Genomic DNA, 103312 nt, shown 5'->3' on the forward strand with positions numbered 1-103312 from the left:
ATTTGTTCACTCCTCCTCTCCCCATTGTCCCTACTTGGCATTTCTCATATATCTCTGTATGGGTGACTGCTTGGCAAGGCAGTCATGTACCTGAAATTAAATACACTGCTCCCATATAGGTGAGACAAATGTATCTCTCCACTGTCCCCCCTTACCGATGGCTCTAGCTCAAGGGCTCTGTCTGGCTTCTGGCACAGCTGAGATTTGTTCAGCTCTAAGAAAAGTTACCCATGGGGCACTGGCCAGGCCTTCTGCATGTGTCACATGCCTTACCTGCCAAGGGAGTGGCTGCTGTCTCCAGTCCTGGGAGGGGTTCAGTGCCCTGGCTTTAGTCTGTGGTGCTGGGCTCACCATGTGTGGCTGACAGGTTCCACCCCTAGGACCTTGGCTGTTGCTGTCCTGATGCATTCCCGCTGTCTCCCAGGCACGAGAGAGTTTTAGTTATGCTTGGATGTGTCATGTGTCTCGTTTGTCTGCCCTGTGCAATGACTCATAAGGATGCTTCTTCCCAGAGCAGCCGCTAACTGTTCCCAGAGTCTATCATTTCCAAAGTATTTTTAATCTTTGTCCTTATTTATATACGCTATGTCAGTACTGTTGCAGACTGTTGCCTTTCTGTGTGTTACGTGAAAACACCACATTAAATGCTTTTATTTTTAGTGGGTTTGCTTGGTGGCTTAAGCAATTTCATTGGGACAACAAGGACTCCCATCCACCTTCAAAAAGAAGGAAATGTCTGCTTAGAAGGCCAGAGCTACTGCTCTTAAGGGGGGGGTGCTTGGTCAGGTGCTGCCCACCTGCAGGGATGGCACTGGCCTCCCACGGCACTAGGGCTCTAAAGCCTCTGGGATACTTGCATGATACAGGGTGCCCAGACAGGCTGTCTTTCCCTTGGAAGTATGAAGTTGGACCTCTTCTCTTCCTGTCTTCCCCCTGCTGTCATCCAGGGTGATGGGAAATCAGGTTTACAAAGAACACTTTATATAAATAATGGATCAAATGAATAAATTTTTCTCTGTAGGGCCATTCTTCTCTTGCCACTCTTGGCTGCTGAGAGAGGATGCTTTCTGCTTGCATTTTCTTTTCCTCCTTCTTAATAATGGCGTCTCAGATTTTATGCAGATTATTTCTCTGTGAAGTTCTTCCACGTTTGAAACGCCCTGGGCTTGCCTGCCATAGCTCAGACACTCATTAACATCCTCGCCATGCAATTGAAAAACAAGCAGGAGAAGGAGTGCGTTTGAAAGGGGCGCTGCCTTCCTGCGGGCTGAGCCCCGAGCCAGCCCCCTGCTCCTCCGTGCCTGCACTTGGGTGTCATGGGAATGGTGAGCCCCATCTCCCTGGAGCTCAGGGAGCGGGGGTGGTGGGCCTCTGTGCACTTCAAAGTGGGCATGAGAGTCTAGAGAGACATTTCTCTTCTTGAACGTGTTGAACAAAGGAATGCAAAAACTCACAACAGCTATCTTCAATACTGAAAATCCAAATATCGCCCCCCTGATAAGCTGTGATTCAAAGTGACAGCTTTATCTGGCTTACATAATTCAAAAACATTAGTAGGTTTTGGCTTCTGAAGCCACATTCCAAGCACTTATGCTTGACTGCGAGTGAAAGGGCAGTAGCCACTGGCACCCAACACTGGGTGCAGGTATATATTTAAAGGGGGAATCACTCATGTCTCAGTGTGTTTGCTTTGGCCTGTTGGTATGTGTGCACAGCAGTGGTGTTACAAAGCAAACAAGCAGTGCTCACCTTCATTAAACAGTTTTTATCTCAAATTGCACAGCACAGACTTGCAAATAAGTTCTTCAGGGTGTCACTGCTATCTAAATCAATTTTTGCAAGTTGTCTTGATTTTTTTTTAAACTGCTCTGCCCTGGTTTGGAGTTGAAATAAGATATTTTCTCTTTCTTAAATTATCATGTGTGGCTGGGAGCTGTCATGTTGCTGCTGCATCTCACTGCCTAGGGCAACAGTGTAGACAAAAAACATGACTGTTGCTAGCGATAGATATTGGCATCAGCCAGACCAGTTATCAGGCTTTGCAATCTCATTGGCTTGGATTAACTAATATTTTTTCATGGAGTGAATAAATTACCATGTTTAGTTCTGTTTGCTCATCTCCCCAGTGAGGGTTTTGTGTTGAAGCTCATAAACTGTTCAGGCATGTAGGTGCCAAGATCTCCGTGCTGGGTCCCACATTGACCCTACACTTGTGGCTCAGGGTGGGATCTCAACTGGCACCACTTCTCTGGCTCCATCCTGTTGCAGCCTAGCTTTGTTCCTGGGGAGTGCCCAGACATGAGGAATGTGATGGGGTTGTTTTGGGGCTTCTGTGCAAGGAGCTGCTCTCCCCAGCCATGCATCACAGGGTGAGGTTCAGATATTTCCCAACACCAGCCTTCAATTTTAGTCTGCATCAGAGGGAGACAAGCTTTCCTTTCTTTGCTGAATCACAGCTGGAGTGGTCATTTTTTGGCCCCCCTCCCCAGTTCCTCCTCTCCCAAGCTAAACCAGCTCCCCTGCCTTGCTGCTGGGGAAGATTTACAAATCCACCACCCAGCCCTCCCGTGCAGTGCCTTACATGACATTGAGATCATCTCCTTTTCCACTGGAGAGATCTGTGTCCCACTTGATGTTCTGCTTTTGGCTGAAGCCCCTGTGCCACTGGGAATTGTGATGAATAGAGGTGCCAGCCTGCCTTGGCCATCGTGGCTGCATGTAACCTGATGTGTGCACAGGTCTATGATGTGGGGGTGTCTGTGTTGACCTGTGGTTCTTTTAGAGTTTGTTTCTTCCAACCTTTTTGCTTACGAAGCTTGAGCCTTGCTTCCCTGTGGAGCAGGATCTCGGCAACCTCTTGCACAAAAGGCTCTGGCTCCATTGTGCCTCTGCCAGGCCGTTCTGCAGCGGCAGCACAAGAGGGGGCTGGCAGCACACACTGCGGGACGGGACCCCCTGCCCGCCGCAGCCCGGGGGCCCGCGCCAGATGTGCTGGGGGCAGGCTTGGAGAGCCTGCTCCTTCCTCCCTGGCTACATCTGGCAGATGGAGGAGGAGGGAAGCTGGGACTATAAATAAAGTGAACAAAAACATAAAGAGCACTGAGAAGGCTGGGGAAGCATGTCCTCAAAAATCAGCTCTGCAGCTAGCCCCCAGCATGGTCCTCCAGCTCTAAGGAGAGTCCCTCCTGCATCCAGGGCCAAGCAGAGTTGTCACAAGGCAAACGGAACCCTTTCCCTCTCTTTTTCAAGTTATTCTTGGCTGCTGGCATCTTCTTGCCATTCTTCAGGGTCAGACTCTGGTAGCCAGTCCTTAAGGCTCATGACTCTGGAGCTGGTGCTCCTTCCTGCAGAACCTGCAGCCTGAAAGTTCGTCTTATATAGTGTGGAAATTTGGGTCATGGAGGCAAAGTGGATATGGAAGGAGTTCCCTTGTCCCAGGTTGAACAGAATCTGACTTTCTTTCATTCTCTAGTAGCTTGTGACTCTGTAAGGGCTGGGGAAGGAGGAGCAAGGATGCACAGACACATGCTCACAACTTGGGGACTGACAAGGCACAGAAAGGCCATCTGCAACTGTGGAAGCACAATGAGCCCAAGCAGGCATGGAGCTTATTGATCACAGCCCAGCATGGGACCAGCTGCCAGCTAGCCATAAATATGGAGCAGAGGCATGCTTGTCTGCACCCAGGGCATCTTCATCAACAAAACAGGACAGAGCCTCTGCCTCCCTCTTCCATCAGGCTGAGGCGCTGAGGCACTCCTTATTTCTCAGGTTGTTTTCCCAGTCCAGAGATGTCAGTGCAATGGGGGGTGAAAGGGCTTGGTGGGAACAAGCTCTGTTCCTCTAACAACAGAACATTGTCTCTGCTTACCCCATGGCCAAGGTCATCAGCTGAGTCCTGAAAACCCACCTGCTCTTTCTGGGAGGCAGGGTTTTATGGCAGAGGAGCTGCAGTTTATGGCACCGTGGAGAAATATGTTGGATGTGCTTGGCAACAGCAAATGGAAAGTTAGTCTATTAAACAGTAAATTATCCCTCCAATGCATCTTCATTGAGGAGGGTTAATGAGTGGCTGCAGGCAGAGTGAGTGGGAAAGAGTGTGTGTGTGTGTATGCACAGCACGGATGTGGAACAATTGCTACATCTGGGGACCCTGGAGCCCCTGATCCAACAATAGCATTTCCATGTGCAAGGCGCTTCACAGACACCTCCTGGCGTGTGGTTTATTCAAACCAGCTTGCACTGCTCCACCAAACTCCCCGGCGGTCCGTGTGTCCAGCCGTGCTGGGAGCAGCATCTCCTCATCTGCATCTGGCTGCTTGGTGCAAATGTTCTCCTTGTGGGCTAGAGCAGCTTTTGGGAAGCCAGGCTGCAGGGCTCAGCCACACCACAAAGCAGGGATGCAGTGTCTTGCAGACTGTCTCTCTCCTGCTGTTCCACAATTGTTCAAGGCAGTGAGACAGACTGGGTTCCCCCTACCTGGATGGTCCCTGTTGTGTTAGACTGGGGCCAAATCCACCTGCTTGGGAGTCTTGGCACCTCCTGCATCATCTGAGAGCAGTCAGTGGATGCTGTTCCTTTCACTTGGTCCCAATGGTGAAGATCAGGCAGTAGAGCTGCTCGACTCCTGCAGTCAGTGGGGCCACCTTCACAGGGCAGTGCTGGCCATGTTTGGAGGGTGATGTTGTAGTGTTCACAGGGCAACACTGGCAGTGTCTAGCAGGTGATGCTGGCTTTGCTCACAGGGCAGTGCTGGCCACAGTCACAGGGTGATGCTGTTCGTGAGGGAGGGCTTGTCCCTAGAAAGACAGAGGAAATAGCACGTCCCAGCCCTGCCTGCTGCTGCTAACCAGGAGAGATCCACTATGATCCCAGTGCCCCCAGCTACCCGAGCACTCTATAATAGACCCATCAAGGGCAGTGTTGTGCTACAGGAGCCCCAGAGGTGCCCTAACGGGTCTGACACACAGGCCTGCTCCCACACAATGCTCTCCCAAGCCCAGTGTGTCAGCCAGCACAAAGGCAGCCTGGCCTCCCAGCATGAGCCAAGCTGGCCAGGCATGACAGATGTGGCCCAGGACAGCCTGGCAGCCCACCCTGCACAAAATCTCTGGGGGACACTTAGAAGCTGAAGGTTGTGGCCACTCTGCTCCCAACACATCTCCAGCTGGGTCTTATGGCCACTGCTCCCCAGACAGGTGCTGCTGGTGGAAGGAAGGGTTCAATGCACAGCCCCAGTGCAAGGGATGACAGATCCTGCAGCTGGCAGTGCTCCTCAGCAGGGAGGTTGGAGCAGGCACCATGCACCTGTGCTTGTGTTGGGTTTGTGTGGCAAGGCTTTGGTAGCAGGGGGACTTCTGTGAGAAGCTGCCAGAAGCTTCCTCCATGTCTGATGGAACAGTGCCAGCCAGCTTCAAGAGGGATCGACCACTGGCCAAGGCTGAGCTCATCAGTGATGGTGGTAGCAGCTCTGGGATAATGTATGTAAGAAAGGGAAAAGTTTCTGCAGAACACCAGCAGCAGCTGTAGAGAAGAAAGAATATGTGAGAGGAACAACTCTGCAGACACAAAGGTCAGTGAAAGAAGAGGGGGAAGGGGGGTTCCAGGTACCAGAGCAGAGATTCCCCTGCAGCCTGTGGTGAAGCCCAGGGTGAGGCAGGATGTATCCCTGCAGCCCACAGAGGTCCACAGTGAAGTAGAGATTCGCCTGCAGCCTGCGAAGGACCCCACACCAGAGCCAGTGGATGCCCAAGGGAGGAATGTGAGAAGTCCCTGTCCTGAGGAGGAAGAAACAGCAGAGATGAAGTGTGATGAACTGACCACAGCTCTCATTCCCCTTCCTCTCATGTCACTGGTAGGGAGGAGGTAGAGAAAACTGGGAGTGCAGCTGAGTCCAGGAAGATGAGAGGGATGGGGAAAAGTGTTTTGAGATTAGATTTTATTTCTTATTATCCTACTCTGATCTGATGAGTGATAAATTTAACCAATTTCCCCAAGTCAAACCTGTTCTGCCCCTCTTGGTAACTGGTTATCTCTCCCTGGTCTGACCTTGGCCTATGAGCTTCTGATTATATTTTCTCTCCCCTAGCCAGCTGAGGCGGGGAGGCACAGAGTGGCTTTGGGGGGCGCCTGGTGTCCAGCCACAGCTAACCCACCAGAACCCTACTGCCTGTGTTTTAAACACTTCTGCTCTGCAGCAGCCTGATCCCACCCTGAGAAAGGCTGAGCACTGCTGTGGACAGGTGACAGCCACAGCACTGCTTCAAAGCGTGGTACAAATGAAGAGGGTGTGCAGCCTCCCCTCTGCATGCCCAAATCCAGGGTACAGCGCACTGCCTTGAAGCCCAGGCATGCTGGAAGGTGCTATCATGGGACCCAGTGCCAGGCCAGCCCACGGGAGAGCTAACAGAGGCGAGCTGTGACCTGTCCTGGGTGGGAGGAAATGCCGGGATGCTCCCCTGGGGGGCTTGGCTTCAAATTGGCAGCAATTTTTTGTTTGAAGCTTTGTAGCTGCTTCGCATCTCTTTGCACGACAGGTCTGGCGCGTACCCTGGAACCCTTTCCCAGATCTTCCCATGGAAACTCCTACAAAAAAAGCTTTTGCTTCATTTTAACCAAACCCAGAGCCCATCAGACGATCCAGATGGTCTCTCTCTCTCTATCAAGCAGTTTGGCCCAAATCCCGGTGGCAGACGGCAGGACCAGGCCTCCCCTGATAAAGAAGTTTGGGGTTTATTTTTCTCCCTGCTCCTCATCCATATTCAGAGGAACCCTGGGATTTTCCCAGGCAGCTGCTGCTCTCTGAGGCCCACCCCATCAGGGTGCCTGTGTGACTTGGGATCACCCAAATGCACTAGGGGCTGAGGTCTCGGTGCAGAGCCTGCCCCCCACACTGCTGTCCTGGCTCAGCCAGCCCTTGCTGTGTTGGCAGCCCTGGAAGGGTGCTGCTCCTGCAGCTGGAGCAGATGCTGAGGGGTCAGCCATGGCTGGCGGCCCAGCTCAGTGGGATGCACCATGGTGCTGGGGCACGGGGCACTGGCTGTGTGGCAGGCAGAGGCCAAAAGCTCACAGGGAACAGCAGGAGCTGAGGTACCTGCAGGAGAAAATGTGGATGTCAGCCTGAGATGGAGTTTTCAGCTTTCCAGTCCTGTACTCCCACTGGAAGCAGGACAGGTGGTGGTGGGCTCCAGACAAGCCCTGCTGGCTCCTCCCTTTGCCAAGACCACAGCCCCGTGTAAGTGACTGGGTGTTGCTGCAGCTGGACGCAGAGGTGGATGGAGCTTGCTTTTTCTGCAGATCACAGGGGTTTGCCTGGGGTGAGTGCTGCAAAAAAATGGAGGAAACAAGATCCCTCATGCCCTTTCACCTTCCTGCCAGCACCAGAGGTAAAGGGCAGGTTAGGAAGACCTGGTTCTGCTCTGCCAGCCAAGGGGTGAAGGGGAGCTTGTGAGGGAGGGCTGTCACAAACATCACACTGATAGCAGCCTTTGAGGGGGCACCAAGCCATTCTGAAACAACCTTCACCCTGAAAAATACAGCTAAGGTCTACAGTTCAGACCTTTTCAAGTGCCATTGCCACCAAGCTCTCCCTGTGAGCCCCAGGACAGGCTGCAGGGACACCTCTGCAGAAGCTCTGCCAGCAAGGGGTCGGCTCCCAGAGTCCTGGGAAGCAGCTCATCTTCCTTGCTGTCAGGGCTGCTGGGTAGCAACGAGGAACAAACCCCTTTCATCCATGTCAGGCACAGCTTCCTCCCGGGACTGGGGCCAGAGGAAGGAGATGTCACGAAAATGCAGACAGATGATGGGAGCCGGCATTTGGGATGGAAAAGAGCTGCTGATCTGGGCCAAGCTGGTGCAACCCTGTGTGTGTGTGAGGTGGCTCTCGCTGGAGCAGGACCCCAGGCAGACACCTCCCTCTTGCCCTGATTAAGGAGCTTGTGGGGCTCCATGTACAGAGGGCATGGATTTAAGAGACACTCCGGCCCCTGGGACCCCCTGCCACCATCCCTGCAAATATCCACCATGCCCTGCTGCACAGGGGTGTCCATGCTCACACACCACCCCTCCCACTGTGCTCCTGTAGTGCAACAGGCTCCCATCTCCCCCCCAGCCCATGGTGGAAATCTATGGATTTCCTCTCTGAGGAGGACATTTGTGGCAGTTGCTGTCAGAAGCCAGGGCTGTTTGGCACATCAAAATACCTGTTGATTTTTTAAAGGACCCAGCACTTGGAGCTATGGTATTACTAGTGTTTCAGGTGTCATTAATAAAAAAGGCGTTCAGCCCTCCTGGTTATACCCTCTGCCTTGCATTTGCAGATCTCAGAGGAAAAAAAATGGAAGGCAATAAAATGAATGCAATGTTTGTGGTTTTGAGATGTCAACTGCTTAGCACCAAAGTTATAAGATTTTTTGGCTTCACTTCCTTTTGCATTGAAATAGGTGTATTTGGCCTTGTTCTTCCCTGTAGCTTAGCCGAAGACACATTTTGGCTATTTTATTTTTAAAGGTGTTCTTCTGGAATGGAAAAGAACATAATGCCACAACCAGGATTTGAAGATTTGCTGTTTGTGCGTTGGGCAGATAGCAAAGCAGAGCTGCCACCCAAGTCTCTCCTGCAGGCTGGAGTGCTGAGCCGCAAGACTCCCACTCAGGGGCCAGGCGGTTCCCGGCCTGTCCTGTGGTCCCCGTAGGCTGCCAGGTCCCCGTGCCTCACCCGGACGCCGTGGATGATGGGACGGGGTTTCAGGCTGTCGGGTGGGAGACAGGCCAAAGCTCCCTTAAGTACATCAGGGGATGCGAAACCTCTTGGCATACCCGAGGAGAGGTGGGAATGCTCTGCCTGCGGCGGCCGGGCTCCCAGGCTGTTTCTCCCCGGGGTGCCGCTGCCCGCCCCTCTCCCGCAGAACTCGGGTGCTCCGCGAACGCAGCCCGCTGTCCCAGGTGGGGGCACCGATGCGAAGCCCACCTTCCCGCACGGTCGGAGCGGTGCAGAGCCCCGACGGCTCGGGCGACCGGGCTGCCCGTGCCCTGCCCGTCCAGGACCGCCGCTACCTCGGCCGCCGCGGGTACCGGGGGCGCGGGGAGGGGCGCGGGCGGTGGCGGGGGGGCCCGTCGGGGCGGGCAGGGCGGGAGGGAGGAGCCAGCGCGGGGGCTGAGCCTGGGCTGCGGGATGGGGCGGCAGTGAGGGTGGGCGGGTGCGCGCCGACGGGGCTCTCGCCCCGCAGCCGAGCCGCGCCGCGCCGCGTCGAGCCCCGCTCCGCTCCTCTCCCCGGTGATGCGCGGCGGCCGCACCGCCTGACCCTCCTGCCCGCTGCCATGGCGGCCCCGACCCCCGGGGGGCCGGCGGGGGTCCCGGCGGGGCTGCGGGCCGCCGCCTGGCTGCTGGCGTGCGCCGCGCTGTGCCGGGGCCGCGCCGCCGCCTGCCCGCCGCTGTGCGCCTGCAGCGGCACCACGGTGGACTGCCACGGCTCGGCCCTGCGCGCCGTGCCCCGCAGCATCCCCCGCGGCACCGAGCGCCTGTGAGTACCGCCGGGCTTTGTCCGCCGCCGCTGGGCGTGCGGCGACGAGGGTGCGGGAGCCCGGCGGGGCGCCGGGGCCGGGGGCTTGTCCGAGGGCGTGCGTCCAAAAGCCCGTGGGGAGCGAGTGCCCCGCGGGGGCAGAACCCCGCGGGGGTGAGGAACGCGCTCCGGAGCCTGAGCTCAGGAGTGTGTGCGGAAGCCCGTCCGGGGGTGCGTGTGGAAGAGGCTGTCCGTGGCGGAGGTGGGCAGCAGCCTGTCTGGGGTATGTGCAAGTGCCCGCCGTGTCTGCTAAAGGCAGAACGTGTGCAAATGCCCGTGGGGCCACGGTCGGCCGCCCAGAAGGTGCGTGTGCAAGAACCTGGTGGGGTGGGTGATGTGCGGTGTCCCGCTACGCCCGGGGGTTGTGTGTCTGTAAATTCCCGTCCAGAGGATACGTGTGCAAGGGCCTGTTAGGTGAGTTTGCATGCATCATCCCCTTCCTGAGGGGGGTGCAGTAGCCCGTCGAGGTGGAGAGCAGGGTGTGTGTGAGAGCCTGCTGGGGCAGGGTATGTGTGTAACCCTTTCTCAGTGTGAGGGTCGTGCAAGGGGTCCGGCATATGCAACAACCCGCGTGTGCCAGTCTTTGTGCAAGTATGTGCAGCGGGGTTGGGACTGGAGCAGTGCTCGAGGGAGTGGGTTGCTCCGGGGGGGCATTTGTGCTGGGGCAGCCCAGAATGGACTGCGTGTGTGGGTCCGTGAGCCCCATGGCACCCCCCAGCAGGTGAGTGGCCACCCCTCCAGTGACTTGTCACAGGGTAGCTACACAGCCGCAGGGGTTCTCTGAGGGCTCCTGTCACCCCAAGCCCCTACCTGTGCTGAGCACCCCTTTGTCCCCAGGAAGCTCTCCTGGGAATGCTGAACATCGTGTTAGGAGCAGGTCCCATTGCCCCAGCCCCTCCTGAGATTCCCCCACGGTGTGACCAGCCTTCAGCCGTGCAGATCACCCATCGTGAGCCAGACAGCTCTCACGTCCTCTCCAGTCCCCTCCAGTCCCCTGTGCCTGCACCTCACTGCTCATCAAATCCCTTGCCACGTCCTCAGGGTGGCTGGGAGGTGTCCTTGGCTCTCTTAGCCGGGCCCCCATGAGGAAGGTTTTTCTCTCAGTCAAGGTCCAGCCGGCTGTGTGGGTCCTGTGTACCTGCTGAGCTCCCCCGAGCAGGAGGGGGCCTCTGCTGCTGTGCCTGGCTGGGCAGGTCTGCCTGCCTGGGGTTCTGTGGCCAAGCAGGGAGAGCAGAATGAGCTGAACATGTCCAACCTGCTGCTGGCAGGAGGTTCCTGGCGCGCAGGAACTCAGTCTTAGCAGGAGAGCAGGGCTGTCCCCAGCCTGTCCCCTCTGCTCAGTAGCAGCAGGTGCCCCATCCCAGTAGCTGCAATGGACCGTAGTGGCACAGTAGCTGTCTGGCCCTGGTGCCAGGCTGCTTCCACATCCCCCTTGCAGTGCAGGGAAGTGTTGAGCTGCTGTATCCTTGCGCAGCAGAGCTGCAGGATATGTTCTAGGACAGCCACACTGTGTGTCTGTGCCCTGCTGTTTACAGCTCCTGGAGTTTGACTGTGCCCTTTGCCTGCAGATGGGCCAAGACCCTGCAGGCAAGGACTGCATGCATGGACTGCAGAGAGCCTGGCAGCTGCCAGGGCTGCACCCAGCATGCAGCATCAAGAGCTCCGCAGGATACCACTTGAGAGGAGTTTTCTTTTCTCCCACCATAATTATCCTCATACAAATGATTATTACCCAGCATGGCAACCAGACTGCTGTGAGCTGCCATCCCATAGACCAAGTTTATGAGGTCTGAGACAGGATCCCCCTTTCTGCTGTGCTCAGGGCAGAGGGAAGGTTTATGAATAGTCTGCACTATCCCTTTCTGCCTCTTGGAGAGCTTGATGGGGTCCTTGGCATCAGCTCTCCATCCATGCACCTGGGTGCAGGGTCCTGGGGGAGGGTTGGCATTGCGTCCCCAGCTCTGCTGGGCAGGTGCTCGGCACTGCTCAAATGGAGCAATGCTGGAGTGAGCTAGTGGAGGATGCCCTGTTGGGTGTCTCATTCCTGTTCTGGCAGGGCATCTCTCCTGCTCTGGAGGTGGGTCCTGCTTGCTGTCTCCAGTTCTGCCTCCCCTGACCTGGTCCTCCATGCCTGTTGCCATTCAGCAGCATTGGGTTTTCTGGATTTTAATGCAGCTGGTGATGCCGGATCTTCTGTCTGGACTGAGCTAGACATGCTTGCTCTCTCGTGGGTGTTGTCTGCTGGATAACTACTTCCTGCTGTTTTGCACACCCATGCAGGTGCTGGAGGGTGTCTGTGCAGAGCAGGTCTATCTCCTAGCAGTGAAATCCTGCTGTAACAGCTCCTAAGTGAGTTTCAATTCCCTGTAAGCAGGCTGCAACCTTGCAGTCTCCAGCTTCTCAGATGGAGCAAGGTCAGCAGGCAGCCACAGGGGAGCCTGCAGCAGGGGCTGTGCCAGGACTTGCTCTCTCCAGGGGTCAGCTGTCTGTGGGAAGTCATCAACCTCTCACCAGTGCCCTCCACTGCATGCCTCTTTTCCCAAGCCCTGCGATGCACAGCATGAGCAATGCCAACTTCACCGTACATCCCACAGTGGCAGTGAGCAGGGATGTCCCTGCCGTTGAATTTCGTGCCGAGCAGGGATGTCCCTGCCGTTGAATTTCGTGCCTGTTGCATGCCAGTGCAGTGTTTAGAACCTCCAGGCTTTCTCCAGCCTCCCACCTGGCTGAGCCCCTGGGCAGGGCAGCCAGGCCTGCTGGCACTGCCGTTGTGGGGACTCAGGCAGCAGCATGCTGTGACAAGGTTTGTGCTCCGTTGGTTTTGCAGCCTTTTCCTTTGAAGAGCAGCAAATCACTTGCCTTGCAGAGTCACTGCAACTTTGGAGAATCATGCGCTGGGGAGAAATTGTCTTGTCTTCTGCTTCAGTTTGCCCTGTGATACCTTCCTGGTGGGTGCTATGCTGTTGGTAGAGAGTAAGGGCTGCAGATGTGTCTAGGATGGACCATGAGTGATGGTTGCATGGGGGGGGACACAAGACCCCTCTTCCCTTGTACCAGGGCACAGCACACTGCTCCCTCAGTGCCTTTCAGTCTGCAACCCAGCATAAATGGGGGTTGTGCACCTGCCCTCTGGCTGGATTTGGGCTGGGCAAGGTGGGAAGCAGCAAAGTCTCTGGGCACTTTTCACAGATGCCTGTGCTCCTGCCTACACTTCTGGCAAGCACAACAGAGGCCCGAAGGCTTTGTAGGCAGAATGGGGTGATAATCCTCCAGCACTGCAGTGTTATCTGCTTCCAGGAGTCCCTCAGGCCTCAGCTACCAGTTGTGGGAGAAGGTCACGATTCCCTTCCCCATTTGCTTGCTTTTCTTTCTTTTTTCCTTTGAAAGTGTCTCTGAAGAGCAGACTGCCTTGTTGAGGAGGTGGATAGCTCTCCCCATGCCAGCAGGATCAGTGCAAATTTGCCACTGTCAAATGGCAGCTTCCAGCCCAGCTCTTTGCTTGTAGGGGATGAATTGACTGTGATGGCATGTCACTCTTTTCTGCTATTGAATTTTTTGGCTGACAGCTGAGAATTGCCCCACTTGCCCCTTTTGCCTCCTCTCTGATGAGCTGAACATCCCCCATCTCACTGGGGGCTGTGCTGTGTCCCTCCTACCATGTGGAAGGCAGCAGAGTTGGGTTTGGGGGTCCCCATCACTGCACCCCTCTTGGTTCTGGCTTTTCCTTTCCAGAGTTCCTGGCCTCAGCATTTAATGGGGCTTCTGTTTGCCTTGTTCCCAAACCTTGGGGGTTTGCCTGTGCTGAAATGGGCCCCAGGCAGTCTGTAGCTAGCCTGCCATCCCTCTGTCTGCATTGGTGGAGGGAAGGGGTGCTGAGCTACAGCCTTTGGGTGTGGGAGCCCCATGCCAGGGTGGCTGCACCTGAAGCACTCTTGCATACTGCCCAACCACCCCCTGCCAAAATTCCTGCAGCAAGCTCTTGTTCAGAGCATGTTTAATCCATTCACCTGCATCTGCCTCTCACCAATTAATCAAAATGTCTTGCAGCAGCCAGGCTGGTGTATCACAGCAGCACTCCTGCATTCCACTCCAGTTTTTTGGGCTGCTTCTCCTTCCAGGGGCTTCAGGCAATGCTCCTTCTTAGGAAGAACCTTGAGGAAGTCAACCTGTCCCTTCCCTGAAGTGCCCAGGCAAGTTCTCAGTGAGCAGTCTGGTTGCAGAGGGTCTGCACAGGCTCTGCAGAGCTCTGGAGCAGGATGCAGGACCTTGGTCCAGCCAGGGCAGTGCTTGGCTAGCCCTGCAGCCCTCAGCTCTCAGGAGAGATAGTGCTGGGCACTGGGAAGATGCAGGCTGGCTTGGGAAGGTAGCCTGCCCAGCCCACTGCAGTGGCTTCCTTGGAAGCCTTCCTGGACAGAGGAAATTTGCAATTCTATTCCAATTTCTCCCTTCAGCTACGTCCAAGGCAGATGCTGTCTATATATTGCCATGGTAACGCTGCGTTCTCACTCTCTATGGAATTGCATGCTGGAAAAATATTAGTTTAAAAAACTATGTCGTGTTTGTATTGACTGAAGTGGAGGCTGATAGTGGAGGATCTATTGTCCCCTGGTTGGGAAAAGTCACCAGTAACAGGCAATAAACCAGGCAGATTGGCCTCTGGTGACCACTTCTCACCCCACACAGCAATTGCTTCCCTATAAACCCTTCCCTGCCTCTGTTTTATTGCATCCTTTAAAACAGATATTTTTGCCTTAAATGTGCTGCCACTTTGGTCCTCCAGAGAGATGCATTGTGCTAGCAGCAATTCCTCGCTGCTGAGGTGGGAGCAAGGAAGGGGAGTTGTTTCCAGCTTTAACTGTGGGTCTCTCACATGCACCTTAAATGCTGCTGCTGCTGCTGTGCCCAGGTCCCAGGGTGGGCTGGGCATGGTGGCCACGGTGCCAGGGCAGGGCAGCACACACAGAAACAGTCCAGCTACAGAAAGGGACTCCTAACAGGACGTGCATTTGCTTTGACTTTCATTCTCCCCCATTTCATTGTTTCCTATCAAAACTCTGGCTGGCAGAAGAGTGAGGCAGCTAGAAAAGGCCAAGGATGCATGAGGGACCCCCACAGGGCAGCAGAACCTGCAGTCTGGGAGAGCAGAAGGGATTTGGGGTACCACCAGGGTGGTGTGGACAGGGAAAGGGTGTCCTGTCCAGGGAAAGGTGTACAAGCCCATGACCTCCCACTGAAGAGGGGCTTCTCCTGTATCTCTGCTCTGATTTGCTCTCTGGCAGACTGGTGGAGGAGAGTACTGGAGCAGGACGGGCATGTGGGCAACCAAGGGAGCTGTCTTTGTCTTGTTTCAGAGTCCTTCATGGTCCCCTGCCCACTCCAGAGGTACTTGGTGCTGCAGACGCATCCTCTTGGTCTTTATTGCTACTGAAATAACCTTTTATAAAGCCTGAGAGGCAAGGAGACGTTTCTGTGCGTGTTTTACTGAAAAGCAGTTAAACCACAGAGTTGTGTGTTAGCAAATGGCCTCATCCCAGGGGATTCAGACCCAAATCACTGCTCCCTGGCAGGCTTCCAGAGCGAGGAGCTCCAGGGCCGGCTCCAGCAGCTGGCCCCTGTCCCTACTCAAGGGACAGCCAGGGATGGCAGTGGTAGGAGTGGGAGAGGAGCAGAGGTTTTCCTTCTGTCCAGCACCAGGATGCCGATTAGCACTGTGAGCAGTAAGGATAGCCGGGACCTTGGGGTCGTGGCACTGCTGGGAGTGAGAAGGAAATGGGGTGGGATGAGGGGACCTCTCCATCTTGTTGCTGTGGGGTTGGCCCGAGGCTGTCCCCACAAGAATCATCTCAGACCTCTGTCATGGGTTGACCCTGGCACAATGCCAGCGCCCCCATGAAAGGTGGATTCCTAAAATGGTTACCGTGAGATGTGACCCAGGAACAGAACAAAACAGGCTCCAACTTGGGAATGGAGGGGAAAAGAAAAAAAACAACATTTTATTAATCTACATAGACACAAAAGGGAAAAGGAAAAAACTACACACAACAATCCACAATAGAACATCTTCAAAAACACTTCTCCTCCCCCCACCTCTCCAAACAAACAAATCCCCTCTAACACATCAATTCTCAATTCCAATACCCTCCTTCACACACACTCTCCCCAGTTCATCAGGAGAGAGGAGTCTTCCTCTCACACCATGGGCCTCCCCAGGAAAACACTGCAAAGTCCTCAGTGCTTCCATGTCACACACTGCAGCCGCCCGAAGAAAATCTGTAGCGGTGACCATTCTTCCTTCCATGTCCAGCGCTCTCACCACTGTCCATGGATCCAAACTGCTCCTTAGGTCCTTTTAAGAATGCTTTGCCTAGTTCCAAGAAGTGGCCGCCTCTCACCATTTGGGACACCTGTCCCCCCCATATTATTTCCCCTGGGGCCTGGGGCTCTCAGGAACAGAGATCCTTCCCTGGAGGCAGAGGGCTCCACCACACCCTCCCCCTCAGTCTCTGTTCTCTCCGCTTCTCTTCGCGGCCTTGTCACTCCTGGCTTCTAGCCAACCGCCTCCCCCAAGGAGCAGTCTCTGTATTATCAGAAGAACTTGGTTTCGCCCGTGGCTGTGTAAGAGAAAAGTCCAGCCAAAGCCACTCCACTCATCTCCTCCACCTAGGGCACTCTCATCTACAAGCATTTCTTCACCTAGTCAAACTTCTTCTTCTTTCCCATCCTCTTTCTCCTCTCACTCCTCAGCTGGGGAGGATCAGTGTTTTTAAAGCTTCCAAAGGTTCAAAAAGGTTACAAGCTCGGCCTGGTCTGCTGGCAGCTGGGCACCTGCCGCCCCCCCCCACTTTCTCCTCCTGGCTGTGCTCCCAGCACAAGAAAACAAATTTCAGCCTGCACAGTCTCTATCATCCTCTCTCCCAGGGGGGGCTGCCCAAACCATCCCAGGACTCCTCCACCCCTGCACCTTGCCGGGGCTCCGGCCTCCCTTCCCAGGCCGCATGGCCTCCCCTCCCCCGCCCAGACGCCGCTGGGCAGGGGAGAGGTCAGAGCAACTCACCGGCCGGACTCCAAAGAGGAAGGTCTTCTCTAAATCCTCTGCTTTTTAACCCACTGAGTGTGTTCTCGGAGGCGTACCCAAATCCTCAGTGGCCAAACCAAATGCCAATTTCACATCTGGCCACTGATTGGTTTGACCATAACTTTCCAAAAAAAAACTCTCTTCCGGGTCAAACCATGACAACCTCCCTCCTACATTCAGGCTCTGAGGCTGTGCTTCTCCAGCATGCAATTTGGATGCACTTGCTGCTCAAAATAGCAGAGGCAAGTGTCCTATGGGGGAGAGAGGCTGCTAGAGGAGGAAGATCAGAAAAAGGGAAGATTAATTTTTAAAGCGAGGCAGCCAAGGAGCAGCCCTGGGCACCAAGAGTGAGAGAGATGCAAGCTCCTGGCCCTGGATATTTCTTGGTTGGAGGAAGCCCTACATCCCAAATGGGATGCTCCAGGAGACCCATCTGGTCTGGGATTGAGTAGGCATCTATAACTGAGCAGTTCAGGTGCACTTGTCCTCTCATCCCTGGTGTGAGCAGCTCCAGGAGGGATAAGCCAAAGAGGTTTTGCTGTGGGAGAAGCAAAGTGGAACTCAATCCAATGAGTGGCAGGATGCAGCCTGAGGGCTGGGCAGCCTCCCCTGCCCTGGGAAGCAGAGGAGCTACAGAGCAGCCCCTCACCAGGCTGCACAGCATAAAAAGCCAAATTTCGTGTGTATCCCAGAAAATCTGTTCTCTTGGCTGAGTCTCAGTTTCCACATTTGTGATACAGAAATGCCCTGCTGCCTTTTCTCTCTCCCGCTGGGGTTCAGGGAGGTTATTTATTAATTTTTAACCTGAAGGTGGTACACCACAATGCTGTGTGAGTGTAAAGCATTCCCTGACTGCGAGCAGCTAATGGCTGTGGCATGAAAACCCCAGAGAGAAGTTAGGAGAACAGAAAGCCTTCTGGATCCTCACTGTTACTTGCATGATCGATGCTGTTTGTAATGCCTAAAGATCTGTCGTGATGCTAACCTGCTGTAGAGCCTTGTAAAAGCCTACAAGAGCCTCCTGTGCTGTGGGGCCATGGCTGTGCTTGGGGCTTTTGGCCCTTTGGCTAAGGGCAGTGATTCCCAGATGAGCCCAAACAGCTGCTCTTGGCTCTGCTTGTTGGGCACCTGCAGGCAGCTGGTAGGGGTGGTGCTGGGTGAGTGACCCCCTAAAGGGACTTCCATGTCCATTGTGCCACTGGGTGCCTTTGCTCTTCTTGAGGGGTCTGGTCAGAACAGGGGTGGGATGGAATAGGAGAAGAAGGTGCTGAGCCCCTTGTGCAGCTGTGTCAGCCCAGGATGTGTGTGACCAGGGTCCCCTCCCTGAGCAGTGGGCAGCAGCACCCTGTAATTCACTGGTGCCTTGGAGGGGATGGAGTTAGCACCCAGCAATGGCCATATGGGCTCCAGAGAGCTGGTGGATGTGGTGCTGTGCTGGAGGGGACCAGCTCTTGCAGGACTGGGAAGGGCCTCTGCCCCACATTTCCTTGTTTGAGCAGCTCAGTGAGCCTGTGCTGGGGCTAAGTTACATTCAAGCAGCCGGCTGAAATCTTGAGAAGACTTGAAAAATGCAATAAAAGTGTAGGATGAAAGGTTGCAGCTGCTCTGTCCCCCAGTGCTGAGCACAGGGGTCAGTCTGGAGTCTCAGCCTCATCCGTGTTTCCATTAGCAGTCTGTGTGATGGGACACGAGCTGCTTCTGACAGTTGCAGATGCCACCAGGCTGGGAGAGATGCAAGAGGGCTGGAGAACAGGCTGAGGTTTCAGAGTGGCCTGGGTGAATGGGAGGAATGAGCTGACAGAAAGGAAGTTGTTGCCTGGGGACTCGAGGAAAGTGTTGGTGGGAGGCAATCCCCAAAAGCGCAGATGTGGAATGGCAGCACAAACAGAGCGGGTCCTGCCCCTGCAAGTCAGAGAGGCCCTGAGGGAGAGCAGTGCCCTTGGGCTGGGGGCTTGCTGTGGGAAAGAGGTCTGCACGGGCTAGGGAGCAGCCAGATCTCTGCACCATGGTGGCCTGAGCAGGCAGAGATGGGGTTCATCTGCTGTGGGAGGGGTTCGGGTCAGAGTTTTGATGATGGTCCTGGAGGCAGGAGCAGTGACATGCTGGAATAAGGCACAGGGTAGTGTCAGTCCCTGTCCTTGAAGGAGCAGTGTGTGCATCTGCCTGGATTGATGGAGGGTGGCTGAGGTACTGCTGTGGGGTGTGTGACCTTCCAGCCTTTATTTCTTTGCTTCCCTGATTATTATCTGGCACTGCTGGCTCCAGCTGGGGTCAGAGCTCTGGGATGAGGGCAATGGAGCTGCTGGGGGGGGAAGCCATGCCCTTGGGGGCCCTTGTGCTCTGAGGCAAGGGCAGGAAAGGCAGAGCAGTGAAGATCATCGGGGGAGGGACAGATCTCATGGACAATACACATACCAACCCCACCGGGCACCAGGGCAGGGGCAGCCCTTGCAGCAGGCACCACAGGAGCACGGATCCTTCTCCACCAGCCCCTGCAGTCACTGCCCAGAGCTGTGGGCACCTGCTCTGTGCTGGCCCTGATGGGCCAGGGCACATTTTGGTGCTGGTGGGTGCAAATGCAGGAATCCATCTCACAGACTTTCCCTCTGCATTCTTTAAAGTGGGATTCCAGGGAGCAGAGCAGTTAGGATTTCTGCCTCAGCAGGAGAGCAGAGCTGAGCTGAGCCACAAGGACAGGAGTCACATGTGTGCTGAATAGCTGATGCTTTGCAACGGAGTAGGGATCCTGGGATTGCGCTGTCTGCTCCTTCTCGCTCCTGATAAATCAGTGCCCAGGGAAATATCATTCATGTTGGCTGTATTTAATAAATTAACTCTCAGCATTTGTGCTCTCTGAGGTTGTTACTGAGTTAGTGTAGCTCCAAACCCTGCAAAGGGAAAAGACACATCGGACCCCCTGGGAATGGATAAGCCATCCAAAGCTAGAAACCAAATATAAACCCAGACTATGCAAATCCAGTCTAACGAACCCTGCTGCAGTACAGACATCCCATCTGGGAGTGGGATGATCCACAAGCAATGTAGCAAAGGGACTGATTGTTTTAATGACTTTCCTCTTCCCAGGGAGAAATAGGAGGGGGGTTTCTGAAATTTGAGGGTTGCAAATAAAAATTTGCTGCCTCTCCATCAGCAGTGTGAGATGTGGGGCACTGGGGGGGCAGAGGAAGGCAGTCTGAATGAACTTGAGGATGCTTTCTGGTGTTAAATCCTTTGAATTAGCGAGGAAAGAGTACACCCTGTGTTTCTGCTTTCAAGTCATAGTCCAGGAATACAACCAATCTGCTGGGCAGCTCCCCAGACACATCAGTCCTTATTGAAGCTCTGCTGTGTGGAGCAGGGCAGAGTGTTTTGCTTCAGGAAAGGGCATGGAGGCAGTGGGTGAGCAGCTGAGCAGCAGGGATCCGGCTTTCTGGGCACTGCAGACCGTAATTTATCTCCATGAGGAACTGAAGGGGGTTCAGAGGGGAAAAAATGTCATGAAGTTAAATGGCAGTGTTGCCTCGGCATCCTTACAAATAAGCTTTACCTGCTGTTCGTTCCCATCTTGGTTGCAAAGGCCATCATTTACCTGAACAAAGGCATGGAAGGATGCTGGGAGCAGTTGTCAGGGAGCACACAGAGCCAGTCCCTGAGGGAGGAGGACAGTCAGGGGGCCCTGAGACACAGCCCCACTTGGGCATTGCCACCAGCCCCACTGCTGAAGTTCCCCGAGGGTGCTCAGCAAGCCTGCAGGGAGCGGAGGCTGGGCTGTGTGGGCAGCAGACCCCAGGGTAGCTGGTCCTGGCAGTGCCTTCTGGTGCTACAGTCTTTGGGCTGCACTGTCCCACCAGGTGCCTTGGAGAGAGGGCAGAGCCTGGTTTTGGCATGTGCAGGGACTGGCCGTGTTTAGTCCATGGCTTCCATGGCTCTTTGGTGTTTCTCCTGTTTCCGTGCTTTGCCTGTGCTCTGCCTCTGGCTAAGGCTCTGGGATGCTGTTGCTCTGAGGACAGCAGCACCCTGGGCTTTGCAGGCTGAGGTCTAAGTCCTGGCTTTCAGGTTGGGCAGTTCTAAATCAAGCTTCTCTGCTCTGTCCCTCTGCAGTACTGGAGATGTCTCAATTTCCAGTTATGCATCATACTGGAATTGTACTCTGGCTGCACAGCCAGGGTAACATTATTTATGTTTAAAGGAAGGTGACATGGGAGTCCTGCTGGGAACCCTCCCTCACAGGAGCTCGAATGGGTGCCATTACCTCGAGCTTGGTCTCCAGCGTGGCCCCGGGGATCTTCCAGGCAATCTTCTTAGCCAAGGAACCTTTAGTACATTTGGAGAAAACCACTCCTGAAGCTGTGATTTCTCCCTGCTCTTAGCTGACTCCGGGGCTGTGGTCCATCAGGAGGTGGGCACACAGCTGTACATACCAAACGACCCCCTTTGTGGTGGCAAATGTCCCTAAAACGTGTGACACACCCCAGAGCTTGGTGCCTGGGATTTACAGCCTGACTGACCACGGCTTTTGCCCCCACTGAGAGGGTCAGCTCCTTCTGATCTGGAGGCCGGTCCCCGGCAGCCTGCTGTGCTCTCTGCGAGCCGGTCGGACTGGAAGCCGCGGGAGCCGTGGGGCTGCAGAGCCCAATTGTGGGTTTCAGTTTAATCACTGGGGCTGAGGAACCTCTATTCATTCCGGCTCGCATTCATCTGTGTCCTAGTAACGGTGCTCTCCCAACCTCCTTCCCAAGGCGGCACACACGGCTGGATAATGGCAGGAGCCCGGCAATCGCGGAGCTGAATAGCGCTGTAATTACGAGGCTATAATGGCGAGCTGGAACTCATTAGCCATTATCAGCCGTTCCAGCAGGACAATGACAGCACCCCGGGGTGCGCGGCTGCGCTGCCTGCACCCGGTGGCCCTACACGCTGCTCGGCGGCCCCGAGGCCAGCCCGCCGCTGACCTTGGCCCCTCGCACGGCTGCAGAACCCGGTGAAGGGGAGCTTTGGCTCTGGATGGGAATGACGGACTGTGTATTCAGCCAGCCATGTGACATGAGGCATTCCTGCTCCCTGGTCCCGCTGTCAGGGCTCAGGAACTTACAGACCCCCCCCCGCCCCCGTGGTGCTGCTCAAGCACCCCAAGCTGCTCCATGCCGGCGCTTTCCTGTCTCTTTCCTTCCCTGGCTCCAGCAGCTCATCCTGCACTAGACTGACTCCTCCTCCTGTAGTTTACTTGTTTTTCTCTTGTTTTTTGAGCCTGTGTTCAGTGCAGGCAGTAGGTCTCCAGCATGGGAGCCCTCCCTGGACTCTGCCTTCGCGTAGGCACCCTCCATGCCCAGCGCATGCCTTGGGCAGGCTGGCTGATGGCAAGAAGCAAACGCTTTGTGATGTCTCCTGGCTGCACAGAGATGGCCAGTTCTGCAGACTGGGGGTCCCAGGGCTGATGGTCCTGCTTTTCCCACAGTAATCACATCCTGTAATGCAGAAAGGCACTGCAAAGCTGACTGCGAGGTGCAAATCTCTGCAGCTTCTGGCTTGATGTATTTTAAAGCAGGATAATCCTAGCAGGAGTGTGCTGGAGAGCATGGCTGAGGAGAGCCAGGGAAGGTGTAACCAGCAGGCTGGGAGCAGAGGTCCTGTGTGTCCAGGAGTGGGACACATGTTGTCCTGGCGCTCAGAAGAGCCTGGGCAGGACCGAGGCCATGGGTGGGTGTAGGTACCCCTAATTTCCACCAGCAGAATAAGCAAGGAGGGGCAGCATCTTCTTTCTGGCTGCATTGCCTGTCCCTGTGCTCACCCAGGGCTTTTGAATTAGAGTGATGCTTCAAAGCAGCTTGTCCGGTGCAAGCTTCTCTTGACAGGTGAAACCTGAGTGTGGCTTATTCTCCAGGTAGAAGGTGTGAAATGGCTGCGCACTGAACCGGTTGTGATGCAAGGATAATGGCAGGAGCCATTATCATGTAAGTGTCACTTACACTTGTAAGTGTCTTGAGGCTGGATATTTGCAGGGATCCTGCTGTTCTGGGGACTTTTGTTTGTTTCTTGTTACCCTCGCCTTCTCTAAACAACTCTGTGCGTTTGGGATGACCCTACCAGGTGTTAGCTACATTTGCAGAACGGGGTGGCATGCATCCCGGGAGGGCATCTGGAACGGGAACAGGGAGGAGCCAGAGAGCCCCTTCCTCTTGTTGCCTTATGGTCCAAGAAAGATGCCAGCTTACACAGGCACAGCCAGCCAGACTTCTGTGTGCCCAGCACTGCTGGTCATTGAGGATGAGGGTCCTCTCTGGGGCCATTCCTGTGAGGGGCCACAGAATTGCACCAGCCCCTACTGTCCTTTGGGCCCTGCCTGCCGTTTTGGGGAAGGTACTGGGGAGGTCCAGTGCTTGCCTACCTCTTGAGTGCTTCCTTGCTAATTTCTTCCTCTTCTCTCCGCAGGGAGCTCAATGGCAACAACATAACACGAATCAACAAGAATGACTTTGCCGGGCTGAAGCAGCTCCGTGTCCTGTGAGTTCCTGATGAGGGGCCAGATGCCCCCACTTTGGTGGATATTGTGCTTGGTTTGTGGCCCATCCTAGGGCTGCTGGAGTGAGTCTCTTTCTGTGGGCTTCAGCCAGCAGGGCTAGAGGGTATTGTGTTTGGCTGAGCCTGGTGATTTCCAGCTGGGAGAGAGTGGGAAGAGTCTGGGTTGTGTTGAGGGGATAATGGGAGTGAGGTGCCCTGGGTCAAAAGAAGCAATGGGGGCACTGGGGACCACTTTTGCAGAAAGCTGACCCCTTCTCTCTGCAGGCAGCTGATGGAAAACCAGATCAGCATGGTGGAGCGTGGGGCATTTGATGACATGAAGGAGCTTGAGCGGCTGTGAGTGTCTGGTCATGGAGGGAGGTTGGTGAGGGGCTGCTGGATTTAGTTGCAGAGAGCATCCTTTCCTTTTTTCCTTAAACCCTAATGTATCGGTGCTGCCTGACTTCAAACAGCTTCTCTTCTGCGTGGCAGTGGTATTTTACAGTTTGGGAAGCACACCTATTTCTGTTTCTATAGATCTTAGAGTCATTTCTGATGCTTTTGTAGTGAGGAGCAGGTTAAACACAAATGACTTTTGCTGTATCAGCTGTGTCCTGTGTGTTAGCAAGGGAGCTGTAAGTTCTGGTCCAGCACTCAGTAAAATAGCTCAGCAGTTTAAAAATCCCAAGCTGCTCGAGCAAATATGAGGAGCAGAGCGAGCAGCAGGTTAAGAGCGCAGTTAAGCAGCAGTCAGCAGTTAACAGCTTGGAGTCCTCTCTGCATGTAATTACAACATTGTGAGTAGGCCTATTAGTGCCCCGTGGTTGTCCCTGCCTGGGATTGTGGTGAGCAGGATGGGGGTGCCCTTGCCAGGTGGGATGCTCTGCTCTGTTGGCCTCTCTGAGCGAACCAAAGTACCCAGCTCTGCGTGATGCATCCAGCTGGGCTGCAGATGGGGTCATTGCTTTGTACTCCAAACCCTGACCCTTTTCTTCTTTCCCTGCAGACGGCTGAACCGCAACCAGCTGCACACCCTGCCCGAGCTTCTCTTCCAGAACAACCAGGCGCTGTCGCGGCTGTAAGTGCCTTCTGTGCCCACAGGGCTCCCCTGGGAAAGCTGTGGGCTCACCTGGGGGACTGCCGTGGGGTTTGGAAGGACACTGATGCCTCAGGAGGGTGCTGCTCCTGGGGGGGGTGTTCCAGGCGTGTTGTCCTGGAGGGCTCGTGACAGGGGAGTGTGCCCTGTTTCTGTGTGAGCTGAGCATGCAGCAAGGTGGGAAATGGGCTGTGACTTGCAGGGGACCTGAGACTGGCAGTGTTAAGGATGTCCTTGTAACACATGGGGATATGGGATGAGGTGCTGGCAGTCTGGGCTGGGTCTGGCATCGCAGAGTTGAGCTGTGCCTGCACAGTGTCAGGTGGAGAGGTGCTGAGAGCTCCTCAGCCTCCTCCCTGTGTGTGGATCACGGGCTTTGGAGCAGGGTTCCCTTACACACTAGCCCAGGGTCTCACGAAAGGAGGGTGAAAGAGGGCATCCCTAAGGGGATCACATTCTTCCCAGAGACCTCCATGGGGCACAGAGAGCCTCGCAGCCCTGCTCAAGAGCTGCCTTTCTGTAGGTGTCTGGAGAAGGAAGGGGAAGCCCTGCCTGGGGCAGATCCAGCCCTTCATGCCTGCTGCCCCCTCCTCGCATTGCTCTACACGTCCCCATCCCTGCCTGTTCCTCTGCCCCTGCAGAAACAGCTCCAGGGACTGTCTCTTGCTGTGCAAGCCCCGGCTCCACAGATCTCTCCGCTCCTCCTCCCTCTGTGCAGCAGCAGGCTGCCTGGGGAGGGCTGCTGGGGTTTTGATAAATATTCTCTGTTCCATATTGGGTTTCCCTTGCCTGGGGCTGTTTTGCTCAGGCAATGGTGCTTTCAGCAGTGCCAGCATTGTTCAAACAAAGTGTTTACAGGCTCTCAGCTATGTCAGGCACCACATACATTGGGAAGGGTGCTGTGAGGAGCAGAGGGTGCGTGCCAGACTGGGGCTGGGTGCTCTCCATCACTTAGAGAAGCAGCTTATACCCTGTGGATTGGGGTGGTGGTTGCCAGGACACAAGCTTTCTGCTTGCAGCATCTTGTATCTCCATTGATCAGCTGTGACATGAGGATGCCAGGTCCCTGCTGAGGCAAGGCAGGAATGGATGAAATAACTAAATGTGCTGAGACATTCCCAGGACAGGCATGGCCATGTTGGGGCCATGCAGCTCTGCCTGTGTAGTCAGGTTGTGGCTGAGCCACTTTTCTTCCAACAGTGCCAGGGAGTCAGTCCCAGAGTCCAGCCTGGGGTGGGTAATGAAGGGTTAAAACGCTGTGTGGGTTGCCAGTATGGGATGTGTGAAGTGGTGGACAGATGCCAAAGATGGGCCTAGGTAATGGCAGCTGATAGCACAGGCGTTCAATTAATTATCAAATGGCATTTGTTGAGCTCAGCTGTGCCATATCATGGCGCCAGCAAGGGCCCATCCTCCTCCAGCCACCCATTGCATAACAGAAACACAGGCCAGAGAATAATTTTACAAATATTGCTGTTTCCTTTTTAATCTTCTCTAGATTTTAATACCAGGCTCTTTCAACAAGCAAACCCTAACAATTCATTGTGGAGATGCAGAAGAGCAGCATGTGTGTCTCCTACACATACAGTGTGCCCCTGCACAGCTGCCAGGCTCGTGTGGAGCCAGGACTATGCCACAGTGTGCAGGGGGCTGTACACACCCTGAGGGTTTAAGAGGACTGTGCTAGATGTTCCTTGCAGCCACCTCACGTTCAGGTGCATTTCAGCCTTGTCCTGTTGTTTTACTGCTTATTGCAATATGGGGGTTATTTCAAACCTTTTCCCTCCCACCCTCTCTTGAAGCTGTTTTCTGGCCATTTCTGCCATGGCAAACTGCCTGGATTCCAGCACCTGGAGCTTTTCTTGTTCAATCTAGGGCTGTGTGCACGGGCTCAGGTTTTGCAGCTCCTCAGCTATAGCTGGTGCATGTCTTGGGGAGCTTTGATGTGTGCTTGGAGCAGAGGGTCCCTGTGATGAGTGGTGGGACTGGGGACAGAGGACACTGAGCCACCCTCCTCTGCAGCAGGTTCCCCCACATGCATTAACGAGGGCAGGGCTGCAGCGTTGGGGTCTGCCCAGAGGGCACATCAGGAGCCAGTGTCCTGGCAATTCCTCGAGTTCTACATTTGTGCAACAGAGCCCTGTGTACCAGAAGACCTGCTGCTCCCTCTCCTTGAGGCTGCTGGTTGCTGAGGTGCTCAGGGGGATAGCAGGGCAGGGGGTGCCCTGGGTGGCTTGTCGAGACACACATGCTGCCTTAGCAGGAGGTGGGATCTGGACCAGTGCTAGGCCAGCCAGTGCAGGAGGTCATAAGGACACTCCTAAATTCCTGCAAACCCGGGTCAGGCTACAGGGATATGAGTCAGTGGGGAACAGGTTTAAGCTAAATTGAAATCAGCTCTCCTTGAATGAAATTGGAGCCTCCCCACTGGGCTTTGGACTTGTTTAACTGCTGAAATGGATCTGGAGTGGCCCCACTGCTCAAGACCCCCTCCCTGCCCAGAAACAGGCCAGGACCTGTGCTGGTCTAGGAAAAGGCGGCTCTTACCAGCACCATTTTCTTGCAAACCCTGATCTCCAGATCACGTCCAGCAAACAGGCTTCCCCTTGACCCACTGACTGCAGCCACCCATGGCAGGCTTCTCGAGTTCTGGAGTCCTTGCTAGGTCCTCATGTCCTTACACCATTGTACTGGGAGGTCTTGAATTAGCAAAAATTGACTGAATGAGTCAGGCTGAGGTCTGTTTAGTTGGGAAGTGAGGCTGTCTGGTGGCAGCTGGAGCAGAAAGCAAGGAGTGGATTGCAGGAGCTGCTGGGGGTTGCTTAGATGGGCCCTTGGGTGCTGGCCTGGGTGCTCCAGCCTTTTCTAGACACAGATGGATCTTTTTCAGCACATCACTTACACAGATGAAGACAAGTCTGTTGAATTAGGGGTATGTGATACCCAATAGAGCAGTTTCCCACTGAACCTGATGAAGATTTTTCAGGAGCACAAGAGGAGTCCCTGAGGTTCAGGTTGGGATGGAGAGCTCTTTGTGCACCTCCTGAGTGTCAGAGCCTAATTCACGTTGTGATACTTTGTGGTCTCCCAGCCCGGCTCAAGCTACAATTAGTTACATGGAAGTTGGCTGTGAAGAGCATTTGTGCATCGGGATAATGGAAAGGGTTGGAGTTAAACCTGATCCGTCAGGGCTTAAATAAACTGGGGAATGGCAGGAAAGGGCCAACGGGAAGCAAACCTCAAATGAGGGCATGGGGGAGGTGAGACGCCTGGAGAGGAATGTTTTCCCCTTGGAATTTGGAAATATTGAGCTGACGCCTGCCCAGAGCCCATTTCAGTCTGAGATAGTGGGGGTGGTCCTTGGCAGTGGGGCCAGGAGGCAGGGGGACTCCCTGCATGGCTCCTTTATTTATGTGTGGATAACTCATTAAGCAGTCCTGGTGGCTGGAAATGGTGCTGAGCTGAGGTTTCGCTGGAGAGCGCCTGACCTCAGTGACCCGTTCTCAAACTGGGTTTAATTAAACTGTCAGCACTGGACGGAAGAACAAAGCTTTGTGGGCTCGGGGGGAAAGCCAGGGTCCCCCAGCAGCTCACTGGGGAAGAGCACATCTTCTGTGAAGTGGAGGGCTGATAAAAAGATGGATCTTTCCTTCCAGTGAGGATTACCCAGGCAAGAAGGTGACATCTTCTATTGCAGTGCCCAGTGTTGGTCCCCAGTGTGCCACAGCCGTACACATCTTGGCTCAGCAGTGGTGCTCCAGTACAGACCTGATGCACGCCAGGAGCCAAGGGGATGCTGGTAGATCTTCTTTCACCCTCTCTCCCAAGCTGGCAGGAGTTGGGTTTTTTTTCCAACAGCCCCTAACAGAAAAAGCAAGCAGAGTTTCTCTTTGCTTCCTTTTTGGGGGAGAAGGATGAGATAGGAGTTTTGTAACACTCTCTCCCTTCTCTGCTCACATCCCCTTAAAACCTCCTCCTGAAGCTAAGTCCCTTGGGGGTTCTGGATGGGGGATGCAAGGAGGAGAGAGAAGTCAGGAATGGCTGTAGCAGCAGGGTGAGGACAGAAATGCTGTGGGCGCATCATCAGGGAGGCAAAGACGTGGGCTGTTGAAATGTGCTAAAGGCAGCCAGGATGGCTATAAATAAATCATTTTCTCCAAGGGAAGCCAAGCTGATGCGAGGGAGGAGAAGAGCAGTGGGTGCTTGGCTGTGAGGAGCTCTGGGGAGTAGCTCCTGCAGGGGAGTCACAATCCCAGATGGATGCATCCCCATGGGAATGGCTGCCCAGTGGTTTCCCTCAACAAAAGCTGCAGTAGCTGCTCCTTGCTCAGGCAGAATGGGAGCTGAGAGGGAATGAGTAGAGAGTAGGGGAAAAAAAGTCTTGTCTCCAGAAGGAGGGAGATTTAGGACACGGGCCGCAGACTGTCAGTTTGTGTCGGACCCATGCCAGCTAAAATGGTGAAGGAGATGGTGCCACATCTTAGCTGGCAGCCAAGCCCAGGGGGAAGGGCTGCCGTGCTGCTCTCAGTCTGTAAGGGCAGGGGCTCCCTAGAAACAGCATTAACATCTCAATCAGGGCTGGTGACTTTCTGAGCCAGGGACATGTGAAATGTTGTAGGAACTGGGGGGATTGTCACGCTCCCGTGAGACTCTTCTGTGGCCAGAGCCTGCAGAGGAATAGTGATGCTCTATGGCTGCCTCTGTCTGGGAGCTGACAGAGGGACCAGGGGCTGGTCCAGACCCACCGTGGACCGAGGGGTATTTAAAGGGAGTTTTGAGCTGAGTGGCAGAGAGTACTGCAGCTGCTGGTTAGGAGAGATGATATTATGGCAAGCCCTGGGGCAGGTTCCTTGCACCACCCCTGCATTTGGCTAAACCCAGCCCTCATTGCCTTTAGAAAAGCAGGCAGAGAAAAATGGAGGGCTGCTAAATAACTTGAGAAAATGCAAATGACATCCTTCAAGAAGGAGAGGATCACAACCACACCAGAGGAAGCTGTGAGCTGAGTAGTAGCAAAACAGGGTGACAAGTGAAAAAGGAGCTGTCAGAGAAAGGAATAACAAAACAGGCCCCGCTCAGATGGGGCTGGCTGTGCGTGGGAGGTGTTGCTTGCGAGACTGTACTAGTGACCGTTCCTCTTGGGGCTGCACCAGGAAAGCCCCCAGATAGGGAAGGCAGAGATGGAGGAAAAAATGTGTTCTTGGTGATGGCTGGATAAAGGAGTGGTCCCGTGCCCCCACAGTGGGTAGTCATGCTGGTGCTAGGTGGGAGGTGTGGGTGCCAGGTGGGGATGCTCTCTGGCGAGTGCATGTGCCACAGCTTTGCTCCCTCCCCGTGGGGGAGACTTGCCTGAGCCCCATTTTCAATTTAGAGAGGGATATTTGGTGCCTGCCTGCTGGTTGGCTCCCTGGAAATGCTGTCACTGTGGTGGGCTGGCTCTGGCTCTGCCCTGGCTCTCCTGTGCCAGACACCCGCCCCCACATCCCGCAGTCACTCCTGTTGGGGCTTTAGTTGAGGTTCACTCCCTCCAGCAAGGTTTTGTGATGGTTCTGGAGCTCGGCGAACACCCAGGAGCCTGCAGCCGCTGTGTGGGAAGGGGCCTGTGGGCACAGCCTTGTGTTTTCATCTTCCCATGCTGGAGCAGGCTTGCTTTGGCTCCCCAGACACGAGCCCCTTTGCTCTTTGCACAGATGTGTATTTGCTGATGTTCAGAGGTCTGCGGTCCCAGAGCAAAGTGCCATGGTCAGAGCAGAGAGCAGCTTTCCTGGAGCAAACCTCCTGCTTCCCCTTCCCCAGCATCCCTCATTTTGTCCCAGCTCCCCCTCTAGCAGCATCCCCCTCCCCTTGCCGGGTGAGGGCCAAGTGTCCCCGCTGTCACCATGCCCACGTTTTGGACTCCGGGTGCTGTACCCCATCGCGCTCCCCAACAAAGCTCCTTCTGTTGGGGACAGAGCAGGGCTGGGGGGGCCAGGCTGGGATGTGTCCCCCCGAATACCAATGAGGAGGGGCAGCGTGTTTACCCCCGTAGCTGGGGGGAGGGGGGAGCTGTGGGGTCTGTGTGCTGCAAGACCCCCCCCCCCACACCAGCTGGGGGGAAGGGGAAGGGAGGCCTCTCTGCAGCCCCCGGGAACAAAGAGTCAGTGTGGCTCGTGACAGCTCTAAGGAAACGCAGGGAAACAAATGTGCCACTAATAGGTGGGGAGGTTACCTAGGGAAGGATGCTGCCAGGCGGGCGGGCGGCCAGCCCCCTCCCCGGCGGGCTGCCAGGCGCTGAGGGGCTGCTCCTGGCACCCCAGCCTTGGCGGGGCTCAGGGGGCTGCAGAAGGGCCAAGCTGAGGCAGGCTGATATGTCCTTGTGCTTCTGGCCCATGGGGACAGCATCCTTACAGACACCTCTGGAGCTTTGTGCTGGGTAGCCCTGCTGGAAAGGAGCACCCTTGTGCAGGGAGCTGCTCACTGCCTGCTGCTCTTCTTCCTCCACAGATCTCAGCTTTTTTTGGGGGGAGGGCAGTAAGACTCCCTGGGGGACCCTGAGTGCAGACAACCTCAAGGCCTCACAAATTAAACACATTCTTAAGATCTCTTCATATTTGACCACTTCCATAAGCATTTTGGGACTTGACCCGCAGTCTCCAGAGGCACAGGAGTGCTGGGGTGAGGGTAGGAACCATGGCCCAGACAAGCAGCCTCCCTGATTGCTTCCTGGCAGCCTGGGCCCCGTCCCGCCGGGGTGGTGGTGCAAGCCCTGCAGAGGGACGCCCTGGCTGTGTTCTGTGCCATTATCCTGCCAGCGAGCCGGGGCTGCCAGGAGTGGGCATTGCCAGACGGCTGCCTGGAGATAATCTGCCCCGTTCCCTCCATGCACCCCGTTGTGCTCCTGACTCACGGCCGGCTCCAGTTTTCTGGCTGTTGAGACGCTTCCAGGGTTTCCCTGGCAATGCACGGGGTCAAGCCCCACTCCCGGGGCTCTCTCCTTGAGCCACTGGTTCTGCTGGGCTCACCCTCTGTCTTGCTTTGGGTGTAGGCTTGGATTTGGGTTTTGTAATGTTATTAAAGCAAAAGTCTGTGGTGAGATGCAGCTTTCAGCCCCCTGCCCCTTTCAGCAAAGTCCTCTCCTCCATATGGCATCATGCAGAGCATCCCTGTCCAGCTTCCCAGTGATGCACTGGCAAATGGGAATTTGCAACCCATGGGAAAAAGCAATGAAAAATCAGGTCTTCCTAAAGCTGAGCAGCAGTGCTAATTACACAGCTATTAAAACACAGGAATTATTTATTCCCTGCCTGCCTCACAGCTCATTGCCTGCATTGTCCCACATTCAGCCTTTGGCCACCTTTAGTCCCCTGAAAGAGTTAAAAGAGCACTTGGAGGAGCTGATGCCTTTGTCCATCCATTTTGAGCACAGCATAAAGGCATTTCCTTCCTCCTGTTTTCACAGCTTAAATAGTAGAAGAGTTCAAAGTGATATTAAAGAATTGTGAGCAGAATTAGCCTCTGGTAATTTGAGTTCCAGAATGTGGAAGAAAAAAGTCTTATGCAGTGATTTGAGGCTAAGTTATAACTCGGTACCTCTGCATGTGCATCCCCACAGACGTGTGAATGTGCACAGCCAGGTAATTAACCTGCCTTTGCTGGCTGATCTTCCCGTGGCTGGGTGCTGGAACACCTCATCTCTCATGCTGGGGCTGCAATGAAAACAAGCTGTCAGCAGTTTCCACCACTGCTTCCAACAGGGTGCCTGTGCCGTGCTCTTTCTCTTCTGCTCCCAAGGGACCTGGGGTGCTTTTGGCATTGGTGCTGGACCACACAGCCTGCAAACCCCAACACCAGCAGCTGGGCTTGGCAGGCTCCATCTTCTTGCCCAAGTGGGCTGCCTGGAGCACTGGGATGCTTTATCCAGTGCTGCAGGCGGGTAAAGTTCCCCATGCTGAAGTGCTGTAAGGGCCAAACAGATGAGTGTAAGTGGGAAAGATGGCCCTTTGCACACCTAGGGGCTTTGCTGGCACAGCAGGGCTCCTAGGCATTGCCAAGGGGAAGCTGTGCCCTGCCTGCAGGGATGAGCTGAGGGTGTGCTGGTTTGGTGAGCCCATTTCCCTGTGGGTGCTGATTGACATCCACATGCAAGGGAACCCTGGTGGCAGCATGTTGGGGATGGATCTGGGGAGGTGGGGATTCACTTTCCAGATTCTCATCTGTGTTAAATTAATTATCATCTCAGGCTTATCCTCACTTAACCAGCGAGACGCAGACTTCTGTGGCTGGGACTCCCACTGCCCTGCCAGAGCTAAGCAGAGTGTGGATTAGGGGGTCTTACCAGCTGCCTTCCATGACCCTTCCATGGTTGTTGCACCCCCCTTTGCCCGCAGAGGCTTTTGTCCTCATTTGTATCTGTATTTCCCTTCAGGATAGGAAAAGCTGGATTAATTTTTACTGCTCCCAAGGGAGCTGTTGGTAACTGAAGACATCCTGCTGTCTTTTTTTCTCTAAAATGGGAGGCAGGAAAAATGGCAGGGATGGTTTAGAATGGTTTCCTCACCGTGACCTCCTTCTCCCTGTCTGGTTCTCGCTGCCCCTCCAGTGAGGGATGGCATTTGAGGCAGAGCTGCTTGAAGAGAAAAAATTGGCACAGACTTTCTGCAGGCCCTAGGGCTGGAGAAGAGGTGTTTCCCCAGGAGGTGCAGCCAAAAAGGGCTTCTACTTGAGTGTTTGGGAAAGGGTAATTTTGGGATTCTAAGGAGAAAGGAGGGAGAGGTGTTAGCTGTGTTGCATGGACAGAGTACTAAATGTGGAAAGCATAAGAATAGCTCTCAAAAAGTGTCTTCCATCCCAGAGCTGGGAAGTCCTCCACCCCCAGACCCCTCCCACAGCAGAACTGGGAAAGGGACCTGGGAATTCTGACCCTGTGTCTCCCGATACCTTCCCATCCCTGGTATGACATTCAAAGGGACTTCTGTCCACCTCGGAGCCCCACAGATGGGTGGGTGCTTCATCCTCTGCACTTCACCCCATGTAGGATGCTTTTTCCCAGGCTGGTCACTCTATGACAGAGACTTGCAGTGGCAACAGGGGCCTGGAGATGAGGGTTGCAATTGACCTCACCATGGCACCCTTTTGGGATATTTGCCTGTGGTCTGGTGATTCTTCTTGCCATGGACCAGCATATACCCAGCAAAAAATGCAGCAGTGTGCTGGTCTGAGGCAAGAAGAGTGGAAATGCAAAATGGGATGGGGGTAGGTATTCAACCCCAGGGATACTCCATAAATTACCAATCATAGGGATAAAGTTGGGGCCACATAACAGGAGTGGGGATTTGTGCTTGTGGGGCAAACAGGAGCAAGGAAGTGAGGAGCAAGCAAGGGGGCTGGCTGCATTCCCAGGACTCGGCGGTGTTTCCAGCTCTCGCTGTCTCACCAGAGACATTTCCACCTCCTGGTGTTGTCGTCCTGCTCCAGCTCACTTGTTCTCCTCCCCACGGGCTCAGCATGTTGCTCATTCCTGCATCCTACGATTTCACAGCATCCCCGCAGCCGGGTGCTAATGAGATTAGACCCAAGCTTTAAGATGTCTCTCTCTATCCTTTGCCATCCAATTACACAGCCCGCATGGTATCTGATTGCCTGTGAGAGGGGAGGACTGGGGCTGGCTGGGATGGGAGGATGCAGCTGGTCTTTCTGGGTATCAGCCCCGCCGTGCTGAGTGGTTTTCTTTTGGTTTTCTTTCTTTCTCTCTCTTTTTTTTTTTTTTTCCCATTCTCCCCTTGGCTTTGAGCAGCTTCGCTTGGTTTTTTCATCGCTTCTCGATGTGGCGGCTGGGCAGAATTTGTTTAAATTAGCTGCTTGAATGGCAGCGTTTGTGTGTGTTGGTGGGGGGGAGCTCAGACAGCACCAGAATGGATGAGGGGGATTAAAGGTGCCTAATGGGTTCCAGATGGGCATCCTGGACTGGGAAACACCCCCGCAACCCCAGCCCCAGCCAGGGGCCGCTGGTAAGGAGCTTGGGGCTGGGAGCCGGGATGCTACAGCAGGCAGCTGCCTGGCTCTCCTGCAGCAGGGTGCTGCTCCGAGCATGTGCCAGTGGCAGTGGGCAGTGCCCTGAGGCTCCCCAGGGGCTGTGACTGCCCAGCCCTGCTGGGGTGAGCAGGCAGATGCACCACAGGAAGCACCTTCCCTGGCTGGCCTGGAGCATGGGGTGCAGCAGATTCTACTCCTGCTGCAAGGATCTGGCAATGTGGGGCTGGGGACAACCACTATGTATGTGATTCCAGCTTTCAGAGGTGCCTCAGCTCAGTCATTAGCTGACACTGGGGTCCATGCGGGCAGCACACTGGTGCAACAGTTTCTGCTCTGCAGTCTTGGTTGCAATAAGGAATGATAATATTTAGTCTTTGTTGCCCTCCCCCTGGACTCTAGAGGAGCTTGGGACGAGCGCTCGTGCAGTTCAACATCCCCACCACTGCAAATGTCAGCATATTTTTTCGTATTTACAGATGGAAAACTGAGTCACAGAGACAGGAACTAAATTGCCTGTGTGGCCCTGCCAGCTGCATTTCTCAGATCTGTAGGGGTTAGAGATGTGGTGACAGCCCTGCCTATCTTTCCAAGGGCTGTGCCTCCCACCAATGGCCAGATTTCTCCTCCAGAGCAGCTACATGGTGCCAGGGCTGTGTGTTTGCAGCCTGTCTGGTAGCAGAGCCTTGATTGGAAGCATGTCAGTCCCAAATGAGATGAAGAGTGTGGAAGTGAAGGGCTGCTGGGGTTTGGTGTCACTGGCAGGGACCTCAAGGTCATTGCTTTTGAGTTTTATTAATGGCTGAGAGCAGGAGGAGGATATAAGCTGTGAGACAGTCATCTGCTGGGAATATCACCTGTACTGTAGGTCAGCAAATCATTTTGTGGGAGATTTTAACTTTTTAGGGGGGAGCAGGGCTACAGAAGTGGGCAGGTTTAATGGAAGTGAACATCACACAGAACTTTTTGCTACTGAAAGCTGGCAAAGCCCTGGTCCTGGTGGGAATGAGCCCACTCACCCTGAAATAGTTTTTTGTGAAGGCAGTGGTTTGCTCTGGTGTGTCCAGCTGCATCCAAGCAGATGGCTGAGCCAGAGAATGAGGCAAGGCTCAGGAGGGAGACCCACAGCCCCACTCCCCATCCAGGAGGGAGGTGGCAGAGGAGGGCCCTGGCTGGGTGTCACAGGGACACACAGGGTAGTTGGGAAGTGCTGGCTGACCTCCATCACCTGCTGACCCTCAACCAACGCTCTGCTGGCCAGCCCTCCCAGCTCATCCTTGGCCCCACATTCCCCCACCCGGCTCTTGTTTCCTTCCACAAATATTGAGAAAATAAACAGCACAGCCAAAAGGGGACATCCCTGCATCCCTCCACACACAGCTGCCTCCCCAGGGAGCCACACAGGTGGTGACCCTGCATTCCTCAGTCTGAGGGTTAACTGAGAGAAAGCAAATATTGGCTTCTCCTGGGGCTGCTCCAGCCTGTGCCTGTAGTTAGGGCTGCCTCTTGCCTAAGGAAAGGGACTCGTGGTGCAGGCAGGTCCCCATCTCTGGCAGGGGTGGTTGCACAAACATGTCTCTTCACCCAGGTAGCTTGAATTCCCCATTGTGGCCTTGAGCCTGTTCCTTAGGACAGGATCTTCCTATCCCACATCCTCCTTGACTCTCTTCATCCTGGTCTCGTCTCTTAGCAACTCCCCTGCCCAGGACCTGGGCTGTGTGGGGAGGGATGTGACACTTTCTATGCATCAGTCACTTTGTCACCTCCGGAATGAGTGTGAGGTCGTTAACCCTGGAGCACCGTGAGTGAGTGACGATGGAGCATCCCTGCCATGCCTCCCCCCGCCCCGGTGGCAGCCGCTGCTCTGCCTCCAGCTTGACACCGATCTCTGCTACAATAACGATACGGGTGGCAATCAGGGAGGAATTAAAGGATAATTAATGCCAATCCACATGGAAAATTGCTCTCGTCAAACAAACCTGATATCATTTTTTTGATGAGCTGACAAATTGGGTTGATAAGTAGCGACTGTGCTGACATGATATACCGAGACTTCTGCAAGTCATTTTGCTCTTGCCTGGAGGATATTGCCATGAAAACATTAATATTCTGCAAAAGCCTGTGGAGCATTTCTGACAGCGTTTTTCACTGGTAGAAATCCCTGGGGGAATTGCAGTGGTCACCTCTCTGGCAGGGTGCAGTGGGGGTCTGATGGTGGTGAACTAATGTGGTGAACTAATGCTCACCATCTCTGCAAAGCTGCGGTGGTCTTGGAATCTCTGGTGGCGCTACTGACTTTTGCCAATCAGCTCCCAATATCCTGGTCTCTCGCTGCCTCCTCTTTCTGCCTTGCACCAGCTGAGGGTGAGCTGAGCGGCGTGGGTGATGCAGCTTGGGAAGAAACCACCTGCACAGTGAGAGAACTCAGTCTGGGAGGACACGTGAGCCAGCGGTGAAAGGAGCGGGGCTGGTGCTGCGGGCGGGATGCCGGTCTAGCGGGGATGCTCCGCTTGAAACACCTGCACTGGGAAACAGCCTCATGCAAGGTCATGCAGCTGGGGAAAAAGAAATGTAGGTCACAGCTACGAGACGGGGAGCAGTGTCTGGGGATGTGGTTACACTGAAAAGGACTTAGCAGCCATCGTGTAAGCCTGCTCTGGGATGTGGGCTTCCAGCTTGGGCAGTGATGGATGCACGGAGTAGCTCTGGGTTCTGGGGAGTTGCCAGTTTGGGGGGCAGGAGGGAGGCCTCTGCTGAGCACAGTTTATGCTTCAGGGCCCACAGTTTAGAGAGATGTTGGGAAATTAGAAAGTGCTCAGAGAGGAAGTGCAGGATAATTGGAGGTCTGGAAAATCTGCCTTCCAGTGAAAAGAATTAAAAAGCTCAGTCTATTTAGTGTATGCAAGAGAAGGCTAGGAGAGAAATTTATCTCCATCTCTGCATACCTGCATGGGGAAAAGCCTGATTATAGGGACACTATTAATTACAAAAAAAAAAAAAAAAAAGAAAAAAAAAAGAAAAAAAAAAGAAAGAAAAATAAAAGAGAAAAAGCATAAAATTATTCAATAGCTGGGGGCTGAAACTAGAGAAATTCAGACTAGAATTAAATTTGTCTTTTTCACGACAGAGAGCAATTAACCATTGAACACTCAGCTGGGAAGAGGTGAATTGAATGTCCTTTGAAGTTGCAAAGGAGACTGTACTTCTTTTCCCAGTGGTGAAAACTGGAAGTGTCAGTTGGAGCAGAAATCCCTGGGAGGGCTCTGGGTCTGGGCTGAGTGCTCAGAGGTGTCCCAGTGATAAAGTGTCCCCTTCTGGGTGATGGATGACACCCCATCTGCTCTCCCTCTCTGGGTACTGGGGACATAAGTCCAGTGCCTCCAACACAGGCCAGGTCCTTAATTGCTCTCAAAGCCCCCAAGCATCCCCCTCTGTGAGGCTGGCAGAGCAAAGCTGGCTGCAGAGGCTCTTCTCAATCTGGGATGATGTGAGTTGATGTCTGAACAGGAACGTCTGTGGGCAGGGATGGGGCTGCCACAGCTGGGGGCTGCTGGAGGGGGTTCCAGGCTGGCCCTGCTGCTCTCAGCCAGGCTGGGGAGATCTACTGGCGCCGGTCTTCCCACGCTCTCCCAAGGGGATGCTCAGCCATGGCCTTCCCGACCTCTGCGCTGCAGTCCTGTCTGAGCATCTTAGGCAGAAATATATTTTATTAGCACTGTAAAAGGGAAAGACAGCCTTGCTTTAATTTTATGAGCTCTAGAATACCTTGCCTTGTGAGGTGCTGGCTGAACTTTCTGGGGACTTTGGCTTGGAGTTCACAGGGCAAATGGCAGTGGTGGCTGAAGCTGTTCTCTCTTCCCTGCGCTCCTCCTTTGTCCATCACAACTGTTCCTCCTGTGCCCCCACCTCCACAGAGCCAGAAAGGACCTGTTCCTCTCCCGTTCCCATCCATTTGCAGAGAGATGCCAGCAGTGACTGTGACAGCAAGGCCAAAAGAGAGTGCTCCTGGATTATCCCAGCGTGGGATTTTTCTGTCTGTCAGTGCCCAAAATTGTGCCTGGAACAATAAGAATGTGAAACTGTAGAATAAGAATGTAGAAACTGTAGGGCTGTAGATGAGGCCATAGCTCTGGGGAAGTTACACTGTGGCTGCATATTTGGGGACACTTACAGAGTGGGGGAATGCTGTGGGGTGCTGTTGGTGCCCCCATAAGCAGGGCACTTGCAGCCTGCCAACCCCTGATCCTCCGGTTGTAGAACTGTCTTTACATCCTCTGGGAATCTTTGTGCTCCTGTCCTTGCCGCCTGCCACTGCAGGGCCTGGGTTTTGTGCCTTTGCTTCTTTTTCTTCCCTTTATTTTCCAGCCTCTTTCACAAAGACACCTATTCTCCCCTCACCGTGCCCTGGGGATTTACACAGAAAGCTCACCCTCAACATGGCAAAAGAAAGGCCCGGGCGGCCGGGAGAGGAAGCTCACACAAAATGTGGTGTGTGGCTCTTTGTGTCCCCTTTGTAATTCCTCTGCACAATGAACTGCCCTGGCCACCCACCAGCCCCGGGCTACCCCAGGTGCCTCATCCCTCATGCCTCTCGATATGGCAGCGGGCAGAGATGGGGATGCTCCTCGACGAGCGTCCGAGAGCACAGCCTTTGTGCTCAGAAAAGGGGAAATTTGGGCAGGATGGAGATGGCCATGTTCCTGCAGCAGCAAAAAGCACCTTGCATCCCCGCTAGCCCCCAGGCAGAGCGCTGGGGGTCCCTCCGGCAGAGCCCTTCCACCAGCCCCGCTCTGACGGCTTTTAACATGCTAATGACCCTCTCAAGGGCAGGAGCAGCTCTGTGTAAAACCCATGTTCAGCCCTCGGTCATGGACATTTGCTCGGAGACACAGTGTTAAATATTTATCCTCCCCGCCTTCCCCCCAGCTCCGCAGGCATTAACAATAGCAATTGCAACCGGCCCCTTCCCCCTCGCCGGGAACATGTGGCTCCCGGACCATGACAGCGAACGTTATCGTTTGTACCTGTGAATTATTGATAAGGTGTAAGATAGTTCTTGCGGTGAAAAAATAATGAGAGGGAGAGGCTGCAGCCTGGCAGGGCGGGCGCTGCTTCAACCCCTCTTCTCGAGGGGCAGAACGGGAGGTGGGCTCCGTTCCTGCTGCGCCCATCCACCAGCTGACCCGGCCGGCCCTCAGCAGCGTGTGGCCAGCGCCCGGCTGCCGTCCTGCCTGGTGACTGCTCTCGGCTTGGGTCTGGCTGGCGCCTGTCCCCTCCTGGCCGCCCGCCGCCTTCCCCGGGGGAGGTGGGCAGCTGCCCGCCCTGCCCGGCCCGGCCCGCGCTGCCGGCGCCCCCCGTGAGCCGGGCCGGCCGCTCCGGCAGCTGCCTGCGGCTCCTGGGGCTGCGCGGGCCGGCCCCGCTGCTCGCCCCGCCGCGGGAAGGGGCCGGCACCGCCCGGCCCGGCAGACGCTGTGGCTCCAAGGAGCAGCTGGGAGAGCCTTTCAGCTGGCCAGGCGGAGGGGCTCCGGAGGTCTCCAGGGGCTGAAGGACAGAGAATGGTCCTTGGCCTGTGGCTTTATGGCCACCGATATGCTGTCCCTGTGCCCCAATCTGTCCCTGGAAAATCAGGGATGATGCTGCTGAGTCCCCGGAAAGCAGGTGGCAGTCCTGAAAAGGGGTCAGGTTTAGGGCTGTCGTTTGGTTGGAAGGTGAATGCAGAGTGTCCATCCCCTTAGCTGTGTCCCAGAGAGCCCCCGTCTCTGCCAGTTGGGGCAACTCTGTGCTCCAGCTCTGCTTTGCAAGCCTCTGGGATGCCATGTGGGAAGGTGCAGATGGCTCTGGGGGATCTTGTCATGGTGGCGTGGGCAGTCTGATTAAAATGGTTCAAATCCCAGCTTTGATATACTTAGACCCTCAATGCTGCTGCTGTGTTTTGCAGGGAGAGCACAAGCAGGAGAGTCCAGGCATTAGATTTGGGCCAATGTGGGGCTGCACATCTGTGTCCCTGGGCCTGGTGGTGGAGAACCAGGGTCTTCCTCTCTGCCTCACCTCCCCAGACTGCTCTTTAGGTTGTGTGCATAAGGAAGTATTGCTGGGAGAGGAGCACTGAATGGTCTTTCCACCAGCCTCAGAAGATGGGCTGGACTCCTGGAGGGGCCGTGTCGTGTCCCCCTCTGCTGCTCCCTGTGGTGCTGCTTTTCCAGGTGTGCTGACACAGGAGCGGGCAGAAAATAGCAAAGGCTCTGAAGTGAGAATTAAGGAGTGATTAAGAGAGCATGTGTGTGTGCAGTGTGTCTGCATGCTGGAGGGAATGTGGACGTGGTGCAGTGGGCCACGGGTTGCAGTGTGTGCTGCAGGGTATGGACACAGCAGGCAGTGCAGCAGAGCGTGTGGAGAGCCCCCAGCCCGAGGGTGCTGCAGCGTCAGGCAGTGTCACCCTGGTACAAGCTGCAGCATGGGAGCTGTAACAAGGAAGGGGTTGAGTACAGCTCTCATCTCACTGCAGCAGAGCATCCCTGAGCAGGTGATTGATGCCAGCATTAAAGGGTCTGGGAATGTGAGCCCTTGTCTCCCCGCTCACCCCTCCCCTCCCTGACTTGTCTCCAGCTGCGCAGCAAATACAAGCCAGTGAACTTGGGTAGTAACTTTGAAGTGTGAATTTCAAACACACCCTCTGTCCTCATCCCCTCTCCCATGTCTGATGGGATGCACAGGGAGCAGCAGGAACACCAGGCACATTAAACAGACCTGTTCAAAGCCTGGCACTGCAGCTTCCACTTGCAAGTTAAGTTTGCAGGCAATTACCAGGTGGTGTTCCCTGCCTTAGCTCCCAGACTTTTCCTTTGCAAACCGCCTGCTCTCTGCTCTGCTTTTAGGGGAAGAACTTGGCACCAGAGCACACACAAACACCAGAGCACACGGACACTGTGTTGGGCCGGGCTACTGCCTGCAGGTTAAGGTGGGGGATGCTGCAGTCCTCCTGTGCCCCCTCCTGTGGTCCTCATGGCCCCAGCTCAGCGCTGAATTAGGCTCACACCAAGCCAGAGCTGAAGACTGAGGAACAGAAGTTTTCTGTGCAGGAGGCAAAGCAAGACAGCAGCACTTTGGCCCTTACTCATGAGGAGGAGACGAAACCCAGACCTTTTTCCCTCCAGCTGCATTTTGCCTAGAAGGGTGCAGTGGGGCTGGCTCATCCCGTGCTGGATCCCAGGGTGCTGCAGGATGCTCAGGTGCTCAGCCAGAGCTGTGGCTGTGTGTGCAGGGGAAGGATCCAGCCCCTTCCTTGTGCAAGGCAGAGGCGAGACAGCGCATGTAAACTCGACTTCACAAGACATCAAATGTGCTGTGGTCGAATGGAAATTGGCTCCTGGAGCTCCTTTCTTGTGACACAGAGCAGCTCCTGGCTCCTGCTCCCCCCTCAGAGACTGGATGGGCTGATAATATGAGGGAGCGCCTGCTCCCCTTCAAGCCATGGTGCCTGGGATCTCATCTCCAGGCTCACTGACAATTTGCATTAATGTTTGCCTAACTAAGCAGGAGCCCTCTTACATCCTAATCGCCTTTGCTGGGGGGCTCCCATGGCTCATGGGGCAGCAGGACTGGCAGAGGTGTTTCTGGGCTGTCTCCTTTGTGCTTTAGCAATCTCCAACCCTCTGAAAAAAAAAAAAAAATCCTTTGCCAGAAGAGTGGGCCCTTTTCTCAGTTTACTTGAAATGATGTCCCAGATTTCTGTCCATCCAGGTCCCTGCATTGTTCCTGAGCAGGATTTCAGTGTGGGAGCCGGCTAATTTACAGTACTTTACATATGTAATATGTTGTCAGAAATGCTTTCAAATGCCTATAATATTTAATTAGGAGGCAGGTTTCAGCATATTAGGCAGGATAGGGGCTGTGTAATTAGCTATTGATGATTTCATATCCATGAAGTCAATTAAGTAAAAGCTGAAGGCAAGCTCCCATGTATGAATGCACCCCATTTTGGGGCTGTTCTGGAATGCAGCAGGGTTGTGCTGGTTGTCTGGCCTTGGAGCAGCTTGTACCCATCCAGGGCTGCTGCAGGGCTTTCCCCCTCCATGAGAGCTGTTCTGCATGTCAGGAACACCCAGCCCACAGTCCCAGCTGCAGAAAGACATGTCCCACCTCGGTCCCACACACATAGGCCCCATGTCTTGCAGGGCCTGTGACATGCTTGTCTCTCAAACCTGGTATTTCTGGTCTCAAACCTGCTCTGGAATCTGACAAAATATGAATCATCCAAGAGATGTAAGAGCGGGCAGAGTCCTGGGCAGATTAGAGTGTATTTTTAGACAGCACATGTTGGAATGTGACTGTTTCATAGGGAAAAAAAGGAGGTTTTCAGATCTGTGTGCTCTGACCATGCTGGGAGCCCCACTACTGGCTCTGAATTGCATTGCTGGCCTTCCCACAGCAGCATGGGAAGGAGGATAAGGTCAGGCTGTGCTGCACAGCCCCTGCTTGACTCTCCCATCACAGAGGACCACACTGGGAGTCCAAGCCCTGTGTGTCTTCCCATCCACTGCTGGGAGCTCATGGCATGGGCATGCAAACAGGATTGGCACCTCACCCTTCTGCTGGCCCCAGCCAGTAGCCGTGGCTCCTGTTGCACCTGGAGCCAGTCACTGGGGCACTTCCAGGAGCGTGGCTGTCCCTGGGGACATGCTGCCATGTCACACTCATGCCAGTGATGATGACTCATTCCTGCACAGGCTGCCCTGAGATGGCTCCTGCTGCCTCTGGTGGCAGGATCCCAGTCTGTAATGCCCCCACTGAGAGATGGGCACCCACCTCCCTCCAAGGGGGCTGGTTCTGCCCAGCTGCACTGGCCTGGGTCTTTCACCCTCTCTGGGGTTTGCAGCCAGGACACCACTGTTCAGGAGATTTCATTCTCCTTTTTATCCTGGCGGTTGGAAGCCAGGGAGCCGATAATGATGAAGGAGTGTAAATGTCAGCAGGAAACCAGCTTCAATCAGAAGTGTTAAAAATAAACCTGCCAGGCCTGCTCTGGCAGGGGTAATCAGCCTCAGCAGCTCCTCTCCCCAGGTCCTAGAGCACAAGCTGCAGCTGTGCCAGCAGTGCCAGGCCACCTGAGCTGCCGTGCTGGAGGCTTGCTGCAACCTTGGCAGCTCCAGCCCTGGCCAGCACCTCTCCTGGAGCTGTGAGGACCAACCCCCCAAGCTGGCCAGGGTGAAGGGTCCCATCCCCTCTTCCCAGGCAGCATCCTCACTTTCCCCTCTGTGGAGTTCCCCTCTGCAATCCTGGCTGCTCTTGAGCTCAATCAGGCTGTGGCAGGAGGTGTGGACATGCAGGTAACACAGTCCCCAGCTAAGGCACGTCCACAGGGCAGAGTCAGCCATGGGCTCTTGGGGTCACAGAACTGCTGTCCCCACTGTGAGTCAGATGCACTTGGAACAAAGACAGGGGATGTATTGTTAACCCCAAAGATAATTAACCTCAGGGCAGTTTTGAAAAGGGGTGTGGGGCTGCTCCATCACTTGAACTTTAATACAGAAATTGAAGATCTGTGTGAGAAGGTGCCCACAGACTCAGGGCCAGCACTTTTCAGTCTGTGCCTTGTGGTTGGGTGCTGCTGTTGGGGCTTGATACTTCTCCAAGGCTCCACACATGCATGGGTTGGGAAAAGGGAGGAGCCACCCAGATGTGGCTCCAGCAACTCATTTCTGCCTCTCCAAAACAAGGAGGGGCTGTTGATCACAGCACAGGCAGGTCCATGGGTGGGAGCTGCAGCTGTACTCACTACCTGCAGGCAGAGGTGTCCCCAGACCTGTGGTGTGGTTTTGTGCCAGGGGCTCTTCAAAGAGCAGCTCTGTGGAGGGAAGCCTTGAGGGCTGGGATGCAGCTCCCAGTCCCCTGTGGCATGAGAGCCACAGCAGCAACCAGGTTGCTGGTTCTGCTCTTCCAAACCCCCTCTCAAGAGTAATTGTTACTGGGGCAAGGGAAGCCCTAGCTTGGGCCAGCCCTGTGGCAGGGCTTTGCTGCCTGCCTTCCAGCAGTTCTTATCTTGGCTTTGATGTGTGTCACACAGATGGAGTCTCTTTATCTTCCTCTTGGGTTTTCCCTGTATGTCCCTGTGCCTGATTCCCATGCTTGGGTGCTCTTGCAGCCCCACATTCCCTCTGCTGTTTTCCATCTGCCCTTCCTTCTCCTATCCTGGCTGTTTCCTCCTAGCCCTGTGTAAAATCACATCTCTTTTACCAGCTGTTGGGCACGATTTGAGATGTCCCACTGGCTCCCTCCTGGCTGCCTTTCATCCTGCAATGCATCTCCCACTTCTCATCCCACTGCCAGCCTCTCCCAAGAGCTTTCAGGAAGCCCCAGGCTATGAGACAAGAGTTGTACCTGTCTGAGTGCTAGGGCCAAACATGAGGAGTGTGAAGGACGCTTAGTCATGTCAGGGCATCTCGCCAAGTTTTCCAGCTGTCTTGCAAGCTTCAGCCTCAGTTTCAGAACATCCTCCAGGCCACAGGGAGTTTGCCTTAGCTCCTCTTAAAGCTGAGGCCAGTTGCTGTCCCAGGACCTGTAAAGCTGAGGAGCAGCATCACAGATCCACAGCATTGCTTCTTGGCTCACCAAGATCTGGGACAGCCGGGATGCAATTCTCAGCTTGGCTCAGCCTCATTCACACCTCGGAGGAATCCAGGAGGGCTGGCAGGGCTAGCTTCACACTTATTAGCAATTAAAAGCCTCGGAGCCTGGGAGTCAATTAGCTCGGGGCTCTGCAGTGCTGCAAACCCAGGGGATGAGCCTGCTAACCAGAGCTGCAGCCAACTCCCCACAGGGCTCAGGGCTGGCTCACCAGAAGAGCTATTTGCTTTTTCATTTACACCTTGGATGAGTGTTGCAGCATGGAGTTTGGGGTATCTTCTCGGGTGTGAGCTGCCAGGCAGGGAGCACACGCTGCATGCTGCAGGATGTAAGGCTTTGTAGCAGGTAGGGCTGGAGCCTGGCCCTTCTCAGAGCATGGCACAGTCATGCATGGGGTGAGGGGGGATTGACCTTGTCCTCACTGTCACAGAGCTACACGGGAGGGTCTTGCTGTGGCACACTGCTGTCTGCTGGAGGTAGAACCACACTTAGTCTAGCAAATCCTGCACCACCCTCAGCTCACTCTGTCCCAGGCTCTGGAGCTGCTAGGTCCCTCTGATTTGCTGGACATCCTGGAACATGGGGGTCTGTGAGTGCTGAGGTGCTACACTCTGGGCAGCAGTTTCCCTCTGCAGGGTTGGGGGGCCTGGTGTGCAGTCCTGGGGAAAGGGACATCTCTGTGCCTTTTGTTTGCAGCGCGTGGGGAACATGCTTGAAATGAGCTGAGGTATGCAGATGTGAAGCAGGCAGGTACACAGGCTGGAGGGTAGTGTGGTAGCTGGAAAAACATGATTTGGTGGAAGGTTCATGCAGGGATTTCCCACTACTAGAGAGTAAGACAGAAGCAAAAACATGAAAAGAGAGAGGAGAAAAGATTTGCTGAACCTCAGGGCTAAAGGGACTTGGAAGTGATGAGAAGCAGGGATGCAGAAAAGCAGGAGGCTGTGCAGCAATGGGGTCAGTGGCTGGGTACCTTGGTTCCCAGTGGCAGTGGGACACAGAGGCTGCGAGCCAGGCAGGTGCAGTTTTAACATTCAGGGTCCAGCCAGACACTTGCTGGAGAGAACGAGCCCTCCCCCAGCAGACAGTGAGAACCGGGGTAGATGTGTCTGCCACAGAGGAGGTCCTTTTGCAGGAAATGACAGGCTGGCTGCTCCCACAGGTGGGTTGCAGGACACTCCCCTGCTCACCCCGGGCTCTGCCAGACCAAAGGATACTGGACACAGAAGGAGCTGGGGCTCTCTTGAGGTAATTTGGGATGCGGGGGAGCTGATGGCGATGCCTTAGCCTCGTGTTAGCTCCCCTTCCTGCCGATAACGAGGTTGCAGGAACAAAGGGACACTGTGGGGAGGGGGCGGTGACAGGCACGCAGGGTTTGCAGCTTGTTATTTCACTTGTGTTTCCATTAAAGCTGCTGCTTTTAACTTGTTTCAATCTCTGAAGAGGCTCCAGGGTGCATAGCAGATGCTTTATTCCCCCTCCCTTCCTCCCACCCTCCCTCTTTTCCTTGGCCAGCTCCCCTTGTTCCCATAGCATCCCCCTTCCCACAGAGGCCGAGTCCCCAGCTCTGGCGCTGCAGCTCAGCCCACGCAGGAGCCGATCCTTGCTGGGGCTGGACCAGAGCCACTGCCCAGGCACTGCCCTGGCAGAGCTGCTCAGCAAAGCCCGGCTCCTACAAGTACCCTCCCAGCACACATCACCCACTCGCTGGGGACATTGCACTGTCCCCAAGTTCCCTCCCCAATGCCCAAACAAGGGGCTGCTGGTGTTACCCACAGTGCATGGACCCACGTGCCTCAGCATTCCCGGGATGTCCCCTCAGCGCACTGACACCAGGGTGGCACCCTTGGGTGATACCAGCCAGAGTCAATTGCTGGTTCCAGCGGGTCGTGGCATGGTCAGCAGTGTCCCTTTGAAGCCACTGAGGTTTATGCATGCCCTGAAATGTTTTGCTAAATCAACACCACCACGCTGGGGCTGGGAGTCCTCTCACTAACTGTTGCCATGAGCATATGTTGGCTTTTACACATGCTCTGCTCGTCTGTCCAAGCAACAAACCTCTCCAGCTTTAATGTTTTTGGAAGCATCTGCATCTCCTGGGAGGGAAAGAACCAGGGCCAGAGCCTGGGGCCAGCACGGCACTTTGGGAAGCCTGGGGAAGGCAGGGTAGTATGCATGAAGCATTGCTCCCTGCTCTGTTCACTTTTACACTCTACACTGTGTGGACACAGTGGACAGGCAGAATTTGTTGATAGGGCTTGTGTCACTGAGGTCTGAGACACGCAGCACATTGTGGTGTCAAGTTGTGTTCTGCCTTGCTGCAGCAAAGGATTGTTTTGTCCTCATATATAAGGCTTGGCAAGGAGGAGCTCTCTGATGCATTACTTTCACTGGTGCTGAGAAAATAAGAAGAAAAGAAATATTATGAGAAACCTCAGGTGGGATTAGGGTCAGCTCTCCTAAGAGAAGTGATTATTTACTTTTGCTTGAACCACAGTGGATATGACCTGGTGCCAAGACATGCTGAGGATGCTCCCTTTGGGAGGACTGTCCCATGGCCTGGAATCGTATCAGCCACCATGGGTGGTGTGTGAGCAGGCGATGGTGTGGGTACACAGCCCTTGCACAGGGAAAGGGACACTCAGGGCCAGGCAGCCTGGGTGATTCAGAGCATAGGGACCCTGTATCTTGCAGGTGGAGACATGAGCCCAGGTTTCCAGCAGGAATGGGCTAGAGATATGCATGTAAGGGCATACAGAGGCCAAACTCCTCATCTCACTGAGGAGCAATGAGAACACAGGGCAGGAGAGGTCAGTGGTGGCTTTCAGGCTGGTGTGGTGACTAGAAGGATGGCTGGTTGTCTTAATCTCCAGGACTCCTGTAGGGATACCACCCTGCCTTTGCTCAGTGCCACAGAGATGTCTCCTGCACTGGATTTGGTTGCTGCCAGCGTCCTTGTCCCCTCTGTCTGTGCTGTCCCTGCTCTATGTACCCTTTCCCAGTGCCCATCAAGGCTGTGTGTGTCAGGAGGGAGTTTCTGTGGCTGCAGGTTGCAGTCTCCCCCAGCTCGCTGCGGGCTGTGGCAACCAGAGCTAGGAGGATAATGAGATCTTAATAGTCCAATTATATCCCATCGATTTACTCAGCACGTAATTGTTGGCGGCTGGGGCTGCCTGATGAGCCGCTCCACTCCGGCTGCCAGCGGGGAGGGCTGTGCCACCCCGCCCAGCCTGGGATGCTCCTCACAGCAACCAGCTGTTCCCCCTTGAACTCCTGTAGAAGCAGCGCCTCCCTTCTCCACTTCCAGCTCACTGTCCCCCTCTTCCAGGAGAGGGCAGTGACAAGAGTGACAGGCAGAGAGAGTGGAGCTGGGAGCCTGGTACCCTGCCCTGGCTGGGCATTCCAGCATTGCCCTGACCCCAGGCTGATGTCCCCCGTACTGCCCTGGGGAGCAGAGGGGTTGTGCATCTCTGCCTGCCACTAAAAAACAGGCTGACAGAAGCGACTCCTGGTGGGTGGCAGTCCCTGCCAGCAGAGCAGTGGTGGAGCCATTGTCCCCACAGCTTGCACTAGGCAGGGTGGTGCTACCAGAGATGCACCCAGCTGGTCTCCTGGCAGCAGGAGTCAGCTCCTGAGCACCCACCTGCAGGTGTTCTTGCCACAGTAAGGCTTGGCAGGTGCATCTCTGCATTTGGCTTCTATTAATTTTCCTTTTGAGCTGGCTGTGGCTGAGAGATGCATGGACTTCTAATTTGGAGGGTTCACTCTTAGCTGTGATTTGAAGCTTGCCTTTGTGATTGTGTCAGTCATCCCTTGTTCTAGCATCGTAAAAAGCAGTAAATAATGCTCCTTTCCCCCCTTACCATGCTGCTTTGTGCCCTGTCCCATTCCCTCCCATTTCCCCTTCTGCCCCCGGCAAAGTGCCTTTTCTAGAAACCCCACCTTGTTTCTCCTGAGTGGCAGGGGCTCACGCTGAGCCCACCACGCAACACTTCGGCTTGTTTGTAACCATGCCCCAGCAGCATCTGCCATCCCACCTTGTCGGGTGCAAACGCCCCCAGCCCCAGGGCTAGGGTTGCAGCGGGTGGCAGGCAGCAACAGGCAGTGTCAGGTAGCACACAGGCTGTGGTCTTGGGGACAGTGGAGTGAGATGAGCTGGGGGCAGTGGGAGATCTGTTCATCTCCCTTGGCCAGGATGGAGTGGTGCCAGCAGCTGTGCCAGTGGAGCGCATTAAAAATCAAACAGTGTGACATAATGCTGGGGGCACGCCACAGCAACCTGAACCTGAGACAGGGCTGTGGGCTCCTGCTCAAACTGGCACTGGGGACTGGGGCAGGTGACACAGTGTACAAAATTCTGCCTTGTTGCCCTGGCATCCTGCTAATGCAGAGGAGGGGGGGCTGCTCCCCATCTCCAGCAAGCAGCTCCCTGAGGGACACCCCTTCTTGGGCACTGGGCCTTTGAAGCACTGGGGACTTGTGTGCATCACCTCAAGTGGATTGTGGACATGTGGGTGACACTTCCCATAGGGCTGCAGGTGCTGATGCTGGCACAAGCAGTGGGTGCAGCAGCTCCTGCCCTGGAGGGGCAACAAGGAGCTCAGAACCCTTGGGAGACTCTGGGCTGTTCCTACTAATGCAAGTGCTGATTAGTCTATTGATTTTTTGTAATGCAGGAGTCTTACTGTCCCTTCAGCTCACCCCTTGTCACCTGTCAGGCAGTGAAGGTGGTGGTGTGAACAGCTGTCAGCCCTGTCTCTGCTCATCCCTCTGCCCTGGACAGGCTGTGCTGGGACAGACAGCATGTGCGGGGTGAGCTGAGACACACCGGGTTGCTTAATAGCTGCTGGTGCCACAGTCCTTGCTGGGGAAATGCCGTTTGTGCTCTGGCACAGCTGCCTCTGGCACAGCACCACTGAGGTGAGGCTGGGATCCAGGGAGCACTTGTCCCAGCATGAAACACAGTGCTCTGCAGAGCTGGTGGCTTTGGTTGCCTTGTCTGCTCGAGGCTTGGTGGATGGTTTCTGTGGCTGAGCTGGTGCCTGCAGTGAGTGGTGTCAGCACTGGTGGAGCGGAGCTGCTGCAGCAGCGCCTGGCGTGTGAGCCAGGGGCATGCAGTGTCGTGCATTTTCATTGTGGGAGCTGTGGGCTGACAGAGGCTGAAGCCCTCATTATGAGTTTTCAGCATGGATGCTGGGGAGGAAACAAGGTGAAGAGAGGAGCAGCCCCCTGCACTTCACCTGCCTGGAGCTGGCACTGGTCGTGGGCATGCTGGCACTGCCAGGGTGGAAAGTCACTCACCTGGCACAGCGTGCCCCACAGCCCTCGCCGTTGTGCCTGGGACATGACACGGGCTGCAGCCTTGGCCCGGACAAGGTGCCCGCGTGGCTGCTGACACCGGGCAGGCTGGACCTGTGCACCGCCAGCGGAGCCAGCGCAGCGGCGCTGCCAAGCCGGGCCGCCTGGGAGGGCAGCGCCTTGCCGGAGGCTGCCAGGCCGCCCCGGCGCTCTTGGCAGCGGGGGGCTCGGCGGACGCGGGGCCAGCGCCGCTGGGAAGCAATTACCTCCCCGCTGCGTCCAGCCCTAATCCCCTCACACGGCGCGCAAGGAGCCGGCTCGCCAAACAAGGCTCAATCAGGTTAAAGTGTGAAGTCAGGATTAGCCAAAAGAATGAGAGCGTGGTAATAGCTCCGGCCTCCTTGCCCGGCCGCCGCAGCCCCGCTGCGGCCCCCTCCCTCTCGCCCGCCCTCCGGCCCAGCGGGCTCTTGCCGGGGAGATTAAGGCTGCCGGGGTTTGTTTGCCTGAGTGGGCTCCCCACTGGGAAGCCATGTCGAACAGTTTTGCTCGGGCGCCCCGCTAAGCGCCGGGCAGGGCGTCGCGCTGGGGGGTTGGCTCCCGCCGCCGAGGCCCTGCCAGCCCCGCGGGGCCGCGTCCGCGCCTGGCTCCTCGCCGAGGCTCCCCGGGAACCGGGGCGGTGCCACGGGGCTGTGGCTGCCAGGAGAGGCAGTGCCGGGACACCTCCTGCCTCGCTGCGGGTACCGCGCCGACAGCCGTCACACACACACTGGGGCAGAGCAGCCGGGTGTAAGATGTGAGCAGGGGAAGCTCCTGACATCGTGATCCCTGACCACCGGCATCCCTCTCACTGCCCTGCCAGGGAGGACTTGTGTGCATATAGTCTGGCCATGAGGCTTTTGGGAGACTTGGAAGAAAAGTGGGTGCCTGCCTTCTTGCCATCACACAGCTGTGGGTTGGAGCTGGCTGCTGCTGTTGTACAGGCATCTGCTGGGTCAGAAATCCATGTGGGAGGTGAGCGTGGTGACAGAGGTGTCCTCCATCACCTCCTCGCCCCCTGTTATACTTTCCCTTTGCGCCCCTGGGACTACCAGAGCCCTCTGTACCTTGTGCTGTGCAAGGACAAGCACTGTGAATGGGCTGGCTGTTTGGTAAATGCCTGGATTCAACAGCCAGGAACTCTTAAAGTTGGAGCTTTAGAACAATACCTGGAAGTGAAACCAGAAGAGGCAGTGAGGGTGACTCTGACAACTCCCCCTCCTCTGCCTTTGCCCATCCGTCAGCTGGTCCCCAGTGGGGCTGTCAGACCTGCCAATGCCCGTGGTCACCACTGCAAGCTGGCACTCCACATGCCATGGCAGTGACGCTCTTGTATTCAGCAGGGCATGAGGTGGCACTGATGCAGCCGCCGTGGGTGCTTGAGTGGCACGGTAGAGCGAGGAGAAGCCGTGCCATCTGCTGTTTCTTCTGCGCCAAAGTGTAAAGCAAACATAGCTGGGAGCTATGAAACACCAGGAGGGAAGGGGCCGTGCCTTGTTCCAACGCCGGGCCGAGGATTCCACAGGCGAAGCATGTGTTTGTCCTGGTGTTGTCAGCTGTGTAATTGTGCAATGTAATGTAAGCCCGGTGCCGGGGCCTTGCTGAAACCCTCGCATCCAGCGTCTGTCCCTCTTGGCTTTGGTACCCCCCCAAGGCAGCACTTCATCGGTGACTGTCACAAAAAGCTGTGAAGGGGAGAAGCCTCGCAAAGTCAGTTGCAACCTTCTAGCAGCATTTCCCTCGCAAGCTGCAAATGAGCAGCTTGGAGACAGACGCTTGGGTTTGCTCCCTGGGCGCACTGGGACTCCCATGTGCTCCAAGCAGAGAAATGGGAGCGAGCTTTCCATGGGGGAACCAAACAGATCACAGACAGGACCTGCCTGGGCGGGCAGCGCCAGAGCTGGGAGAGGGGTGCAGAGCAGTGAAGCGTGCTGCTCACCTCTGTGAGGGTTTAATGCTGGAGGACAGGCAGCTGCCAAGAAGGAAAGCAGTGTACTGAGTGCTTTGCTAGAAAGAGTGATGAACTGCACCTGCAGGTTCATAGAATCATAGTGTGGTTTGGTTGGAAGAGAACTTAAAGATCATCTAGTTCAAACCCTTGGCCATGGGCAGGGATGGCACCCACTGGATAAGGTTGTTCAGTGCCCCATCCAGCCTAGCCTTGAACACTTCCAGGGATGGGGTATCCACAAGTTCTTTGGACAACCTGTTCCAGTGTCTCGCTATCCTCACAGTAAAGAATTTCATCCTTACATCTAATTTTAAACTCTGCTCGTTTGGTTTAAAACTGTTCCCCCGACAGTCTGCCCATGTTAAAAAGTTGCTATCTCTTCCTAAGAGTTTTCTAAAGGATTCCTTGTGGGAGCTAAAAGAGAAAAGAGGAATTGGTGCAATGCTGTCTTTTTCTGAAAGGTCAGTGCAATTCCTGGAGGTCCCCAGGCTCATCACGTCCCCAGCAAAGCATGAGGAGAAGAAGTTTGTATTTGAAGGAGTGCTGGGCAATTGTAGGCTGCTGCAAGTGTCTGGTCCTTTCCCTTTGGAGAGGGTGAGGAAACCCTGATCCCTCGTGGGCGGCTCGGGCGGAGTTCTGGGAATAGCCGGCACAATCAGGGCAGGCAGCGCAGGCATTGCGAGCAGCAGGGCAGCCTGGCAGTGCCGCCACGTGGGTTGCTGCGAAACTGCGCCTGCTGCTCGCAGAGGAGCTGGGCTTGTCCTTCTCCAGAAGCCTGGGCAGTTCCTGGGGCGGCGTCTCCCTTCCAGTGCCCCGGCAATGATGCTTTGCCAGCCGGGTTTGGTTTCCCAGGAATGACCCAGAGTGATGCACGAACTGTGCAGGGAGCAGGGGCCGGTGCATCACACTGGACTGTATAGCATCTCCTTGGTGGTCAGGCATCCCACTGGAGGGCTAGGCAAACCCACTGTCCTTTTGTTTTCCTTTTCCTCATGCAGCTGTGCAAGTAATGCTGGTGCTTCCCTCTGGGAACATTTTCTCATTCTGTTAGTGAACTTTCAGCTGGGGTGAAGTCCCAGTTTGGAGACCTCCTGGTGTTTTGCAAGCAGCTAGTGTCCATTTGTTGACCCACTTTTTGGAGGAAATGAGGGCATGGGGAGGAATGTGGGTGCTGTGCCTCCCTCCTGACCCTGTCCAGCTGTGGGGTATCAATAGCAAACAGGCTTTGTTATGTTGAAGCAGAGCTAGTGAGCACTATGTGTGAAGTGCTGACATCTATGGACACCCTAAACCACCTCTTGGGCTGGGATGGGGGTGTCTGTGTGGCCTGTGTAATTCTGGGGACATTTAATCTGTGCAGGATACCCCGGTCCTCTTCCTCACTCATCCATGGATTTGCATATGGAAAATGCTATGTTGTGCCTCAGTTTACCTCTGCCAGGAAGGAGATGGGAACTTGACCTCCTGCCCCAGGGGTGGCTGGAGCAGGACTGTGCTGGCACCCCAGGATGGGAGCAGGCAATGCAGTTGCCAGCCAAGTTTGGAGGAGCTGCTGACTATTAAGGTGGAAGAGGGAATGGCTGTTTGGGAGCCATGGAGAATAAATAAAACAATCAGGTCTTCCCACAGCTGAGCCAATCTACCTAGACCCTGGTTGCAGTGAAATTTGTAGTCTTCATAGTCTTTAAAAGCCAGCCCAGGCATGATAGGGGATCTGACCTGCTGCCAGCCCTGCAACACAGAGCCCTTGCTGGCTTGGCATGCCCTGTCATTACAGAGCAGGTGATTTCACAGACAGTACCCTGCAGTGATGAAGTAAATAATGACCCGATTATTTGTGCCCTCTGAAGTGCAGGTCAGGCTCCATGGGAATGCCTCCTGGAGCCACTAAGTGTAATTACCAGTTAATCAGCAGGGACCTGTAATTATAGCAGTCAGAGAGCATTTAAGTATGGAGGGTTTTCCCGGAGCTGTGCCAGTCAGCTGTGCTTGCCAGAGCCAGGGACTGCAGTGCCCAGGGAGTCCCAGTCACTTTGAGCCACCATGGATGGAGCCAGACTTGCCTCAGAACAGCCAGCAGAACAGTGGTCAGCCAAGGACCTGAAGCCAAATTAGATTATCAGAGTCCCCGAGGGATCACTGAGTGCCGGGGCGTGCCCCTGCCTGTGGATGCCCTGCTCCCACGGGACATCACACTTTGCAGGCACTGCCCATTTGCCTTCCTGCCTTTTTCTTCTGCAGGGACCTGAGTGAGAACTTCATCCAGGCCATCCCCAGGAAAGCATTCCGTGGGGCCACCGACCTCAAGAACCTGTGAGTCCTGGCAGTGTTGGGCATGAGGGAGTTTGGGGTCAGGTCCAGTGGCAGCAGGTAGCAGAAGTGATCAGGAGCACTGATTGCTCTCTGCCTGGGCTGTCCAAACAATTCTCCCTTTTTTCCCCTTTCTCCTGCAGGCAATTGGACAAGAATCAGATCAGCTGCATCGAGGATGGGGCTTTCCGTGCCCTGCGGGGGCTAGAGGTCCTGTAAGTGACTGGGGACAAGGCTGGAGCCTCCAGTCCGTAACCCCATGCAGGATGAGGGTGTCCTTGAGTGTCCCCCCTCACTGAGGTGCTGCAGGGACATCCCCAGCATGCCATTTCTCCCTGGGCATGAGCAGGGGCTGACCAGGGTTCTGGTACAACTGCTGCAGAGCTGTGCTCCAGGGCTTGATCCTGCCCCTGAGCGCCACTTGGGTGCCACTGGCTGTGGAGAGGAGAAGCCTGGAAAGGACAGCAAGTCCTGCTGGGGGTTCCCAGCCTGTAGTTCTCCATCCAGTCACCCTGTGCTAGGTTGCTCCCAGGGATTAGTGCTACCTAGACCATCTCATGAGTCTACTTAGAGCCTGTATGTCCTGACCTTTTTTGCCTGTTTGCCCTTCTTTGTCTTCCTGCAGGACCCTGAATAACAACAATATCACTTCAATTCCTGTGTCCAGCTTCAACCACATGCCCAAGTTGCGGACGTTGTGAGTGCCAGGGCAGTGGTGGTGGTGGGAGTGGCCTCCTAGGCTAGAGTGGGATGTCCCCAGCTCTGCTGCTGGTGGCCCAATAGTGCTGGGACAGCACCATGGTGAGGGAATGGAGGGGACACCTCTGCAGAGCATCCCCAAGTAGTGCCAAGTAAGGTGGCCTTGGCAACTGTCACAGATGCTCTTCAGCCCCTCTGTATCTCCCTCTGAATCCCCCCAGCCTTTGGGATGAGCCAGGCTGGGGCATTCAGAGGGCAGAGGGGTGGGCAGAAGCTGTGCTGTAGCTGCTGACTGCTCCATCCATCCATCTGCCTGCAGCCGCCTGCATTCCAACCATCTCTTCTGCGACTGCCACCTGGCCTGGCTCTCACAGTGGCTGCGCCAGCGCCCCACCATCGGGCTCTTCACCCAGTGTGCTGCTCCCGCCCAGCTTCGCGGCCTCAACGTGGCTGAGATCCAAAAGAACGAGTTCAGCTGCTCCGGTGAGGGGGCAGAGGAGGTGGTGGGTGCCAGGGCAGGGACATGGGCCAGGGGGGCAAAGCTCGTGCCACCAATGCAGCCCATCTTCACTTCCTGCCATGTGCCCCAGCTCAGAGCCTCAGAACCCATGCTGTGGGTTCATCTCAAGTCAGCACAGTCCTTGGTGTGGGGACAGTATGGGGACAATGCTACCCTATCAATGTGTCAGTACATCAGTCTGTGCCTTTGGAGCTTTTGCAGGGGGTTGGGGTGCACCAGGATCTTATGCACCCACTCAGGGATGCCATGAACTGTCCCTGTATGCTGAGCTGTCACCAGGGTCCCTTCTTCAGGCTGCTGCTACATACTGGCCTGGCTCAGCTCTTTGCAATTCCAATGCTGGCTGCTTCCCTGGCAGGACAAACGGACTCAGCTCATGCCCAGCTCTGCAGCTTGTCCTCCGGCTCCTGCCCAGCCATGTGCACTTGTAGCAATGGCATTGTGGACTGCCGGGGCAAGGGGCTGACGGCCATCCCCGCCAACCTGCCTGAGACCATGACAGAGATGTGAGTATGGACCCACACCATCACCACCGGGCTCTGGGTGGCTCAAGGCACTGGGAACACAGGAGCAAGCCCTGCAGCTCAGCCACCCCATAGGGCAGCAGGCCCTCCTTGCCCTTCTCTCACTCTGCCCAGATTTAGCCCTGGATTTAGCTGCATTAAAAATGTAAATAGAGAAATAATCTCCTTAGAGGAATCCAATTATGCTGCAGAGCCCCTGCTGGGACAGTGCACAAAGCATGTGGGAGGCAGCAGGCACCCCCAAACCCGAGAAGCTGGGGAGGAGAGGTGTTTCCTCCACCCCAGCCACCATGGTTCCCCCACCCATGGCACCTATCCCTGATGGAGAAAGCCCCAGCCACAGGATGCAAGTTGTCTCTGGGCAGAATATTTCCACTCTTGTGGGGTAACTTACTGCAACCTTAGGGGTCCTGCAGGCCCAGCTCTGTCAGTGGGGTTCTGGGGTTTGGCAGGCCCTAGAGCCCTCATCTCTCCCTATTCTCTTTGCAGACGCCTGGAACTCAACGGCATCAAATCCATCCCCCCAGGAGCTTTCTCACCCTACAAGAAGCTGCGGAGGATGTAAGTGTGCAGCCTCTGTCAGCTCACCCTGAACCCCAACACCCTTCACCCTACTACCCACTGCTGAGAGCTGGCCGACATGGGGCTCCTGCTGTGACATGCGTACCCTGTACGGCAGCACTGGGAGGGGGTCTTGGATAACCCCAGCTCTGTATATTGGGTCTTGGGGGTGGTCCCCTGGAACTAGCAGAAGGATGAGGACATGGGACAAGAGAAGAGGGGACCAGGCCACATTCTCCCTTTGGGTTTCAGAGACCTGAGCAACAACCAGATCTCAGAGATCGCCCCTGACGCCTTCCAGGGGCTGCGCTCACTGAACTCCCTGTAAGTGCCTGCACTGGTATGGGTGGGTTGGCATGGGTGCTGTACCCCTTAACCATGGCCCACACCACTCCCCCCATCTCTCTCACACCAGCCTTTCTTTCCCAGGGTACTGTATGGCAACAAGATCACGGACCTCCCTAAGGGTGTCTTTGGAGGACTTTTTGCCCTGCAGCTGCTGTAAGGCACCAATGGCTGTGTGGGATGTTTTTCAGGGACATAGGGAAGCAGGACTGAGGTCCCTAGCACCCATGGAGTCAAGGGGTGTCCCCAGACTCACATCCCTCCCTCCCTGCCAGGCTTCTCAATGCCAACAAGATCAACTGTGTACGGGCTGATGCCTTCCAGGATCTGCAGAACCTCTCACTGCTCTCTCTGTATGACAACAAGATCCAGAGCCTGGCCAAAGGCACGTTCACCTCCCTGCGGGCCATCCAGACTCTGTGAGTGTCCACTCCAGCTCCCATGGCTGGGCAGGAGTGCCTCTAGGGGAAAAGCATCTCCAGGGCTGGAGCTGCTGATCACCCACTGCTCCTGGCGGTGTGTCACCCGCTGTCCCTGGCACAGGCACCTGGCCCAGAACCCTTTCATCTGTGACTGCAACCTGAAGTGGCTGGCAGATTTCCTGCGTGCCAACCCCGTGGAGACCAGTGGAGCCCGCTGTGCCAGCCCCCGGCGCCTGGCCAACAAGCGCATCGGCCAGATCAAGAGCAAGAAGTTCCGCTGCTCGGGTGAGAGCTGTCCCCAGCCCTGTCACAGGCGTCCTGCAGCACAGCTGTCCCCAGCCCTGTCCCAGCCTGGTGTCCGTGTGCTCAGAGGGCTGATGTGCTTTTTTTTTCCACAGCCAAAGAGCAGTATTTCATCCCAGGTGAGCAGAGGAGCCGCATGGGTGTGTGCATGGTGCCCTGTTGGCCAGGCTGCCTGCGGGGATGTTGTGCCAGAGCCCCGTGGTCTGGCCCAGCAGAACCACATTTCATTTCCCACATGCTGGGTACCAGGATGTGTTGTGGCATCTCCCATCCTGCCGTTACCTGGATGGGCAAAGAGGTGTCCCCAGGGTCCAGTTTTGTTTGCAGGAGGTTGGTGGGCAGGGCAGTGCCCCGTCTACCCAGGAAAAATATCCTTGTAGATAAGCTGCTTTGGGCATGGAGAAAAATAATATGCGCACAAAGGTTGGAATGAGGGGAGCTAGGGAAGAAAATAAGACCAGGTGGGGATGTGGGAGGTCAGAGGGAGAGGGGGGAGGTGCAGTCCCCTGTGCCTCTGCCTGTGGGAACCCACACTGCCTTCACCATCACACAGGGACAGAGGATTACCAGCTGAACAGTGAATGCAACAGTGACGTGATCTGCCCTCCAAAATGCCGCTGTGAATCTGGTGTGGTCGAGTGCTCCAACCTGAAACTCACCAAGATCCCAGATCGCATCCCACAGTCCACAGCTGAGCTGTAAGAGTTTCCTTTCTCACTCTGCTTTCCTTCCTGCAGCAGGCACTTTGCTGTCACTGGGGTTTGGCTCGGGGTTTGGGCTGTACCAGGTACTTTGTAGGCATCTCCCGAGCTCTTTTCCCTGCTGCCCACTCCAGGCGCCTGAACAACAATGAGATCTCTATCCTGGAGGCCACTGGCATTTTCAAGAAACTCCCACATCTGAAGAAAATGTGAGTATTGGGCAGGCACAGCACTGTCAAGAGTGCCAAGGGCTGGGAAGGCACTTGGGGGTCCTGATGCCAGGGCAGACTAGGGAGTGAGATGGAGGGCATGTCCCAGCCTGAGGGTCCTCTGAAGGACTGGCATCATGGGATGCTTAGTGGGATCTGGGGGAGACAGAGTCCGGGATGAGGTCAAGGCAGAGCCCTCATCCCAGCCTGCTTTTACCTCTTCGCAGCAACCTCAGCAACAACAAGGTGTCAGAGATCGAGGATGGGGCATTTGAGGGGGCATCCTCTGTCAATGAGCTGCACCTCACTGTCAACCAGCTGGAGTCCGTGCGCAGTGGCATGTTCAGGGGCCTGGACGGGCTGAGGACACTGTGAGTCCCTTCTCCTCCATGAGCACCCAGATGGGGATGTCCTTACTCCTTGCCTCCTTGCAGGGCCAGCCCAGGATGCCTTGCCCACCAGCTGGCTGCATCCAGTGCTGGGTGGGGCAGGTTTTTGCTGCTCAGGGACTTGCTCAGGCTCATTCTGCTGCCCAGCACTGAGGTGGGCACAGCCTGAGCACTGCTAAGGTGGGTTTCCCCCGTGGTGCCTGCCTGTGTTGTAGGTGCCCTTGTTCTCTTCCCTCTGCAGGATGCTGAGGAACAACCGCATCAGCTGCATCCACAATGACAGCTTCACAGGGCTGCGTAACGTCCGCCTGCTCTCCCTGTACGACAACCAGATCAGCACAATTGCACCCGGTGCCTTTGACACGCTGCAGTCCCTCTCCACACTGTATGTCCTGGGCCTGGGGAGATGCCCCCAGCCTGTGCATGTTGCTGCAGGTCCCCTTGCCTGGTGGTTGTTGAGGTGCTGCCCTTGTGCTCTCTCCTGTGTGCAGGAACCTGCTTGCCAACCCCTTCAACTGCAACTGCCAGCTGGCCTGGCTGGGGGACTGGCTGCGCAAGAGGAAGATCGTGACAGGGAACCCTCGGTGCCAAAACCCTGACTTCCTCCGGCAGATCCCCCTCCAGGATGTGGCTTTCCCTGACTTCAGGTGTGAGGAAGGTAACTCATGGGCCCGGCAGTGCCAAGGATGAGGAGAGATGAGGTTGCTCCTCCCAGGATGGCAACGTGCTCCTTGTCCCAGCACCGACCTTGCTGCCAGGATGTGCCTGTGGCCAGGCGGTCACTCAGGGGGCCCCATGAATGCCCTCCCCTAACAATACAAAAGTTTCCCTTCCTGGTACTCAGCCCTTGGGCACTCAAATATCCACTCTGAAGCCAGAAGAGGAGTTTGCACCCACTGCACCTTGGGGGCTTTGATATGTAGGTGGGTCCACGCTGGCAAACACTGTGCCCTGGGTGCTGACAGGAGCAGAGGTGTAGGCAAAGCCCACTGGGATTCATCCTGCTCCTTCCCTTCTCAGCCTTGCACATTCACTGGAGCTGGCAGTGGGCAGATGGAGCAGACAGGGAGTGTGCGTGGGGAGAAAAACCTCTTTTTATATATATTTTTTTTAATTTAGAACAGCTTTTGAGCCCTCTGGAAAATATTTACAAACAAACCATCCTTTCTTCTGCTTTCCCTCCTCCACCCCGTCAAAGACTGAAGGGTTGCATCCTGCGCCTTTCCTAGCAGTGCGAGATAGCATACGGTTGTCCCAGGAATGCCTTTCCCGCAGAATTCCAGCATCATGGCAGGGAAGGGGAGCAATGCCAGCTGTTCTGGCTGCTCAGCATAGGCTCCATCTAACCTGTGTCTGGGACATGGGTGAAGGAGGTTATTTCAGGAGGATTTGCAGGGCTGAGCCCCTTCTTCTGTGCCCTTACCTGTGTTGTCCCTGTGACTGCATTTTGCATGAAAATGGTAAAAATCAGAGCAGTCTTGAGCTGCCTGGTTGTATCCACGCCAGTGGGGCAGGTGATTTCTGGGTGCAGCAGCAATTCCTGCACTGTTAATTCCTGACTGATATTGCCTGCAAGACCCTGCTTTGGGGGCGGGCAAGGATGGTTGGCATGGGAGGGGAGCCATCCTAGGCCGGCACAAGGCTTTGAATCTGGCCTCACACAATACCCAAGGGCTGGACCCCGGTGACTTGTTGGCTTTCCATGCTTGGTGCAGGTAAGGAGGAGACCACCTGCATCCCCCGGCCACAGTGCCCACAGGAATGCACCTGCCTCGACACGGTTGTCCGCTGCAGCAACAAGCACCTCAAGGCCCTGCCCAAGGGGATCCCCAAGAATGTCACAGAGCTGTGAGTAGTGGGCAAGTACCCAAGCTCTCCCTCTAAGCCTCCATCAACATTACAGCTCTGGGCGAGGGGCCTCTGCTGTGGGGTTGCCGGGCAGAGACTCCTGGGCTCCTCCCCACAACCCCATCCTGGCCTGGTAGTTGGGGTAGGACCCCACCCATCCAAGGTATCCTGTCCAGCCCCCACACCAGCAAGTGGCTCAGCAAGAGTCTCTCTGACGATTTGGGGCAATCAAGGGTATTGTGCAAGAGGTGTTGTCACCCAGCAGCTGAGACACTTGTCTTTGGCCCTTGGGCGGGACAGTGAGGGACAACCCCCCGCTGCAGCTGTGGTTCCTGTGCAGCCATGAAGCTCAGATGTGCATGCCAGAGCTGGATGTCCGGCTCCGTGATGCCCATCGCTTTGAAACGGGCTCTGTACCCATGTGGGATGAGGGATGGCAGCAAGTCCTGCATGCAGGGGGTGCAGGCACTGGTTGGGCACACATCTATATATGCACAGCACCCCCACAGCCCCCTCCGCTGTCTTGCACACTCCTCCTCTCTCTGCATCCGGCGCCATCTCTCACGTTCTCACACATGCCTTGGGAGCGTTACAGCCTCCCACGCTCCCATCGCATGTGTAAACGCAGCACGTTCCTGGCTGTGCTTGCACACGTAGGCTGCTGGCAGAGTGTCCCCAGGGACATGCCTGCAAACCCAGGTGTGTTTGTGCACTCACACACCAACTCCCCTGCCATCCCAGGAGTCCCCTGAGAGCCCCTTGTGCCCTGGGTGCAGGAGGGAGGTGATGCTGGAGATGCTTCTTGCAGCCTGAAGTCTGTGGTGGTCACAGGAGAAAGAGGGGGAAGAGGGAGGGATCTCCTGCTTCTCAGTCACCCCAAGGTGCTTTTGTTCTCCCTTGCAGCTACCTAGATGGAAACCAGTTCACTCAGGTCCCGGGGCAGCTCTCCACCTTCAAGTATCTGCAGCTTGTGTAAGTAGCCAGGAGCAGGAGCCCGGGCAGCTGGAGGCACTGCTGGAACTTGTGGGTGAGGGCAGAGGCTGTCTCCATGGTGTGTGATCCTGAGGAGGGGTCTGGCAGTGTGCGGGGATCCCTGACATCCCTCTGCTCTGGAACACAACTGACTGGCAGTGATGCTCAGCCTCTGGCTGCTCACCACCTGGTGCCAGGCATGGAACAGAGGGGATACAAGTGGCATTGCTGCCATCACCCTGTGTGACAGCCCTGCTGCTCCCTTGGAGGCTGTGCTATGCTGCTGTTTGCACCCCATTGCAGCTGAGCAGGCTGGGGAGCAGTAAGAGGGGACAGGGCCTGGCTGGCTCCAAGCCCTGGGTTTTCTATTTTCCAGCGATCTGAGCAACAACAAGATCAGCTCCCTGAGCAACTCCTCCTTCACCAACATGAGCCAGCTCACCACCCTGTAAGTGAAGTCCCAGCAGTGCCACCCGGGGCTGCAGCCCAGCTGGGCTGTGCGGGCTGTTCTAGGCTACCCTGGAGATTGGGGGGTGCTGGGGACACCAAGGTCTCCACCCTCTGCCTGGGTGAAGCTGTGCTTTGAGATGGAGCTTACACAGGGGCAGTGTGTAGCCCAGGGTGGGTTTCTTAAAGCACATATGGCTGTGCTGCCTGCTTCCCTCCCACAGGATCCTCAGCTACAACTCCCTGCAGTGCATCCCTCCACTGGCCTTTGAGGGCCTCCGCTCCCTGCGGCTGCTGTAAGTACCTGCCCTCAGCCCACAGCCCTGCCCGGCCCCTTCCCTGCTGCTGCCCATGTCCCTGTGTCCCTGTGTCCCCCTGGAGCTGGGTGCATGCAAATGGGCAGGGGGAACACAGGAAGGTTCATCTGCTCTCAGAGCAGATGGTGCATTTGCAATAGTGCCAGTATGGGGGGGTTCAGGTGTGCCACCCACAGCTGGACCTGTAGGGTGGGGCTACAGTCCTTGCTGCCCACCTTGGAGCCCTGGGCATTGCCGGACCTTCTGTTCTCTGCAGGTCTCTCCATGGCAACGACATTTCCAGCCTCCCTGAGGGCATCTTTGCAGATGTCACCTCCCTCTCCCACCTGTGAGTATCTCCTCCCATTCCTCAGGGCTCAGGGCTGGATGCAGGCTCCACAGACCTTTAAAAACTAGCTTCCCTGGGGGTGAGCTGCCTTCTCCCCTCTTCTCATCCGACATGCCTTGTTGGATAGTGCTGTAACGTGCTGCCCATGCTCAGATCCAGTTGTGCAGCTGAGTCTCCCATTGCTGCTGGGATGTCCCTGTGGTCTTAGGTGGATGTGGTGTGGGGTCCCCCAGGACGTAGGTCAAGCCATGCAGTAGCGTCACAGCTGTGGGTTGGCAGGGGCTGCTCTGACACACACCAGTGTGTTGTTAGCCTTCTGCCAGTGCACTTCCCCACAACAGTCCCCCAGTCTGTCATCGAGCATCCTCCTGCCAGTGCTAGTGTTTCAGCCCCTCTCTGAGTGTGCCTGCACCCCAGGAGCACTGCCCTATATCCACCACCCAGGGCCAGGGTTTAACTTCACTCACAGTGTCTTTTTAGTTCCTTCCCTGTCTCCTAATTAAGCTGTTCCCAGCTGCCTGCACCTGGCATCCTGGGCTTCTCAGGCAGTTCCTTCAGTCTGCAAAGAGCAGCTTGATACCCAGTCGTAGCCTCCTTGTTTTTTGGGGACCAACACTGCTTCCTCTGCTCCAATTTCCCTTGGCTGTGCTGCCTTCAGTGCAGACAGCTGGCACTGCCAGTTCCCACAGGCTGAGCTGTGTCACAGCCAGTGCTGTGGGTGCTGTAGGACCAGGTTAGTCAGGCCCAGCAGATCTGCTCTCCCTACTGCCTCAGCTCTGGGCTGCCATCTCCTTTTGTCACATGTGTTGGTTGCACCGGCCCTTCATCACTGCTGACCTTTGCAGTCAAGGAGGGTTCAAAGCGACATCCAGGCCCTCCATCTGTCACATCATTCACTGCTTCTGTACCCTTCTCTGCTGTGGAGCAGAGCAACTCTCCATCCTCCTCCTTTCCCAGAGCAATTCCTTGCTTTCCCCTAGTGCTGTCTGCACAAGCTCTGGCCGTGACCCACTGCCCATTCCCACCAGCTCACTCCTGTGTCTCTGTCCTGCAGGCTTGTGCAGCAGAGCCCAGGCTGGCCCTGCCACTCCCATGCAGGTTCTGTTGTTTCTGCATGGCCTCAGGGTACTTTGCCTAGTTTGCTGGCCCCAGGCAGCTCTGCCTGTGTACTGGAGAGGGACTGCCAAGAATTTCTGTGTGGGAAATGAAGGAGAGCCCCAGGGCAGAGCACGGAGCACTGCAAGGGCTGTGGGTCTGGCAGCAGGGTGGTCTAACTAGACAGCGTTGTAGGGCTATGTGTGTGTCCCAGTCCTCCCATTGTGGTGGGACCAGAAATGGAGGAGCACTGGTTTGCCAATCATGTGGCATCCCAGTCAAGTGACAGAGTTGTGCCCAGTTCCCTCTGTGTGGCAGCAGGTGCAATTTTTCCCTTCTCCTCGTGCAGAGCCATTGGGGCCAACCCCCTGTATTGCAGCTGCAACCTGCGCTGGCTCTCCAGCTGGGTCAAGACGGGCTACAAGGAGCCAGGCATTGCCCGCTGTGCTGGGCCCCCCGACATGGAAGGGAAGCTGCTGCTCACCACCCCTGCCAAGAAATTTGAGTGCCAAGGTGAGAGGTTCCTATGCTGTCTCTCCATACCCTCCCATGGGCACCCAGCAGAGCAATGCTTTGTGAGTCTGGGTGGCTCCAGGATTTTGTCTGTTGAGTTGCCTTGTGGAGGAGGGGTACCAGGTTGCTTTTCTCCTCTTACTGACTGGTGGCACTTCCCTGGTGACTGAGCAAACCTGTGGCTGTCCCATTGCCTGGTGCAAAGCCCCTTGGACAGGTTCAGCTCCCAGCAACACCAGAGGCTCTGCCCCCACACTGGTGCCTACAAAAGGACACATCCTGATCACTCCTCACACTGATGGTCATCTCCATGCCTCCCCTCCTACAGGCCCACCTGCCCTGAGTGTCCAGGCCAAGTGCAACCCCTGCCTCTCCAGCCCCTGTCAGAACCAGGGCACCTGCCACAATGACCCCCTTGGCTCCTACCGCTGCGCCTGTCCCAGTGGCTACAAGGTACCCTGGTCCCAGGGGTCCCCAGTGCATGGGGACGTGTCCCTGCAGAGGCCAAGGGAGCAGAGCAGGGCCTCTGCCATGCCCCTGGGGTGTGCTGCCTGTGGGACCACCTACCCTCCCCGTGTGCCACAGCATCCTGCTGAGCAGGATGGGGAGAGCTGGGCAGGTGCTGTGGCACCCTCCTCGCTCCCACCTTTCCCTCCTTCCCCAGGGCCGCGACTGCGAGGTGGCACTCGGTGGCTGCTCCTCCAACCCCTGTGCCAACGGGGGGACCTGCCAGCCTCAGGAGGGGGAAGGAGCTGGGTTCAGGTGAGTGCTGGACAGGAACCCATGAAAGGTGGGCGTTTAGGCAGTAGCATGGGACCCTGGCCTCGCATGCAGAGAAGTTCTGATAATTCCTTTGCCTCCTGCATGCTCCCTTGCGCATATAGCTGGGGTATTGCATTTGCATGGGAGCTCCAGCTCGTGTTCTCTGACTCCACTTTCCCATGCCTCCTAGCCCAGAAGGCTCCTAGGTGGAGGTCAGTGGGGGAGAGGAGGGTGCCATCACCATAGAAGGCAGGGGGAGGTAGAGGGGTTTGGGACTGGGAGTGGTTGCTGTGGTCCTGGAGTCACTGCTGCTCCCTGTGGGGCTGCCTTACCCTCAGGAAACACTCATTGCTCTGAATGCTTTAGGCCATTCTGGGAATCAGGCTGCAATTAGGAGCTGAAAATAGTTGGCAGGTTGGGGGTGAGGAGCTAGGCTGTGCAGCCCCTCCCTGTGCTAAGAGGCCTCTCAGCCTGTTGTCATGGCAACACAGCATCCTCGGGCAGGCTGTGCTGCCACCTGCCCCTGTGCCCAGTGTTTGACAGGAGGACACCAAACCCAGCTCTTTGCCAAGGTCCTGTGCTGGTTGTTTTGGGGCAGCCACCCCAAAATGTTCTGTTTCATTTTCCTCCTTGACACTGCCCTGGCCCCGTGGTAGGTGCCTGTGCCCAGTGGGTTTCGAGGGCCCGAGCTGCCACACCACCAGCGACCCCTGCAAGGAGCACAGCTGCGAGAATGGGGGCTCTTGTGTGCCCAGTGCCATCAACTACACCTGCCTTTGTCCTGCCCACTACACAGGTACTTGGAATGGGGCCAGCCATCCCCAAATGGCACAGACCTGGTATGGGAATGTGCCCAGTGATTCTACCCACCCATGAGGGCTGAATAGCTCCTCTGCCTGCTGCCTCAATGCCCATCGCCATGGGCTCTGGCTGGGCTCAGCTGTCTTGAGTTTGGCTACACCCAGCTGAGCCCCTACAGCCTGGGATGCCCTCAGTGCCTGGCTCAGGCAGGAGCTGCCTCCAGGGGAGGAGGATCCTGTGCCCGTGGGATGAAAGCTGTGGGGTTGCTCTTGAGCTGAGTCCTCCAGGGGTCCCCTCTGCCCCATGGGGACTGCAGCTGTTCCTCTGGTCCTGGAGCTCCTGGGCACCCCCTCTTCTGCCTTGCAGGGGAATTCTGTGAGCAACCGCCCAATTTCTGCTCAGATGAGCTCAACCCCTGCCAGCATGACTCCACCTGCATCTCCACCAGCCAGGGGCCCAGGTGAGCCCCCTTCTCTCCAAACCACTTTTTCTGGCTGGCTGGGGGTGGGTAGATTTGCTTTTTGGGGACTGCATTGAGGGGGCATGGAGAGGGGGGTTACAAGGGGAGGAGCAGGCACCCACTGGTGCAAGAGGGAAGGAAGGGGCAGCCTTGAGCCCCCTGCCTGCCCCAGGTGTGAGTGTGCACCCGGCTATGTGGGGAGCAACTGCAGCGAGGACTTCGACGACTGCCAGGACCACCGGTGCCAGAACAACGCCCGCTGCGTGGATGAGGTGAATGGCTACTCCTGCCTCTGCACCGAGGGCTACAGGTACCACCAGGAACACCTGGGACACCTGGGGTAGTGGGGCTGGTTATGTGTCACTGTGCAGAAGGGACAAGTCCTGGATACCAAGTCCGTCCATCCATCCATCCATCCATCCATCCATCCATCCATCCATCCATCCATCCATCCATCCATCCATCCACCCACCCACCCACCTGTCCTCAGTGTGAGAGGAAGGAGTGAGGCTGGGAGTGTATGTCTCCAGGGGTGGAGGCTGGGGAGAGCCAGCATCATTGAGGAGGGACCTCAGGGCACAGCTCAGCATCCAGGCATCCCTCTGATGCCAGTGTCTGGGAGAGTTGCCCCACAGACCCCAGATCAGGGGCATGCTGTCAGAGCTCTGTGGGGCATTGGGCAGGGTGTAGGGCTCTTTCCCAGCCCCCAGCCCAGCAGCACCCTCGGCCCCACAGTGGCCAGCTCTGCGAGATGCCGCCCCACACCGCTGGCCAGCCTGGCCTCTGTGAGCGAGCTGAATGCCAGAACGGGGCCCCGTGTGTGGAGCGGGGTGCCCGCGCCCTGTGCCAGTGCCTGCCTGGCTTTGGTGGCCCCAAATGTGAGAAGCTGCTGAGCGTCAACTTTGTGGACCGTGACACGTACCTGCAGTTCACTGACTTGCAAGACTGGCCCCGGGCCAATATCACCCTTCAGGTGAGGGCTAGTGGGGCGTGGGGGAATTGAGAGATGGCACTGGGGGTCTGCCCCAGGGATGTGGGCTCCCACCTCTCTCTCTGGCAGGTCTCCACGGCTGAAGGCAATGGCATCCTGCTGTACAATGGTGACAGCGATCACATGGCTGTGGAGCTATACCAGGGCCATGTGAGGGTCAGCTATGACCCTGGCACCCACCCCAGCTCGGCCATCTACAGGTACCTGGCACCCCTTCTCCACTCACTGGGGACGCCCACCCCCATTGCTTTGGCCTGGGGGCATCCTCGGTGACCCAGCCATCCCTGCCAGTGCTGAGACCATCAACGACGGGCAGTTCCACACCGTGGAGCTGGTGACCTTTGACCAGATGGTGAACCTGTCCATCGACGGTGGCAGCCCCATGACCATGGACAACTCGGGCAAGCACTACACGCTGAACAGTGAAGCTCCCCTCTACGTAGGAGGTAGGACATGGACCAGGTGATGGAGGGCATGGGAGGCATCCGGGTGCACTGATGGTCCTGCTCTCCCCAGGAATGCCTGTGGATGTCAACTCGGCTGCCTTCCGCCTCTGGCAGCTCCTCAATGGCACCAGCTTCCACGGATGCATCCGCAACCTCTACATCAACAATGAGCTGCAGGACTTCACCAAGACGCGGATGACGCCAGGGGTGGTGCCGGGCTGCGAGCCCTGCCGCAAGCTCTACTGCCTGCACGGCATCTGCCAGCCCTCGGGCGCCCAGGGCCCTGTGTGCCACTGCGAGCCTGGCTGGGACGGGCCCCACTGCGACCAGCCCCGCGGCGGACCCTGCCAGGGGCACAAGTGAGTGTCCTTACCCCACCGGCTGCCCACCTACCCTGTGGCTGGTTCCTGGTGCTGTTGTGCCAGTCCCATGCCATCACGGCAGTGCCGTGTCGTGACTGTGCCCTGCCGTGCCACTAGCACTGAGTTGTGCCAGGCTGTTCTGTGCTGGTGCCATGCCAGTGCCGTGATGGCTGTCGTGTGCCAGGTGGTGCCATACCAGTCGCAGGACAGTGCTGGTGCAGAGCCATGCCATGCTCAGTGCTGGTGGGCTGTGCATGCTGGTGCCACGCCAGCAGGTCCTGACAGCACCGTATGCCCACAGGTGTGTGCACGGGGTGTGCCTGCCCCTTGATGCCCTCTCCTACAGCTGCCAGTGCCATGAGGGCTACCAGGGCGCGCTCTGCAACCAGCCTGCTGAACCACCCGACCCCTGCCGCCACCAGCCCTGTGTCCATGGCCACTGCCACCTCACGCCAGGTGGCCAGCCCACCTGTGAGTGTCACGATGGCTACACCGGAGCCCTCTGTGACCAAGGTAGGTGCTGAGGAGGGAGGTGTCCAGGGAAGTCAGCCCCACGCCACCACAGCAGGCTGACCATTGCTGTCCCACAGAGCCGGAGTGCCGCGGGGAGCCGGTGCGGGACTACCACCAGGTGCAGCGGGGCTATGCCATCTGCCAGACAACGCGGCCGGTGGCCTCGGTGGAATGCCGGGGGACCTGCGGTGGCCCCGACGCCGGCTGCTGCACTGGGCTGCGGCTGCGGCGCAGGAAATACGCCTTTGAATGCAGCAACGGTGCGACCTTTGTGGAGGAGGTGGAGAAGCCCAGCAAGTGTGGCTGCAGCCAGTGCCTGTGAGCAGCCACCGGCCCTGCAGAGCCGGGGGGCTGGCGGGGAGACCCCCCCCCAAGCCAAGGACCTCACTTTACACTGCGGGCATGGTGCTGCTCTCTGGGTGTTCCGAACTGCAGCTGCATCTGAGGAGCCCAGCAGAGGGTAGAGCTGGTGCATCTAGAAGATTGGGAAGGAAACAGAAAAAAAATAGAAAGAAAAAAAAAGAAAAAAAACCCCACAAACAAAGCAAATGTGTAGATAGAGAATTTTTTTAAGAACTGCAGCTACACAGATACGTGGATATGGAGTGGGCACCCTGCCCAGCTGCCCTGACCTCCCTGTGGCACTCTGCCTCCCTGCCAGTGAAGCCCCACAGCCATGGAGGGCAGTGCCTGCATCCCGGGTGAGTCCCTCCCTGGCAGCCCTGTCCCTTGCATCAGCCCAGCGATCTGAGGGCTTTTCCAACATGTGTGATGAGGCCTGCCATGGCAGAGCCTTGTGATCTATGGCAAGCCGTGGCTTACAGTGGGCTGCATGGTGTAGCCAGTGTCCTGCAGTCCTGGTCAGCCCAGACCTGGTTTCCTGTCCTCTCCTCCAGCAGCCCTGGTCTCTCTCCCTGCAGGGTGCTGTAGCCCTAAGTACCCCAGACAACATCCTCAGCTCTGTGGCCCCAGCCTGAGCCTTTGGTGACACCCCCAGTCTGTGTATGCTTGCTGGGCTCTGCAGTGCATGGGCATGCTCGGGTCCAGCCCATTGTGGTCACATCAGGGCCACACTGGTGGAACAGGACCAGGGCAGTGCCAGGCACACTGAATGGGGGACAGGCAGCAGTGCATAGATGTCCCTGAGGGTTCCCGTGCCAACCTGCCCTGTGCCATGAGGCCAGCACTGTGCCATTCATGTGGAGAGGGCCCCAAATACCCCTGGCTCATCCAGGTGGCTCTGCTCAGGGGTGGAAACTGTGTGAGGGCAGCACAGGAATCCCCTTTTTCCAGGCTTTCTCCTAGGGGAGCAGGCCTGCAGCTGGGCAAAGGTGCCCCTGTGTCCCACTGCCCCAGCCAGCAGGAGCAAGAGGCAGCTGGGACAGCTGGGATGTGGGTTTGCCATGGCCATCACTGGGGCCTCAGTCTTGTGCATGCCAAGTTGAAGAGGCTGGAGATGTCCAAAGCTGCAAGCCTGGAGCCAACACCACTGCCAGGGCAGGACCCTCAGCTCTTGGACTCAAGTGCCCATACCCAGGATCTCTCCAAAGCCCACAGTGCTGGGGCATGTGCTGGGCTGGTGTGGGAGTGGGGGCACACAGGGACCTCCTGCCGGGGTACTGCACGCACCCAGCATCCACAGCAGCGTCACCTGTGCCTGTGGGGGCCAAGGATAGCGCGGGCCCAACCTGGGACACTGCACATGGCTGGACAGTGAAACACCACATCAGCCTGGTGGACAGACTCATCCCAGAGCTCCAGTCCTGGGTCTCTCCAGCTCGCCGCTCCAGCACTTTGGTTTCAGGTCTGCACTGCCAGCTGTGGCCGGGCTCCAGGCACCTCCACTGGATACACCCAGCTCTGCAGGTGCTGTCCCCATCCCTGCTCACCACTGGCATCCAGGGCATCTCCACCACCACGGGGATGTGTTTCTGCCACAAATGCCCTCTCCATGGGAGCTCCTCTGCCACACAGAGGAGCTGGGATGCGTCTCATTTTGCCTGTGGCCCACCCAGGGCTTGGTTGTGTTGTGTTTCTGTTCTTGCTGTACGCTAACCGCTAAAGTATCTCTTTATACAGAATACTTACAGATTCTAATATATATTTGTATTTCATTTTGTTATAGTATTTTTATATGTTTGGGGTCAACAAATGATGTTTTCTTTTTGTTTACAGATGCTACTGGGCAGGAAAATGACAGTGGCTTTGTTTGGCCCGTGGGGTTTGTGTGTGTCACTATTGAAGACGCTGGTTTGTACTAGGCTGGCGAGGGAGGCACTGGGCATCCTTCCGCTGGCAGAGGCTGTATTGTTTTAGGAGGTGTTTGGTATTGTCTATGTTGTCTTCCATGTGAACATGACATTTATTCATTCAGAGGCTTGGCCTCTTCTTTCCTGCTGGGGAGAAGGGAGAAGCTGGTGCTTGGGAGCTGCTGAGAGTGTGAGGGGTTGGCACAGAATGGAAAGACTTAGTTGTGCCTTGGGGATGATTTCCTGCTCCTGGAGCAGCCCTGGACAATGCATTGCCCTCATGGTGCAGGGACAAGCAGCTGGGGTTATCCATGCAATGCCTTACAAAAGCAGCCATCACTGCCAGGATCTTGCACGTGGGAAGCTGAAGGGCTAGTGCCTGCTGTGGGGATGGAATGGCTCCAGGGGAAACTGGGCACTTGTAGCTCTCTGGGGAAGGGTAGAGGGGGCCTGGGCAGCAGTCCTCAGGACCACCAAGAGGTTGCACTGTTGGTGCCACAAACACAAGTCTGCCACAGCTCAGGCACTGGTATAGGAGCACTGGAATCCCACACAGGCATTTATATGCCCCCTCCATAGGGAGGGGGTGGCAGTTGGAGGGTGCCAGCCTGCTGTGCCCTACCTTGTGCACTCCCTCACCTTCAGTCTTCCCCACTTATCACACCAAACAAACATTGATATCAAAGAAACGTTTAATAAGCGGCAATAAAATACGGACCTTTAGAAAGCTCATAGGGTGAATACTGACAGTGAGGAAAAAAGAAAACAAGGTGGTGGGAATCCTTGAGGAGTTCAGATCTGAGTCAGGGACCTTTTACCTGGAACAAGAACACAACTTTTTCCATAGGCTAGGATGAAATAAAAGACAGGAGCACAGAGTTCACAAAATGTCAACATTTAGAGAATCGATACATATTCAAAGTTCAAATGACCCAGCTCTTATAGCTATACATATTGATTTAAAGCAACTTAATATAATTTTATTTTCTTTCTTTTTTTTATATATACACTTTCAAAGGTTTGTCAGGTGAGGTATGTAAACATTATCTAATGGAAACTCCTCTCCACATTTCCAACCAAGAATTCACAGCAGACAGTTCATTTTCCCAACGTGTGGCGCAGTACTTCCCATTCCCTACACCAACTGGGAATGCCGTCCCAAGCCACGGCTCTCCCAGGTGCAGTCACCAGCTCCCCCTTCCCACTGCTGGTCTGTACAGTTCACATTGCTTGGACTCAAACATACAGTACCGGACAGGAGGAATTTCAGCTCAGTGTCTAAAATTCATATAGAAACAAACAGAGAAACAAAACTCTCCCAGGGAAGCAGACACAGATGAAGGAAAAACATTTGCCATCAGGGTGGAGATAATATTCAAATGTTTTACATCCTAAGAAAAAAAAATTACTGTGTTGTTTCCTTTTTTCCTTTTTTTTTTTGTTTTTCTTTTTTTTACACACCTGTTCCAAGGGTGAAGGAAGTGTGGGACTGGTGAAGGGTCCTGCAGGGCTGGAACCCAGCAGCACCTCTCACTCTTTCCTCCAAAGTCAGAGACCCATCATCATAAAAGCAGATCCTGCTGACACTGCCCCACACAGACAGCTGGACTGGAAGGTCAGAGCCAGCCACACTTCCAGGCAAAAAGGGGTTAACAAAGAAAAAAAAACAAACCTAAACCCAATTAAGCAAAAATTACCAAATGACCTCAAACCTCCTGGAAGGAGAATTAAAATTACAGAACGATTAGCAAATGAGCAAATGACCTTCTGGAGCCGGCCCTAGGACTAGCAGCGGTGAGCTCCCTTGGGTCACCCGTACCCACAAAGGCAGAGATTCACTAGTGGGAGTTTGCTACCAGCAACTACCTACCCTGCCCCGGTGGTTTTGGGGGGGGTTCCTTGGGGGTGACAGCATCCCCCACTTTCTGCATCCCTGGGGACGCTTCCTTGAGTACCTCCAGGTCAAGAGACCCCCCCTGCCCACAAGCCATGCTGGACTGAGCCCCAGCCGGGAGCAGGGTTATTCCCACCTGGCCCTGAGCCCCGAGAGCCCCTGCCATCACAGCAGACATTATTACTACAAATCTTATTGCTTGCAGTGCCCCCTGTCCTGGGGAACAGCCATCCTGGCCGGCCATGGGAGCTCACAGCCTCCCTGGGGACCGTGGCCATCAACCAGGTCTGACATCATCAAAACGAGATGAAGAGAGTTAATGCTTCAGCTCTGACATGACAAAAAACCAAACTGAACACCACCACCACCCCCACCCCGCCCCATCCCATCCCCCACGCAATCGCCAGCCCTTTGGTTGCGGCACGCTGGGCAATACAGCCCCACCCACCGACACACCAGTCAGAACGAGAACCTGTGGAAAGCCCATGAAATAAATATTTTAAAAACCTATTTACAATATTAGATCTGTGAGCATGAAGTGAGAGAAAAATGCTTTTTCCTGCCTCCAAAAAGTTTAAAAAGTAGGTTAGCATCCTGCTGCCTAGCACAACACTATCTTACATGGCACCTACACATAATATATATTCACATTTCATTTTAAAATTAGGTACTCTTACAAACAGACTTAGAAAACATTGGCTAGCAATACAGCCCGTGGGACCGCCTGGCCTCCAGACCCATGTCACAAATGCTGGCCGGCTGCATCCCAGCTCCTTCGGCTGCCCCAAAGCTGCCAACGTGCCCTGAATCAAAACCGCCAGCTGCCCTCTGCTGCCCTTCGGGGAGAAGGTGGAAGTGCTCGGGAGAGAGAGGGCTTGTCTGCGGGGAGGGGAGCAGGGAGGATGGGGACTGTGATTTCTGCTAAGCCTAGGGGTGAGCTTAATACAAACAAGAACTCCTGAGAACATCTTAGAACAGATGGATTCATTTCACAACCACCAAGCTGAAGGATGGGCCAAATGGATGCTACAACACACGGGGGGGAACACACGTGACATGGGGACATCATAGCCTTGTGGTTTGCTCAGAAAACCTACTGCTACAAGAAAATCTCCAGTGGCATTCCCTGTCAAGGAGGAGCCTATCCCCATCTTGCTCCTGGGCTGTCCAGGCATACAGCCCAAGGATGCAGACCCAAGTACACCTTGGCTGGGGCTCAGCCCTCTTCCCCCGGCATGACTGCTGATGGTGGAAAGGTGAGAGCCCAACCTGGATGGCCACCCACACCTCCATGATGCCCAAGGCACTACCTGTACCCATGGAAGGCTGGGAATCACAGCTTTCTCAGTCACCTTCAACTGGGAATGCAGTTGTCAGGCTGAAAGTTTATGAGCTGGAGAGAAAAAGTGTCCATCAGCAAATCTTAAAAACAGGGCACCAGTATATCTGATTGCATGTCCATTTCCTGGGAGGTTACTATGAGCTGGCAGAGCTTTTGGAAACATCAGCATTTCCAGAGGTGCCACATGACCAGCTGGGACACGGGCTGGGCTGCAGCTTTGCTCATCTGCACACCAACAGAAAGTGGTGTGGGCAGGCAGCCAGCCTGCTCAGTCCAGCCCTGCATGGCACCCCCAGCACTGAAGGGACAGGGGTGCAGAGAGCAGTGGGAACAATTTCATCCTGCTCTCACAGCTCATGGACCTTGATCAGCAAGACAGCAGAAAGTCTTTCAGAAGCATCAGCGCTGACTGGTCAGCTCTTCAGAGAAGTTTTGCTGCAAATCTGTCTCCCTGACTTGCTGGCAGGCGACTACAGAAACCCCACTGCACAGAGTGAACACCGGCAAACAGGACCTAGCCTGAGTAAGGATGAGTAAGTGATGAATATAAATATGTGCACGCCTTGGGTACATATCACACACCCTGTCAGCAGGGAAACCCATTCCAGGGCTGGTCATGCTTAAAAAGATCCTAAAAGCTACAGGTAGGAGGATCCATCCCAGACTCAAACTGCTCTTGCTAGAGCACCAACATAAGTTTTTCCTCTGAGCTTGGCAAACGCAGCTCCTCTCAGTGGTTAATTAAGATGGACGGAATCTGAACATGTGAAGTGTGAAGACCCAGAGCTGCTGGTGACAAGAGAGAGAAAAAGGTAACCATGCAAATGAGAGGGGGCTGGCAGGAGAGGGACAGTGAGGACATCTGTGGAGGCGCAGAGCTGAGAGGATGGTGCTCCTTGTTCATGGACCAGGGTGCGTGATGGAGACTAGTTTCAATAGGATGAGAAAGTAGCCAGCAAGAAAAGCCAAAGTAACAGAAAGAGATCTGCTTTGTGGGTTGTAGCTCTTGAATTCCAGAGCTGAAGTAGAGCAGGGAGCTGTGGGGTAGCCCAGGGGAAGAGGAGCGCAATGAGGCTGTGGATCTGAAAATGGCACTGAGGTAGTGCCAGTGGGCAACTCTGTGCCTGTAGCACATGGAAACACACTCCATGTCCATGTGGAATAAGATACTAAATCATGTTGCTTATTTTCTTCCATTCATTAAGCTCATCTACAGCTCCCTGTGCATCCCTTGCTTGATGTAAGAGCCACATTTATTAGTAACAGACTGCTCTGAAGCAAGGGCTGTGCCTCAGCAGCACACATCACCACTGAGCTCACTGTTCTGATCCCACCACTGCCTAAGCCAAGCAGTGCACACTGAGCTGGGACAGGTGCCCAGAAGCTGCTCCACTCCAGCACCAATGACACCTGCTGTCCCCCAACCTAGCCACGCTTGAGCCAGTCGGTGCTGGTGAAGCCCCAGGGTGCAGGAAGACATCCAGGACACTGGAACAGCAGTATCCCGTCTAGAAAGACTGTTTCCACTTGCTTTGTATAGGGTTCTATCCCAATGGGATTCCTGCTCCCAGAAGCACAGAAGACAGGGAGCAGGACAGCCTGCATTTACCATTTACCAGCAGCTAAAAAATGAGAGAAGAGAGGGGGAAAGCCTCAAGGAGGTGCATGGTGACCGGTGCAGGCGCTTCAGGAGTGAAGGTGAAGGACAGGGAAAGGGGATTTGCTGCAGGGGAACGGTGTGAGCAGCAAAGGTAAGAGGCGTGCTCACACGTACACCTGGCCCAGAGGAAGGAGAAGAAATCCGGGCCCATGTGGCTGGGCCCCAGCCAGAGGCTAAAGAAGGATCATAAGTAAGGATGGAGAAGCAAGAGGGAAAGACACCTGCAAAAGAGGTACAGATCAGTCACTTAACTGCCATCAGTGCCCTCCTGCCTTACACCTCTCTTGCTTTAAAATATTTTCTGATGGAATGTTTGACATATTTAATGCATGCAGTAAAAATTAAAGTAATAGATAACTTCATATTAATCTGTACAGGGACTGACAGGCTAGATTTAATCACTTCCTACCTGTTCAAAGAGTTAACTTACTCTAGCATAATTCAAAGGAAAGGCAAAGGAAAGGCAAAGGATTTTTTTTTAAATCAGCCATTTCACAGTAAAGAGAAAAATGTGCCACAGCATTGTGAGTGTCAATGCTTGGGAAAGGGAGTACCTCCAAGAGAGCGGGAGGTGCTCCATGAAGGGAGTGCAAATCAAACACCTGGTTTCATCCTCTCTCCTAAAGGGGTACAGTGAAAGATTTTAACACAATTATCTGCCTTTCACCTCCCACCCCCAGGCTTTGAGATCTGGGGTTCAATGCCAACCGTGAAAAGCAATTCCCTTTGCAGCCAATCCCTTTCCAGCCTCTGCTCCAAGGGCCAGCATCTCTTGAATTCATGGGCTGCACCAGAGCCTCGCTCTCATCAGGGAGAAGCAGCTGAGCAAGGACCAGCAAGGCAACTATTAAAGGTCTGGCAGCCTCAGGGTCCACACTGTGCCCTGACAGGCCCTGCTGCTTTATGTCTGGAAGGAGACTGGCATTGAGATTCCTGCAAATGGACTCTGCAGCAATGTGAAAGTGAAGCCTTAGGGATGCAATGGTTGAGCAGGGACCTCTCCCTAGCACTGACCACAGCACTCCCCAGCTGCTGGTCATCTCTGCCCAGCAGAACCAGCACAGCCACACACTCTATGCACTTCTAACAGGTTTTTCTAAGAAAAGACAGGCACTATGACCCTGTTCTATGACACAAGCAAGGACAAACCTCCTGCACCTTGCTGGTAAAAGGGTGAAATGCAAATTATGGTAAAAAATTAACACAAGCCAGTCCCTTATCCCAACCTTATTTCAACTGCAATTCCTGGCTTCAGAAAGCACTAGGCAAGACGTGCACAAAAGCACAAGGTGAGGGCCAGAGTTCCCTTCCCGCAGATCATCAACATCAGGAACTCAAGCCCTTAAAAAGGGAGAGATTCAACCTTCAGTGAAGCATTGCAGAAAAGCTTTGCCATCATAGACCACAGAAATCACCACAAGGACAGGGAAATAGGAGAAGGAAGTCTGTCCAAAAGCAGAGCATGGCAAGACCGGTTCATCCCTGAAGCCAGCAAGAAAAAAGACAGATTCAGCCCAGCACAACCAGCCGGCAGCAGTGGGTGTGGCAGCCTAGTACCTGGCACCCCCGGGGCATCTCCTCAGCCGGAGCGGGCCCTCCCCACCCACAGGCTGTGCAGCGAGGAGCAGGCAGCCATCAGCAGTACACACACCAGTAGCTACTTCACATTCTCATGCAGATAACAGTCTGGGACACCAGCAACTGCTACCAGCGAACCGACAATGGACAGACTCGCCTTTCCCTCCCTTAGTGAGCAAAATGGTTTTGGTTTTGCTTTAAATGCCACTAAGAAGACAGACAGAAGGAGGACTCTGAAAGAAAGGGAAATGTTTGTGTGCACCCAAAGGCTGACAAAAGCTACTTCATGTGCACAAAGGTGGTTTTCTTTCTGCTACAGTACAAGTGCTTGTGCCTCAAGTATAAAACGCAAGCCTCCAAATCACACAGACGAGCTTCTTATTTTTATTTTTAAAGTGATAAATAAGGCACTGTACTTTTAACAAAAACTGCCTGGTTCTAAGTTTAAAAGAACCCAAGGAACGTTCAAACTACAGAAACTTCCTTCTGAACAGCAGAGCCAGACAGACCAACCTCTTCTCTGTCCAAGACACATCTGCTGATGCCTAAAATCATGGGCGTTTATCCTTTAACTGCGGATTTTTAAAGGCTTGCTACAGCTTATAAAAGCAGCTTTAGTTAATGCATGGTAAAGGGTTACTACTATACATCAGTTTTGTACATGGCTACCGGTTCTTTGCTATTTCGGGTCCAGTCGCGAGCGTTTGCTGTGCGAACAGTCCACTTTTGCCCTTAGCTTCCTCTTGCCCTGAGACACACTGTTCTCCTGCATCTTCTTCATGGACCTTGTCAAGGTCTTCCCACTGCTGTGCTTCTTGTTGGCCATCTTCTGTGACCGTGTGGAGGACTCCCCTAGGGGCTTCTGCTTTGGGGACTTGGACAGCTCCTCGTGACTGGGAGGCAGCACAGCCCGTCTGCTTGTGTTCTCCTTGCCCTTCCTCATGGGGAGCCGCATCTTCTCCAGCTGCTTTTTCGGGACTCTCTTCTCTTTCAAAGACATTTTTCTGGCCAGTTTATTGCTCCTCTCCATGGCAGTCTGCTTTCGGGTGGCGGGAGATTTCATGCTGACCTCTGAATGCTTTATTTTACTAGCCTTCTTGGCAGGCAGCTTGTCCTTGGTGGAAGAGCTGGATCGCTCCTGGGTGCTCCCACTCTCCTTCAGCATCTTTTTCTTCTTGCTGAGCTGGAGGTCGACTTTGGGCAAGGGGTCCTCTTGGGACCTGCTTTTCCCCTTCCGCCCCTTCCCCGTTCCATCCACTGAGGGAGATTTAGCAGGAAAGGCAGCTGCTTTGATCTGCAAGGCCAGCTTTGGAGACATCAGGGGGTTGATGCACACACTTTTCCGGCTCTGCTTGCTCTCCAGAGACAGCTGGTCCCCTGGGCCATCACTCCGCTTCTCTGCCTTCACCACGCGCTGCTGGGCTCGCAGCTTGCCCCGAAGATTGGAGTACTTGCGCAGGATCCTGGTGCTGGCCTGCGTGGGCAAGCTGAGGGCAGGCTGCGTGGTTTTGTCCTCACTCACCTCCTTGGTGCTGGCATCAGTGGGAGGCGTCTGTCTGGGAGTGGTGGCTTCTTCAACCTCTGCTTTATCCACATTCTCACGAATTTTGGCCCAAAGCTTTTGGTTCTTAAGGTTATTTCGAGCCGGGGTAGTGGCGGCGAACTTCTTGAGATGTTTTTTCAAACGTTCAGCTTGTAGTGAGCTGGGGTAGAGACTAGAGGAAGAATATTTCTGCATGGGGACTTTCATGGGGGGAATCTCCCCTGGGAGACGGGTGTTGAGTTTCTTCACAATCACTAGAGACCTGGTTTCAGTTGTCTCCAGAAACCACTGGCATATGTCAGACAGCTTAAAGGCCTTCATAAACAGCATCTGCACAGGAGAAAGCTTCTGCACTTCCAGTGAGCCTCTGCTTTTCCGTGTTCTTTTCTTGCTTTTCCAAATCTCTTTCAGTTTGTCGGCTTTGTTCTTTACCTTGGGGGTTGGCTGGACCTCCTTCTCCAGCTGAATCCAGCCCTTCTGGATTTTCATGTACTGAGTGTTGAACTCAGCAATGAGCTCCTGGTTTTCCTCTTCAGCACACCACTCCATGAACTTTGGTTTGCTGTCAGCCATGTCTATGTCCTCCAGTGTTGGGCAGTCATCATTCCCTGAACTGTGTTCATCCCTCAGTTTGGGGATTGCTTGCATAGACTCCTTCCCTGGTGTGTTCTTTTTTGCACTGTCTACAGGTGCGGGTGCATGTCGTAAGTTATAAAACTGCTGAGCAACCTTTTTGTGCTTTGCAGTTTTTGCTGGAAGATGCTTGCTTCCACCTCTGCTGCTGGGACACGGAGGCAAATTGGTCACCAGCTCATAGTTCACTGGCTTGCCCAGATCCCTGACACTGTTAGAGCTCTCCTTGTCCTTTGCATTGGCATTGACTGGTTTCACATCCACTTGCTCAGCATCATTTGCAGGAACAGTGTTCTCTGGAGGGAGGGTAATGTTTTTCTTCTCAGAATCAGCCTGGATGCTGATTTCCAGAATCTCACCCTGTTGACTTTGGCTGCTGTTAGCAGAGGAGTCATCTTTAGAGTAATTTTCTCCCTCTGCAGCAGTCTCTTTTGCTAAGATGCTTTTATAGGTTTGTCTGGTAGTGACACCATTCTCCTTGCCTGGCTGCTGCTCAGTGATGCTCTCTGGAGCCTGGCCAGTGCCTGGCTCTTCGCTGGTTTTGAGCAGCACATTGGGGAAGCAGTCATTGGGTAAGTGCATGGATGTTGCCCCATCCAGCTGCACTTCTCTCTTGAACCGCTTAGCACCAGGGCTCTTGGAGAATTTGATCTGAAGGCAAGTAAGCTGCCCAGAGCTGGAAGAACCAGAGTCCTCAGCACTGCCCTCAGCAGGTGATGGGGATCGTTGGCTTCGGAGACACCGGTCCGATGCCACTAGAGCTCTCCTGCTTTTCTTTCGCTTCTTGTCTAGGCTGTCTTTGGAAGAGTCTGAACTGTTTGGGTCGGGTGGCATTTCCCCTTCAGTGGGCTCTTTTTCACCTGCTGTGTTGTTATTCTGCATTGCTTCCACTTCCAAGATTTTGGGGAGGGCTGTGCAGATGAGCACAGCATCCTCTTGCTCAAGAGGGCTGTCACCCACCATGACCGATGATTCGGCTTCTGGTTTAGCATCGATGCTTTTGTTCACATCCCCACACTGCAAAGAGGCAGGGGGCTCCAGGGGGCTCTTCCCATCCATGGTGGCAGGGGGCTCATCAGGAGCCTGCGAGCCTGGAGAGCATGCAGAAGGCTCTGCCAGACACTGCCCACAGAGCTCAGCATCCCCTGAGCCTGGAAGCTGGGCAGGATCCCTGGCACCATCACAGGGCAGAGGTGTTGTGTCTGTAGCAGCAGAGGGCTGTGAGGAGGGCTTTGGCTCTGGACTGGCAGGGAGGTCTGGAATAGTTTGTATGTCAGAGCCTGGACAACCTTCCTCCTCACTGTGTGCTTTTGAGACTGAAAAGGCAGCAATATCAGCAGCCTGTCTGCTGCTGCTGCCATCTCCAGAAGAGCCCAGGCTACTGCTGGCCTCCCATGTGACAGTGCCTCCTACTGTGGCACTGAGGGGAGGTGACTCCCCTTCTTCAGCAGGAGGGGAGACAGGTGGCGGTGAGCTGGCCAAGCTGTCCTCTTTCTGGGGGCTGGGTGGAGCAGAGAGGGAGAAGAACGGCATGGCTACAGCAGCCTCCCTTGATCGTAGTGCTCGGGTGTCCCGGAGCTGCATGGAGCCCAGCTCAGCTCTCTCTTTCGTTTCTCGGCTGGCTGGTGCCACTTTAGCCAGGAGCCTCAGGGAAACCCTTTTCTCACCCTCCCGTCCTGCCCCTGCAGACCCCTCCACTGAGAGCACCAGGGGTGGTTTTGCACTTACGAGGGTCTCTGTCCGCAGTGCCGGGCTGCTCGCCCTCTCCTCCGCCCGGGAGCTCTTCACCAGCGTGCGGACAGTGGGGAGCTCACAGCACTCCCCGTTGAAGTAATAGCCCCGCGTGCTCTTCCTCGCCGTCCTGCGGGACGACACCAGCCGCTGGGCCTCGAAATGGCACTCGGTGATGGGCTGGCTGATGTACACCACGTCGCACTGGTTGTCATAGTCATTGATCCTCAGCCCCGATGCCTTCTTGCTCTTCCGAGAGGACCTGAGGGAGGCCGCCTTGGAGCGGGGGTGCCCACCGGGGGGCCGGTGGGCGGCTGGCATGGTGCCAGTGGGCAGCCAGCCCTCTTTGGACTTGTCGAGCATGCCCTTGTCGGCTGGGTGCAGCTGGCAGCCTGCCTTGCCCTTGGCCATGGTATGCAGGTGGTTTTCTTGCTTTGGTCTCACATCTTGTTCTTTTGCATCTAAGTCCTGGTGCAAAGATGCTTTCGAGCTGCATTGCAAAGTATTCTCTTTGTCAGCTCTGCGAGGGGGGGTCACTACAAAGCCAGGATCCCAGGACTCCTCTGGGAGAGCCCTGAAAGAGCTCTTTTGGGACCCCAGACAGCTGTCTAAGCTGTCCTCGCTGCCATTCACATTTGCCACTTTGACTGAGATATAACCTTCCATGAGAGTCTTACCTGCTAGCTGCTCTTTATTATCCTCACACTTCCTGATACCGGCTTCTTGTTCGTGTCCAGCAGCTTGCTGCCCTTCCAGGCTCTTTGCGGCATGATGGAAATTCAAAGAGGAAGAGTTCAACGTGCTGAGGTATCCTTGGGTAGGGCTATCCTTTGGACTAGCAGAGCGAAGCCTGGTGATGGGGAGCTCGCAGAAGTCCCTTCTCAAAGCAGGACTGGAGTTCTCTGCTCTGTCCAGAGACTTCAGTTCCATTGGCTGCTTTGGGGCTTCTCCCATAACGTGCAGGGGGTCGTCAGCCCCTGACTGTCCTGGGTCCAATGTAGAAGGGAGCTTTGATTCAGTACAAGCAGCACCCTTATCCTGATTTTCAGTGCTTCGCTGGCTACAACCAGAGCCACAAGTAGAGGCCTCCATGCTCTCAGATTCAGATAACTGCTGGCCGTCAGAGTCTGGTTGTACTTCAGTGTATATGTCGTTTAGCACACGAATGAACTGCTTCTGGTGATGTGTACACAGTCTGACCATAAATTTTTCCAGTGGAGACTTCGGCTGATTGTTAGAGTCTATTGCTATTGTCTCTGCTGGATCCTCACTAGAGAGACAAAGAGAGAAGTAGTCAGTAATACGTCCTAGGGAATATTAGTTTATGCTGCAAAACCAGAATAACCCTTCTCCTCCCAGGCAGGCACATCACTTGCCTGACCTCCAGGTGAGATCAAGCATCCTGTTTTCCTGGGGCTGGCAGGTGTTCCTTCAGTCCCAGCACGCACACTTACATGTGGACACTGCTGGGAGGACACGGACTGCACTTTTGTTTGTCTGCCACTGCCAGAGCACTCATAATTACACTTCTGCCTAGGACATCCCAGTGGGTAGGCACCATGCCACATGTTCAAAACAAACCTAAAAAGAATCAGACAGTATTTGCATGGCACCTGGTATGGAAGGCCCAGCATTTCTAGGATGGCTGCATACCTCTGCTCCCTCTGCACTGCCAAGCTGGGTGTGAGCAGAGCAGCATCCCAGCTGGGCATCCAGATGCCAGGAATCTTCAGTTACTTTAAGTCTTAAAATTCTGCTTACACCTCAGTAGCAGAAGATGGGTCTGGGGCCAAACTGAGCAGATCTGAGCCTCTTCTGTAGTCAGCACAGAAATTCTGGTGAGCTCCCAGCCTGCAGGACATGCAGGCAACAATGCACCCTGTGCCATTGGCACTGACCTTTGATTAGCTGCCATTTAATAAAGTGTTGCTGCAGCTGATGGGCTGTTAGCACACACTGGTTGTGCAGAAAGGTGGGCTTCTACAGCACAGGGTCACTGCCGCTAGCTAGCGCTCAAACCCAGGCCATTATCAGTTACCTGCTTGGCAGAGGCAATTAATTAGGACTTACTGGTGGAGAGGTTAGGGGATAATTACTCAGTGTTTGCATGAATGCATCATGAGTGCCATGCCAGGTGCTGTTATTGAGACGGTATCTGCTCCCAAGGGCAGCACAGGCAACTCCCACCCAGTGCTGACCATGCCGAGAGGGCCCCACGTCTTGGCACCCACACTACCTGACACAGGATCTTTACCAGTAACAAAGGGTTGATTTGCAGCCACACTTGCACTTTGCACCTCCTGGCCTTGTACTGGAGGAGTGAAAGTCCTTTCTCCCCCTACAGCCTTTCTCTGCCTGCCGCCCCCCCACCCCCACAGCATCAGACACTGACCTTGCTCACTCAGCTGGGTCAAGGGGGGGCAACACTTATCAAAGGGTTCAAGACCAGGGTGGAGAAAAGCAGCTTCATCTGGAGTGGGTTTTCCCTCTCCATGCTGCCAGGCACAGGGCTCAACAGGTGGATGAGGAGGAAGAACTGCAGTTTGAAGGAGTCACCAGCAGAGAAATGGAGAAGGGAAAGCCGGTGGCTGGAGCCAGCCATTCTCAGTGGCATCACGCACACCAGAGCCTGCCCTGGGCAGCCCTCACCTGCTCCTTACCTACTGCTTGCTGGCTGCTTTCTTTGAACTGACACGCACCAGGGAGGCACCTCCAGTGCCCTGATTCCTTGGGCTAGTGGGCAGGGAGAGACACCTGGGGCCACTTCAGGCTCAGGGCTGACCAGGTCTCCTCTTTGCCCAGAAATGCCAGGCTGCAGCTAAGCCTGCCCTGAGCGGCTGCTACCCAGCCCTTTGCTTTCCAGTTTGCCCAGGCACAACATGTTTTACATGTAATGAGCCTTTGCCTCCCAAGCCCAGCCTTTCAGTTTCCTTAAAGGCTTCTTAGGCAGGGTTTTCCCGAAACCTGGAAAGACTGAGCAGCTCAGCTTGCGGAATGTGTCCCAACACCTCCAGAACATACGCTCGGGGTTAGCAATAAACAACGTACCTGGAGACTGCTTTACTACACCCAGGTGAGAAAAACGCCCTCCAGCAACCGTCTGAACTGGTCCTACCTGGCGCAGCGACGGCTTTCAATTTGGAATGCCTGGGATTAGTTTAAATAAAAATACTCAGGTACAACCTGGCCCCTCTCCAGAGCCCTGCATGGGAAGGGTTATGTCAGCCAGGATCTCTTACACGGCCCAGCCCCTCCCCTCGCTCTCCTGAATAACAAAAGGGGATAAAAAAACCTTTCAACCCCCCGGGCTTGGAGCAGGAGGCTTTTTGAAGAGGCAGAGCTCAGCGTAATCTTTTTTCCACCTTTGCAAAGAGGGCGGTGACTCCTCTTACCTACTCACAAGCCCAGCTCTGAAGAGAAGCAGCCATCTTCCCCAGGGAAGACTGAATTTCTAACGACAGCAGCAGAGGTGGGGCCCTGCCCTGGCCCCCCCACTGCCACGCTGCCTGGGCAGCTTGGGAAGGGGTTATGGTGGCAAAACAGCATCTCACTCCTTGCTGGGGCACCTTCGGGTGCTGCACTCCACGGCAGGAGTGAAGGAAGAATCCATGGCATAGGCAAAGCGATTGCCCAGGTGGGTGGCAAGAAAGGAAAGGAAAGGCTGGGTGATCCCTGGTGAGGAGGAGGCTGCAAACCTGTGTGCAGAGTCCCTGGTGTGGAAAAGGGACCAAAATGGCCGGGCACTGTCCTGTCCTGCCTTGCAGCCGTGATGCCGAGCACAGCCAGCCGCAGGTCACGCCTGCTTTGCAGAGGTGTGTGGGATGGAAAAGGCTCATGTCCTGCTTGTGTGGCACAGGGGACCTTGGCTCCCTGATCCTGAAGGCTCCAGCAGCATTTCTGCCTTGCCTTTCACCCGGTTTCTTCCTCTGAAGTGTGACTGAGGCCTTCGTGCTCATTGTCACCTTATTTGCCCTACTGTACTCCAAGGAGGCAATCAGAGATACACAGAGCTTGTCAAGCTATAAATTTTAAAAAACAGAGATAAATATTTTTCGTGCTTGATAAAGGAAATAAATCCATTCAGTTTTGATGCCCTTTCTACTTAGAAGACTCATCTTGCACTCAGTGACACAGTTCACCTGGCACATTGTGTTCAGGTCCTCTGGTGTCACACCACTTCAGCTCAAAGAAAAGCTGCAACTCCTCACCTTGAGCTCATCTGCTCCTTCCCCAGTCCATCCCTGCTTGGGTACTGCAGGCCCATCGCCTTATTCTGGGTGTCCAAGGATAACCTTGGGACAGAGCTTTCACTGGCACCTGCAGTGAAAAGGCTCTGAGGGTGCCTAGGTCCAGCTCTGTCCTTCCTCTCCCTGTGCCCCCAAGGGTGCTGAGCTGCAGCCTGTGCCTCACCATCCCCAGATCTCCCAGATGCACAGAGTTCTGTGCTCCCTGGGGCCTGCTAATCTGTGTGCCTCAGTACCTATCCAGCATTTCCCACTATTTCTGTCCATTCTGGCTATCACTAATAAGTAAAACATGCCCATGGGCATTCTCTTTCGAGGCGTGGATTGCCCACATGCTCCCTACTTAAGGCAGTTTTGGAGAAGAGGCAAAACTTAAAGCAGTTTTGTTTCTGGCTGACATGTAAGAGTAGAGTTACGTCACGTGGCCCACATTTTCAAGCAGAGTTGCTTATGGACAGTACAAACTGTTGCAGAGAAACTATTTTTTTAATGTGGCTTATCAGAATAGAGGAGAGGTGAGCTGACCACAGAGCTGAAGTGTCTTTCCAGGGAAAGGTGCGGGTGCAAACATGTTCCTCAGCCTGGCAAAAGCACAACGGGAGCTGAAGACTGACTGGTAAACACAGAGGACGGGAATTGGGAACATGGTTTTCAACAGGAGGAAAAATTATTCTCAGGAGGCAGCCAGTCCTGCCTCTGAAGAGGCAGGCAGGCATATGGGCCTTTCAGGAGATACAGGCCAGCCCCACAGAAGCTGCTGGACTGGAAAGACCAGCAAGGGAGCCCAGGGCTGCCCATCCCACCTACAGCCTTCTCCTTGGTGCCTGTACTCACCCCTTCCCACAGGGCTTGGCCCAGGGCTCTCCTAGGTTTGGCTGTGCATGAGGAATGAGCCATCTCTCTCAAAGGCTGAAAAACTGCAATCCAAAAGGAGATTCACAACCACTGAGAGGCAATCTGGGGACCCTCTATGCCTCTAGCCAAGCTGTAGGTGCAGTCGTAAGCCTGTATGGGGTCCCCAGAAGTGTTGACTGCAATGGGAGAGACAGCCCAACTGTCAGTGAGCTTTCCTGCAGAGCCTGGGACCTGGCAGGTCTGCCCTTTCTGCCCGCCAGCCTCGAATGCTGCCTTCACAAGGCTGCAGCTGCCAGATCGCCTCTGTTCCCGTGCCCCAACACCCTCCTTCCAGCCCCACTGCACACACTACCCTGCGACAGCAGAACACAACCCCAGCGTCCCAAGTGAATTTTATCACCAGAGCCCCTCACTACCTCCCAGCCCTTCTTGATTTCCCAGGGCAGCCCTGTTCTCTTCCCCTTCCCTGCCTGCCACAGAAGGTGTCAGAGGCATCAAGGGGCAGGAGCTGTCAGAGGCACAAGCGGAGCTGTTGCTACGCAACCCCGGCGGTGCAGCAATTAATGCTGGGGGAAACGTGCTGCGCTCTGAAGCTATTTGCATAGCTGCGTGCTGCAATACATTTGTTTGCATTGTGCCTCCACTGTTTAGCGGAGTTTAAAGTCAACCCTCCCCCAGCTCTTGCTGGAGGGGACCTGGGGCTTCCAACAAAGGCCACGCGGTTGGGGATGAAGGGGCTGGGGGAAGGCAGAGGTTTGTCAGTCCATAACACCTATAGACTACACAGATAGAGGATTTACAGCATGGAGAGGAAGGGCCAAGTTATCTGTTTCTCTCTACACAGCCTGAAGAGCTTTTCCTAGCTCCTGCAGTGCCCCCACCCACTGGTGGGGTTGTCATATCTCTTCCTTCCTGTTGGACAAGGATGATGCTGTGCTTGCTCTGCTTGTGAATGCCATAAAAAAAGTTTTAGGGGCAGTCCAGCCTGCCTCTGGTTCTATAGTGTACTTAGGCAGGGAGCAAGAGGGGAAGAAAGAAAGGGAGAAAGAAATCAGCTGGTTCATACCAACCTACCTGGGAAGCCAGTCTCCGAAAACCTGTCAATTGCCAACTGCAATCTTCTGGCTTGCCTACCCCAAGTTTTTCACTATTAAACTTGAAGCCTGTAAAAGGAAACCTTTTTAGGTTTCCTTTTTTAGCCCTTGAACATTAGTTTGATTGATTATAAGTTTACAGGTATGTTTTGTACCTCAAAGGCACAAGAAGCAGCAGCAGAACAAAAGTTCAAGGCTAAGTGTTTCTGTTCCTTTCAGACCACTCTAAGCACCAGGATTATAGTTCTGTAAAAGAAACAAAACATAGCTATAAACTTATAAAATCCAATTCAGTATTTTTACAGGGATGACCTTTCCCCTCCCTCTCCTGCTGCCAGACAGCTGACTGTGCGCCAGTCGGCAGAGAGGTGCCTTGCACCACCCAAAATCAGAGGTACCACTTGAGTACCCCACCAAGCTGAAGGGTGTCTTGGAAACCTGACTAAAAGCAGAGATTTGAAAAATGTGGATGACTAAGAGGAAAGACTAACTAGTGAGCAATGCCCTCTATCAACTGAAGTCAAAGCACTGGCCATGCCCACTGTAAGCCCAAGCTCTGAGGCAGCATCTCACTGCCCTTGGGTGGCACCTTCAGCCCTGCTGGTTTCAACCACTTAATTTATTTTTCAGGGTGAGTGGAAATGCCTTTTTGAAGGGTTGCAAAGGAAGAAGAGCCTCTTAAAGGGGACCTGCTCACTGCTGGCAGTCAGGTGAGCTGACTCCAGCCCCAGGGGCGCATGCTAAGTGTGTGCTTGGAAGGGACTGTGCTGTGCCTTCCCAAGGACAGGCTTGCTTTGCCTGTGCTGGAGGGCTGCATGCAGAGGTCTTACTCAGCACAAGGAGGAAATAAGTTCTCTGCCAGTCCCAGTTCAGCATGTTGGAATGGCCATGCAAAAGCAAACATGCTGGGAAAGGCGTGGGACCATCTGACTGTGCTCAAACCCATCTCCACTCATAGCTGCAGCACAGACCTCGTGCCTTGAGAGGTGCAGGATGTGCTTCCTTCTGCTGGCAGAATGGATGTCCCCTTGAAGGGGATGGGCAGATCAGCCACGGGCACGAATAGTGTAAGCCACTGAAGCAAGATTTTCTGGAGCTCATCTTTCAAAGCCCCAATTAAAAGGCTGACACTGGATGCACCAGTTTAAATGCCTGTATTTCAACCCTCAGAAATATGCCTGGCACCTCACACTCCCCACACAGATGAATGAGTCCCTTCACACCTCTGTGGGTGCTACAGTAATTCTCCCTCATTGCACTGAAAAAAAATAGAAAAGCAGCATGCAAAGAGCTGCGGCTCCACATAACAGCTAGGAAGGAGAAAAAGCACTCTCCTTCTCTAAATTAAAAGCTGAAGTTGTGCAAAGCACAGCCAAAATAACTATGGAAATATTGCTGCCAGGTTCTCAAGGCCCCTGAATTTACTCTGTCCTTGGTGATGCACTTGGGGATGGACTGAGCTTCTATTTCAATTGGAAAGCAGGAAGAAACAAGTTATAGGTGGGTGTTGTGTGGCTGGGTTTTTTTGTCAGCTGCATGTATTCATCAACATACCCAGGTTGTACAATCAGCCAAGTGACTGGACAAATAACAGACATCCATTATAGATTCAGACTTGTAACCCTTCAGAGTAGTGTCTTTTATTTGTTTATTTATTTTTAAACTAGTTTAACATTAAAAATCACTTCTCCCCACCTGTAACCAAATAGAAATCAAACAAACAAAAGCTCGTTTTACATTAGCAGCCTCAAATAAGTATTGCATTTTTATATTCCCGTCATAACTTCTTGACTCCCACCTTCCCCAAAACCCAACTGTATTCTATAGTAGTTTATCATCACTGTAATATTTCTAATATAATATTTAATGACTAATTAAAAATTTTACCACTGAGCTATTGCTTTAAAACCAAGGGAAATTTATAATGATGGAAATACTATTCTACACAATAACTTTCCAACCCTTTCCAGAATTGTCCTTGCTAATTTTTCTCATTATCAAGATCATTTGGGATCTTCCCTTTAAGGAAAAAAAAATTACCATGACTGTTTCTTTCTGAAGCAGTACCCAGAATCTTTGCTGAGCTAGGTGCTCCAAAAGGATAGATAGCACCAGAAGACCAGAATAGATAGAAAAACAGACAGCACCAGAAGAAAGATAACAAAAGCATGCAGGGCAAAAAAAAAGTTCTTACAATGATTTTCACGGCTTTGCACGTTTTATAAAAAGCAGCACCCAGTTAAGAGAAGGGGGAATGAACCACAGGGACTGTGGAGTAGGGAGGGATGCCCTGAGTATCTTTAACAGTCCCAGGAAGATATACTGGCACTGGACCTAAGGTGACACAGGTGTATGGCCTCTCCCCTGCTCTGTGTCCATTGCTGTCAGTTCCTGTCTGTCCTGCAGCACACTGGGGACAGAGCTCTCTCTCCCCAAGCTTCAGACATGCACATACAGGTCTGCTGGAGTCACTGCAACTGCAGAGGTTCAACAATTAGCAAACTCCCACTGAAGGTGCACTTATCTGCAGTAAATGAGGGCTTGTGACAAAGATAGGCTGTGCTGTGAGAAATTCCACCTTCCCCTCCTAAGCTGAACGTACACTGAAAGGTGGAAGAAAACTCAAATGCATTGGACACCCTCCCCTAAGACTTTCCTGGTCCCAATTCCAACAGACACGTTGCCATGCACAGCTACTGCCTACTTCAAGGATTTCAAATTTTGCAATTACCCAGGTTGGGTTTTTTCCCCAACATGGATATGAAAAACCAAATGCAGGAGCTTGGAAGAGCACTCGTTAGAGCTAACCACACTCAGCACAGCCCGGTCGCCAAAGCTTGGGAGGCACCAGTGGAGAGAGTGGGTATCCTGGGTGTAATTAACAGATGTTGGGGGATATGACCCCGTTTCAGATAACCTGGAGATTCAGATAATTGGGCCTCAGATAATCAAGGCCACATTGTTAATAGAAACAGTATCACAACTCCTAAGGGCGGCACTCCCCACGTGCCAACGCCACCCCTGCATGCACAGGAATGCCTGGTGAAATATGAATTAGCGGTTTGATACATGTCTGTACTCTCTGTCAGCTGCTGGGCTGAGCAGCAAAGCCTGCTTCTGATGCACCACTTTGGCTGGCTGCTTGGGAAATAGGTTAGGCAGAGATGTGGATTGCAGCCCTGGATGCCTGGGGACAAGGCTGTCTCAGAGCTGATGGGCTAGGTAAGCTCTATTTTGAAAGTGGGTTAATTTAGCTGCCATTCAACTACCATTAAATGATGTAGGTTAATTTTATAGTCAGATAACTATTAAGAAACCAAAACATAAGGCAGGAAATGTCTCTGTGCATACCAGTGAGGAGAGATTTCCTCTGCGCTAATGCATACCCCTCCCCTTCAGCTCAAACCTCTCATCCTTCCATTTCTGCACATCCCTCATATCGTCTTTTTTTTTTTTTTAACCCTTGTCATTACACACTCTTGTCCTTCCTCCCTCTTTTAAGAGAGTCTATTCTTCCTTTTAAAAATTCACCTTGATATCCTGGCCCACAATTATTTTTCTCCCTTGTTTATATTGTCACACATTGCAGTGCTAGAGGAAGACTGACAAATCCAAACCACATCTGACCCTGGCAGATGTCCACTAAGAAAGGTTCCATCTTCCCCCACACAGCCAGTATTTGTGCAGCTACGTGGTAAATTGAGGTAGGGAACTACACCTTGCTTAGTATGTAACATTCCATCACTACCAATACACCCAGTTTACTTTAGGGGTATTTTCCATATTTAAAACCCCTTCAACTGGCATTTTACCCTTTGTAAATGGATGCTGCAGTTGAAATATACTTTATCTCTGTGTGATTCTCCTTAACGCAGCATAATGATCGGTATTGTTTGTTTCTCTATACTGGTGACAAAACCCATCAATTGGTGGCTTGTCATAAAAGGAAAAATAAAATTTAAAAAAAAATCATCAACAACAACTTATGCCAGCAAAGGAACAGATCCTTTGGAAAAAGCAGAGGTGACTCATCACTCCTCACGTGCAGCAAGGAAGAAGCAAGCATCAGAGCCCTGCAGATCCCCTCAAGATGCCTCCACAGATTGCCTCCCTCTGACTTCTGTGCTTTCCTGGTCCCTCCAGCAGGAAAATGAGTCCCTAACTTTTGTAGAGAAAGCCAAAGCGATCATGACCCATTAGCACATCCTGCCCGCCAACCAATTGCAGATCTCCTCTTCTGCAGACATTTTTTACCATATTAACACTAAGTGCACTATGCAAACACTGAGAGCTCGCAGAAATGAAGTCACTCTTAACCACACAGCTGTAATGAGACAACAATGCTAACAGGACATTGGCATTTGCACTGTGCTTTTTATGACCACAGAAATACAGAACGGGACCATACCCAGAAATCGCAGCTAAACGACCTCCTCGCAGCTAAAAATCCTCCTCACAGCAACTCAGATGTTCAGATAGTGACACCAGAGCCCAAACAATGCACGTCGTGAGAATTCTGACCCACAGAAGGCTGACTGCAAAATTCCCTGTAGTCCTGCTGAGGCCTTGCTACTCTGATAAATCTTGCAATGAAAGTCCTTTTTTTGCTCATGAGACACAAAAGAATAGATGAAAAAGCCAAATCAATCTGCTCTTTGCCAGCACTAAGGCACTACCTTTGTAACATTGATTTTAAGCTTTATAATTATTATTCTATTACAATATTCCATTATATAACTATTATTCCAAATTCAATAATATAATTGAGTGCAGAGCATATTTCTTTTAAATCCTGAGTTACATTATTTTTCCTTTTATCAATTAGAAATCCAGTCTACACTCAAACAAAAGTAAAGGCACCAACGTAAGGACAGGTATGTGCAAGGTGGCTAGAACTAAAGAACAGATGACCATACGTGCCTGTGTCTGTTAGAGAAAAGCCATCAGAGGGCCTGAAACAGAAGCAAAAAATCTACTTGCTTTTGAGCATGAGCAGTAAAGTTCACTGAATTACAGCTAGATAGACCTCTAGTGAGCAGTAAGGTCAGGCAGCTGCCACCATGGCCCGACCAGAACTTAGTTATTAACAACCACACTTCAGGTCCCAAGTAAGGTTTTTTAGCTTTTGCACCTTAAGCTGATGTTTGATGGATAGAAACAAGAAAAAAAGTTGTAGTTCTGTACAAACAGAGTGTATTTGCTATGATAGCTTCTTATGCAAAACCAGAATCCTACTGGGTCTTTTTTTACTGTCTCCTTTCAAAATCAAATAGTTTGTTTTAAACACTTGATAACACCTCACATGCAGCTAGTTGCTTTAAAGACCTGAAAGGAATCTGAGGAAGATACCATGTGTGACCACAGTGCCACTGAAAGCATGGAAAAACTATAACACCACCTTCACTTGAAAGGGGAACGTGGTGGAAACTAGTAGACCCTCCAAGTAACCACCTCAGGCTTAGATTACAGCAAGGGACCCAGCACAAATATTGGCTGTGTGTATGAAAAACCCCTTTACACGTGCAGGGAAGCTGTTGGGCTTCTCCTAGTGTCAGGTGTTCCCTGCAGTCCCAGAGTAACTCAACAATTAGTGTCAGGGCCTTCCTCTAAAGCTCAGGGAGAAGAAAGGCTCGGCTTTAAGAAAGGAAACCATAAAAGCCCTTTTCAAAGTTAGGAATGTAATTCCAAATGAGTTAAGCAAGCCCTACACTTTAATAGCTGGGCAGGAGGGATCTGGGACATAAGACAATGGGATCTTGGTGCATATCAGCAAAAAAAAAATTCCAAACCTGAGCAGGTATAACCTATTTAGCACTGTAATTTTTACAGGCAGTTTGCTGATAATCCTGTACAGACAAACCACTCCTCCTGTCAGCACAAGGCTGGCTGATCTGCACCTGGAGCAGGAGCCCAGCAAAGGCAGGCAAGCAAGCTGTGACCAAGCCAGCCCTGGAAACCACAGCCAGGGAGACAAGGCAGGAGCCACAGAGCAACAGATCCTCTGCAGGCTCTGCCCTGTCCCCCATGGTGTTAATGTGAGGGCTGGGTGGGTTATGGTCCAGGACTCCGATCAGCTCCTTAGGGAGATGCAGCTGTATTTTCATACAGGGAACTTTTGTATGTTCAGGCAGCAGTGCTTGTACTTCTGTGCTCTGAAGTATACCTTAAGCACTTCTAATTTTAGTTGAGCTTTTAAACAATTCCTGGAAATCTGAGCTGTAGCCATCTCATATGAAAATCTGCCTTTTAGTTAAGTGTGTTGGGAACAGACTCCTGCAGAGCTGTGAGACACCTGCAGAGGAGGAGGCAGCAAGAGAAGATTTTTAGAAGTTCTATTTCAAATGTGATCTGTAATTCTGAGACATTCAAAGTGACCTGTAAAAACAAGATGCAATTGTTTTGTGTTCCCTCTTCATGATACCAAAAGGGAGCTTTTAAAGATTGTGGTGTCTGCGGTTTTCAAGTAGGTGGGTAAGAAGGAACTTAATTAATTCATAATTCATAGGTGTTAAGTCATTCACATTTCTTTTGATTTTCCTACTAGACAGCTGAGAACACCTTGGATTTCAAGTTACAGAGTCTGCATCAAATGTACCAGATCAGAGGAAACAGCACTCTCACAAATTGGGATCCTTCCAGCATTGTAACATCTATTAAAGTGTCTCAAGAATAATTACATTAAAAAGATCAACTTCCTCTTTAATCTCTTTTCCAACTTCATTGTATCAAAATCCATAATCCTAGATTTACCCTAACACTTCAAGCTCAGTTTTTTAAAATCACTTTTCATCTGTAGGTCTGTTCCTCTGTGTATGAATCATATTTCTAAACAGGTCCAAGAACCTGCTACTCACTTACAGTTAAAGCCTCCATTCAGCCAGTACCCCTGTTAGGGAATCTGCCAGAGCAGAGTTGGCAGATTAAGAAAAGAGTGATTTGCTGAAGTATCTTCCTGAATCAGGATTTAAATCCTCCCCCTCCCCCAGACCCACTTTTGTCATGCCTCTAGGAAATTAGAGAGCTCAGCATGCTCAGGCAGGAAAGCTGCTGGTGATCCGTCTCATTGCAGACACCAGAGCAAGCTCTGCACTGGTGGTGTTTGAGGAGCCACACCAGAAGGGCTCAGCTTTAGTTACATGGGAAGGTGAAACTGTCATGCTCAGGAACTCCCATAATTAAACCAGCTTCACTGACAAAAATTAAGCTTCTTTCCAGCTTTCATATCCTTCATGCTGAGCTCAGGGAGTTGCCTCCTTACAGGTTTAGTTTAAATGCCAAAACTTTCAGGGGCACTTGAAGCTGAAGCTTCCTGCTCTTCCCCTCCAAGCAGCTCTTACTTCCACAGAGGAGAAATGAGCAGAGCCTCCACAGAGGAGAAATGAGCAGAGCCTCTCATTCCACATCTGAGGGAGTATCTGCATGGCAGCAAGTGACCCAGGTGTATGTCGGGGTACAGTCCACAGCTATTCCACAAAGGATCTGTTACTTCAGAAGGTGACCAGATATGCCCCTGCAGGTACGAAAGAGGCAGCTGCCTCTTCCAATAACAGACTGAGCATCTCAAAACCCACCCTGAGTCCAAACAAGCTGAAGGAAATTAGCAGGTGACTTTTAAAGCTGCCTAACAGGGCTAATTGTGTTTCTTTTCTACTTTTATAAGAGACAACAGCATGGAAGCTTTCTGGGTCTGGGTGCAACATCTTGCGAAATCTTGTCATGATACAGGAAACAGCTTTTAAAAGAAGAAATCAAGACTGTGTTCATTTAAGTTTGAACAATTTCATCTTAGCAGTGTGAGACCATCAGCAAGTCCTTCAGGAAAAGCAGAAAAACGTGGTATTTCTGATAATCGCAGGACTAAAAGTGTCAATTAAAAATGTTCTGGGACAAGCCTGCACAGTGTAATGCATCCTAAAGAATGGCAGATGGGAATATGGTTCATCACTTTCAAAGGCTATTTTCATAGATTTGACAGATGTATTCAGACAAAGAGAAAAAAAATATTATAAATGATAGTTTACTGCACAAGGCTTTCAAGCTATTTACACATAAAAACTCACTATTCTGGAATAAGTGTAAGATGTAGTCTCTAGTTAAAACAAGTTTTTTACTTAAGAGAAATTTGCCTGGTAAAGCTAAACCAATGACAGCACCCAATTACCATTTTGCTTTTTGTTTTTAATATTGGCATTAGTATACAAGAAATACAATAATTAGTTTGTAATGTAACAGTTATTTAATGATTTTAAAAAAACAAAAAAGGCACTGAAAAATGCAAACCATAAATTACCTACTTTTCAATAGCACATGCTAAGACAGGCAATTTCTCAGGAGAAAAGAAACCTGGGCTAGATACCATGCAGCATTATGAATTTTCCTAAAGCTAGGAAATCCCTATGCATCACTCTCAAAATCATCATAGAACTGAACACAAAGGTTAGCAGAAATGCCTAAACTCACGTGGGTTCCATTATACACCACTTAGTGTAACCTACTTTTTAGTATTCAGCAGTTCAGTATCAATAATGCATAACGTCAAAAGTCGTTCAACCCCAAGTACAGGCACGAGAAAGCAAACATGGATCTTGGAGAAGGGCTGGCTGCAGTGTGGTGTCACTGCTGGATTTGCCTTGTGCCCCCGTGCAGAGGGACAGTTAGATGGAGTTGCTGGAGCCTTCCTTGTGCTATTGGGGAGCTGGGGACCTGCCCCCTCTGCGGAAGAAGAGCAGAGAAAATAAAGCTGCAGAGAAAATAAAAGCAACACCAGTGCCTTGGTGGGCAGTTAAGCAAGGTGCCTGTGCCTGGTGACGTGTACTCCAGTACAAAGCTCTGCTGCCGAGACCGGTGCTCTGCCCACAGCCACCCCACAGCCCAAAACCGATCCACACGGGGCTCTGGCCACGCTTTCACTACCTCTGTGCCTAGCCTGGCTCATTACTAAGTGCTCAGTGAACATCACTACACCACCTTTTATTTTCCCTCCTGAGAGGCTGTTTGTTCTTCACTGGATAAATTATTTAGCATTAAGGAAATTAAGGTAGCCAGTAGGGAAGCACAAATTAGGAGTACGGGAGTTCGTGAGACCGGGCTGCTATGAGACAGCGTTTCAGCTTTCACATGTATTCCCTACCCAGCTGCTAAAGCAGCTTTACCGTCAATCCTATTTAGGACAAGAACCCAACGGAGTATGGAGATTCCAAAGCTCAATCCTTCAGCCAGAAATTGCTTTACCTTCTATTTTCACTTCCTCCCCTGCTTCTCCCCCCTTGTGATAGTTTCCATCTCATATCCTTGGGCTACTAGTAACAAGCATTTAGAAAGCACATTAGGAACAACAGAATTGGAACCCCTTGAAGTTTTTCACAACAAAATTTATTAGAAGAATAGTGGTTTTGAAAAGTCTAGCATCCAGTGAAAACTACCATACACAACGTTACAGCTGGGAATGTGTTTCCAAAATGACATGGTCAAATAATACAATGGAGCCATTAAATCTTACACATGCACAACAAGAGAATTAGCGCTTTGACATACAATGCAAAAAATAAATGGACCACATGAAATAAAAATTTAAAAGTACTTATCACATACATTAAGACACAGCTTATTTAGTCCAGTCAAAAAATCAGAACTGCATTAAAAAAATTAATGTAGTGCAATCAAACCAAAAACCTTAATTTGTGATCATAAGTGCTCTACTACATAAAACATTGATCATAGCAAGGAACAAAAAATTCAAATCACACAGTACAAAAAAAATCTGTAAATAAATATAAACTACAGTACAAGAGAAATATTAAATTATACAATTCCGTCAAACTGTAAACAGTATATTGAAATGAGGTCCATAAGAGTAAAGGGGGGGGTTCCTGTTTTTTTTTTCCCATGACACTTGAACTTCTAGAGGTCAGAGAGAAATGCCATTTTCCATACTCTTCAAAGACTATGGGTTACATAAATAGAAAGAGAAGACATTTTAGATGTAAAGTGTCAAATAATAAAGCAGAGGTGTTGCTGACTTGCGACTGCCAACAGATCACCATGAAGGCAGAACAGCAGATTTTAGCTTCAGGCTTGGCCTCCAGGTGAGCACAGCCCAGAGGCCTGGCACTGCAGGTGTTCAGTGAGCAGCGCTCAGCCTTAGAAAGGAGGCACCTCATGAGCTCTGGTCCTACCCTGGAGGTGGAAATAATTATGGACAACTTGGACCTCTGCTGATTATCTGACAGGTTTACACACTTGTCATACAAACACCAACTTTGGCAGAACAATTACTAATAAACTCAAAGCACTCCCGGCCCATTGGTTTCCATCACAGTGGCCAGTGCACAGAATTCTCTAAGGACATTGCATAACTAGAGTGTAGAGGTCAGACAGCCAAGGACCCGTGCTTGAGGTTAGAAGTAGTTATGGTGAGAGAGAAGCAAGAGCCACGTTAAGAAGCTGCCTCTGCTGTTCGCAGAAGCAGCTGGGAATGTATTTCATTTTTAGCTGCGCTGGCTAGTAGTGGCATTTTAAAATATATAAGTTTAAGATAACATATATACTATATATGTATATAATATAATACATATTATATAATATACATAGGAATTTCTTACAATACATACCAGGAACCCCCACGCGATCTGCTCAGTAGTAATAACTGAATATACAGAATGCCACTATAAGTGTCTGAGGCACTGTGTGCTGGAGAGTAAATATGCAGCTTTAAAATCCGTTTGGCTGAGTTATACCTGGATACCTGAACTGAGTTTTAAGTTGACATTCATCAAGGATGTGCTATCAGCACGTCAAAAGAAAAGCAAAACAAAATACAAGTCACTGCTAGGTTTAAGAAGAGAGTACAAGTACCTGAATTGAGTGAGGATAGTGTGTAAACTGTCCCTGAGGGTTTTTAAACAGTGTGTGTACAAGTTGGATTCCTAAGAACATTAGTTTAAACTTACACTGCGGACTGATAAAATACCAATGTCTGACAATTTAACAAGTGGAGGTTAAAAAGAGTTATGAGCAAACACTCAAAACATTTTATACATTTTAAAGCAGCAGTAAGCTGCTGTAAGCATACATCCCATCAGTACAAGCAACACGTGGGACTCAGATAAAGGTTTCTATTTGCAAAAAGCCCATCATATATCGATAAGTAAAGAATATTCACCTGCTAAATTAGAATGCACCTAGTTACAGACTAGCAATTCAAGATTAATTTTTTAATCAAATACTTTGCTATACTTTGCTATTACATACTAAAATTCCTTAAGCTCACTAATGCTGGTATTCTAATCTATTTTTTTTTAAATGTTCCCCCTTCATTTAAGAAATATACCATTCCACAACTTAAACATTAAGATCCATTTTCAGTCCTCAGATGTAAAAAGCATGTCAATGAGTTTATATTAAAAATTTACACGGTAAAAAGGCTTGAATTTCAGCCAGAGATTCTAAATACTACTCATTCCCTGAAGGCATAAGGGAGAAAGAATCCCTACCCATTTTTCTTGTGATATAGTTTTCAAACTGAACATTAAACAATGGCCCAAAATGTTTTTTTTTCTCAGTTTGGGAAACTTCCCTTCCCTACCCATCATCCCAGATTCCCAATGTTAAGCCCTGAAATGGCCTACTGAAATGATCAGTTAAAAATACCAGGCATGTATATATACATCCCCTGCCTGAACTCCAGAATATTTTGTTGTACTAGTCTTTAAAAGACAGATTAATATCCCAAGAAACCTTGTGATCTGACCTGACAAGCTGTTCATGATCCTAGATTGTATATTTGAAGTATTTCATAACCTGAAGACCAGACTTAATTAAGACTCTGGCATTGTAACAGAGAAAGTGCTGCAGTTATTTATCCCTTTTCTGATACTTTAGAATAGGTCAGACAAGTGCTTTTTATAGTTTACATGTTTTCACGCAGGCATAAAAAGTATTATCTGCAAAACTATTTGAGAAATGTAGCACCAAGTAATTGATAAACTGTTGAAGTAGCTCTAGTAGTATCCTCATTATTTCTGAGTAAGAAAAAAATATTAAGATAAACTGTGCTAGGTGATGATGAGAGAAATTGGTTTTGATGTTAACTTTTCCTGCTCCAGTCAAAATGAAGCCTGTGTCCTAATCCCTGCTCTGTAAGGTAGTTATCATCTTGAGTCCTCCTAAATTATACTTACCAATTCAGTAGAGACAAGCACAGGGGCACCGGTGGGGATGTTTGTTTTTAAGAAGGTAAATTAAATGCCCTGGACAGGCTAAAAAAAAATCCTCTTTTCTAGTACATCACCCAGGAAAATTGATTTTGCAACTGGGCTGAGAGATTTTTGTAAGGATTAAATAAAGCTCTCTTAATATGAAGGTTTTTATGACAATACCTGAATATAGGCATAATTCAGTAGGACTGAATTCAGTAGGACATAATTCAGAGGTCCAAAACTGCTGCTGTAATACTGGTTTAGAGACTTGGCCCCAGTCAAAGAAAGAACAGGAAAGACAGAGAGAGAGATACGGATGCTGGAATGCTCTAAGTACTTAACAGCTTTTTCTGGTATACATGAAGTGGATCTACAGATCATTTTGGGTTTGAAATATCTCTCTGCCTACTGATCACCACAGCGCACTGTGTTTCTACACTGGATAATCTGAAATGAGTTACTATAGTGGCTACTTTATCTGCTACATTCATCAGAACTGCATACAACTAGCAGTGCAGATTTTCAGGTTTCTGAAGGTACCAATTACTAAATTTTCAATATATTTCAAGATCAAGTAGAAACCTTTATAGTACCAAAACAAGTCTCAAAATTATTTTCTTACAGCTTTCTAAAACAATATTAGCCAACATTATGTACTGATGCCAAGAAAAAGCAACATTGACCTAGACTGAAATTACATTTAATTTCTGAGACATTTGTGGGGAATACCTAGAGGTTTCTGATCCTCATGAAAATGAGGGAAACAACCCTTCCCAACCTACTTCTAACATTTGGCAAAGAATTTAACCTATTTAAAATATTGTGACAAATCTTTCAGTAAGGTTAATAATTTCGCCTTCATAAGATTTTGGACTGCAATAAGAGTATGCATTCTTATACTGAAGAGTTCAAATTCTGTCTTCACTGAAGAAAGAGGTCTTTAAATTACAGATGCAGCCACACTGTTTTTGAGAAAAAAAGGGAACAGTAGAGTGCTCCCTTCACTCCTTGGACACTGTGTTCTTCTCCTAAGACTCAAGGACATCTTAAGAGCATTACTTTAAAGTAAACTGGAAAGAAACACATGGCAATTCCAGTTTTGCCTGTATAACAATCGTTGCAGATGATACAAAAAGCAATTCAATCAGAACTAAAAAGTTGTTTCACAAAGCTTACTCAACCCTAAAGACCCTAAATCACTTTGCCAGCTCCCATGAATTTTCAGGGAAAGGCAATGTACTCTTGAGTACTCATGAAAGAAATATTTAGATGCAAATGTTGGCCTGCCACAAGACAAAGCACAGACTATTCCTTGTCTGCTCTTACCCAGTCTAAACACAAATGCAGTTACCTCCAGTGTTTAGAAATATCCTTCAGCAGTGGAAAGTTCTGCAAAAAATGTGCAGGAGTTACGAGAGAGCACAGAAGCTGAATGTGTTCCCTTACTAGAGGCATTATCCTATCTGTATCCCTGCATTGTTAAAAATATTTTTTTCTCCAATTGACTAAAAAGTTCAGATTTTGAATTCAGGTCTAGCAAGCAGTAGGGTTGGTAATCCAAGCATCAAGTTATGAGTTCTGCAACAAAAAAGAAAGTAAAGGCATATCTGTATTGCTTATGCAGCAACTTCTCCTGTGCAACAGTGAAAAAAATGAGAAATTCTAAAGGAAACTGTCTTGAACCTTTAGAAAAAAATCAGGGAATGACTGGAAAATAAATAATCTTTAGACAGAAATAAAAATGAGTCCAGAAACGTGTCCCTACAATATCTAACTGGAAACGTTCAACTCTATAGCTGTACTCAAGCATTACAGCCACAATAATGCCTACAACACTGTGGAATGAGGATCCAGCTGGCTGAAAGTGAGGTAATAGTTTGTAATAGGTCAGAGTTCTAAAAAAGCACTTTTACATCTTACAAATCCAAATTAAAAAAAAAAAAAAAGGACACATTTCATACATGTTGGGCTTTCCCACCAGAACTGTACGATAATTAACTCCACACCAGGACCCCTACCACACTAAGCCTTACTCATCTTCAATTATATGCTGCAGCAAAGATTTACCAAGCGACACCTAAACTTCAGTACAATATGAAACTTCGATTCTTAAAACTTTATACACACAAAATATAAAATTACTTTTCTAGGATGGGGTAGGGGAGGGGGATTCTCCTTCATGGTACTTGGACTGAAAAACTAGTTTTCAGAGACTGCCACAAATATAATTCACAGTTTCTTGCTGTCAGGCTTTTTCAGCTACATCAACGTAGTACACAACAATACTGTTAAGTCCAATAACTACATTGGATGGACATTCTCGGGAATAAGAGAAAACTAGTGACAAAAAATACCCGAAAGGTCTCCTCCTAACAACGTCTCGATTTTTACAGGGTTGCAGTTTGTCTATGTTACACGTTAATGCCATCTCACAAGAGCAGCAGGAGAAGGCTTTAAAATCTTTCTCCTGTCCAAGTGATCCAAGTAACATAAGCATCCACTTATCAGAAATAAGATGAGAAACAAGGCTTTTGTTACAAAGACCGCAGTGAACCACACCTTCCCACACCAAAATATGGTCAACCAGGGATTTTGGCCATGCAAACTGCTGGTCAGCAGAAAATTAAGCATGCTAATGGACAAACATTAATTCCAATCATATATTTAAAATGATCCCAAATACTACTAGTTAGCTACACTGAAAGCGCCTGCAAAATATATGTAGTGAGAAATGAAACAAAATATTAGTGATCACTGCAGCACTTAGAGTGATACTAGTCTTAAGTGATGAATCACCTCAGAGAAAATATGTTAGATGGGACTTTGAAACAAAAAAGTTACATTAAAAGGTGCACCTGAATATTACAGACTAAATTTACAAAACCTACAATAAGGTAAAATATATATCTTTTGAATATTCAGCAGCTTTTTTTTAAATTTGTTTTTATTTTTTGAGAGGCTCATGAAATTTTAAAAAGGGACCACTAACTAATCTCAACCATGCTTCACAAAACAATAATGGCTATTTCATATTGCAGTTACCAATGTAATGCAATTAGTGCTTAAAAAATAATCTACACTTTTTCTTTTTTTTCCTTTTTAAACAGAGACCTTTGGAGGAAATATGGTTGTTCAAAAGCTTCTCGAAAAAGAAAGATTACCTGAATATTAAGTTATCACAGATCAAGTGTTGTGTTTAAAAGCTTTGCAGTTATGAGTATTACAATCTTCAGGTCTCAGGACATTTAAGCTGAGAAAGTTACGTGTTTGGTTTGTTGTTGGTTTTTTTTTTTTAAATCCACTTCCTAAC

The 103312-nt window shown here is 53.0% G+C and overlaps 3 protein-coding genes across 3 annotated transcripts; 1 reads left to right on the forward strand and 2 right to left on the reverse strand.

The window, feature by feature from the left end:
- Positions 1-9317: 9317 nt before the first annotated feature.
- On the forward strand, positions 9318-71289 carry SLIT1 (slit guidance ligand 1; the record flags this gene model as incomplete). Its single annotated transcript, XM_084210220.1, has 37 exons — positions 9318-9520; positions 23064-23135; positions 23418-23489; positions 24139-24210; positions 54386-54457; positions 54598-54669; positions 55080-55151; positions 55473-55636; positions 56032-56179; positions 56687-56758; positions 57011-57082; positions 57188-57259; positions 57379-57522; positions 57647-57810; positions 57924-57947; positions 58382-58526; positions 58664-58738; positions 58966-59109; positions 59369-59512; positions 59619-59785; positions 60843-60975; positions 61879-61947; positions 62324-62395; positions 62619-62690; positions 62968-63039; positions 64484-64647; positions 64976-65100; positions 65312-65409; positions 66066-66205; positions 66577-66670; positions 66843-66980; positions 67406-67643; positions 67731-67861; positions 67953-68107; positions 68178-68466; positions 68771-68982; positions 69060-71289. The coding sequence occupies 37 exons, from the start codon at positions 9318-9320 to the stop codon at positions 69302-69304; spliced, it is 4617 nt and encodes a 1538-aa protein (XP_084066346.1). The 3' UTR covers positions 69305-71289.
- Positions 71290-77757: 6468 nt separating this feature from the next.
- LOC311156314 (uncharacterized protein) lies at positions 77758-80940 on the reverse strand (the record flags this gene model as incomplete). Its single annotated transcript, XM_084210163.1, has 1 exon — positions 77758-80940. The coding sequence occupies one exon, from the start codon at positions 80938-80940 to the stop codon at positions 78385-78387; it is 2556 nt and encodes an 851-aa protein (XP_084066289.1). The 3' UTR covers positions 77758-78384.
- A 121-nt stretch (positions 80941-81061) lies between these two features.
- Positions 81062-85876, reverse strand: LOC311156315 (uncharacterized protein; the record flags this gene model as incomplete). The annotated part of the gene is made up of 4 exons (XM_084210164.1): positions 81062-81124; positions 81295-82882; positions 85164-85307; positions 85821-85876. The coding sequence occupies 4 exons, from the start codon at positions 85874-85876 to the stop codon at positions 81062-81064; spliced, it is 1851 nt and encodes a 616-aa protein (XP_084066290.1).
- Positions 85877-103312: the final 17436 nt, after the last annotated feature.

The sequence above is a fragment of the Fringilla coelebs genome, assembly GCF_963513975.1.
Source record: "Fringilla coelebs genome assembly, chromosome: 8".
NCBI lineage: Eukaryota > Metazoa > Chordata > Aves > Passeriformes > Fringillidae > Fringilla > Fringilla coelebs.